Source organism: Pocillopora verrucosa, chromosome 2 (assembly GCF_036669915.1).
Source record: "Pocillopora verrucosa isolate sample1 chromosome 2, ASM3666991v2, whole genome shotgun sequence".
NCBI classification, from domain to species: domain Eukaryota; kingdom Metazoa; phylum Cnidaria; class Anthozoa; order Scleractinia; family Pocilloporidae; genus Pocillopora; species Pocillopora verrucosa.
In genome coordinates this window covers 57,168-197,430 of record NC_089313.1, presented here as the reverse complement: position 1 = coordinate 197,430, position 140,263 = coordinate 57,168, and the positions used below count along the sequence as shown (strand labels likewise).

The 140,263-nt window shown below is 35.7% G+C and overlaps 14 protein-coding genes across 20 annotated transcripts; 7 read left to right on the top strand and 7 right to left on the bottom strand.

The window, feature by feature from the left end:
• Window positions 1-16: 16 nt before the first annotated feature.
• Window positions 17-4,054, bottom strand: LOC131782574 (sarcalumenin). Its single transcript, XM_066162666.1, has 9 exons — window positions 3,817-4,054; window positions 3,583-3,694; window positions 2,902-2,995; window positions 2,699-2,753; window positions 2,215-2,355; window positions 1,642-1,719; window positions 1,473-1,555; window positions 963-1,064; window positions 17-447 (listed from the first exon to the last, which is right to left on the bottom strand). Exons 1-9 carry the CDS (start codon window positions 3,926-3,928, stop codon window positions 298-300), a joined length of 927 nt encoding a protein of 308 aa, XP_066018763.1. The 5' UTR covers window positions 3,929-4,054; the 3' UTR covers window positions 17-297.
• A 911-nt stretch (window positions 4,055-4,965) lies between these two features.
• LOC131782575 (histone H1-delta-like) lies at window positions 4,966-6,794 on the top strand. The gene has a single exon (XM_059099324.2). It carries the CDS (start codon window positions 4,969-4,971, stop codon window positions 5,656-5,658), a length of 690 nt encoding a protein of 229 aa, XP_058955307.1. The 5' UTR covers window positions 4,966-4,968; the 3' UTR covers window positions 5,659-6,794.
• Window positions 6,795-7,538: 744 nt separating this feature from the next.
• LOC131782579 (rab GTPase-binding effector protein 1) lies at window positions 7,539-18,742 on the bottom strand. The gene is made up of 22 exons (XM_059099329.2): window positions 18,622-18,742; window positions 18,405-18,539; window positions 17,407-17,610; window positions 16,922-17,199; window positions 16,296-16,346; window positions 15,909-15,980; window positions 15,522-15,605; window positions 15,268-15,355; window positions 14,403-14,450; window positions 13,961-14,232; window positions 13,311-13,503; window positions 12,878-13,053; window positions 12,290-12,433; window positions 11,797-11,976; window positions 11,601-11,639; window positions 11,223-11,378; window positions 10,882-10,981; window positions 10,472-10,518; window positions 10,044-10,154; window positions 9,456-9,572; window positions 9,156-9,266; window positions 7,539-8,915 (listed from the first exon to the last, which is right to left on the bottom strand). The coding sequence occupies exons 1-22, from the start codon at window positions 18,659-18,661 to the stop codon at window positions 8,745-8,747; spliced, it is 2,817 nt and encodes a 938-aa protein (XP_058955312.2). The 5' UTR covers window positions 18,662-18,742; the 3' UTR covers window positions 7,539-8,744.
• Window positions 18,743-20,413: 1,671 nt separating this feature from the next.
• On the top strand, window positions 20,414-25,455 carry LOC131782545 (transport and Golgi organization 2 homolog). Of its 2 annotated transcripts, XM_059099286.2 has the most exons (5): window positions 20,416-20,744; window positions 21,836-22,024; window positions 22,599-23,058; window positions 23,517-23,639; window positions 25,088-25,455. In XM_059099286.2, the coding sequence occupies exons 2-5, from the start codon at window positions 21,883-21,885 to the stop codon at window positions 25,416-25,418; spliced, it is 1,056 nt and encodes a 351-aa protein (XP_058955269.2). In that variant the 5' UTR covers window positions 20,416-20,744; window positions 21,836-21,882; the 3' UTR covers window positions 25,419-25,455. The 2 variants fall into 2 exon arrangements, with proteins under 2 accessions (XP_058955270.2, XP_058955269.2); XM_059099287.2 differs by lacking the exon at window positions 23,517-23,639 and having other exon boundaries at window positions 20,414-20,744.
• Window positions 25,456-27,985: 2,530 nt separating this feature from the next.
• LOC131782606 (transport and Golgi organization 2 homolog) lies at window positions 27,986-33,493 on the top strand. 3 transcript variants are annotated; one of them, XM_059099359.2, is made up of 6 exons: window positions 28,027-28,098; window positions 28,190-28,317; window positions 30,466-30,624; window positions 30,972-31,431; window positions 31,927-32,055; window positions 32,733-33,493. In XM_059099359.2, exons 3-6 carry the CDS (start codon window positions 30,483-30,485, stop codon window positions 32,959-32,961), a joined length of 960 nt encoding a protein of 319 aa, XP_058955342.2. In that variant the 5' UTR covers window positions 28,027-28,098; window positions 28,190-28,317; window positions 30,466-30,482; the 3' UTR covers window positions 32,962-33,493. The 3 variants fall into 3 exon arrangements, with proteins under 3 accessions (XP_058955341.2, XP_058955342.2, XP_066018721.1); XM_066162624.1 differs by having other exon boundaries at window positions 28,190-28,394; XM_059099358.2 differs by lacking the exon at window positions 28,190-28,317 and having other exon boundaries at window positions 27,986-28,098.
• LOC131782604 (calcium/calmodulin-dependent protein kinase kinase 2-like) lies at window positions 33,318-50,711 on the bottom strand. Of its 4 annotated transcripts, none has more exons than XM_059099355.2 (20): window positions 50,465-50,711; window positions 47,590-47,728; window positions 47,162-47,230; window positions 46,396-46,459; window positions 41,381-41,816; window positions 40,886-40,933; window positions 40,444-40,497; window positions 40,157-40,205; window positions 39,744-39,847; window positions 39,352-39,388; window positions 39,212-39,233; window positions 38,577-38,662; window positions 38,396-38,469; window positions 37,900-37,999; window positions 37,250-37,329; window positions 36,606-36,661; window positions 36,237-36,254; window positions 35,818-35,905; window positions 35,271-35,399; window positions 33,318-34,702 (listed from the first exon to the last, which is right to left on the bottom strand). In XM_059099355.2, exons 3-20 carry the CDS (start codon window positions 47,169-47,171, stop codon window positions 34,577-34,579), a joined length of 1,581 nt encoding a protein of 526 aa, XP_058955338.1. In that variant the 5' UTR covers window positions 47,172-47,230; window positions 47,590-47,728; window positions 50,465-50,711; the 3' UTR covers window positions 33,318-34,576. The 4 variants fall into 4 exon arrangements, with proteins under 4 accessions (XP_058955338.1, XP_066018720.1, XP_058955339.1 ...); XM_066162623.1 differs by lacking the exon at window positions 50,465-50,711 and adding an exon at window positions 49,210-49,366; XM_059099356.2 differs by lacking the exons at window positions 46,396-46,459; window positions 47,162-47,230; window positions 47,590-47,728; window positions 50,465-50,711 and adding an exon at window positions 45,243-45,372.
• A 3,344-nt stretch (window positions 50,712-54,055) lies between these two features.
• Window positions 54,056-59,832, top strand: LOC131782549 (inositol oxygenase). Its single transcript, XM_059099292.2, has 7 exons — window positions 54,056-54,179; window positions 55,337-55,531; window positions 56,612-56,949; window positions 57,137-57,204; window positions 57,683-57,732; window positions 58,490-58,602; window positions 59,133-59,832. Exons 1-7 carry the CDS (start codon window positions 54,156-54,158, stop codon window positions 59,239-59,241), a joined length of 897 nt encoding a protein of 298 aa, XP_058955275.1. The 5' UTR covers window positions 54,056-54,155; the 3' UTR covers window positions 59,242-59,832.
• A 1,006-nt stretch (window positions 59,833-60,838) lies between these two features.
• Window positions 60,839-70,298, top strand: LOC131782475 (uncharacterized). Its single transcript, XM_059099207.2, has 19 exons — window positions 60,839-61,167; window positions 61,919-62,611; window positions 63,001-63,115; window positions 63,526-63,650; window positions 63,836-63,885; window positions 64,214-64,274; window positions 64,657-64,792; window positions 65,183-65,371; window positions 65,821-65,855; window positions 66,028-66,103; window positions 66,245-66,318; window positions 66,680-66,773; window positions 67,302-67,363; window positions 67,490-67,616; window positions 67,863-67,996; window positions 68,219-68,272; window positions 68,362-68,478; window positions 68,666-68,788; window positions 69,090-70,298. Exons 2-19 carry the CDS (start codon window positions 61,937-61,939, stop codon window positions 69,285-69,287), a joined length of 2,445 nt encoding a protein of 814 aa, XP_058955190.2. The 5' UTR covers window positions 60,839-61,167; window positions 61,919-61,936; the 3' UTR covers window positions 69,288-70,298.
• LOC131782476 (uncharacterized) lies at window positions 69,946-71,555 on the bottom strand. The gene is made up of 4 exons (XM_059099208.2): window positions 71,444-71,555; window positions 71,047-71,201; window positions 70,520-70,632; window positions 69,946-70,374 (listed from the first exon to the last, which is right to left on the bottom strand). Exons 1-4 carry the CDS (start codon window positions 71,446-71,448, stop codon window positions 70,162-70,164), a joined length of 486 nt encoding a protein of 161 aa, XP_058955191.1. The 5' UTR covers window positions 71,449-71,555; the 3' UTR covers window positions 69,946-70,161.
• A 432-nt stretch (window positions 71,556-71,987) lies between these two features.
• LOC131782580 (lysosomal-associated transmembrane protein 4A-like) lies at window positions 71,988-78,312 on the bottom strand. The gene is made up of 7 exons (XM_059099330.2): window positions 78,085-78,312; window positions 76,995-77,097; window positions 76,707-76,783; window positions 76,442-76,564; window positions 75,909-76,004; window positions 75,620-75,730; window positions 71,988-73,239 (listed from the first exon to the last, which is right to left on the bottom strand). The coding sequence occupies exons 1-7, from the start codon at window positions 78,196-78,198 to the stop codon at window positions 73,159-73,161; spliced, it is 705 nt and encodes a 234-aa protein (XP_058955313.1). The 5' UTR covers window positions 78,199-78,312; the 3' UTR covers window positions 71,988-73,158.
• A 54-nt stretch (window positions 78,313-78,366) lies between these two features.
• LOC131782481 (3-oxo-5-alpha-steroid 4-dehydrogenase 1-like) lies at window positions 78,367-81,737 on the top strand. The gene is made up of 4 exons (XM_059099212.2): window positions 78,367-78,659; window positions 79,774-79,999; window positions 80,373-80,629; window positions 81,140-81,737. The coding sequence occupies exons 1-4, from the start codon at window positions 78,472-78,474 to the stop codon at window positions 81,315-81,317; spliced, it is 849 nt and encodes a 282-aa protein (XP_058955195.1). The 5' UTR covers window positions 78,367-78,471; the 3' UTR covers window positions 81,318-81,737.
• A 193-nt stretch (window positions 81,738-81,930) lies between these two features.
• On the bottom strand, window positions 81,931-99,842 carry LOC131782480 (phosphatase and actin regulator 1). The gene is made up of 13 exons (XM_059099211.2): window positions 99,516-99,842; window positions 97,476-97,553; window positions 96,418-96,651; window positions 95,807-95,900; window positions 93,664-93,809; window positions 91,769-91,864; window positions 88,089-88,146; window positions 86,546-86,601; window positions 85,908-85,969; window positions 85,348-85,445; window positions 85,011-85,050; window positions 84,614-84,690; window positions 81,931-83,178 (listed from the first exon to the last, which is right to left on the bottom strand). Exons 1-13 carry the CDS (start codon window positions 99,826-99,828, stop codon window positions 83,163-83,165), a joined length of 1,368 nt encoding a protein of 455 aa, XP_058955194.1. The 5' UTR covers window positions 99,829-99,842; the 3' UTR covers window positions 81,931-83,162.
• Window positions 99,843-101,030: 1,188 nt separating this feature from the next.
• On the bottom strand, window positions 101,031-111,034 carry LOC131782477 (replication protein A 70 kDa DNA-binding subunit). Its single transcript, XM_059099209.2, has 23 exons — window positions 110,878-111,034; window positions 110,696-110,752; window positions 109,941-109,996; window positions 109,383-109,417; window positions 108,895-109,003; window positions 108,488-108,642; window positions 108,260-108,344; window positions 107,995-108,072; window positions 106,436-106,538; window positions 106,051-106,119; window positions 105,699-105,803; window positions 105,359-105,446; window positions 104,960-105,027; window positions 104,804-104,875; window positions 104,254-104,329; window positions 103,999-104,080; window positions 103,850-103,914; window positions 103,225-103,283; window positions 102,816-102,878; window positions 102,409-102,522; window positions 102,215-102,322; window positions 101,871-101,960; window positions 101,031-101,484 (listed from the first exon to the last, which is right to left on the bottom strand). Exons 1-23 carry the CDS (start codon window positions 110,899-110,901, stop codon window positions 101,380-101,382), a joined length of 1,866 nt encoding a protein of 621 aa, XP_058955192.2. The 5' UTR covers window positions 110,902-111,034; the 3' UTR covers window positions 101,031-101,379.
• An 82-nt stretch (window positions 111,035-111,116) lies between these two features.
• Window positions 111,117-122,231, top strand: LOC131782479 (2-aminoethanethiol dioxygenase). Its single transcript, XM_059099210.2, has 10 exons — window positions 111,117-111,224; window positions 112,762-112,955; window positions 114,109-114,159; window positions 114,280-114,338; window positions 114,544-114,649; window positions 117,421-117,475; window positions 118,333-118,401; window positions 119,912-119,943; window positions 120,231-120,279; window positions 120,668-122,231. Exons 1-10 carry the CDS (start codon window positions 111,123-111,125, stop codon window positions 120,722-120,724), a joined length of 774 nt encoding a protein of 257 aa, XP_058955193.1. The 5' UTR covers window positions 111,117-111,122; the 3' UTR covers window positions 120,725-122,231.
• The last annotated feature ends 18,032 nt before the right edge of the window (window positions 122,232-140,263 follow it).

Genomic DNA, 140,263 nt, shown 5'->3' with positions numbered 1-140,263 from the left:
GAAACATGTGAGTGACCAGTAGTTGTGGTGGTTTTAATCTTTGTTAGTTTTTATCCTGGTTAAAAGGGTACTAAAAGTGTTTAAGATCAATTACAGAGCAAAGTAAAGCAATGCACTCTTGGATCCCTCTAGACACTAAATTGAATATTATGCCCAGGTAGTAAATCTCTCTCTTAGAAGGAATACTAAATAGGGATCTGAATATCCAAAACAAAGCAAAAAATAAAGCAGGTCTTGTGGAAAGTACAAACAAAATTCTTTCTTTGCATGTTGGTGGCAAAAGATAGCTATTGCTACTCACGTATCAAGACTAAGTTTTTCATCCACCAAGTCCGCAATTTTCTCACAGTCTTTTTCCAGTGTGTTAAGGGTGTTTTGTATTGTTTGGTTAATTGTCTTTTCAATTTCTTTACAGACTTCTTCTATTTGATTGGCACATTTAGCTGGCTACAAAAGAATTAACAGAAATAATAAAAAAGACCAAAGAAATTCAAGGCAAAAGGAGTACTATACTACTTCTTGCAAAATTCTAGGACTGAATTGTTGCATAGGTAGATACATATCTGCAACAGTTTGTTAGCATCCATACAAATACAAATACCAATACTTTGATAATAAGGTTTTGCTTCAGTGTCTGTATTGACTGGAATTTTGAAGCGTGAATTTTCAGTAATTCATAGAAGATATGGTAACATTTTACCTAAAGAACTCTCTCCACTATGAAAATGTGGTCATAATACCCTAACATTTAGATTGACAAGATTGTTACACAGAGAATTGCACTAGATGCATTTTGTAGTCAATCAAAGTTGTAATGGTTCTTTCTCTTTCATTTAGAGACAAATTATTTAGTGATTTTTAAGGTGTGAATTTAATACAAGTTTCCCGTGGGAAATGCTAGGTTAACACTTAATATGTTAATTAATTCAGAGTTTGTCATAGAATATTTGTTTGCGCCTCACCTTGTCCAGTAGCGAGGGAATGTAAATAGTCGGCATCTCAAATCCTGCTTTGTTAAGTCCTGGCCTTTTACAAAGCTCCTGTGTTATCTGCATTAACACTTTCTACTCAAAAACAAAAGAAATTTAAAAAAAAAAAGAAAAAAAAAAGTAGAATTAACCATCAATTCTCTCTATTAGATGCTGTACACTATTTTTTTTAGAACTTTAGTTTCAACAATCTGATGCTGAATCAAACAATAACCCCTGATTGGCATTTTTCTATCTTTTCATAACTTTTCTACCTGAAAACATGTTGATATGGTGAGGAGAAATCCCTTTTTGACCACTCCTGGGGGTGAATCTACAAGGAGGCTAATTTCTATGAAATAAAATCCTTATTGTACTGACTTGCCATGTTTCTTTGCAAAGCAATTTAAAAGCAACTCTTCAGTAAAATTTATTTCAAAACACAAGATAGCCTCCATATATTTTTTTGGATAATGCATGCATCATTGCATCAGTTTGGCATACCTGCCTGTCACTTTCATGTCCTGCAGTGTCTGCTTTGCTCAAGAAAAATCTGATTCGATCTCCTTGCTTCTCATTCATTTTTTCTACCATGAAACACAAGTCATTTAATTATAGACAAAACTGAAGAGTAAAAATAGACATAGTAATGACTTAAATGTGGGTTTCTTACCAACTAAATTTAAAGTTCTCTTGCAAAGAGCTTGCCCAATTGGATCAAAGAACACAAAAATCAGATCAGCCAGATCACCTGGAGAAAGACAAAATATGTACAGAGTCTTACTACAAGGAAAAGGAAAATGTGGAGCAAATACAAGGAAGGAAACTGTGTGTAAACCCTAATGACCCTATGTTTGATATTGCATGCTCTTGGTGAGTCTGTGATTTGCTTTCATGAGGAAAACCAGGTGGTAAAACTTTTTACCACTTGATCAAGAACAGAAATGACACTTTACTGTTTAGAACTTGATCTCTCTGGCCATTTTTTAATAGCCGCATAAAGCTCCTCTCAGGCCACTGAGATGTAATCTTTTTCTCTTCAATGCCATAGAAGAGGGAGGGCTGGACTGGACTTTAGCATATCGGATGATTTTGTCCAATTACATGTAACTGCAGTGCTTTTTTTTTTTTTTACCAAAGATGAAAAGATCGATAGATTTGTAAAGGCAAGTAACAAGAATATCTGAAAAATCTGCTAAAACACCTGGTGTTAAGATCTTAAAGTCGGCATGGATTCAAAACTCACCCAACCAAAGGATAGACTCATCCACATCAAATGCATACTTCATGTCCCCATCAACAAGGCCAGGAGTATCAACAAAAGTCACGAGGCTAAATTTCTTCTGCTTTGACGTAGAAATTTCAGTTGTCAAGTAATCTACAACACCTGTTGAGAAAGATACCAATCAAAACACAAGAAGTGAAGACTGTTTAACAAAAAGCTGATTGAAATGCATTATCTATTTTGAAAATTTTCAAATTAAGTTAATTTTTTTCTCCTTTTGAAATATTTCATAGGCAGGCATCATTTCTGAGCTTTAAACAAATTGCATACTCCTGACATCACTAATTATCATTTTCCTGGACAGAAAATTCTTCCATTCTACAACATCTCCTTTAATTTGAACTATTTTGTAAGCTCTCAAACTAAGCCATGTTTTCTCAAGGTAACAGAAATTAAAAATGTGTAGTCACTGATCAGAATAAATAAAATGGTGTTGCACTATTACCTTCAAGATCCTGTAATGACTTGAAGTGAGGATACAGATGCAATGTGGCATTTCCCTGTTTATGACAAAAATATTGTACTTGATTACAAAATTTATAAAGATAGACTGATACTTAAATAGAAACTAATGCATCAAATATTACATCAAAAACAAACTTAGCAACAGCAACAAAGAAACAATTTAATTTGAAAAAGTCAACTTACTGTAAGTGATTCTCGTTTCTTTCCACTTGTAACAAAAGTAAATCCTTGGGTCTCTATCGCAACACCAGTCTTCTGCACATGCTCTTCTACGTACCTGGTTTTATGAACAAAATGAACCCTCCAAAAAATCTTAACTAGACCTTTCAATGTATCATTCAATCAATCAGCCAATCTTTCTGTAAGCACTATAACAAAGTTGTTGTTTTAAAGTTTTCTGCCTCATCTCTTTTCTATGTTTTTCAGTTGTCTTAATTATAAATTGAATGAAGTTATTGAGTTTGTTTTCATTTTGTGAGATTGAACATTACCCTTTGCAATCACTTGTTTAAGAAGCAAACATATAACCAAATGGCTGATAAGGGACTGAAATCTAACTTAATTAAATTAATTTCATTTTAACATGACCCTTAATGGAGGTTGCCAGAATCAAGTTAAGAGTGAAAATGAATACAGATCGTCCATGATCTCCACTTCTTTTCAATGGAGACAGGAATTATCAAAAAGAGTTTCCCCTTGCGACATGAACACATTTATCTAGCAGAACGGTAATAAGAAGAAAAACCATCAGCTTTGCAACTGTTCGATTTTACACCAAATTTTATGCTAAAATTATAAGAAATGTATAGCAGACAGAGCAAGAATTGATACTTCAATCTTGAAATAAATTGCTGAGTTACGTACCAATTGATAAAAGAACTTTTCCCTGCAGAATGGTTTCCAAGTAGCAAGATTGTAATCTTCTTTCTTGGAGCCAGTAAATTTAATCCCAAGCCACTCGCAATAGTGATAAGACCTAAGAAACAGTAGTAACAAAAATCGTGACCATCGTTTCATGGGTTTCCTCGAAAATAAATTCCAGCTGGACTTGTCCACGTCGACACCAAAAACACTTGGCCACTTTGGCAGATACTTTACCCCTCTCCTTCTCCGTGTACAAATCATGGCATTCTTTCAGGATTTTTTCGTTCAACGTCACAGCAGATGTGTCAAGAGCATTCGCTGAAGTCCTTTGTCGTCCTGACGGCATTTTCCGTCTGGGAGATCAACGGTTCTCACTGCACTGTGATCCTCAATTTCTCAAAATGTGCCGGTGTTCAGTCTCACCACTGCAGTGCATCATGGGCATTAAAATAGAGCACTTATCAGAAGACTTCTGAGCCCAGTTGTATATAAAAAGGAGGATAACGCTGTCCAACAGATAAATCGCTATCCGGCGGATAAGTGATAGCAAAACGTATAGCGTTATCGACCGGATAGAGTTTTATCCAGTGGATAGCGTTATCCAACCTTTGAACAACCGGGGCCTGATGTAAATTTCCGACAGCAATAAACTCTATTGTTTGAGTAATAATAACGTTAATGACGAGATTATGAAAATCAAGTAGAAAGCATGTCAAGTGTGATGAACTTCACGGAAAACTGGAATTCACCATACTCATATCCGTCGCACAGCAAATTACAAGTCATCTACATTCTTTCTTCTCAATGCCTTTCCCGATGCTAAAAAATTAATAAAAAATTGTTCGTTAAGTCAGCCCTCTTGAACTTGCTTGACTTTTTATCTAGGGAAGTTTATTTTTAACATTTAACGTCGATTAAGAATTGAAAATAACCACATTGATAGACAGGGTAGTGTACTGAAAATAAAAGTACTTGTACCAAAGTTAGTAATATTGCTGTAGGACTACTAATCGATGTGAAAGTACTGTAATCAAGTAACATGATTTTAGCAACTCATTAGATACTTGATCGATGAATAAAGACAGAATATAGAAAACAATTGAAGAGTGAGTGTCCCCACTAAATGAACAAACAATAACAATAATAATCCCAATTTGTCATAAATGAAACTGGCTTTCACTTCAGACATAATTTCGATGTTCACCGTTTTCTGAATTAGACAGTTATCCTAATCATCGACTAATTATCTAATGATGGGCATAATTAATCACAGTCAGTGCTTCTTATGCAAAATAAAATTATCATCACCTGACGTCATTAAGATAAACGTCCTACGTCATATGACCAGCGCGCCATTCGAAATTGTAATGCACGTGGTGCTCAGACATGTCGCCCACAACAAGAAAACGCCAGAAAAATTATATCCCACACGTTCTCGAAGCCGTGAAAATGCTGCAAGGAAAGGATCATGGAGCCTCCACCAAGAATATTTTGAAATATCTAGAGGATAAGTTAAATGATGAAATGAATGGTGTGAAAATTTTGCCTTCACCAGCTGATGGAGTGGTGAAATCCGCCCTCAGGGAGGCTTTGAGTTCTGGTCTACTTGTTCATTACAGTGGGGTTGGTTTAAACGGATCATTCGTATTACCACTGCACTCCAAAGGATTAAAAACAAAAGATATGGAAGACATGAAACAACAGGACAAGCAGAAATCTGTCATCACAAAAGAAGCAAAGTTGCGAACGATTTCTTCGCTGGCAAATAAACTTCAAGAAAGTGCTCGCCTTCAAAAGAAACCGGCCAAGGCGGACTCTGCCTCTAAACGTCGGCGGATAACCAAGCTTCAGTTGCCAGTTGGCGATCTTGAGTCAGACAAAGAAGATCAGTTTGACACTGGAGAGAATACAACAGCGTTAAAAACAATTTTGAAACTATCGCGAAAAAGAAAATTTACTGGCTCTAAAATCAAACGAAAGAAAGTTTCAAGAAGAGTCAAATTTCGTTCGCCACCCCGGGTAATTTTCATAACACCTTGCATTAAGAGACGATCCAAGCGCAAGAAGGCGGAGTAACATTAGCGGTAATCGTGGATATAACGCTGGAGGGCAGATAAAGGTTTTAAGGCAAACTGTAACCGAAGTACAAAGTAACAAAGAGTAAACTTTAATACCACGACTGATATGGAAATGGCAGTTAAAAACAAAGTAGCTCAAAGTATGTTCTGCTGTTTTGACAAATTATGTTCCATGTTGTGTACCAATGGCTACTTTCCTTTTCTTTGCATGAGGAGTAATTAATCGTAACAGTAGACCGAATCAGCCCTTTTGATTCATGCTACATCATCTATGAGGGAAAGCTTACCTTTGATGGATACTTCATCCCCTCCCCTCTCCTCCTATCAAATCCATTCCTAAATTTACAAGTCTGTTCTCATTTGTGTCATGTTGGGTTTGTTCATTTAAAAAGTTCAACGTTTGAAAAGAAAGCTCAGCTTTTATTGGGATGATGAGAACTGAAAAATAAATTTTTCTAGTGGGGCCTTGAAGTCCACAAGTCTTAAACTTTACTCCAGATGTTCACCTTTTTCAAGTGATATTTTTACAACTTTAGCCACTTGTCACGGGATTTGAACCATGACTTTGCAAGAGAGACTTCTGAAGATCAGATGTTTGTTTTTATTCCCATTATCACTGGATTTAAGCTTGTCAATGAGCTCTCTGACATGTGACATTTCAAAGCTTTGCCTACAGAACCACTCCTAAATTTAATAAATTATTCTTAATGTAACTTTTTATCCTATATGATACCAGTTTCCTAAAGTCCCTGAAATGTTAATAAAGAACCTCATTTTTGAATATGGCAATTTGTTGTACCACCTGATGCTGTGGTATTAACCATCAGATCAAATGTAGATGAGAGGCACAGAACTAATCAACAAATACATGAAACAAGATATCAATTAAATGAACTGCAACAGTGATACTTCTATTTTCAGTTTTATAGCATTTCCCTTCAGATAAAACTTGGTACAGGGTACAATTTGGCAAATTGACAAATTTAAAATGGTTTTACCATTGTTTGTATGGTGCTAAATAATAAATTTCTTTCAGGCCACTAGACATTCTACCATCAGTAATGTGAGCCTTGTCCTCCCTCCTTACTTAGAAAGTGAGAATGTTGATTGGTCTCAAAATTAATTAGAGTAAATCTATAAATCTCAGAGGGATAAATATGTTAGTTTTGCCATGTTGAGAATCATAAAGTGATGACCAAGTCCCTTTTGATTGGCTTGATTTTCACTGCAATTGATTTTATTCCAAGTCAAAGAATAACACTTAGGTAGTTATGCCTTAAACTTCATTTCATGGTTGCTCCCACAAAGGCATAAGGCTATCAGTATTTTTGTCTCACTCTTATACTGTATTAGGTAAACCCTGATGTAAACTGAGAGCCCATGAGCTCACACACTGCCTGAAAGTGATACTTGCATAAAGTGAAGCTGGATAAGAAAGTGAAGCCAGATAAGAAAGACGCAAAATAACTAGGGAAGACAAGAAGGAAATGTTTACTCCTCAGCCTTTCAATTAATTATATTTCACAACTATCTATTCTTCAAGTATTTGTTCAATCAGGATATGGCAGGTTTCTGATCATTTTTCTAATTGTCCTTAAGTTTAATCTTATGGGCTCTTGTAATACCATGACAGAGCACATAAAAAACAATAAGTGCCCCTTTACAAACAATGTAATGGCTGTCTTTCTATCACACAAGGATATCATTTCTTTATTTTGGCTGAAAGGGGTTGTTAAGTTAAATAAGCCCAAGATAAATTTTCAGAAACAGTTTACAAAATGACCATTTGAAAAAATAAAGTGTGTATAAGGAAGCCAGTTACCAAAGTTAACTTATTCTATAAGAAAATGATTGAATCAATTTATGAAATGATGCATATTGAAAACAAATTTATGAAGATCTTTATTTCAATCCATCTTCTGTTGCACACATTTAGTAGAAAACATCAATTGTTAACAATTGTACTGTAAAAATTACAGAGACAGAAAGATTCCAAAAGTGTGTTTCCTTATTAAAGATCTTATTAAAGATGAAACAAAGATTATAGAATCTAATTAAGGCACCACACCATAGGAGAACTGAAGATGTGGTCAAGGAAAGACGTACTTTCTGCTTATCCACACACCCTGAAAAATTAAATTGTATCCTAACATTGTACCTCTAATTTCCCCTCTTGCCGCTCCTATCAATATGAAATATCAAAAATGATATGATAACTTAACTCTGTTACTCTTAGCCTGAGTGAGTAAGATTTATTCTGCACATAACTATCTGAAAAAGTCATCTTTTATTTAATGTTCAATTAAATTATTTAAGATGAATGAGTGGGGAATCTTCATTCTTTATTGTAAGTTCCATTTATATAATACACCTCTACAATTTAATTTGTTTAAGTATGTATAAAAAATTGAATATCAGAATATACATACAATATCGAAGTCCAACTTGAAATATGGAAAACAGCCTGGTGTTCAGTAAGGCAAGCAGACCATAACAAGAACATTTGCACAATGTCTCCTCAAAGAAATTCATTCCCACTCAAAATTTGTGTAACCAATGAATGTAATGTTCTGATAATGTCAGGACCAAGTTGTGTTTTGTCTAATACAAACCTCCATATAATGAAGCTTAGCCATATTAATAATAATCATGATAGCATGATTAAAGAACAATGAAAACTGTAAAATTCTACCCAACCCCAACCTCTAAGCGAGGGCAGAATCAATGCACCTGACTTAATATAATAGGTTAACCATTATCATGGATCAACAATGTCAATTACTAAATGACTTGTTTAGTTAACTATTTGTTGGCAATTTAGTCCAAGGTTTTAAACAAGCACTTAAAGAAGTGTTCATTTCTTTCCTACATTTGCTATATCATCTACTTACAAGAGAGGCAGAGAATGCTGCCCCTCATCACGAGAGAAAGTCAATCCATTCAGATTCTTTCATGAATTCATAGAAAGTAAAGAATCAGCTAAAATTTTCTCTTTAGCAAGAAATAAAACTGTGGGGTTATTTTGTACTCTTTCTCAAAATTAACCTTAACCTGAACTTCCACAGTACACAAGTCCACAACCATTCATCTCTGATCATCAGCCAGGGTTGTGTTGTAGAATGTTGAAGAAGAATCCTTGTTTAGTATAACATAGCAGCTGTCACACACAGGATGCCACTTTGATGTTTTACTTCCCATCACAGACTTGGACAAACACTGTTCACAGAATATTTTACCACAATGATGGCAGTTTTGCTGGGTTAGAAAGATTAAAAAACATTATAATAAATAAGCAAAGTATATTTTATTGAATAATGTGATATTTTTTTCACAAGAAATGTTTTGGTCTGTATGCAAAGAACTATTTGTCAGACAGCCTGAATTACAAACAAGGCCACCTTTCCCAAAAGGAAAACTCTTTGTCTAAAAACTATACCTTTCTTGAACTGATTGTCAACAAGAGTGAAACAGCAGTTCATTTATACTTTCACCCACCTTATCTTTGTTTGCTTTCAATACTTTTTGGCAACTTTTACATTCTTTAATGTCATCAGGATACTGCCAGCGAACATCTGTTTCTGATTCATGAATTTGAGCAATTTGCATCTAAAAAATTAATCAAAAACAATTTTCTCTCATCATTGATAAAGATATTAACACAACTGAATGGAATATGATGCAATGGTTGATCCTGAGGGAGGCACCGGAAAAACAAAAACACGCAACGGGGTATAACAAGAAATCAGCTGAGCATCAAAACCATTGCTCTTTATTAACTGTAATTTGACCAATCACCTGTAAAGACTGGGATAAACGCACAAAGTCTCTCTGAACGGTCTCACTTTGGTTTAGTTGTTCAGTCATTGCCTGTAATTGGTTTCTCAATTGTTTGCTTTCCTCTTCTGCCTTAGTCTGCAATAAAAAATAGGTGACATTTTCTTCACTAAGATGATAACAAGTTAACCAGAAGTTAGTATCACAATTGTATTCGATTGAATTTACTTTAATACAGCTACTTGGGTTTTTTTTATGTGGAAATGCCCAACACCTGTTTTGGTCTTTTCAACTCCATACAAAACACCAAAAGTTTGCATTTAAGTTGATGAAGCAATTCATTGGGTAAAGCTGGAATTAATTTTCAGCATGATGGGGATGTCATGAGACAATGACTTCATGATAAAATGCTCTGAGCGCTGCATGAAAAAAAAGATGCTTCAGACATTCTTAAGAGCTGGGACAAGATGCTCTACTACAAGTTGCAATTTCCTTATGCAATGATTTGCATACTGCCTTTATGATGGAGCACACACAATCAGCCCTAAGGAATTATGATGGAAAGAACACCTGGAAAAGGATGATAAAACTAAATTAAAATTTTAATACCTTTTCTGCATTAACTTCATCCAGTTGTCCTCTAAGAGCAATGATGACTTGTTTAGATTTGTCTTCTGTGTTCCTTATGGACTGACCAGACACGTTAAGCCTGGCCTGTGCCTGTGTATCACACCAACATAATTTTAGCACCCTAACTAGGCAGTCATTTTAGATCCCAGTTGATCAAGTTGTACAGCATCTGCCTAGACTGGTGGTTATTTCAATAAAATCTCAAGGGTCTATCAGTCGAAACCTAGTGACTTAAAGTTGACAGTAACACTAAAATGTGAATCTTACAACTTTTTAGTGTTCATGTCTGTATGAACTATGTTGATTAACTTACACATCTTTTACATGAAAAAAGTACATAGCTATAAAAACCTATTCAAAATGAATAATGTTACTCAAAAGACACATCTGTACTTTCTGACAAATACCTCTTCCCTGGCTTTTTTTTCCTTATCACACTCTCCTCTTAGTCTCTCTAAAAATAAAACAAAAACCTCACTTCCAATTGAAGGTAACAATTTTTGGAAGGGGGAATAGGTTGAAGTTTTATCAATGGTGGATAATCATATGTACATCTCAATGGTTTCTTTATTTTTTCTTTTTTTTTCCAGAAAGAAGGGAGGGAAGAAATGAAATTGTAAATAAATTCTTGCGGTGCAATTGAAGCTCTAAAATGGGAAATAAGAGTAGTTCCAAAGGATAAATTTACACACACTTCTTAAATACAATTAGGTTCTCATATTAAAAAACAAAAACTGTTCCAATTGCTCCCATGAGCATTGAAGAATCCAGACAGAATAACATTTTCATTTACAATTGATGAAAGACTCACTCTTACCAAGTTCAACCCTTGTGTTATCCACATCCCCTTGAAGCATTGCTTCTAGACTGTCCTTTGCAACTTGTTCTGCCATCACACGATCCTTCAGGAAAGCCACCTTAAAATAATATAAAACAGTTCATACACAAGAGTAGAGGGGGAATCCCTTTTCTAGCACCACTCAAACTGCTACACATCAGCACATATTTGAATTTTAAGAAAATATATCCACTCCAGGGATGGTTTGCTCCACCAACATGGTGAAGTCTTCATCATTTCATGGGATCATCATGACAAGCATAACATCACATGAACATTACTTTACAAAACAAGCTCATTTGTTGTTGATTTCTTCTCACCTCACTTCTTAGCTTTTCCTCTGTGACCTCAGAAGCTGCTCTAATCTGCATCAACTGCTCATGCATTTCAGCCAGCCTGGCATCAGAGTCCATATGAGTCAGTTGCTGAATAGCATTGTTTTGCAGTGCAACATATTCTGTTCTAAGCTGCGAAAGCTATAAATGTGCAAATCCCATCAAATTACAAGCATGCACAAAAATATTCCAACAATGACATGTGTTGTAGTGTATAGTGTTTAACAACTTGAAGCAAAGGGATAAATAATTAACAGCAATAGAGATACATAAATAAATATAACTAAAAAACACTAGACAAAGTAAAACAGCTTGTACAATTTATCAAATGTATAAATTGGACAAAGTCGTTGCCAGGGTTACCTCCTGCATCAACTGATCCCTTGAGGTTACAAGCTTTGCCTACAGAGGAAATAAACAAATTTGTTCATCATGTTCAGTATCACTTTCAAACAACCGGTAAAGCCAACAAAATTGTCTGCAAAGACTTTCATTTAACTGTGTTAGACTAAAAACTTTAAACAACCTTGAAAAAAGTTGATGATTATGCAATCCTTACAATTTGAGTTTGGGCGCCATGTTTAGTTGCCTCAAAGTTCTCCCTTAGCCCAGCAATCAATTTTTCCAACTTATTGTTTGTCATTGCATGATTGTTGATTTGCATCTGTGCATCCTCTGCAGCACTTGACACACTCTCCTCCAACTTGCTTCTCATCTTTTGTTCTTTAAACAATTCCTTCTATTAAAAAAAAGTAAGTTTTGGGAATATGCAATTGAAAGGAGGAATAAAATTATAGCCCTAAAACAGAACTGTCTGGGTGTTTCTACTACTTTGACTTCTTGCCATTTACCTTTATTTTCCAGGCTTTTCCAAAGAGAAAGATATTTTTTGGTAGTTCATAGATACCAATGAACACGTAAAATTAACCATAACTAATTTCTGATCAGACTAACTAATTGAGTTCAAGTAAAACAGCAAGAATTATTACAATTTGCAGCACATTTTTAATTAAATTAATAAGCAACTTTTTAACATTTGGTAGAGATTGTACCTTTTCTTGATCCAGAGCCACTTGTAAATTAGATGCCAAGTTTTGAAACTTCTGATTTTCATCCTGCATCTTTTGAAGCTGCTTTTCATAGTTAACACACATGGCACAAGATCTGTTCAAGCTGCTTTCATGGGAAACTTTTACCTGCAGAATGCACATATAAATGTATATGATTGAACTCTGATAAACAGTTCATTGTGTCTCAGTTAAGACATGTTTTGAAAGAGAGAGTAGCTATGCACCTAGGAATCTCTTGCAACAGTGAGAAAAATTCCAAGAAAAACACAGTTACAAAATAGTTTGAAGTAACCAATGTTTCTTCAATTGTTCTAATAGCAAATCATGGTCATATGTAGTTTAAACAACTTTATTTGATTGTAATGGAGGGAGGATATATAGAATAGTACTACTATATAAGAACTAGGGTCAGTAATGTTTGACAGTAGAGAGCTTGATAGATACATCACTAAGATACAAATGGATTTATAGCCATACATTTAGAATTGAATGCAAAGGATCAGATAAAATGATAAATGTTAAGCTCTCATCACTTCATCAATACACTTTTAACACCTCAGACAAACTCACAGCTTCCTGGAAATTCTTCCAGTCAACTTTGGCCCCAGATCGTTTAGAGGATAACGGAGGTCTGGAAGGGAGGGAACTGGGTCCATCAGCTGGAGGTACATTAGACAAGGCACCTGATGATAGCTCTGGATTTAGCTCCTCTTCAGAATGTGCTCTGGAAACCTCACTATTGTTATCTGAAATCACAGTTATTCAAAGCCTTCAAAATAAAGTTGTTGTAGACAGAAAAGAGTTCCCAACCATGATATGTATTGTAAAAAGCAGGACCAGTTATGACTTGGTTAGCCAATCAATTTTGAGGATCAAGATCCCCTCTCACAGAAGTGCTACAGAGAAAATAAAAAAAGATATTTATAATATGTAGGTCTAGCTTATCACATTTAACATTACAATCAGGTCAATTCAAGAAAGTAATTTAATAGTCACAGCTCACTCTCACGACTCCATGTTATGTCAGATGCTGAGTGTACTCTCTTTAGTCTTCCTCCATTGTCTTCCTCTTTTGTTATTCCAGGAAGATTATTAATTTCAGATGAAACCTCATTTGTGCAAGGAACTGTAGGAATGCTGTCCCATATTGAACCAGATTCTCCAGGCACTTGTGGAGATAAAGGCACATGGCTAGGCTACAAGGACAGACACGAATAACAAGTCATTGAAACACAATCAAAAATTGATCAAGGAGAAGGAATACATTGAAGAATTTGATCAAGCCAATTCCATATCATGATGAAGAACATGCTATGATAAATCTAAACTAAAGGTTCAGTGAGAGAGTGGTAACATGATGCCATCATGTGCTATACTGTCAGTACAACTAGATGGGTGACCTGGCTTCCACCATGGCTGGCATGAAAAAGTAAACTGAAGGTAACTGAGCATATTTAAATTATTTTAAATAGGTTTAATTAGTAAGTATTTTATTTGCTCAAGGTTTATCCTGATACAATAAAAATTGAAACAAAGAAAAGTACACTTACTATGCAACCCTTTAACACTGGATACAAGTCCAAATTAGAGACTTATTAGTCAGGGAAAAGTTTGGTGACTGCACTTCAATTGATTTTTATCAAATATGTTTACCTGTTCATTAGTTGGCTGTGGGGATGTCTGCGGACTCTGCAGATCAATAAGTTGGCCAACCTGTGGTTGTTGTTTTTGTCCCTGGTGCTCTTCCTGTTGCTGCCCCTGTTTTTTCTGAACAGCAGCTTGCTGAGCAGGTGTCAAGACATTCCATACTCTGGTGAAAGCTTCACTCTGTACCTTAAGATTCTCTACAAACTGTACATTTGCCATCTCCCATGTCTGCTTTAAATCATTGTGTGACATTTTTTCTTGCTCTAACAGTCTACAGACTGAAGGAAATATGAAAATTTTTAATCGGTACCATTTGACAACAACTGACTCCTCGCTGCAGTATAAAAGAAAAAAAATGACTATTTGCCTACTTAGAAAAGCTATAATGGGGATTAGTGGGTTGCTGCTGACAACTGACATTTGAACATATTGTTATCTTCAAACTTACCATTGTGAAGCTCTTTTCTTAATTTCTCAGAGTCTTCTTGCAAAACCCCTACAGAATCAATCACAAATTTCAAGTTAACTTTGTTAGCACAATTTCATAATCAGAAATTTGCAGATAATACAGACATGCTACAGACATGGAACAGACATAGGAAGGACATGCTACAGACATGCTACAGACACGCCTCAGACATGGTGCGGACATGGTGGGGACACGGCGCAGACATGGTATGGACATGGTGCAGACATTGTGCAGAAATGGTGCGGACATAGTTCGGACACGCTACAAACATGTTATAGATATGGTGCAGACATGCTACAGACACGGTACAAACATGCTACATACATGTAATAGACATGCTACAGATATGCTACAGACATGCTATAGACATGTTATTGATATGTTACAAACATGATACAGACATGTTACAGAATGGTACAGACATGGTACAGACATGTTATAGATATGGTACAGACATGCTACAGACACACAGTGCAGACATGTTGTAGATATGGTACAGACATGCTACAGACACACAGTGCAGACATGTTGTAGATATGGTACAGACATGCTACAGACATGTTATAGATATGGTACAGACATGTTATAGATATGGTACAGACATGTTATAGATATGGTACAGACATGCTACAGACATGTTGTAGATATGGTACAGACATGGTACAGACATGGTCACAACATGCTTCAGACATGTTATAGATATGGTACAGACATGCTACAGACATGGTACAGACTTGGTAAAGACATATTATAGACATGGTACAGACATGGTACGGACATGGTACGGACATGGTACGGACATGGTACAGACATACTACAGATGAAAGTGAAAGTAACAACTGACCCTTTTGAGTATTCAAGACAGCCACATACATCTCTAGATCTGTGCGTGATGACCGCTCAGCCTCTAGATATTGGTTAAGCTCTTTTACCTTCAACCAAATAAAAAAAAATGCATTTGAAAAACCTTATAAAATGAGCTCTTTTTTGATCAACTTCCTTCAAAAATAATGTTATTTCTATAAGATTGGAACTGATCTGAGTTAGTTTTAATCTCTTGATCTAGTTATTTCTTTCTTTTTCAATGTTCGTATATACCTTTTCTTGCAGCTCTTCAAACCTTTCCCTTGAGAAAGTTTCTCCACCATCTGATTTTTTGTCATTTTTTTTATTTTCTCCTTCCTGATGACCAAAAATGACAGTAAAAAGACAATGTTTGAATAATATGGGAACACAATTGAAAAATTGGAACTTTTTAATTGTGCTAGTCAAAAAAATACCCATACCCATACACATACCCATACCCATACCCTTGTACTAGTGCAGTGTTTTTAATCTGACCCCTGTCCCACTCTTCTAAAGATCTCATTTATAAATCCTATTTTCTTTATGCATTTGTGACAAGTTTCCAGCAGCACTCTGTCAGGGTTGGTATGGATATCATTTGGAGCTACAAATGCTATTACTAACAACACAACAACACACCTTAAGCTTGGCCTCTGCAATTTGCAACTTTTCTTGTAAATCTTTTAATTTTGCTTTTGTGAAGGATAATTCCTAATAAAAAATGTCATAAACAGGAAGGTTAACAAAAGCACCTATTTACAAGATGACCAATTATTGATGAACATTAACAAATTCCTTTTTTGAAATAATAATATAGTTCCAAATACAGCAAGATAAAATGTATTGGATAATTTAAAAATTAAACTTTATCCCTTAAAAAGCTGAGTGTTAAGTTGCTATGATATATAAAGAATTGTCTTGTTAACTGGTATATAAAATTTTTAATGGTTCATGGTACAAACAAACATACAAAGAAATCAAGATTTTCTGTTAAGCATATCAAAATAACAACAAAAAAAGGGTTACCTCCTCTAAAGGCATAACAATTGATCTCCAGGCTTCTGCATCCTCTTGGGCCTTTAAAAAAGATGGAAAAAAGTTTTTTTTACAATATCTAAGGGTAAAACTATAAGCTGTCTGCAATTTCACTTCTTTTCTTTTTAAAACTCTCCAGGAACTGTATCAGCTTCCTCTTATGAAGGGGGCTCATAGCCATGTTCTGTTAACAAAATCACTATCATGACAGAATGTTTCAAAAACCAGTGTCATTGGTTTGTTAATGATACCAAGTTTTCATCATCATCATCTTCTTCTAATGTAGAGTTGTAATGTGGAGTGGGTCAACTGGTTATTTAATAAATTGAGTTGTCTCATCTTAACTGTAAGTCGAATTTCTAATTATACCTGAACAACAAAAATTTCATTCTCAATAACAGTAAAAGTAGTAGGAGGCCACATGTAGGGAGGTTAACTACAAACTTGTGGCTATATAGCACAGTTAGTGGTAGTGCCCAATGATGTACTCAGGAGGCACAGGTTCACATTTTATCACAGCCTCTATGTTTTTCCATGCTTCTTTTCTGCAATTACTCTGATTACAGATCACTTGTGAGAATATTTTTTTCTTGTCAGTAACATTAACTTGCATTTACCTTTTCCATGCTTTTCTCCAAAGATTTTCCATCAGGTGATACAGCCTCATCTTCAACAATAGAATTACCACTTGCTGTAGTGTTCCTTCTTATGACATTGACCACTGCATCAGAGATCCCTGACAACATTCTTGGTCTGTTGCTACTCTCCTCTTCCGTAGAAAGGAGGGACTTGAGGTTTGTTAATTCATTTTCTAATTTTTTATTTCTGGCCAGAAGATTGTGCTTTTCTATTTCAAACTGTTCTGCAGAACTTTCCTTGGCCTCCCGCACAGACTCTGCAATAATAAAATTTACACAATTTACACATTGAATATATTCTCAAGGATTTGCCCATTTCTACATATTATATGACAATATCTGCTGATTATGTATTATGATATTTAAAACCTTTTTGGGGATGGTGAGCTTTAACTTTAATATCAAAACACAGAGGAAGTACTTCTTTGCTGTTTCCTCTTAATTAATTCAATAATTTAACTTACCAGACATGATGTGTTGTAAAGACGCAATCTCTTCTTGGTATTTTGAGCGCATTGTTTCTAGTTCCTCTTTCTGAGATTTCTCTGCCAAAACTGCAGCAGCTCTATATCCATCACCCTCAGCTAGAACTTTCTGCAGTTCATTTCTAAGCTTCCTTGCTTCTCCCTGGATTGCCTGAAGCTTTGCCTTTTCTTTTTTAAGTTCCTCTGAAAAGAAAATGACAAAATCCACTTTAGGGTCTATCACTCAGTACCAACAATCAAATTTGACCATGGCACCTACTGTCATTGGGTTGACACTTGATATTCCATACTCACAGGCACTGGGCATCATGTCAATTGATACCCACAAAATTATTTGCCTGAATGAAACAATTCATAATATTTTTGGTTTTTAATTACTAGCTAAACTGCTGTACTTTTATATTTCGAATTGTTTAGCAAAACCTTTTTGGCCTTTTGCACTGTAAGCATCTGCAAATGCCAAATCATAGGAATTTTAATCCTAACAGTGTTGTGAAATGGCGTTAAAACAAAAAAGTCATCAACACCATGACGAGAGCTTCCTTGAGGTACACTGACTTACATAATTGTAATGTAACAAGTAAAAACAAAGCAAACAGGTACAGCACAATAAGACAATGATGGCATGACTCTGAAGCCGAAACATTTTTAACTTATCATCACGAGTTTGAAATTTATTTAAATTTCAGTATTTCCACGAAGTTAAGGAAGTACATTCAGTTGCATAATCAGTACAGTGTCCACTTAATAGCTTACACCTAATAGGGGCAGGATTAACACATGTATTTCAGAAAGCATTAAAGAATTGAAAAATTATAAAATATTTCTAGGATGTAAAAATATATATACAAACTAGCCACACAGATTAAGATTTAAAAGCTGAAACCACAAACCTCAAATGCACACAAGCTTGTATTCTTGAAAGGCCAAATTCATTAAGGAACAATTCGAAATATTTACATATGAAGCAATGATACCTTCTCTTGCCATAAAGAGTTCTTTAAATTTTGCTCTTCTTTGGCCGAACTCAATTTCGTTCTGCTCCTTACTTCGTAGGAGCTGTTGCTCTCTTCGTCTTGACTCTTCAATGGTGGCTTTGAGCACAGCAATATCTGAAAAAACATTTAAAGACGATCAACATCTAGTGTCGTACAAAAGATTCAAAAGCTTTCATGAGATATTTCAATTTATTACCATCAGGAAGATCCTGTGAACTGCTTCCGAGTTCGTCCATATCCTTTTTTGATATGAAATTAATTTTATAAATATAAAGACGCCATATTGATTTCTAGGCCTCACTTTCAGACAATTTTACCCTCGTCTCCATGCGGACTACCAGTATGTAGGGGAAACCTGGAACCGTGATATGTTAGTGTCACACATGGCAATTACAACATCACGGACGACGAGCGGGGATGAAGAAATAACCGAAATACGAGTGGTTAGCGGAGAAACAAATTTAATACTTCATATGGAGACATATCAGTTGTATTTGCAGAAAACAATAGTGTTGTAAAGCCAAAATGTTTACAGTATACTTCGCTAAATGAAATGTGAAGCAATTTTTCAAAAGTGTTGATGGCACATAAATATTTTACTGCTGTATTAAACAAAGGAGGTATCGGGAAAGGCATCGGTGGCATTCGGAAAGGCACCAAGAAGAATTATATTTACGTTTTATAACTTGCAAAAAACAATCTATTGTAAAGCCAAAATGTCACCAGGTTATACTTCGCTAATTCAAAAGTTAAGCAATTTTCCAAACGCTTTGACTGGAACAATATTTTTACTGCTATATTAACCAACGGAGGCATCGGGAAAGGCATCGGTGACACCGGGAAAGGTATCAAGAAGAATGATATTTACGATATGTAACTTGTTGTATGACGAAAAAAAGTATCTTGACTTGTTTACGGCGTAAATCACAGTCGGTTTGCTTTTCACTTGAATTTTGCAATCTCGACTTTCGATTATGGAAAAATGAAAAGCTAACCAACTCTGAAAAAATTTCGTTGCAGATTTCTATATTTTTAGAGTCATTAATAAGTTTGTTTCTACAGCCTTTAGATAAGAAATTTTAAATTTCCATCAGCTGTAGTTCTTTTAGTGTTTATTATTATTATATATATATATATATATATATATATATATAATCAATGGCCTCATTTCACGTGAAAAAGGCATGTAGTAAAACACTGAGCTTCGAGAAACAGCCAAGTTAAGGCTAATGTGTTTACCATGCTTAAATATTTATAATCAGAGCCACTCGTTTAGGAGAGCTTTTTTTCAGAAGATCTAGGCGTCAAAATAATTCTGTTTTCCTTTCGAAGTGTTTTTTTCCTATTTTATTTAACAAATGAACTCGGGATGAAAACTTAATTTTCGAAGCGAACGGCAGGTGAAATGTTGTGTTGGTGTCTCTGTCCCCCCCCCCCCCCCCACGTCTCTGCGAAAGGTACATCCAGACAACCTGCATGAAAAAACTGACCACAGCTATCTTTAAAACTAAACTTGTGAGCAGCACTCTACGAACGGTAGTTGTAAAATTTCTTTATTCTCCGACGCGTTTCGTGTAAGCCATAGTTAGTGGGAGCCAATGACCATAAAGGCTTGGCCGGACCTACGAATAAGAAAAGGTGAAGTTGTGGAAAATTTGAAAATTTTTTGGGGCAAGGTGGGAGAATTCATTTGGGGACCACGGTTTTGGTTTTCTTTTTTCTTCACGCAGCAAGTTACAAAACGTAAATATAATTCTTCTTGGTGCCTTTCCGGATGCCACCGATGCCTTTTCCGATGCCTCTATTGTTTATTACAGCAGTAAAAGATATTTGTGCCATCAGCACTTTTGAAAAATTGCTTAACATTTTATTTAGCGAAGTATACTGTTGATATTTCGGCCTTACAACACTATTGTTTTCCGCAACTATAACTGATATGTCTATATATGAAGTACTAAATTTGTTTCCCCGCTGGCCCCACTCGTATTTCGGTCTTTTCTTCATCCCCTACTCATCGCCCGTGATGTAGTAACTCCCGTCACACACGAAGGCCATGAATAACTCAGCTGTGTGAAGGACGATAATCCCTTTGAATTTTCGTGATGGTTAACCATGCATCCTATCAAATAAGTCTCTGAATGGTTTTTGGTTTTCGAAATGGTCTTGCTGATGACGCAGGTTACGAGCATTAACGAACAAAGACAGTAGGCAACAATTCAGAACAATCAGGATTCACGATATGGCATTGTGAACTACAAACAAAATCAAACACGCGAACCTGTGAACAATACTTTGCTCCGTTGGAGTCAAAATATTGCGGTAGGTAATATGAGTCTGCGTAATTGCTACAATTTTCCTGAAAAACAAGTGAAAGTTGTTCGCATTCCATGATCAAGTAAAACTGGTTCTTTGTCTTAGACAAAAGTTATTGGAAATTTGCTGACAACTGACGACAACTCCTTGATGTCTACCGATGAATAGCGACGTAAATTAGACGAAAATATCACCACAGTTCTCGTAGTGTATGCCAGTAAAACTCTCGTATTACCTGACAAGTATTTTCGCTTCATGTATTATTATTTTGAAAAAGCTTGCAAGTGTGTGCATAGTAGAGCTTATATCTAAAAGTTTAATAATTAATTTTAAAACGCTCTAATGAGTTTCTTGAAGTTTTACTTTGACTCTCATTAGTTATTGTTGAATCTATTACATTCCCAGAAGTCTTGAAAAGGAGGCTTGAATTGAAGTTTGTTTAATTCTAAGTAATATCATACTGCACAAATATAATAGTGGCTGACTGAATTATTTGAAAGAATAACATCCTGATTTTAGTTGTTGGTATGACTTTAAAAATTGAATATGTGTCATTCAAAGTTTAATGAGTTAGTTTTTTCGATATGAAATGTTCAATTTTGATTTTGATAAATGGAAGAAAAAAACAATTCATAAGTTATTAAACTGAACCCTTTTAACAAGTTTAAGCATTCATTACAACTGAGTGAAAAAAATTCATGAAAAAAGAGAGATATCTATAAAAAAAGGCTCAAAGATTTTTTATGGTGGACACTTTCTCAATTTGAATCTTTAACAAAAAACAAATTGTGATTAACTAGCCATGTAAGAAACATTTTTGTACAACTTTGCAATGAAAATGTAAATAGAAACTTTAATAGAAACCTTAATTTTGATTAATTGCTGACAGAAAAATTTACATTTTGATCAGAAAAGACTGGAAATTATTTATAGACCTGTAGCATTCTAATGAATAATGTTTAGACTTGTAATTTCAATGGGGTCACTGACTTTTGATGTTTGAGAATTTTATTCATAATTTAACAAAAGCTATCACTACTTAAGAGCACACGCCTTTTACATCACCTCACAACACCAAATCTGACTGTGTATTTCAGAGCTAGAAGATTAAAGAAAGAAAATTTGAAGGAGCAAGGACATCAACATGTGCATTGTGTTCCTATACTTATGCAGGGAGCCAAACCCTGATAGATACCATCTGATCATTGCGTCAAACAGAGATGAGTTTTATTTCAGACCAACGGCCAGTGCCAAGTTTTGGAAGGAATATCCAAATATAATTGCAGGTATATTTTGTTGCTGAAACACTCTGACTCTGACTCTGTCATGATCTATGTCTCTGGAGGCTTGAGGTCCAGCTTGTTTCTCAAGGTTCTCTGTTATCACATCAAACCCTTGGCAATAGTAGTATTTTCTAAATGTGGGAAAGGCTTCAGACGGATGGAATTTGATTCAACTTTGCCTGTGCAGAAGTTTCTGCTTATCCCAAATAATATTTTTGATTTAAATCTATAGCTAACTAATGAAGAGGTACTTGTGAATTGTTTCACTGAAAACATTTTATGTTGATTATGACCATGCTTAATCTTTTTACTCAATAAAAATACTCCATAAGAAGTAAGAAAACCTCCCTAGGGAGAATTGCTCCAAGCAAACATATAACCTGCATGTCCTTTATAACTCTGCAATCAATGTTGTGGCGAAAGTTAACAGATTTTCTACAGAAGAACATTTTTCGTGGCAGTAAAATGTTGTAAAAAAATAATCATTCTGCTTTTCTGAGAGATATCCATTATCTTTATACAGTTGTTAGCATTAAATGAAATAGATGTATTAACAAATTGACTTATTTCTTTTCAGGCATGGATCTTGAGCCAGGGAAAAAAGGTGGAACATGGCTTGGTATAACAACTGATGGTAAATTTGCAGCCGTCACAAACTACAGACAGGCACCAAAATTCATAGATCCCAAAGCAAGAGGAAGAGGCCATCTTGTGCCTGATTTTTTGAAAGGAAGTGGTGATGTTCAGAGTTACCTTGAGGCAGTGGGTAGTGAAGGTGATAAGTACAATGGATTTAATCTTTTGGTGGGGAAGTTGTCCCAGAATGGTGAGACCAAGATTGGATGGTACTGTAATGTTGAAGACAAACAGGTAACAATGTTGGAACCTGGGATTCATGTGTTATCAAACAAAGTGTTAAACTGTTTCTGGCCCAAAATGGCCTATGGAAGAGAAAGATTTGCTGAAATCCTTGAAGAAACTTCCACGAAAGAAGAGCTTGTTGATAAACTTATGGGCCTGTTGAGTACCAGACAAAGGTTGGTTAATTTACAGTGACTTAAATTTGTATTGCCATCAGTTTTAAGTACATATTATTATACACCTGGCAGTGCCAATGGGCAAGATAAAGTAGATTCTGTGTTCTGATTGGCTACCTGTGCAGAAAAGATGGGCCCATTTTATGCACCTAGGATTTCCCTCTTTGATCCCATGTCAAAGAAAGAAAGTGAAGGGGACTTACAAAATGTTATGGGTGTATAATTTATTTTTGGATAGAGTAAAGCAAATTAATATGTTCACACCACTTCATTGTAAACTGTGCTCCTTTTTACATTTAGTGACAGGAGAGTCTACTAAATGTCAAAAAAATATTTTTATATGAAGTTCAATGGATGTGTTCCATCCTGGGACATGTGGGTATATCAGTTTTATAATTACATTGGTTATTTTCTAAATGTCTTTTGCTTTTTTAATGATATATCAATATTTCTAAAAGGCATTTCAGCTGTGGTGACAGCAAGAGTTTTTTGGGTCCTCAAGATGAAGGAGGCAATGAAAATCTGATCAATGCCTGTCGAGCAATCTTTGTCAACTGCAAAGAGTTGAAATATGGAACAAGGTACATTTGAGAACTTTTTCATCAAGAAAGAGAGATAAACATTGATTCCCTGTTCCTGATAAGAAGTCAGAATAATAATTGCTAAAACAAGTTTATAACATAGCCGGTAAATGTTTCTAATCAAATTCACTTGCGTGAGCGTGCTTCACATTCCTCAAAAACCTTTTCAGACTTTGGGGCATATTTTCGCCAAACCTAAGGATCCTGTCACGAAAGAACAACGACGAACCGACGCCATTTATTCTATTCCTTGCAATGACTGTGAGAACGAATACATCGGACAGACCAAACGTCAGTTTTGTACACGGTTAAAAGAGCACCAAAAAGCGGTTTTTCTTTGCAAAAAGGAAAATTCAGCTTTATCGGAGCATACGTGCCTAACCAACCATACAATTGGGTGGGATAATTCTACGGCGTTACCACCAGCGCCTTTGTTTTGAGGCTTGGCATATTAACTCCGCCCACGCTCCTTTCAATCGTGACGAGGGCGGTTTGCTTCCTGACGCCTATTTACACCTCGTCAAAAAAAAGGCCGCTAATTAGTGATCATAGAAAAGAACCTCTTGTTGCAGCATTTAGATCACCCCTGATGAAGACACTAGAAAGGAGTGTCGAAACGTTGGGTCTATGAATTGTAACTTCTTCAGTTACATTCATTAAATCTGCAAACCAGAGAAGCATCAAACTATGTCTGATTGTCCACCTGGTTGCCGTGTGAACTTAAATTTCTCCGCGATTTGTGAATTAGCCAATAAAACAGCATCTTTGTTTTTCTTTTGGATAAGAAAATTTTGTATTCAATCAGAAAGTAAAGTTCATTTACACGCATGAATTCATCTGTCAGGTTTTTGACCAATCTAAGACAAGATCGTTTACAGCGTAGCGAAATGTTTTCCTGAAACAAAATTATCAACACGCTGAATCGTAGCAGAGGGAATATCAACCATTTCACAACATTTAAACCATCGGGTTGAAAATGTTATAAAACAATTGGTTCATACGTCAGCTGTGTGTTCATCGAGGTATGAAGCACGCGGGAAGTTTGGAGATCACGAAAGATGCGTAAGAATTGCTCGAGGCGTAGCCGAGAGCAACTCTAGCTTCTTGAGACGTATGAACCAATTGTTAATTTGAGCACACTTACACTAAAGAGTCAGAATTTTTTTACATGCACTTCACTGTTAGTAATGGATCTTTATACAGATTCTGCCATGAGTGAAGCTTTAAATCAAATTTCAAGTACCATTTATTTGAATGAAAGTTAAATTACATGATTATGACAGAGTTCCTTTGATAAATATCACCCATAATAAATTTAAACATTAGCAGAAGAAGGGATATTGTAGGACTGGAAAAAACCAAAACATACAATAAATATAGAATAAGAAATCTTATCCCAGCTTTCTTAGTATAGGTTAGATGTTAACCTTGTTGAATTTATTTTTTAGAACCAACACAGTGTTGTTAGTTGATAAAGATGGACATGCTACTTATGTTGAGAGAACCATGGATGAGAATGCCTCTGACCCTGATGAAGCTGACTGGAAAGTAAGCACCTATGAATTTAAAATTACTGAAAAATCTGGCAACTGTGCAGATAACAAGTCACCTAAGGAGAATCTATCAAATGGAACAAGTGTGCATGTTGAAGGGAGGGAAGAATCTACGCGAAACAATCATGAATTCCTACCACAAAACCATTCAAAGAAGAAACGATCAGTGAATGAAAACAGTTCACCCGTGGAACCAGCCAGAAAAGTAAAAAAAAAAAAACGGTAAAGAATGAACATGTTGTCAAAGGTGGTTTTCTCATATACCTGACAAATTTGTTGAAGTAGTGTCAGTAGCGTATGCTAATATGCAAAGAATATTAACGAGTCTAAATTTAACTCTTAGATTCCACGCTGATATGCGTCTGTTTAGTATTATATAATAAGCTCAGTTATGCACGCGTTTTGATTGGTTCTCACTCATGATCTATTGGAGGACAGACGTATAAATGACGTCATCATTAAAGCTTTTTTTAATTCTTAATTATATAAAACAAATAGATTCCAAGTTGCCGTGCGTCAGTGACACACTCGGCTACGCCTCGTGTGCCACTTTTTTGTTCTTACCACATTTTGACGTCCTCTGTGATCTATTACTGAACAGACGCACGGCAACTTGGAATCTATTTGTTAAATAGGGAGTTACTACATCACGGGCAACGAGCGGGGGATAAAGAAATGACCGAAATACGAGTGGTCAGCGGGGAAACAAATTTAATAATTCATATAGAGACATGTCAGTTGTAGTTGCGGAAAACAATAGTGTTGTAAAGCCGAAATGTTAACAGTATACTTCGCTAAATAAAATGTCAAGCAATTTTTAAAAATTGTTGATGGCACAAATATCTTTTACTGCTGTAATAAACAATAGAGGCATCGGAAAAGGCATCGGTGGCATCCGGAAAGGCACCAAGAAGAATTATATTTACGTTTTGTAACTTGCTGCGTGAAGAAAAAAGAAAACCAAAACCGTGGTCCCCAAATGAATTCTCCCACCTTGCCTCAAAAAATTTTCAAATTTTCCGCAACTTCACCTTTTCCTATTCGTAGGTCCGGCCAAGCCTTGTATTGATGGCACATATATCTTTTACTGCTGTATTAAACAATGGAGGTATCGGAAAAACACCGCTTCCGGAGCTGTCAACGCTAGTCATTTGACCCAGATATGACCTCCAGTTAAACTATTCATATAAGTTATGAGTATAAAAATACTCATAACTTTTATCTAGGGTAACGCTATCGTGGGCGAATATATGTGAAGATGTATATTTTTAACTGCCAAGCTGGCTAAACATTTATGGAAATGTTTTCAGAGACGAAGTATTCTCGGAGTCAATTTCAGTGGCTTTTAAGTGCGTGACCTTTTAAGCCACAAATATTTTCTTTACGTGTAAACGTCCAGAAGCGTGATATCTTGTGATTTGAGCGAGTGCATACATTGTCATGCGTGACAGAGACAAAGCATTAAAATTGACGAAGAAACGTCTTGAAAGGTTACGCATATCTTTTGCGGCGGTTTCTATGATCTACTAACCTTGTCTTAACACTCACTTTAACCTGGGATGTAATCAGCTTTAGTGCATTACTCAGAATTTTTTAACTCTTAGATTCCACTCTGATGTGTGTCTGTTTAGTATTATATAATAAGCTCAGTTATGCACGCGTTTTGATTGGTTCTCACTCATGATCTATTGGAGGACAGACGTATAAATGACGTCATCATTAAAGCTTTTTTTAATTCTTAATTATATAAAACAAATAGATTCCAAGTTGCCGTGCGTCAGTGACACACTCGGCTACGCCTCGTGTGCCACTTTTTTGTTCTTACCACATTTTGACGTCCTCTGTGATCTGTTACTGAACAGACGCACGGCAACTTGGAATCTATTTGTTAAATAGGGAGTTACTACATCACGGGCAACGAGCGGGGGATAAAGAAATGACCGAAATACGAGTGGTCAGCGGGGAAACAAATTTAATAATTCATATAGAGACATATCAGTTGTAGTTGCAGAAAACAACAGTGTTGTAAAGCCGAAATGTTAACAGTATACTTCGCTAAATAAAATGTCAAGCAATTTTTAAAAATTGTTGATGGCACAAATATCTTTTACTGCTGTAATAAACAATAGAGGCATCGGAAAAGGCATCGGTGGCATCCGGAAAGGCACCAAGAAGAATTATATTTACGTTTTGTAACTTGCTGCGTGAAGAAAAAAGAAAACCAAATACGACAATACGACAAATGGCCGCAAGAAGAGCAAAGGGCTCAAGTAATGAATATCAAACCATGATTTGGCTGGGCGAGAAATGGTCCATGTGTAAGGCGCAAAACGAATTCTACGTAAATGTCGCCGTCTTCTTAGAAAAGCGACTTCAGGATTTGCATGCATTCATTTACCCAGCTCTGATACAGGATGAAAAGGCAAACATTTGCAGCTGTTGCATGTCGATAATTCGTAGAAGTAGAAGGGCAAAAGCAATCCAAAATGCCCGATTTGGGTTCATGTTTATTACCGCACGATACGCACCAGAAATGAAATCAGATCAAATGTGTTTATTTGACATCTTTGTGTATTTCGGTAGTGCGACTCAAAAATTGTGTCACATTTTTCGGCTCTTCCGGTTGCGGTTTCAACTTAGGGTTTAGGGTCACTCAGTCTTTGTTCACCGTTTTATCACATTGCGAAACGAAAACACGTTTCGTAATGTGGCACTGCGATGAATCACAGACATCCGGGGCATTACGTTTTTTAATTGGTCTGTAAACTGTTTGACGTCCGCCTATTAGTGTATTTTTAGTCCATTGTTTTTGTTAATAAGCGGCCCTCTTGTACATAAATTCAGTTACTAATTCACGATAGGAATGGCATCAGACTTACCGGATTCCAAAACGACACACAGTTAAGGTAAATCAATTTTACCTCCTATTCCCATAGTTATATGAAAATTCAGGGTTTTTGTTCCCTATGCTCAAAAATAGCCTTTGTTTATGTATAGATTGTCAGGGTGGTAGGACGGAAAATACCACGAACCTCCTTATTGGCTAACCCTGGTTTGAAATTTGTACCCTCCAGCTTGAGTGTTGATTTCAGAACAATTTAAGGATTGGCAAATCGCTTGTAAAGGTATCTTGTCAACTTGTGTCCTCCAGCTTGAGTGTTGATTTCAGAACAATTTAAGGATTGGCAAATCGCTTGTAAAGGTATCTTGTCAACTAAGGTCTCGAATACTAATCGTAAAATCTCGAAACTCTTGCACTCTCATCTTTCAGTACATTTTGCTTTGGAGTCTCGTTTTTTCTTGTTTTTTTTTTGCTTTTATTCTGCAAAACTGTTCGAAGTGTTCTTTACGAAAGGTTTTAAGTATTTTGCAAGTTAACACACACAAATCGTGAAAACTACCGATTATTTAACAAATAGAGAATCCTTGACTGTGCTCTGTTCTGTTATAAAGCACGCAGGAAGCGGCTAGAGCGCGAAAGAAGTGTAGGGAGAAACACGAGACGTAGTCGAGTGTTTCTTCCCACTTCTTGAGTGCTCTAGCCGCTTCCTAAGTCTCTAATACAGAATCTTGAAGTGAAATGTTCAGTGAACTTCAGCCGAATTATGGCTCATAAAAACACGCGAGTTTTTTCACATGACAAGGTAGAAAACAAACTGTTCAAGGCGAGTGTTTTTTGAATGAACGACAGTCGAATTCACCGGAATATGAAGACGCTCGTGATGACAGCACCGCAAAACTCAGCTGCAGTGACAGATGTGACTTTCCACTCAACGTATCGGAAAGGATATCAGAGCAAGCTCTTATTTTTCCACTCGAAGGGCAGCCGATGTAGTTTCTGAGTCTTGCTTTCCTGTGATGACCGGAGATCGCCATGATGAGCGAGCTGCGATGAACTTCAGCATGATCATATTCGCTCAGACACCGTCATGATTAGTATGAATTTTTAACAATTATGCCAGTTTGGTTATATTTTTCATCACTTCTGTTTTGTTCTGTTTTGCTTTTAACACTGAACTTTATATACTATACGAGTGTTAGCTGTGTTTGATTTTTATTACCGTTCGTAAGCTTGCAATCTAACTGAGCGTGAAAGTCTTTAAAACTCGGAATGTTTATTTTGTTTTTCCTTTGAGGATTTTCGTATCTGCTCACGTTTTAATAACGTAAATTACGGCGCCTGGTATGTTTACAAACCTTTGTTTGATTCTTCTGTTGCTACTTGCCGGCTCGCTTCAGTTCCGAAATTTCACTTTCAATTATCGGAAAAAAGCTAAAAAGAAGTCTCGGAAAAGGTCGAACATAGTACATAGTAGCTCAGCTCTATGCTCTATACTCTCATAGAGCACGCTCTTTCAACCAATGACAGCGCGCGTTATATCCGAACTTTATTATAAAAGCCAAATAATAGTGTTGAATCTAACACCGCGGGCAACGCACCTTAGTTGAAAAAAATACTCATAACTTTTATCTAGGGTAACGCTATCGTGGGCGAATATATGTGAAGATGTATATTTTTAACTGCCAAGCTGGCTAAACATTTATGGAAATGTTTTCAGAGACGAAGTATTCTCGGAGTCAATTTCAGTGGCTTTTAAGTGCGTGACCTTTTAAGCCACAAATATTTTCTTTACGTGTAAACGTCCAGAAGCGTGATATCTTGATTTGATGATTTGAGCGAGTGCATACATTGTCATGCATATCTTTTGCGGCGGTTTCTATGATCTACTAACCTTGTCTTAACACTCCCTTTAACCTGGGATGTAATCAGCTTTAGTGCATTACTCAGAATTTTTTACGTTCATACTTCTCACAATTGACAACCTTAAAAAGTTTTCGTTTAAAACTCGGGAAAAATGTTACTCAATGTTTCTCATGAGTTTTTCATGCATCCTATTCAACACAGCGGTGAAATCTCTGTAGTATGTGTGTTACTAATAGGCCCCATATGACGATATGCCACGTATTTAAGGCTAAAAGTTGACATAATCGGATGGCAGTAATCGCTTTTCTTTTCGCTTACTTCTGCTGTGTTAGATCAGCAAACTATAAAATAGCAGTATCATATGTATACAGAACACTTTCGGCCATCTATACCATTGCATGCAGTTCCCATTGCAATATTTGAGTTGTTTTGTTATGTTACAAGATTACGTAGGGTGGATCTTGCAGTGAAGTACTAGCTTAATTACCCTCTCATATTAGTATGCTCTCCTTTTCATATTGTTTGAAGCAGCCTGAATCCAACATTGTTTAATTTCTACTATTCATAGATTTAAATCAACCGAGAATGTGCATTGTCTTCATGTACTTTTGTGACGACCCAAGCCCTGATGGATACCGTCTGATTGTTGCATCAAACAGAGATGAGGTTTATTCCAGACCTACAGCCCAAGCAAAGTTTTGGGACGAATATCCTGATATCATTGCAGGTAATCTGTTTTAATTAAACAGCGTTTCCCTTTTTACATGTAAGAGACTTTTACTAAATAGAGAAACCGTCATCAACTGGTCTCTGTACGCTCGCAAGTGCGCCGAGCCTGTCAGGCCAGCGACGAAAAGAGATTCTGATTCACTTCTTGGTCTTGTAGGAGTTCCTAGCCTCAAATGGGTTGGGGGTTTTCAGTTAAGACGGGCCTTTTAAGAATCCCAGACCCATAAGAACTAAAACATTGAAAACAACTACAACTCGTCCTTATTTGCTTCATAACGAAGGACATTTCCAGCTCATTTAAATGGCAAAACTAGTTTAACAGAATCCGACTTGTTTTGTGCGCAGGAATGGACATGAAGTCAGGAAGAGAAGGTGGAACGTGGATTGGGATGAAAATTAATGGCAAATTTGCTGCTACTACGTTTTACAGACAGTCGAAAAAGTTCACTACCTCTATAGCAAAAGGGAGAGGCCATCTTGTTTCAGACTTTCTGAAGGGTGACGATGACGTTGAGAATCACCTCAAGAAAGTAAGTAACGAAGGAGACCTCTACAATGGATTCAATCTTTTGGTGGGTGAATTGTCACCAAATGGTGAGACCAAGGTGGGATGGTACTGTAACATTGAAGATAAACAAGTCACAATGTTGAAACCTGGGATTCACGTTTTATCGAACAAAACGTTGAACTGTTCTTGGCCCAAGATGGGTTATGGGAAAAAAAGATTCGCCAGAATAATAGAAGAAACTTTAACTAAAAAAGATCTTGTTGACGAGCTGCTCTGGCTGCTGAAGGCCCGACAGAGGTAAGTGCAGTTTTTGTTCTCCGTAGCTTGTGAAAGCCGTAAACTGGTCGACTCCAATAAAGTGTTGGAAATTAATAATAGTCATTAAATAGAATAGGAGAGATGGTTAGTTTTGAGCTCGGTTAAGACATAGAGAAAGATGTTTTTCGTCTTGTCGCGAACGTGGGACAAAGAAAAAAATTCTGAGGCCCCCCTGAGGAATCAAAACTCAGACCTTCGGATTCCGCGCTCCGATACTCAACCGCTGAGCCACAGAGACTCTACGATGAGCGAGGTCTATTACGAAGTTCATATCACACGCATCGTGCATACTTCTAGGATCAGCAATGTCGATAGCGTCATGTTTTTAAATAGAATAAGAGAGATGGTAAGTTTTCAGCTTGGTAATGAAATAGAGAAAGATGTTTTTCGTCTTGTCGCCTCATTCTTTGATCAAGCCACATACTAGATCAGCGCTTGTACTCATTAGCTTTCCTGTTGTGTTGCGGTGTTCAGATCTTTTAGTGCAAGTTGCGGTGATCACAACAACTTCATTGCGGCTCAAGATGAAGGGTTCGATGAAGCTCTTATTGAAGCGTCACGGGCAGTTTTTGTCAGGCATCAAGTTATGAATTTTGGAACAAGGTAGGAACTGCGTCAATTTTGGTAAGAGTTGATTGAAAAATAGGAAAATTATATTTAGGAATCGCAGTTATTATCATGTTCCTTGCCTCTCAAAGCTAGGGTTTCCATAATTGAAAATACTAAGATTTACGAATATAAATTTTCTGTCCTAGTTATATTTGTTTTTATGTTCAAACATGCTCAAATATGAGCCAAACTGAAACTAGCCTAGTTCCAGGACGCTCTCTCGTAGTCTCTCACAGTCGATCCATCCCTGTTAACTAACCTCAGAGAATAGCCGTCCTATTTGACTGACCACGCCACAGTCCTAGAAACTAGGGAAAACATTAGCTCCTGGTTCCATATGGTTCACGGAAACTGCTAATATTATATCCGCAGCGTATGCAATCTTCATTGTTGCAGGTAATTTAGTGTTAACAACTAAGTTGAAAACATAAATTAGCCACCGTAAAGGGTAAAAAAGCTGACGTTTCGAGCGTTAGCCCTTCCCCATCGCTCTGACGAAGGGCTAACGCTCGAAATGTCAGCTTTTTTAACCTTTACGATGGCTAATTTACGTTTTCAACTCAGTTGTTAACACTAAATTACCTGCTTTACTCTCCCACCGACGCAGCACCACAGTTTCTTTAGAAACTGACCCCTTTATTCAATCTTCATTGTTGTCTACTTGTTATCAGAACCAACACAGTGATGTTAGTTGATGCCAATGGACACGCTACGTATGTTGAGAGAACCATGGACGAGATTGCCTCTGACCCTGATGAAGCAGAGTGGACAGTGAACTCCTATGAGTTTGAAATGTTCCAGAAGACTGGTATCTGCACTGCGCACGAAAAATCAAAAGAAAAACCTAAAAGAAGGAAGAAAGGCATTTGGAATATAGAAGGGATCCTGGAGAAATCCTAGCTTGCAAATAAACTGACGTTATAATAAATCCGACAATTGTTTACTCACCCAAAAAGCATCAAGCTACAACAATATACGCGTGTTTGCTCAATGAGGAAACACTTGTTAATAGGTAAAGGCATTTACAAGTTTTGATGGCCAAAGATAAACGCGATGCGGATTTGTTAGTTCAATTACATAAGCCGTGTTTTAATTTTATCTCGAACTGCGGTTCCCGAGAGTTATTAGCGAAACCAAAGACTGCGAGGAGCACTACGAGAATAACCAAATCATTAAAATCACGATTTCAACCGAAATTTGTCGTACCGCTGATAAAAAATGCTGAGTAAGCTTCGCTAGACAACAAAACATCCAGAGCCATAAACAATATTTATTTTTTCATACCATTAACAAGATAAAAACTGAACCTATACTTTGATTCGCAAAACCATTTCTGAATATTTAGAAATCGACGAAAATAATGTTAAAAATAGATATTCATGTGAAGAAGCTATGAACAGGCCAGTTGAATCAAATAAATATTGCAGTGATATAGTTCTCAAGTACTGAGAAAAATAATGTAGATTTCAGTGGTCTGGTTACCTGTTAGTTTCCTTTTCCAGAACTGAGACACGCACAAAGTAACGAACCAGTCCACCATGTATACGCTGTAAACACGTCATTACTTAACAGTAAAATTATATGTGCATTCAATTCTCTTTACTTTGAGATATATATCCAGTATAAAACCTTTTTTAGACTTTCCACAGCCTCCCTTTCTGGTATCAAGCTTATGAAAGGCAAAGGCACACAAAAACTACACGCATGATGGGAGAAGCCTGAGATTTAGATAAAGGGAAAAAAATCGCAGCCACCACACTCTGCCCCGCGGAAAATGTAACAAAACAGAGGGCTGTCAACTTCCGACTTACATTTGTGTACATGGTGGTTGTGTATGAATCTATAATTTATAATAAATCTTAGCTACATTTATTCAAACTATATCTATACATATTTTGCATCACCTTTAAAACTCTTTCTGGCTGTGTGTTTCAGCCCCGTTAACAGAATCAATAAATACAACTTCGTTCCATTGATAAATTATCCTAACTACTCTAATTAAATCTGTAACTGTTTTTGTATTTTTAGGATTATCTGTATTTTCCGTCGCAAAGTGAGTTGAAGGTAACGAAAAAGATGTTGTGATCCTAATAAATGCTTTCGTTTTCAGTGCCGAAAAACATTGACGTGGGATTCAGATAAAATGTGCTTTCAAAATTGGACCCTCTTCGGTTCTCCTAAACAGTCTCAGTAAGTTTTCTGTGCTTAAGGTTGTTTTTGTGCAAAGAATAATTTCTCTCTCATTCAACCATATCATTAGCATCGTTCTCAAGTTTATATACACTTAACAGTTTTCTCTCTTGGCTGGTAACGGGTTCTTTACTAAGTTCTATACAAAAAACAAAGCTGGTGAATCTATAAGCCTTAATATCGTATAAATGGCAAGACAAAAAGAAGCATAGTTCATCAAAATGAATATTGTAGCCTGCATGCTCACCGTCCTTCCTAATACCCACTCGGAGGGTAATGTTTTTAGGGTTATCAGACGTTAGAACAATCCAGTTTGAAATAAAGATCATATTTTTGTAATTTCCCTGTCTTCTACATTTCGTGCGATGTTTGGTTGTGAGTGTGATCGTATTCGCTCTATTTTTGCTTGGCTCCCAAATGTGTGATATTTCAACATACTCTTCACAAGTATCTGAGAAGGAGATAAAAACACAATGAAATGTGTTTAAACGAAGAAGAGAAACTTGTAAATTAGTCATGGCTGTCGCATATACAATTTCCTGTCAATGAATTATTAATAGCTGGCCTTTATGTGCCAAGAAAGCACCTTTTGCCTAGAAAAGCCAGGCATCATCAGACTGATATATAACTCGCTCTTCGAGCCTACATTTTGAATTCGATTAGCCACCTAAACGAATGTAGACTTCAGACTAAAATGACGGGTTTGTCTCTAAATTCTGACTCATTTCTAGCTTAAGCGTGAAGAATTTGTCAACCAGGTTTGACAAATCTTCATCGAGGGTTTTTTCTTATTCAAAAGGATAACTGTTGCAGTTCGAATTTCCAAAGCACGAAGAGTTTAAACTAAAAAAATCGATGACGTCTCAAGCTGAGGTGCAGATCTCATGCCCAGCACGCTAACCGCTGGACTATCCACCACAAATCTCCATTTATGGTGATCCGGAAGGGGGGGAGGGGCATTTTCTTAAAAACGAATACAAACGAAGCTTAAAGTGGTTCAATAGGAATCTTATACTTACCAGGGTCTTAATTTTTGGAATAGACTTTACACTGTTCTGAATATCATCATCAGTGACTTCAATAACAGTACAGTTTTCTTCAGTGGTAGGGAGAGGATGTTTACCGCCGTAAGTAACCCACGGATGCTCCTGTTTGTAGATAACAATAAATAGATTATTAATCTACGCCGACCAAACAAGCGTGACAGTGGTCAAACACATGGATGGCATGGCTACTAAGGCTTAAGATGGCACTTAGTGTACTTTTTTTTTTTTTTTTGGTTTTTTCCTCATACAGTAAAACAACGAAACAGGAAAATGTATACCAAACAAGAGCTACGTAATTCATCGACTTTGACATCAGGAACTTAGATTAGCTTTTGCTGACTTAGCAAAATCAATCGTTAATTGAGAACACAAGGCGAACTCCAAAATTCAACGGTCGACACGAGAACAAGATAAATTTGAACAAAAAATGTATACTATCGCTTCAGACTTGGGCGTGTTGCATTACAACTCTCTCGATCACAACTTCTGCACCGGTTTCGTCAAACTTTTTTTGACATACCTTGATCTGTTGTATGGTAATTCTTTCACTGGGATCTTTCGTCAGCATTCTCAAAATAAGATCCTCTAACTGGGGATTTAATACAGGTCTACAAAGTGTAAAGAAGGATGAATGTTTAGAGTTTAAACTTAATTCCACTATCCCTTTAGTTATACAATTGAATTCTAAGTTTGAGACAGTGATTTTCTGTAATAAGTATCGGATGATGCTGCAAATTAAAAGCTGAACGCGGGAAATAGGTTTACAAATGTGGAAAGGGAGAACAAGCATTTCTTCAGAACTAAGGACTTGAAAGACTGGGCATTCTCAACCTATGGGTATGAGTTTGCGATAGGCAGTCATAAGATGCGATAGCTGATTTGTGTGAAAACTGAAAATTTTGACCACAATAATAGGAAAAAAAGTTTAACGGTACTTACTCCTCAGGAAAGGTCAGCCTGAAAGCAGAAACATATGTAAAAGAAAGGAGAAGAGAGATTATTTCAGAAAATATTCCAACACATATGACGAATTGTGGGCAAACAAACAGTGTCGGAATAAATAGCAGAAAAGTTTTGCCGGTTGTTCGGTACTCATTCTTGAGCGGCGTTTAACGGCAATTTAAGTTGCGTTTACGGCATTTACTTGAGAACAACGTGTAATCAAGTAAATAATGTAAAAAAAATTTACAGTCATTAACTGCCATTTCCGGGATTTAAGCAAAGAACATTTTATCAAATATGATATTGATCGCAATGACGTATCCACTGTAGGAGGTGTTTTTAAATTAATTCCACTGGGTAACTTACTGTTCAGTCTTTATCTTCTCGTACAGTCCCATCCTATTTTGGTCGTCAAATGGAACCTGAAGGACCAAGTTATGATACTCTCACTTCTTTTGTTCTCTCCTTTAAATACTAAATACAATTGAGTTTCTTTATATTTTGACTCTGCTGCTCATGGCTCTCCGCTCTTGTTTAATACAAATTCAAAATTAATTACAATGAACAAGTCAATTCAATCAATTTGAGGACAGCAGAATACAGATTCCTTAAAATAAGCTTCCTTAATTATTTACTAGGTTAAAAAGATCAGTGTCAAAGACTAATTACAAAAGAAAAAAATATATACTATACTCACAATAGAAATAAGATAATTACAATAAAAAAATTGGCACTGAATTTATCATAAAAATAATTCAACAATTTCTTGCGTAAGACTGGCAAGTGGTTAGACTCCCTAATGTTGAGGGGGTAGTTCGTTCCATGCGCGATAAACCCGAGTAAAAAAATGAATTCTTTAAAGTTTCTGTTCGACTGTCAGTGGAACCTTTCTGTACGACTGGCGAGGATCGCAAGAAACCGGCGGAGTTCAACTTCATCTGAATGAACATTTCTACTCTCTGATGATCTGATAGGTGACAGGAAAACATTTTAAGCTACAACTCATTTACCTTGCCAAAGACAAAGCAGTAAAGAGTGATTCCAAGTGCCCATATGTCGGCCGCTTTTCCACTGTATTTGTCCCGTGAGTCTAAAGACCAAAAAAAATCAGCCAACCAAACTCTTAAATTACTGAAACTTTATTAAAAATTTAAAGCAGGAACAGCCAAGATGTCCAGTTAACACCATTATGTGCTTGATTAGACTACTCTGTACGATTGAATTGTAATTACTATTATATCCAAAAAGTTTCAAAATGAAACTTAATTATTCGATGGTCTATTTGCTGCTGACTCAGCTCAATGTTTATTACGACCACTATGGTGAAACCGGCAATAAATTTACAAACCAAAGCTTGTCAGAATGATTTAAAGTTCACCTGTTTCAAGGTGTTACTCTCCCGTGTGGATAAAAAGTTAAAAAATGTACTCCAATATAACAACCTATGCAGCCTTAACTCAAACAAATGTCATATGACTTCAGGTTTTCTATTCACAAGAATATTTGGACCAACTTCAGGTCAACTCACCTGTTATTAGGAGACTATTCCTTTTTTTTTCAAGCTAAGCTTGAACTAAAAGTTTTGCACTCCCACCAAAACAAAAAACAATTCAAAGAACGCCCTATTAACAAGATTTAAGGACAAGAAATTTGGGCTTACTTTGTAAAGTTTCTGGAGCCATAAAAGCTGGAGAGCCTGCAGTTTTATTTAACAAAGCATCATCACCTTCAAAGACATCAGCCACTCCAAAATCTGCAATCTGGGATAATATGTAAGCCTGCTGTTAAATGAGCTTACAGCCAAAACAGATGTAGAATCCTTTTCACCCCACCCCCCCCCCCAAAAAAAAAGATAAAAAAGACAAAAAAGACAAAACAAAAACAAAAAAATGAGATGAATGCAATCCTTGTTACCTATACCAAATTTCGAAGAAGTCTATTTCTGCTTGTGTATGAAAAGCATAAAATTTTTACCTGATTCATTGATCCACCAAAAGTTGGTGTACAGACTACAGGAATAATTTGGAAGGTGGCTAACAGCACACACAGTCGTTAATAAGCTTGTGATTTAGCCTGTAATTTGGCCGGTAAACTAAGTTCCTTGTGACTTCACAAACATAGCACAGATAAACTGACCACATTACTAAACGTTTTACCTTAATATGGCCATCTTCTCCCAATAACAGATTTGATGGCTTTATATCTCGATGGACGATCTTTTGATAATGTACTATGAACAAAACAGCAGATAACTTGATACTGAATATTTGTGAGAATTGTTTCAGTGATTATAAATAAGATGTCATTTCAGAAATGATCAACACTGATACAACTTACAGTATTCAATTCCTAGCACAACATCAACAAAATATTTCCTAGCATTTTGTTCTGACAAGGCTGGCCCAGGGACCTCCATCACCTCTCTGTTTTGATAAAATATAAGAATAAAAAATAAAGAATGTGAGTTTACTTGTTAAGTCACAGATTTTTTTATAGACCAGCCAATTAGAAACTCTTTATCACACAAAAATTTACAACCAAGGGATTTGTCTTGTGAGACTTCTACATTACACTAGTGCACTATTGCCTACACCTGATGGGCAAAAACCCAGTTACCTCTAGGAATGCTAACTATGCAGTATAAACAAAATATCAAAGCTCTGTTGGTGTTTCACAAATTTTACCATGTAGTTTGCCTTGCAAATGTGATCATAACAATACTTAAGAACATATTTTCAGGCTCAAGACAAGAAAAAGAAAAACCTCAACATGGATGTATTAAGGTCAGGGATTTTAATTCCTTGCATGGTATTTCTTGAATGCTATTGTTTCCATGGTTTAGACATCATTACATCACTTTGCAAGAAAACAGATACTGAGTATAAGGTACTAGAGTGAGAAAGAAGTAGGTTCATAATTTGTACACTTAAGTCCTATGGAGAGATTATATCAGAGGTGTAACCCTCACTTACCCTCCATCCATGAGCTCAAACACTGCGAAACAAAAAAAGAAAGTATATTATGCGTAGTGCTAAAAACATACCATGTCCAGAATTTTTTTTTTTTTAAGAAAAAAGGGAAAACAAAAACACTCAAAATTAAAGGTACCTACCCAGATAGAGATTATCCTCAGTAGGATCATCCAAAACCTAAAGCAGGTAAAACCAAGACTTGGTAAATGCTGATGTCTTTTAGTTCATTGAGTCTTCAACTGTTATGTAACAATGGGAGGTTTCATGCAGAAAGAAAACGGTACTCTACTGCCACAGTAGACTTACTGCTTTGCAAGGTCTTCTCCAAGACACTCTTAACTCACACTCCTGTTTCTTTGACTTCTAATCCCAATTTTTCCGCTTATTTTCAGGTGAGGAGTGGTTTAAAGATGTATATTGATATTTCTTAATTAAAAGATATGTGTATTATATTTGGGTACTTAAAGGTTTAATAGAACAACTACTGAGGTTCATTAATGAAAAGAGAATCTACAGTATGAAATAACTATACCTCATTGAGGCTCACAACATTGGGATGATCAACTTTTTTTAGAATTGCAATTTCTCTTTGCAAGTTTTCCAATCCTGTGTTCTTTCCTTTATCACTAGGACGTCCTAGGAGAGAAAACAGCAAAAACAAGAGGTTGTAATTAAGTTAACAAAACAAATTTTTCCATCAAAAATACCAAATTGCAAATAGAAACAAATAAATGTAACAAACAAATTTTAAACTAATAATGACAATCTCATCACTGACAAAAAGGACTACATGTATTTGTTATCCAAAAGAAAATGGCTCTAAATTTTTGACTCCTGAACAACAACTTTACTTGAAGTTCTTTGCTAGTTCTTGGGAAGTTAAAAGTAGTGGAATATGACTGTAACAGTGTTTAATAAAAAGTCATCAGGTCATCCTAAACTTACGTAAGCCAGCCTTTCTCATCACCCTTTTCTTTGAAATGATCTTCATTGCCTGTCAACAAAATTGTGGACTTAGACTTGGTTGAGTTTGCAATGTGTATTCTACAAATAGTGAGAAGTCTTCATAGAAATGGAATTATACAGGGCTCACATTGAAAAGGGAGAAGATGGTCCATTTGGACAACAGCTTTAAATTTTCATAACCAGTGCAAGCCCTTTGGCATCTAATAATCAGGTGTAGAGGTGAGAAAAGGAATTGAAAACAAGTTACTACATCTTATCATACTTACATAGTTTGTCTGATCAAAATCAGAGTAACAGAGTCTAACAACTCCATATGAGCCCTTGAAATAGAAAAGGAATGGGGACATTTAAATTGGGCACAAACAGGTATGATGATGTTGTACTTAAAACTGATAACTGGTTTTGAACTATCATGTGTATTGAAAGATAAAAAGTGAATTTAACTCCAAAGTTTAGAATAAATTGGCAAAACTAAACACAATTTCAGAATTTAATTATATAAAACCATTATTAACTTTGAAGACAGCTCTGGTTTAACAATCAACTTAAAACAAATTCCTAATTTCAACTCTGTAATTCAATAATTTCAAAATGAATCTTTCAGAAAAGTGTAGAATTCTTTGACTCACAATTTCACCAATAAGAACAATATTTTTCATGGAAAAATACCATTTGTAGTGACTAGTATTGACTGATACTTTATCTCACCTTCCCAATTTCATCCATAAGTCTATACTGATTGAGTTGAAGAAAGTTCTGGTAAAAGATTTGAAATAAGTAAACATCAAGTAAACCTCTATTAGAGTATTACATTAAGGGGGCATTTAGGATCCACTGGACAGTCTTGCTCAATTACTACAGTAACAGCACCATTATCAAAGTAATGGAATTTCCAGCGTTTGAGTGGATATGAATTGGCTGTAAATGAAATATTTCTGTGGCACAGGAGCAGTGGGGACTTGGGAAGTTGAAGTGCAGCATGGGTAGAATATTTGTCTCCATTTGACAGGAAGATATGCACAGATATCTGTCTCCATTTGGCATGAAGATATGCACAGATATGTGTCTCCATTTGGCATGATGATATGCACAGATATTTGTCCGCAGAGACTGCCTGTTCTAAAAAATGAAGAGTTTTTCACCAACCATGTGCAAGAAAAAAATATTTTATGGATTATAATATGTGAAATAATAATTATATACCTCTGTTTCACAGATGGAGACACTGCGGGATTCCTTGGTAGGAGGTCTCTTGAGACGAGGAGAGGATGATACTGAGCCTGCACTGCTTGGTTTAGACGAGATGTGGGGTACCTCTGACAGATCAAATACACTGCTGCTGTTGAGCAAATCAGGAGTGGCTGAACTCCGCCTTAAAGATGCAAAACTTGCCTCAAGTCTTCCACCTAAAGTTGGTTGGGATTCTCCCACATCTGATCTGTTTTCATCAACAACACTGACTTTTGTTTTGGGAGTTGCATTCAGTACACCTGAACCTTTCTTTACTAAAACCTTTTCCTTACTGTGTTGTCTTCCATCAGTTATACTATTTGAGGCAGCTACTTTGTTGTGTCTATTAAAAGTTGATCCAGCATTCCTTATGCCATTGCTTGTTCCTCCAGCTGAGTGGGTGACAGACCTGGAATTAAGTGTATGAGATTAAATTCACTTCCTGTGCATAAATATAAATTACTTTAAAACTAGCATTGGTTAAGTATCATTTGCTGAAAGAATTTCAGGTAAATTACAAAACATTTTCATTGTATATAAGAATATTGAGGTATCTGTATGGAAGATATTCTATCTGTTTTTCATTACCTAATTCAGGCCTTACACAAATTTAATTCAAATTAAATTATAAATGCTGTTTTCTGTCAGAGGTGATTTTTCTATTTGATACGGTCAATCATGAAATATTACTCGATAAATTGAACTTTTACGGTTTCCGTGGATTGATAAATGACTGGTTTCAATCATATTTAAAAAATAGAACACAAACAATTCAGATTGGAGAGCACTTATCAACAAAACTTATCTCTCCCTGTGGTGTCCCCCAGGGATCAGTCCTTGGACCTCTTCTATTTTTACTTTACATAAATGACATTCACCTTTGTTCTGATAAACTAAAATTTTATCTCTTTGCGGATGATACTAATATACTTTATGCTGATAAGAATCTTAAGGCGATCGAGCAAACGGTTAATGTAGAGTTGAATAACGTACATGACTGGTTAACTACAAATAGGTTGACATTGAATACAAAAAAATCAAATTTCTTAATTTTTCGTCCTCATCAGAAAAAAATGCATTTTTCTCCACAAATAGGTATTTTAGATTGTGAGACAAACTGAAGAGTTAGTTTAGAGCAAAAAAGTTATATCAAATATCTAGGCGTTTTAATTGATCAAAATTTGTCATGGAAAAACCATGTTGACTCTGTTATCGTAAAAATAAGTAAAACAATAGGGATGATTGCAAAGCTGAGGTACTTCGTTCCCTCTACTGTCCTTGTAAATATTTACAATTCATTAATTCTACCTTATATAACTTATGGACTCCTTGCCTGGGGCAATGCGTCAAATGCTTATTTAAACAAGATTTTAGTTCTTCAAAAGTGAGTTTTGCGCCTAATCTATTTCACCGATCGAAGAGAGCATGCCATCCCTTTATTTGCCAAAGCAAAAATTCTGCCTGTTACGTTCCTATATTATGAAGCCGTAAGTAAACTTATGTTTGATGTGCACAACCAGAGGGCTCCCATTAATATTTTGAAACTATTTACTAAAACATCTCATATTCATACCTACAATACTCGATCATCCAAATCGCAGCTCTTTAGTACAAAGTACTCTAGACTTAACCTACAAAAAAAGGCTTTCTCGCGTGTTGGTGTCAAAATTTGGAATAAGATACCAAAAGAATTCAAAACGTTATCAAAACATTCCTTTAATAAACAAATAAAAACGTCTTTATTTCAGATACTAGATAATGAAGATTCTTATCTTGATGTTGAAAAGATCTCCTCTAAACTTAAGGACTGCATAATTAAAACAAATTGATCCGATTGCTTTCAGTACTAATTTATCTGCTTCTATACTTTATTGAACAACTATTGATGTATTTACCAGTTATGCTTCTCTTTATAATTTAACAATATCTAACTATTTAGTTTTTAATTTTCTTTATATATTGTAAATGTTTGTTGACGATTGACCCGCCTCGAATAGCAAATTTGCTATCTGCGGGTCAACATAATCTAAATTATTTTGTAAAAAAAAAGAAAAATAAAGTGTGTAAGTGTGTAAAGTGTTCTATGTGATTCACTACAATCCTACCTAGAACTTTGAAAATCTTTGAGTAAACAGTATCAGTTAAGGTAACAGATACTGTGTGGTTTAAGAGATTTTAAAGTCTGCAGCTATATTTTTCCTTTAAACATAATGTAATATAACATAAACATAATGTTCCCTTGAAACATCATGTTTAGAGTTGACAAGTCTCTAGTTTTAATGACATCAAGGAAAGAAAAGCTCAAAACATGAAGAGTTTATACAATTACCCAGGTGTATAACCTGTTCAACACGTGTTGGGCTTCAGTGATCAGACAGATAATAAATAGTATTCCCAAAGCTTTTCCATGTTTTTGGCTCATGTCATATTATATTATTGACAACAGCCTTTCAACTTGCTTACAAATTAAATTATCAGTGAGGTGTGTCAGACTCATTGACTTAACTTTGAATTCACAAAAGTAAGACACTATTTGTAAGGAGAAACATAGTTATATCCAGTCAACAAAAATATAGCTCAAGAGAGTAAGGAAGTTCATCAATCTTCTTGCAGAAGGTTTTGGCAGCTTCTATAAAGAGCTACCTTGCATAATAGTGTATATGGATGTAAAAGCAATGTCATTGTTAGTATCTTAAGATCCTGCATTGACAAAGTTGATGTATAAAGCCTTGTTCCAAAGTGTTATACACAGAACATTTCCTACAGAAAATGTCTCTGACAGATTAAACCCTACACATTATAATGTTAACAAGTTACCTGAATTGTTTTTTAAACCAATTCATGTCCCCAGGTCAGGTGAGAATACATAAGATTGAGTGACAAAGATGTGCTTTTCAAAACAACAGAGGTAAATGTTCTCTTGTTTCTTTTAACAACCATGTACAAGTAAACAGCAGGAAGACTATGTGTAGGGATCACTCCAACAGGAGGTAATCAACAAATAAATTAAACACAGTTCCATCAGTTTTAACCCTTCACAGTTATTTTTTCATTGTTTAAGTTTTGCCATCTGGTTAAAAAAGAATAATTAGCATCACAATAAAACATTAAGCTCACCTATTGTTGTTCTTTAGAATGACATAAAATACATCAAGAAACCCTTAATAACAGGTTGGGTAAACCACAAGTTCATTGTTTGTCTGATTGCATTCCTTTGTCTCAGTTTAACTCAAAGTCAGTAGTTCATCGCAAAAAAAAGAAACAGAACTCAAGCTACTTGGGATTTAAATATTTTAAAACTCAACTATGGAAAAGAGAGCACTGAACATTATAATTTAGCTGTAGTTGTAAAATCTGTCAGAAACCTTTTCCTGCTAGACACAGTGTATACAATAGCAACAGCACAGGGGCTGTTTGTAATTTAAAAATAATTAAATATCTGAGGTGATAGAAAAGGTATGTACAGTATGTGTGTGCTCCTTCAAAACATGGATTCTGAAGTAAAATTCACAAGAAACACCTTTTGATAGATTGGGAGTAAATTTCAGGTGGAAATAATTTCCAGTAAGTTTTATAAATAAATGACAATGAAAAAATCACTTGTACCATGAAAGAATATGCAATACTATTCATGTGATAACAATTTTTGCAGGTTTAGTTTTAAGTACTTAGTGTCATGCCTGGATGCACTAAAAAGCAAACCTTGTGTCTATAAAAATTTTCATAGTTACTGACCTAAAACATTCCCATTTTACATATATCTTGATGAAAATTATTACGTGTTTAGAGAAAATATCCAAGTTGGGTCATCAGAACTCAAAGTATTAAAAGGTACCTGTTTAACACTGTGACTTCTAAACTAAAACTGCTGAAAGACATGATATTTAAAGCAGGCCATCTTGAAATCTGTTTAAATATCTCCCAACATGAGAACCCTTCAAAAAACCCTTCAAAAGTTTGGAGGCAAAGGACAGATATTTCCTAACACACTCACTAACTCAATGAAAAATATTCAAATATTCACAGATGATTGTGAATCATTAAAATTTCATACCAATTTTTCTTTTATCTCATATGCTGACTTCAATCAGATCAGCATGAACATGTCTCAAGCTAAAGAGCCTTTCATTTTATTGCCTTTGCAGCTCAGTGAAAATATTGAATGCAATATTTTCCCTGTTAACTCACTAAAACTGTACATCTTTGTGTGGAATACATTTTTGACTCTGGTTAATTAAATATTTGGCAAAAGCATGTTAAATAAAAGATTATTTTTTTCTTAACTCACTTGTACATTATTTAATGATTCTTGAATCCTTCAAACATTTTTATTTAATATATTTTTGTCCATCATGAACAATGATACTACAGAACATCAGAATTGTAAACAAACCTAAGGTTTACGGAGACCAAACAAAAATATTCAGATTTATTGCACATTGGTGGAGAGAGACAGAGATAATATTCTGATGATATCTCCATTCAGTTAAAAACAAGTCATTATTTTTAATATCAATTTATGCAGTGCAGTTCTCAACAAAGAAGTAATATTATTACTACTTTCACTTGATTAGTTAGCAGTACACATTCTTCAGGAAAAGTATTAAATAGGCTAGAATTAGGAATTTTTGCTTTAGATAATAAACACCACTCTCTCTTGGCATTTGAAATAAAAAGAAATACAAAGATTATGAGACATGCTTCATATTTGAGGGAGCAACACAATACAAACAAATTAGCAAGCTTTATCGATGATGTTGTTAGCATAAAAACAGTTACCATGAAGTTGATTATAGTCTGTCTCAAGATCACTTCCTTTGTGGCAATTAAAAAAGGTTAGACTTTGGCAACTGAAAAATTCCAATAGCATAGAAAACTAGCCTTGAGTAAATGAAGAAACTTAGCATCTCTAGGCAAGGAATGGACACAGCGTTACCTAACATTAATCTAATATAATACTCTCACTGTAGCCTACAATCACCACTTACCTGTTGTTAGGAGATAGTTTGCCTTCTCCTGTTACATTAACCTTCGATGGTTGGCTAGTACATGCTGTTAGAAAAGAAAAATCAAGTCACTCAATAAAATGGTCCAAACCAAGGGGAACTTTTTATTTAAAAAAAAATATATTAAATGTCTGTTCTTCTTTTATCTAAACCTTAGAAGTAAATTTAAATCATTAACATAACCAATTAGTTTTACTTAATATACAACTTCACTCCATCTTTAACTTACCCATTTCAGAGAAGATTTTTTTTGTGTAGTAATTTCTTATTCTTACAGAACTATTGCTACACTCATTTTTTCAACCAAAATTAAATTTTCAGGGCCACAAAGACAAAGTTGTACAAAGTATGTCAAACCACTAAATCATTGTACAAATTGGAATCAGGACACTAACCACTACTTTGTGAAAATAAGCTCCTTATTGGCAGATCACCTTAACACCTTTAACAATAAGATTTAACTAATGTCATTTTATCCCATATGATGATTCATAGAAGCAAGTAATGCTATTTATTTATTTTGGATGAATCTTTATAATCATTTGGTCTTATATCTATAAGCAACTTTAAACACCACTTCTACACAAAATTTTTTTTATCAATATATCCCTAACGCCAAAACTTCAAGAACCACTTTTAAAGAAGGACTGAAGCAGGTTTCACCACCTCAAAAAATAATTTAATCAATAATTAAATAACTACCCCTTCAAAATGATTTTTATTATGACTAAAAGAAAAGCTAGATCACCTGCTCCCATAATGCCACAGGGAAGAGAAAAAACTATCTGCCTCCAAAGAGATTTACAAAACTTCTTGTCTGTGAAAAAGCATAATTGAAAAATTACAGGAAAAAACAGAAATCAGCTCTTGAGTACAAAAAGACAAATATTGTACAACAATAAATAAAGGTAAAAAAGGGAAAGAATAATGTCAGTTTTTAAAGTTATAGTGTTTGTAGAATCCAAATTGAAAATTTAACAATAACTACTAGGTGGGCATTACTGATTTAACAACTTATAGAGAGCTACATATTACAAACACTTCAGAGCAATTGTGAAAGATTTAAAGGTAAATCAAAGACTTGTACTTTGTACATTCCCTGAAAAATATTCTGTAGAAAAGAAACCTGCTTTAATCTGGTAAACAATTATTATATCATTACACAAAGACACTCACCCTAAAATAATTTTGTTTGCAAAAAGATAATTCCATGGCAGGGGTAATTAAGGTCTTCAATTTCAAACTTCCACCAAATGCTTTTACTGAATCAGCCTGCCATTAAAGTTTTCCAGCTATGGTATGAAAATTAGCTTCCCTGGAAAATTAGGAAAAAAAAACCAGTTAAAAGTTATTTGAGAAGTCATTCTGGAGAAACAAAAACATCAAGAACATCAAAAGAGTGAGAAAATGCTTTCACTAACCAGTCAAAATTTTGAATTTGCAACACTTCAGGATAGGTGTATGGTAATTAATATAAAACATTGGCATGCATAGTATGTAAGAGTAATTTTTTTGGCTGGGCAGGTTAAGATGGGGCACTTTGTGTACCAAATGTTTTTGCAACAGAAAAAGAGAATAACTTTCAAATGGACAAAAATATTGCATTAATTCATCTTAAGAGAAAGGGAAAAAACCTAATTTATCTGAACTCACACAGGTATCTTACGGTCTATCGTCTCTATTGTCTAAATACTTCTAAATAAAAATGATATGCATTGGTGCCACACTTTCTGTTGTTCCCCTTGCAGCTATTGTTTGGTCTCGTCACACAATGCAACATATTCCCTATTGGAGAGAGAGTGCATTGCATGATGAGACCAAACACTTACTGCTGTTCCTTTAACAGAAAGAAAATCTAAGTTGATCGTCTACAGTTGATTGCCTCAAAAATATTAATTCACTTAATTTTATTAGGAAAAGCAAACTGACACCCTGTTGTATCTCTAATAGATACTAACCAAAGATATATTGTGATCTCAAATAAGTGAAGATACACTGAACAAGAGAAAAGGATAATATTTCAAAGAGGGCTCCTTGATTGGTTGTTGCCTATCTGGACTTTGCCCTCTGTGTGTGAAATATGCAATCAAATGCAGGTTGTTTAAAAGAAATTGACATGCAATTGGATCAAGCCAAAGGTAACAAAAAGCCAATTTTATTATTAAAAAAAGTCAAAATGTGCAAGAATTGTGTGGAAAATTCACTATCAGTAGCATTTAGTACCATGTTAATTTTTTCCAATGGTGTTGGACAATGCGGTTAGAGTAGGTGATTAAATGCAGGTTTATGTAGTAGTTTAGTTTGATCATCCGGGTGAGTGTAGTCCTGAGAAGGACTGTTGTTGGTAGTGGTGACGTCAGTCACCACTACCGAGGGGGAGGGGGAGCTGGCACATTTTGAGTTTGCTTGACTTTTGCTGAGTTTTAAGTTGTTTATCACCAGAACTACAACCCCTTCTCTTATGTAATATTAGTGCCTTGATTACTGCTGTTAAGGCTAGTTCCATTGATTAATTAATTTAAATGTTGTGCTTGCTCAATGATTTCATCTGTTGGTAGTCAATGCAGTATTTAATTTTTAGAAACAATTTTAAGAACACCTTAAGAACATTTTCATGCTGATTTTGCAGAAAAAACCTGGTATATAAGAACAAAATCAACCTGAACCCACAAAACGTGCTCTTTTATACAGGTTTTTACTGCACTTGATGGAATGTAAGTTTTTTAGCAAGTTGTGAGTAAAGGAGCACAAAAACATGTTTTAACTTATTATAAGAATGATAAAAATGATGCGAACCTTTTATATCCTTATAAATCTTGACCTTAATCCATAAGACTCTTGCAAAGGTCACAAACCATTACACTTATCAAAATTAGGCCAAAATTTATGGTTTATGTCTTTCTTTGTGCACAGCCCCCTGATTCCATGACATCATTGGCAAGAAAGCTGTGATATAATTGGTATGAGAAACATATCCTAGAGGCTTTACTTGGTGCAGGATATCCAAATGCTACAATATGATTGGTGCCAGATACATACCCTGGTGTGGCAATCTGATAAGTGCAAGATACATACCCAAATGCAGAAATCTGATTAGTGCAAACAACATACCACTCTACATGCTAACATAGATTTTATTTTTTTTACATAAAAAAAAACTAAAAAGGGATTAAAATTTAACTGCTCACACAGAAAGAGGTGATAGATGAGGTACAGTATATAAATCATGCACAAAGATGAAGATAAAAAAAAAAGTTTGGAAACCTTCTATTTGTGCGAGTGATTTAATGTAAGTGGAGTTTTTTCATAGCTAAAAGTATCATATTTTCCACAGTTAGCGTTACTTCTCAATCTAAGGAAACTTTTGTGAAAAAATAATTAAATTAATAAATTCTGTATATTTTAACTGGTATGAGAACCAGACAGCGTGTTAAGTTTTGGCCACATTTCCTATGTAAGAGAGCTCACATTAGATAGTGACAAAGTATTCTCTTAACAGCGGTGAAATGTCTTGTAGCGCTGGAATTTTCCTTTACACAGCTTCCTTTTTGAGGAAAACGTTATAGACTGGGATTTTAATACTAACAAAAAGTGAAGCAAGATAGATTTTGTGTTGTAATATTTGTGTTGGTGACAAAATAAAAAGAGCAGTTTACATCTCTGACGTACCAAACTTGATCAGGTTATATCGATCACTTGTACCTTGGCTTCGGAAAAAGCCAAACATTTAAAGAACATTAAAGGAACAGGGATTTCTTAAATAGACTGTACATCGAGTACGTTATCTTTTAAAAAACCCCTTAACCCAACAACAAAAGGCGGCTGAAAAGATTTAGGCCATAAGATCAAAACATCTAAAGTCATGTTTTTGAAATGTAATATCATTACCAAAACACAGAAAACACTAGTGCGCTGATAGATCTTATGGGACTACCAAACTGGTGAGGAAAGCAGGGCGGAAAGATAGAAAAATACTTATTCATTGAATCATGTTGCGGGTTCGTTAAATCAATAGAGGACAGTCGATAAGTGTTCAAGAGACATTGCTTACCATCAGCTAGCAATGGGTCGGGCTTTGTTATGGCCTCTTAGCTACCAAGACGACAAACACCCTTCCGTCCTTCTGTGTTGCATTGTACTTCGTTTGGAGTTGAAAATGTTCATTAACTAACCTCAAATTAAATACGATATTTTTTTTTCAAATAAAATCAATGTTGGACCAAAGAAAAGTGCACGAAGTCGATAACACATCCACAATATCACTGCAAATAAAAAATCTGTTTGGCATTCAAATCCTATGTGTAACTGAGCCCGCGCTATAACAGATTTCATACCGGAAACACGTGACTCCAATTGTATTTTTGATCGTCCAATTTTTCCGTGCGTTTGCTTATCTAGCCCACAATTACTTGACAAGAGAGGCGCTAAATTCACTTCTGTGACCCTTCTTCACATGAGAATAATTGAAAATTACTTGCAGCGGTGGAACCTGGTTAAGGGGACTATAATCGCTTCCTGTCTTCCACCGGAAGTTTTTGAGGTGAAGAGGAGGGAAGGGGATCCAAAGACCACATAGACAAGGGAGAGAGAAAAAGGCAGCTTTCTTCATGTTATGTGCATTTGCTTGCATTCTTGCGATTGTTTCCTTACTCGGAACGGGTTAGCTTAAAGGTTAAATGTCAGGTTAGGTTAAATGACCACCACAAACCGCATAATATCAAGCCAAGCTTTGATAATTATTCGATCTCAAGGAAATACATTTATAATTTACAATCAGAACAAACGCAAATTAAGTCTTTATCTCGTAGCTAAATTAAAAAACTTCAATGTAAACTTACTTCTGTGGCGGGTCGTTACGATAGTCTCACTAACAGGTTAGCAGATTCTCCAGATTAGCGGATTTAGAGACAGAAAAATAATAACAAAATAAACTTCTTTCTCACTTCGATTATGCTGAAAACTGATTTGAAACATGATAACCTAACGCTCTTAAGTCATTTATGAGATTAATGTCAATCACGATTCTTGTCATGGAATAAATCTATTAATAAGAGGCAACGCTTAATTGATAAACGAAACAGTGATAATGGAACTGAGTGGAACTCAGTTCACGGAATAAATAAACAAGGAAAATGAAATTAGCCCTGTCAGACTGAAATGAAAGCAAGAGAGCACCTAAGTGGGATATTAATTTGGGAGTAATATATAGTTTGGAAATAGTAAAAATTCAGATTCCTCCAGATTTTCTTTCAAATAACGAAAACAAAAACAAAGAAAAAAACAAAAACAGAAAACAAAAATATTTGCGTTCAAAACAGAAACAACCAAAGGCTTCTATTGATGCCACACTACACTATAACAACATCTCTCCCGTAAAAAGCCACACTATATACTCCCTTATATAGGCGGCCGTCACCACCAAAAATACAAGATGGTGTAAGGATCAGCTGCAGGATAGCATAGCTAATAAAGGAATGGCATGGCCAAATTATAGACAGTCTAGTTTTCCTTCGTGAAACAGAACACCCTAAACATGAATAGTTTAGCCAAATGAGAAACGGTCTGATAGCCCATGTTGAGTTGGAACATGAGATTGTGTAATGGACTAGCTTAATTACGAATAGCTTAGCACTCATTTGAAATACAGTACTCAAACGGTGTAGCGTTGCGTTAAACGGCTCAGGGTAACGTCGAGTAGCACAGCGTACACACAAACGGTGAAGCGTTGCGTCAAATGGCTCAGCGTAATTTAGAATGGTACAGCGTCATATGGTGTAGCGCTGCGGGAAATGGCTCAGCGTAATGTCGAATGGCACAGCGTACATACAAACAATGTAGCGTTGCGTGAAGTGGCCTAGCATTATGTCAAATGGCACAGCGTACACACATATGGTGTAGCGCTGCGGGAAATGGCTCAGCATAACGTCGAATGGTACAGTATGGGCGGCCGTCACCACCAAAAATACAAGGATATCAAATAGATCAGCAAATACAAAGATGGTGCAAGGATCAGCTGCAGGATAGCATAGCTAATAAAGGAATGGCATGGCCAAATTATAGACAGTCTAGTTTTCCTTCGTGAAACAGAACACCTTAAACATGAATAGTTTAGCCAAATGAGAAACGGTCTAGTAGCCCATGTTGAGTTGGATCACGAGATTGTGAAATGGACTAGCTTAATTACGAATGGCTTAGCACTCATTTGCAATACAGTACTCAAACGGTGTAGCGTTGCGTTAAACGGCTCAGGGTAACGTCGAGTAGCACAGCGTATGCAAAAACGGTGTAGCGTTGCGTCAAATGGCTCAGCGTAATTTAGAATGGTACAGCGGCACACATATGGTGTAGCGCTGCGGGAAATGGCTCAGCGTAATGTCGAATGGTACAGCGTACATAAAAACAGTGTAGCGTTGTGTGAAATGGCTCAGCGTAATGTCGAATGGTACAGCGTACATACAAACAGTGTAGCGTTGCGTGAAATGGCTTAGCGTAATGTCGAATGGTACAGCGTACATACAAACAGTGTAGCGTTGCGTGAAGTGGCCTAGCATAATGTCGAATGGCACAGCGTACACACAAATGGTGTAGCGTTGCGTGAAATGGCTTAGCGTAATGTAGAATGGTACAGCGTAGACACAAATAGTGTAGCGTTAGGTCGAATAGCTTTGCAAAACATCAGACGCTCTATCTGAACATTAAATTGCTTAGTATTACTTGAAATATTTCGATGTTGTGGCGAATCGTCGTGGCGTGACGTGAAGGCTATGCCATTCCTTTATTAGCTATGCTATCCTGCAGCTGATCCTTAAGCCATCTTTGTATTTGCTGATCTATACGACATCCTTGTATTTTTGGTGGTGACGGCCGCCAAGGCATCTCGCCGAAACCACCAAAAATACAAACCGCAAATGGAACAGCGATCTGCTGGGGGCATGACGTCATATAATGTGAAGACTGGCGCGAAACCATTACAAAGTGTAGTCGCTGTGTGGAAGATAGATTCCGATAACCCTAGAGTAAGGAACAAACATAGGCGTGTGTAGCATGCAAGTGTTATTTCGGCTAGGCGGATTGAGATGGGACACTTTGTTTACCTTATGTTTCATTTTTATGACAGAAAAAGAGAATAACTTTCAAACGGATCAAAATATCGCATTACTTCACCTTAAGAGTAAGGAAAAAAGCCTTATTTATCTAAACTCACACAGGTATTTTTTGTTCTATTGTCTCTATTATCTAAACATTTCTAGGCAAAAATTAAATGCTTACTGATGTCTCCCCATGCAGCAGTTGTTTGGTCTCGGCATGCGGCACACAACGCATTTACTTATTTGGGAAAATGCAATGCAGCGCGAAAACCAGAAAGAAAAACGGGTTTGCATTGTCACGCAATTTGGTCGGGACTGCGTTACAACCCAAGTAAACGTGAGTGAAGTACGTAGGCGACTCTCGGTCTGATAACCATTCCTAGATTACCAGATCTTTGAAATAGCTTCCTGACCAGGACAGTGTATTGCTTCAACAATCTGTGATTTAAGGGGGAATTAATTTCCTGTTGCTTCGAAAGTAAACCGCAGAACCGGCTTCACCGGTATTGACACCTTAACCAATCAAATGTAAATTACGTAAAATAAAAAAAATAAAAAAATCGTCAAAATTTATTACAGGAAGTCCGTCATAATACACTATTTCGGAATCTATCGATTGCCGGTGTAGTATTGTAGTGTGAACTAGCAAAGAATATGCGTCCAAAACCAGCTGAATCCGTAAGTAACAGCCTGTTCAAGTTGTACAATGACTGATTTTTGGTTCTAACTCCCGCTTCTCGATCGTTTAAATTCGTTTTGAGTTGGCATGCTGGTCAGGTCCGAGGCCCCTTTGTGACTTAATATATTACAATCTATCACCATGTACGTGATGGACAATCAATTTGGGTGATCGGTTCTTAACAGTCAGCAGAAAGTAACCTCCATGTTAACTTAATAATATATGTTTGCTGTATCGCAACAAAGTAGACAGTTAAGCCATCAAACTTGATTATCAGACGTGAAAATGCGAACGATCTTCGCAGTAATGAACACTACTAAATAAGGCCTGAAAGAAATTCAGGCCTGTACGGGATTTGAAATCATGACCTCTGCAATACTATTGCAGCGCTCTACCAACTGAGCTAACAGGCAAGAATTGATTGTTAGAGTGTCGATGACGAGAATCATACTAAGCTTTACAACTAACAGGCAAGATATAACCGACTTCACTTCTGGTTTGAATCACAATCAGTCATCGCCGCTATTGTTGAAACATTGACTCCTTCCCGTGTGCCGTTGTTTGTTACAAGATATTTCAGCAACTAACCAAAAAAAAAAAAAGAAACATATCAACATCGAGAGGAGAGTGGTGGTTAAGGTCAACTTTTAAGGCATCATGTGAACTTGATTGTATCAGATTAGAAATAAAAGTTTGATAAACTAAAGTTATGCGAGAAACATCAGCAGGATTGAGAGACTCTGAAGAAAAAGTTGATTGTGTTTTGTAATCATCTCTGAATGATCTGACAACAGAATACATTTGAAAAGAGGGTTCAAACCATTACTGCCCAAGAAAGATATATTACATCCCTTCCGACACAAATTATTATTGTAGATATATCAGAAAATTCTGTGCATTTAACAAAATACTTTTATTAGGTTTGCGTTTTGTGTCCTTTGGAGACCTTATTTCCATTTACACAGGTCTAAACTATCTGATAGGTATCCAGCACACAACAATTAAAGATTATGAGAGCTATAATTGTGGCAGAGATGCCAACCTCTGGAAATCTGAAATGTAGATGCTCTATTTTGGATGACACCTTCCCCCTTGTAAATTAACTTCCTGACTATGTCCCATTGGACACATTTAATTTCTAAATTTCCCACTGTAGGTAGTACTGTTGGATCCTTCACAGATCTATAGACCAGAAGAGGAGTACAGTGAATATAACGAGTTCATCATATCCAGAACTGATAAGACAGTTGAAGATTTTCGCAATTACAATGTCAACCTTCAAACTGACAAAGTTCATATGACATACAGAATGATGCATGAAAAGCAAACCATGACTTTTGTCAATGAAAAGGTTAGTTTAAGAACAGGCTGCTTGTAAAAGAATTAACTTGAATTACTTTAACTATGAACACTCATTTCTTAGATTGCCTATCTTTGATAGCATTATTGAATTGCCATTCAAACCTAATGGATAACTTTTTTCATTCTTGAATTATATTTATTTTATTTCAAATAATTGTTATGTTCTTTGAAAAAAAATGTCGTAGGGTTTGTTGGTAACACCAATCAGGTTTTGCTTTTAGGTGATTCCTCAGAAAAAAAGGTATAGATCAATTTTAAAAGCTTTCCTTAAATGTTCCTTACCAATATCTGTTTCAAAAATTGCAATAAAAAGATAGGTCACCATGCTTGTTTAAGAGATATGATGGGCCAAACTTACCCATTTATGCCTGTACTTGTGCCAATCATGCGTGTCATGCATCAGTTCAGGGTACATTTTGCTACAGCTAGAAGCAAGATTTTTTAATGTAACACAAAAACTTGATAATTAGGTAAAAAGTCTCCAGCACATGGAACAATTTGATATATAATTTGTGAGAAAATCACACAAATTTAAACTACATTGACTCAAAATGTTCTTTGATTTGTTCCTTTCAAGGTTGTAATTAGCATCCTTAAGTAACAGACTTCCTGCATGCTTTTAGCTTTATCTTTTTTTCCCTTTGAAGAATTTTTTTAAATTTCCCCCATTTAAATGGGATAATTTGTTATCCAAAATTATGCAATAAAAAATGTAGGTCACCTCAAGAGCTACAGACCATTGTACCTCTTAACATGGTCCATGGATTGAAAAACAATACCATGTTCTTGGAAATGTGATTTTTATGCACAGTACAGGATGTGGGGTGCAAAACTGAGGAATTACTTTAACATTATTTTGCTAGCACCAATCAGATTGCAATATAGGGGCTCTCAGTATTTTGAAAAAGTTTGAAACAATTGTTGCTGGCATTCAAAGGTACTCCTTCCTGTCTTATAATTAAGATGTTATTTTGTCTGTTGCTTTTCTGGATATCAAATATGCCCACAGAGGCATGAGAAGAGTTCTAATGAGAGAGTGATAGATGAATATTAATTTTGTTCTGTTTAGAAAGAGCATTGGTGCTGTCTGAACAAGTTTAAAATGACCATCATGGATGCTGTGCACATGTTAGATGCTTTGGTGGATGAGAGTGACCCAGACACAGACTTACCCAATTCAGTACATGCCTTTCAAACTGCAGAGCGCATTCGTGTTGCCCATCCAGACAAAGACTGGTTTCACTTGATTGGTCTTCTTCATGACTTGGGAAAAGTTATGGCATTGTGGGGAGAGCCTCAGTACTGTGTTGTTGGAGATACTTTCCCTCTTGGCTGCAAATTTTCAGAAAACATAGTCTTCCCTGAGACATTCGCAAACAATCCAGACACAAAAGTTCCAGAGTATAGGTATGCAAGATAACTATGATATGATGCACATTTAGCATTGTAGTGACAATTATCTCCCATTTATGAGACAATACACAACTTGCCCAGTAATATTTTCTTTAACTTGTACATGTGTAAAAGTCGTCTCTTTTTTCACTTATCCAGTCTTCATTTAACTGCAGGTATGTTTTTGTTGAATATTTTTCAGCTCAAAATATGGTATTTATCAACCAAACTGTGGTCTGGACAACATCACAATGTCTTGGGGACATGATGGTATGGATTTATTTTTTTAGCTCGGAGATTTGTTGATAATGATTTTAGGTTGGTCAAGGGAGACATTAATGACCAGGTTTTCTACCTCTTCTTGATATAAATGACAAAAACCTGTATAAGATAACTTAATACAACAATTAACATGACCTAAAGTGATCTTTATTCAAGATGAAGTAAGTCAAATGATTAAAAAGCATATTTGAAAGGAAAACTGAAGGCAAGATGTGTGATATCTACAAATAAATCAACGAAATGGGACATTTAACACTGTTGTGTTTGTATAGGTTATATCAAAATCCAAACTTTTCAGGTATACTGATGATATATTTTAAAACTTAAGAGGAGTTGAAGTTAAAAACTAACATCATTTACAATGATCCTGTTTCTAGAATATGGACTATTCAAGTGTTGATTACCTATTAGTAGAAGTTAAATATTAGAATGTTAAAGCTCCTAACCTTGTTTTTTTCCTTTGTAGAGTACATGTATCAGGTTTTAACTGGAAACAATTGCAAGCTTCCCAAAGAGGTTAGAGGGAAAAAATGGGGCAGCACACTTTAAGACTGCTTCCTTGTGAAACTCAAAGATGAAATATAATGATTTTTTAATGATTTCCACATGTCAAACTTAATCCTCTCTCACACAGGGGTGAAATGTTTTCACCCTACAAGTTCTCAGGCTAAAATTATAAGAAACGAATGACAGACAGAAAAGAGAATTTTAAATCTAGATCTTGAAGGTAAAAGGATTGGGGCAAGTTTATGACAACCTTGTGACAAAGACGATGGACCAATTCATGTGACTCCAACATGTGGCACATAAATCAGATAACATAACAGCCTGCTACCATTGATAGTATAGTTTATGTTATGAACATGTAAATGAAGGTTACATAATAAGTGGTTACTGGCAACATTAAGGAAATTACTTTTTATTCTTAAAATTATATTTTCAGGTACTTATACTTAGATATTACTAGAGTTCTTATTATAAGATATTAATATGGATGGTTTGTGAAATGTTTCCAGGGGAAGATCCATTTTCATTTTAAGTTTTTTTTTCTTTTTGAAGGTAGCATGGCAATGAAAATTATGTCAGTTAGTGATTCAGAGAGAAATCATTTACAACTGTAACATTAACTGACTGGCCTGTACAAGGCTCTCATTAATTCACAGTGACTTATCATGAGTTAACTTACCAGTGCTCTAATTAAGTTAAAGATTTGATAATTTTTGACAAATGCAATATGTGCTCCAGCTTGATACTATGCACATGTTCTTTGCAGGGACTGTATATGATAAGGTATCATTCATTCTATCCTTGGCATTGCAATGGAGATTATAATTACCTTTGTAACAAGGAAGATATGGGAATGTTGAAATGGGTGAAAGAGTTCAAGTGAGTATTAATCAGTTTGATGGTGATTGGTAGCATTTGTAAACCATTTACATTGTTTTTTCCTGATACTTATTATTTAGCTCAACATAATCACAACATTCATATGACAACTAAGGACATTAGAAGAGCTGTCTCCTCATTCAGCATACTGATAAATAGAGTGCACTTTACAGGATAGCATTTTTTACATTATGCCACCTTGAAAAAGCTGTCCATTAGGCATCAATCAACAAGCACATGTTCTATGAAGGGTGAAAATACAACAACCACCCATGAGATAATAATGTTGGTATTCAGTCAAAAACCAAGCTCAAAATTTACTCTCTCTTTCTCTGTATATATTAACCCAAAAAGTATGTCTTACTTGCAGTAGATTCTTCATGGCATAAGGGTTCATTATGCTTAGATTCAGTAGAATACACATTTCCAACTTGCAAGATTAATTTCCTTATGATACAGGGGTTCTTTATGTTTGTTTTCAATCAAAAACATATTTCCACCTTAATTTGTGGTGTCAAATTATTTTGTAGCAAATTTGACCTGTACTCAAAGTCTGATGCTATACCAGATGTGGAGGCTGTAACACCATACTATGAGGAATTGATAGCCAAATACTGCCCAGGAGAGCTATCCTGGTGAATGAAACATGTCTGATACACAATAATCAACTAAAAGTTTTAATTTGAAAAGCAATGCTTCATCTAAATAATGAACAATTTTTCTCAAACCCCAAAGCATGTATGTTTGTCAAGTGTGGACCAGAAATATCAATTGAATTGGTACGGGCAATCATATAATAATAAGGCTTCGAGAAGGAGACATTTCAATCACTGGAAAGCTGTGGAAAGACTTACACTATAATCTGGAAAGTCATTAAAAATCAGAATGTAATTATTAAATCAATGAGTGATACCTTGTGGACAGAGCCAAGTATTGTGTAGGTTTAACATATTGTTATACTTTGTTGCTTTATGCTTTTGTCAAGTTTTGACCATATTAATAAGTGTGAGCGAATGAATGAATGAATGAATGAATGAGGCAGTGTGTGTAACTATAAGTTTAGATAATCTCATATTTCAGAAGTAGAAGTACAGTTGAGAGGCTTTTGAAGTTAGGTATATTTACAGTTCTGTGGTCTTTTTTTTGTAGTATCTTTTGTACCATTGTCACTGAAGTAAACTATCCAAGGGTGTAGGGCTTTCTTTTAATAAAGAATTACTGTTAAAGAAATTACCAGAGGAATGTGTCTTGCATTGTTGAAATAATGACAGTTACCATGTTTTGCGTTGCCAACCTAAATTACTTCCTTTAGCTTTAACTTTTTCAAGAGAATCAAGCAGTTTTACATTTCTTAAGGAATGTTTTTAGTGTTGGACAAAAACTCACAAGTATAAATGGTAAATTTTTCGGTAAATTCAAGGATCTGGCGATATTAGCTGCACCTTTTCTCTCTCCTCTTTCAGGGGGCCATATGTTAACGTTTGACACCACTCTCCTTATAGGAATGTATATTCTCAAATTTGCAATGATATCGTGGCAATTAGTCCTTGAAAAAACTTTCGTTTCCTTTTGAAAACTTCAATGAATCACATGCAATACAAGATAATTTGGTTTTATCACCTGAGTTGACAGTTAAAATAGGCCACCATAAAGAGGAAGCTTACTCTTTACGGTGGCCTATTTACATCATCAACTCAGTTGTTAAAATCAAATTATCTTGTTGTGCTCCCCTATCGACGCAGCACCACAGTCTTTTGGTAACGTAATCCCTATAATTCACCGATATGTGTTCATTTTTTGTTTACTTACCAGCCTTGCAATCCCAGTATTGCCACTGTGTTGAGAGCGTTTTCTCTGAGTCAAGTCGAATTATAATAGGCGTTGAGCAGGCAGGACGAAAACGCCAAGGAAAATAGCGATTAACAAAATTAATTTTTTTTTTAGTTAGAATAGTTTGCCGTCGAGTTATCCACTTTCAGACTAAACAAATTTTGGTGATTTCACATTGTTGATTTTTAAAGGACGACTAAGAAAACTAATAGTTTCAAAACACACTTGCTGAGCTATTGTTTTACCCAGAAGATCTTTTGTTTTTGTTTTTTTTTTGCCACCTCTTCGTTGCTATCACCGTATGGGTACCTTATGATTTACCACTCGGTCGTATCATCAGCCTTAAATCCACTAACATGTGATATATGCATGACCATAATGCAGAGATTACTTGTTGTTGGTTCTGCAAAGAAATAACAAGCAATGATTTTAATGATGGACCAACTTACTTTCCACTCAACAAGCTAAGAGGGAAAGAACAGAGATGTGTGATTCTCCCCATTCCCCACTCATCAGGCCGAGAAAGACTTGTGCCACATTGTTGCATTTATTTGGTGCACGGTTAGGATTTATATTGTTTATTCAGCAGATTTTCAAGTATAGTCGACATCACTCATAACACAATACTTAAATTTAAGCTACAATTCCAAAATTTGCTGACATCGCGAAAACTTTACGCAGTTTTTGACAAGACTGCCGAACAAGGGGAAAGTTTCTTTCGCGTTCGCTTTACAAGTGAGTTTGTTTTACTGTGCGCGAACTATGTTTGTAGTATTATAATTTTCCACCCGGCTTTGTTGGACCTTGCACTGTCACTGCTATACATGCACGATGGAGATATTTGGTTTCCAATTTACTGATGATTCAGTTTTTATCCGAATGATAGGTCTGTGGGATTTGCTTAGAGCGAGTAGATAGATGCATATTATTATATATTTGATTATGCTACAATATTTGTGGAGTGTGAGCTGGTAACTTGCCTTGCATAATTCAATTGTTATTGAGTTTATCAGATATAGAGCAAAACTCACTCTTTAGCACATATTGTACTGTGTGCACATATGCATTATGACTTGATTGGTGGTTCGTTATATACAGATCTAGCTATTTCTTACGTAATATAATTATCTGGCACCCCAGGTGTAAGTCCAACACAAAACTCACTAGTAGCGACTCTGAAACTCATAAATTGATCAACTATCAGGTGAAAAATTTACTGCTAGGTTAGTGAGATTACTAGTTGAACACATTATCCAGAGAAGGCTTTGGGCCATTCATTTAAAAATTGTAACAAATGCGGGAACAATTGGTGCCTTTTGCTGTGGATTCATGCAGAATAAACAGACATGTTGATCGCCATCCATTGTTAAGAGATACTTATGCAGAAAGTACATTTGGATTCACTCAGCTGTCACGCTCTTTAATACTTTTGATAAATAAATTGTATTCAATATATCAGGGTCTTTTCTATTTTGTTTCTGTCAAGGTCAAGTTTTATTTCAAGATGGATCATAGACATTCTGAAAGTAAACGTCATGCACATATACAGGATTCTGTTGGTGTGTCTGTGGCCCAATCCAATGGAGAAGAAGGTGTCATGAACACTGGATATTACACATTACCAGCATGTCGTTTTACAATCCTGGTTCAGGTGTTGTTATTTACTGACTTGGTGTCCTCTGTTGCACTATGGCTTTGTGGTGGAGACAATGAGTACTTGGAGGACAATGTGATGCAATTCAAGATAAAAGACTCGGTGTTTGACTTGGCGGCAATAGCATTTGTGAAGTGCAGCATTCTCTTCTTTTCTTATCACTGGTTAGAAAAATTGTCCATGAAGCAGATTGATTACCCTTATGACAGAAAACTTGCATCAAGGAAATGCTGGTGCCATTTTCTTGCAATTTTTTTGAGTCTCGGGTCTCTTGCTTACAGTGTAACAAAAGGTGTTCTTATTTATAAAGTAAGATCACAGAAAGAGCATAAACTCCATCCAACTTACTTTGCCCTGGTCATAAGTGCTGTCGCATTTTCCTTCTTGGAAACTGTGTTTGCACTCAGTAGTTTTGTTGCTATGAGACGACTGAAATTGCTGCGAATTCTTCATACTCCTAATGATACTGAAGCCAAAAGGAAGCCAAAGGTCAATTTAGGAAGATTGATGACTCTGGCCAAACCAGTAAGTGTTTTAGTTGATTTTGTAAACATTTCTTTTTAATGTATTCATTCAAGAAACTTTTTTTGGTGAAATATCTAGCAATTTACTTTTGCTGGCTGGTCCTTTAAGGACATTTAGACTTTGCGTAACATGTTCATGTTAATTTCTTTGGCATGAATGAGTTAACAACTCAATGAAGTTGGTTTTGTTGTGTAAAATTATTCATAATTCTAACCAAATTTAAATATATTGAAAAGGATATAAAAACACATGTCAGGGTGATATGTGCATGGTGTTCATCAGAGTTTTTTTCAGAAATACTAAAGGTAATAAAATATGATGTCAGTAATTTTCATATTTACAAGCTCTCGTTTTGTTTTCCAAACTTACATGCATTTGTTAATTTACAGGAACTTCTGTTACTGTTGATAGCATCTTTGGCTTTGTTGGCATCCAGTGGGGCGCAAATTGCAGCTCCTTTCTTTTTTGGTAAAGTAATTCAGGCAGCAACAGAGAAAGGCATGAGTAAGTGAATGGTGATGTATATAGTTAACATTTGAGGAATACTTTTATGAAAATGGTTCACAATAGCAGATTATTGGAGATTTGTCTATGTTCAGCATTAATTTATCCAGAGGGAGAGGGAATAAGGAGGGTTGGGTGAGGATCAGGGTTAGGGTTTAGGGTCAGTTTGCCATTAGCAGGCAGAACAGTCAGATGGGAAACAAAATAAGCTGACAAACAAACAGTAGCCATTCTAAAGTTTAAATAGCTGCTCCTGTTACCCTGAGGTTACCCAGTGGAGGAGCCTTGATCTACTTGACCCCCGTAGCTGGGAGCTGCTGGCTGCAAAGTAAACCATAGTAGTTATATGGTAAGAATATAACAATGTCATAACCAGTATGTCAATGTTGTGAATTTCTTTTTCATCACAGAGCATTTAAATGAGACCATCATAATCCTTGCCCTTGTCTACCTTGGTGGTGCATTTGCTGCTTTGGTAAGAGCTTGGCTCTTTACCTTAGCTGGTCAGCGGCTTGTGGCTAGGATAAGAAAGAAGGCAAGAATCTTTCTTTACATAATTTAGAACATTACTTGTAATAACTGCAATCAATCAATCTAAAGTTGGTTGGATTTTCAGTTTTCTTTACATGTCAAGTACTTTGCACATACTAAGGAAAGTATCAATGCCTGTGTTTTAATTTCATGTTTAACCTGAAATTCTTATCTAATTTCTTTACTCAGCTGTTTAATGCTATTATGTGTCAAGAAGTGGCATTTTTTGACAATAACCGGTAAGAAAAACATTTAGTTTCTTATAAATAAAGAAATGATGTGTGGAACAAGATAAAAAATAACTCGAGTTATTAACTCAGTTGATATTTTAATTTGCCCAGTGTAAATAATAAATTCATTGATAAGATTATTTGATTCACTCCTCGCCTCCTTCATTAACAGACTGATTGAGGGACCATCTTTCTTTTAATTGTAACAATAAATAAATTAGAGTAACATTAATTTAGTATAAGGACCAATTTCATTGGTGAATTTGGTAAAACACTCAATGAATTAAGATAATACACTGATTGATTGAGAGTCATTTTCCTGACTGTGTGCTCATAGGACTGGTGAACTTATCAACCGACTGTCATCAGATACTCAAGTCATTCAAAATGCCCTAACAGTGAGTGGTGTAACTGGTTTATTTGGAATTTTTTTGTTGCTTAATGTTATGAAATATATATTCACACAAACCCTATAAAGCTCTGACCTGCTTTTGTTCCATTGATTATGATTCATTCATTAATAAACTCAATTTCTCCAAATCAATTTCAAGATTAAAATAAAGTTATCTAGGGACATCTGTGTCAGGAATTTCTCAGTCAGAATGTTAGCAATCAATAGTACACGGTTTCTAAGGTCACATTTCTACCATAGGACCTTTCCTCTTATTTTCAGTTACTAACTGAAGGTAGTAATATGTGAACTGATAAATTTTTGCAAGGAAATATAATGCAGATGAAGAAAATAGAGTTACTGAATGATTGTGTTCATTTTTTGTGAAGGTGAATGTCTCCATGTTACTGCGGTACATATTCCAGATCATTGGCTCCTTGGTTTTTATGTTTACTCTGAGTGCCAAGTTGACTGCAGTTCTTATATCTGTTGTTCCCATTGTGGGAATTGGTGCTCAGCAATATGGTGGGTTAGCTGAGTTATGAAACTTTTAATTGTTATTGCCTTAGGAATACTGAGTACCTTCTGAAAAGGAAACTGATGATTGATTTGAAAAGCTTGCTGGTCAAAAAAAGTTCATTTTTAACGTAATATGTCTATAACGGTGTCACTTTGTGCTAGTTTGTGAGACAGAAAACTACCCTTCTGGTTGGAAAATGAGGTTTAGCTATGGAGAAAACCCTACCCTGTTTCGCTCCATTCCAGTTCAGTTCTAAAAATGGTTACTTTTCTCTTTCAACTGTGAAGTAAGTAAAATTCTAGATCCCTAGTAAAACTGGGAAGCTTTGAACAATTTGTTTCCTCATCATTGGAAATTGTTGAAAGTGGCACTATAATTGTTTCCTGGTGATTTAGGAAGTTATGTACAAAGATTAAGGAAGAAATTTCAAGATGAGTTAGCCGCAGCTTCTGCTACTGCAGAAGAATCAATTGGGAACATACGTACAGTGCGATCATTCTCTCAAGAGCGTAAAGCCATGGGAAACTATGGGACTGATATTGATAAGAGTTACAAAGTTGGAGCGAAACTTGCCCTTTTTTCAGGTACAGGATGGTTTTTCTTTTTTGCATGATGAGACAGTTTTAGTTTTTTTTATTATTTATTTACTTATTTTTACAAAATCTGCTTTTAAGTTGCTTCAGTCTATAAGCCCTTGTTGTAAGGGTAATAGTCAAGAATGGATTTTCTTTTGAGAAGACTAGAAAGTTTTGTTTATTTTGCAATGGAGAAATGAGAAGCAATGAAACATCGTAGAGGTATACCTTTTTGGTCAGTACAACGACTACGAGAATAGAAATTATTATTTATAATTAGTAGTTTGGGTAAATAGTTGATTTTTGTATCCATTCTGGGTAAAAATCGGGAATCAAATAAATCCAGACCATTTTTTGATCTTGCCTACTTCTGTATAACGAGAATTTTCTTTGTAAGTCAAGGAGAGTCACTGTCAGTGATGCTTTTTTTAACATTCAATATTCTATTTTACCTGCAGGTTTATTTCAAGGTGTCATTGGTATTATTGGTCAGGTTTGTTACTTGAAGTAGAACTGTGCTTGTGTAAGCTTCTTTTATGTCTTTCATATCTTAAGAATCATTCTGTTTTTCAAGTTTTATTACACATTCCCTAAGGAGGAAAAACATTTTTCAGTTGTAATTATTGTTTATATCGACTGCTGATTGTTTGTAATTTACATGTTAGGGTGCTGTTGTGTTGGTCTTGTGGTATGGTGGTAATCTAGTCAATCATGGTGAACTGAATGTTGGAATTTTGACAGGTAAATTATTTGAAAATTAATTTTAAGGACATGATTGGGTTATTTACTCCTCACTATGAATACCAAACTAATTAATTAATTTGGCAATTATAATTGGTCATCATTAATAACAATATGAATATTCATCTTATTGTTTCCAAGCATTTATGCTGTACACTTTAAATGTGGCCATGGCATTTGCCTTCCTCTCATCTCTGTATGGAGACTTTATGCAGGTTGGTCTAGACTAGTTCAAATTTAAACCATTTCCCCTTCCCCCTCCAGTCTATTGTTGTGTTGCCCTTTGGGTTAACCCTGATTGCATTTCATAGAGACAATGCACACATGCAGCATTTCCATTCTACCATTGCTGGTAGCCTTAGATGCCCAAGGGGCCACTGCAATTAAAGAAAAATTGTTTAAAGTGGAAAAAGTGTAGCTGAATTCTATTTAAATTTTCAGTTTCTATTTCACTTCTTATTCAATTTTTTTTCATTATTGTGATGATCTGAAAAATGTAGGGCAACTTCAGTTGAATTAACATTGGCACAACTCATTAATGGAATTTCTTAACCTTCATAGAATTTGTTTTTTCAGGCTGTTGGTGCATCAGTGCGCATGTTTCAGCTGATGGATCGCTTACCTGCTATAAATGTGGAAGGAGGACAAAAACTTCACTCTGTTAATCAAAGTAAGTGTCAAGTGTGAGGCATGTATTTACTAATATTTTCAACTAAAAGTGATTTTCCTGCTGGAACATAATGCTGATTCACTGATGAAAATTAATTGAATGTCATTAATAATCCAAAAGAAAAATTAGAAATAAACACACACGAAAAAAAGAGCACAAACCTTGAAAGAAAATGCAAGCCTTAATGATCTTCAAATTCCCACCAGGTGCCATATTAAGTCTAGATTTTTGCACTTGTTTCATTCAACTGGTTCTCAGAGGGGTAGGAGAAATGAATTTGTTAACAACAGAATGTTAATCACAGAAGAGGATTTTTATTTTGATGACATTTCCATCTATACTTTTTTGCTTGTTCATGGTATGGTTTATTCCTATTTGTCAGTTGATACATTTTAAGTTGAAGTGTCTATCGAGGGTTAGTTAAGCTTTGTTTTGAAGTAAATTTCCTAAAAATCCTCTTATAAACTAAGTTCCATTTGTAATGATAGTCACTGTCCAGAATTTTTTTAAAACTTTTTTTCCTTGAAGCAATCCAGTTTCAAGAAGTCTGCTTTGCTTACCCATCAAGACCAGATACTGATGTTCTCAAGGTAAAGTCATCACTATTTTGAGAAAAATACCAAGATTTCCTTAGAAGTGAACCTGTGTGTTATTAAGCATCTGAAAACCTATTGAAAACTGATTATAAATACATTTTGTGACTTCACATTTGTCAGGAGATGTCATTTGAACTAAGACCTGGTCAGACTGTGGCACTTGTTGGACCTTCTGGTGGTGGAAAGTCAACAGTGATAAGCCTAATTGAGAGGTTCTATGATCCAAAGTCAGGCATCATCACCATTGGTTGGTGTTAAATATTGTCCTTAGATGGACTTTCTGCCTCTCACTAGTGATGAGGAAGATGGTTTTACTGATTAAAGATCTTGTAGTTTGCAACACTGAACTGTACACCATCAGATAACAGCCATGTCTGCACATTGTTCTGGTCAGCTCTCAAAAATTTTGGAGGGCTTGTATAATTCAAGGGCTTGTTTGTTTTATTGTTAAAAAAAAAATTTGGAGTCAAACTTGTTCTTGATCATGTCATAGGAGGAACAAACTTAGGTGAACTGGACCTGTTTTGGATGAGACGCAAGATTGCCCTTGTAAGCCAGGAACCAGTTTTGTTTGCCACAACTATAGCTGGTAATATTGCTTATGGACGTGATGCCACTTTAGAAGAGGTTGGTACACTATTATATCAAGGTGTCTTTCATATCAAGTATCTTTATATTGGCTGCCTCAACTATACCCTACAGATCTCTAACAGAAACTTGTGGCATAATGCTCACCTGAAGGCATAGGGTGGCTGCTGAAGTTAAACCATCCAATGTGGGCAGTGAAATAGAATTGCTTGCTTGTGAATTACTACTATGTTTTATTATCTTTCCTCTCTCTGTCCATAGATAGAGGAAGTTGCAAGGCAAGCTAATGCTCATGCCTTTATCGCAGCATTTGAGGTAATATACCACTCACTCACTCAGTTAATCAGAATATTTATAAATGTAAAACAAACATCATAGTAATGGATTGTTCAATTAAACCATAGGAAGGATATCAGACTCAGGTTGGTGAGCGTGGTGTGAAGTTGTCTGGAGGTCAAAAGCAGCGGGTAGCTATTGCAAGAGCTCTTCTGATGAACCCTGATATTCTCCTACTGGATGAGGTATGTCTCGCTTTGAGGATTATTGTTCAATTTTTTCCCTATTAAGAGTAGAAAGGAGGAAAGGACATTGCCATGCTATGTTCCTGAAATGTTTTGCTTGTTATTTGCAAAAGTTATGCAAGCATATACTTTGTGTAATCCCAGGAAAATAACTGCTGTGGATTTCCATTTTGAATCATCTTTTTAGGCAACAAGTGCTTTGGATGCTGAAAGTGAACATTTTGTGAAGGAAGCAATTGATCGGGCCATGAAGAACAGAACAGTTCTAGTAATAGCACATAGGCTGTCTACTGTGCGCAATGCTGACCAGGTTTGTTTTAAAAGAATGTTTTAAAAACCTTAGTTTGAACTCTACTTGAAGATATTTCTTTCTTTTAATGATTTTACTTTATGCAGTACAAATTATGTACAATTTTTAGTGTCTTCACCAGATTGAGATACCCACTTGATGAAAAAAAAATTTCCATTTTAGCTTATCCCTTCAAATCCTTTAGGAACAAGGAAATATGCCCTTTTGTATTGAGAATCCACAAGCAAACATCTGTTTTGGAACACAATTTGTTAGGCAATTTCCATTCCTTATAAAGATAAACTATTAACCTTTTCTACAGGTATTGGTCATTGATAAAGGCCAGATTGTTGAGCGAGGTACCCACAAGGACTTGCTGGCTAGTGAAGGTGTTTACAAGAAACTTGTGTTGCGACAGCTGAGTACATCCCAAGGTGCCTCTGTAGTAGATGTTGAGGGTTTTGACCTAGATCATTTGGAGACAGGCGAACCTCCCATTGATGAAGAGGAAGAATCCTAGTGTTGTTTCTTCTGTGATCTTTTTTAACAGCGAACATTTTAGACATACAACAATAAAAAAGTAGTGAAAAGTAGTTGTCCTAAGTGTAGGACAAACAGCTCCAAACACCCAACTGACCAAGAGTATTGCTGGGAAGGATCTCTGTGCTATTGTGTAACCCAATTTGTACAAAACTTAATTAATGCTTCTGTTAGACAACTATTGACCATATTTCTACACTGCAACTATTATTGTTACGAAAATATAAAGGTCAATATTTAGAGGGAGCATAACTGATCACTGATTCAGAGTCATTAATTAGTAGTTGTGCTGTGATCTGTGTTTTGCCTCTGATACCTGTAAGACATTAATTTTTGAAGTTATTTTTTATTCAAAAACTTATTGGTTGTTTAATACTTAAACTTAGAAGAATAATGTAACTCAGGACTAAGTGTGCAGGTTCACTGTAGGATAGTGCTGGTGTCATTCCTTTAGGTCATTCCATAAGGTCACATTAATTGAAATGTTACACTGTTAGTACGTAAATGCAGAATATTGTTTTTTATTAGGAAATAACGATAAATAATTGGCTCTGTGGAAAATTTATTGTCATAAGTCATCAGTGGGGAACAAGGCAGCATAATCCAGACTCTCCCTTGCTACATCTGGAAGGGTTCAGTTGTTGCCTGTGCCATCTTGTTTACTTCACTAATTTTCTTTCAAATCCACCTAATAGAATGCATTTGTATGAGCACAAATATTTGACAGCTTATGTCTCATCAATTGGCCATGATATAAATTACTCTGATAAGTGTTTTCCCTGATGTTGCCAGCATCTCAAGGGAGCATACCACAATCTGCACATAATAAGAGTGCAGACTTTTAATAAAAAGAGTTACATCTTTGAGAATTTCTCCATTCTTTGTAATGTTCTAAATAAGGCTGAGCCAGAACAGACACAATTCATTGGCTCTCCAATTTCTTTGTAATTTTGTGTTTTAAAGAAGTTCACGGCCTTGACTGCACTTTCAAGTCTTATTGGTCTTAATCTTCTTTGCCTGAGTTCTTGTTCCATTGCACTTAACATTTTCCCACCAAAACCTTGTCCCTGTAAAATTAAACCCATATCAATTAAAATAACTTGCCTAGTAGCCACTTCTTGGAGACCTGCAATCATCCTTGATATGACCGAAAGCAATATAGAATACCAGTATGTTGGAGACATGGTTAAATGGGAACTAAATTTTTCTTACTTGGAATTTTCCTTTGACAAAAATAAAGTTAATCCAGTGGAAATAATGTTCATTTGCTGTATCTTCAACATTATCCTTTGCCAGTTTGGCACAGATTACACAGACAACTGGATCTAAAAGGGAGAAACACAAACATCCTGCTTTACAAATGGTCTAATCACCATTTTTTCAAGGTCATCACTTGTGGTGAAGTACTAAATTCAAGGTTCTCTGAAGATCTGGATAAAGAGGGCAAGATTCTAAAAAACACTGTGGTGCTACATCAGTGGGAGAGTATAACAGTATAACAAAATACGAGTTCTGTGAACCAGCGTGGCAGAGAAAAAGAGACCACACATGAGAGAAAAGATGGCCAGACAAAGTAACTGTTCCAGCCAAAAGTAATTCAAGTTTGCCACGAATAAAAGAGCGCAAGTATATAGGAGTTTTCACCTTGGTACAAATAAGGTCTCGTGACGTGCCACTGAATTAACAGCAGTTCAAGCTTTCTGTTCTAACAAATAAAGTTATATTAGGTCTTATCGTGCCTTTTTCGTCCAGTTTCTCTCCAAACATCACCAAGTCGTCGTCTTGTGGCTCCATTGATTCTCCACAAGTATCTCTGGCAACCTGACGAAACTTCCTTCTGTTCTTCGTGTTTAATTGTACTTGATAGATATGGAAGCCATGCTCAATCCAGTCACTGAAAACAAAAATAAATAAAAAAATAAAAAAGATGGCAACGAGAAATTTATGCTTAATAGTTATCTATACGTTTTGGGAGCATCAGCAGTATTCAACACAACATTATGTCTAGATAAGAGACCTTCATCAAGTAAAGAACTCCTCTATGATTAAGTTTATATCGCATAACGTTGTCACCGGTGAAAAGACTAAAGTGCCTCGATATTTTAATAATAAAACAAACTTGTTTCTTATTTTTACCTCATCCTCACACTTAGATTCCTGAAACAGAGCGGCTAAAAGCGTAAACTACGTTTACTTGTCTGCCAATGATTCGTCCGCCATGATGAAAAACATTGGCACCCAGGTCTTCCGACACCCTCGCCGGTAAAAAACCCTCGCAGCACAGTGGGGCCGAGCAAATAATTAAAAAGAATTCCAAGAGACACTCAACGTTTTAAAGCCAAACTGATAGAGGGCTCGATCACAGTCTCTTCATAGAGCACTGAAAAGAAATCTATTGATTAAAGGATAAATTTCTCAAGGGTTTTCCTCTGAAAGACTATTGCCTTCGTCTTTGTTCTGGAAAACGACCTGAGGAAAATATTTGCATTTTTTGTTCAATCCAACTTTGAAAGAGGTCGAGGGGTATCCATTTAAATTCTCAATAACTGATCCTTCTGCCCCATGCACAAAGTGCTTTGTTCTTTATCAACCTCTTACCTTAATCATGCTGTTTTAACACATAGCAGGAAAAAAAATTTATGGATAGTGCCTCAACAAAGAATAAAACTCACTAAACTGGTGGGGTAAGTCTTGATCAACTTTAATGAGTCCCTCGTAACAACTGAGTCAACAACACCACTTATTTTGGTTAGTTAACCAAACTCATCTAAATAAATCCTGCTTCATTCCTGCACTCCTTCTTAACGGCAAGTATTCTGTTACATTTTCCATTTGTTATATTACTAGTACCTAATAAAGTGACCATTACAGAGTCGGCCACCAATATGAATAATTAACTTTTAGGCTAGTCTAAACGTACAAGAAAATTTTGGAACAGAACAAGTTTAGCATGAAAATTGTGAGATGAGAAATTAGCACACCAGTATCAAAGCTTGGTAGGATACCGCAACAAGATTTTGCCTAATTATCTCTTTAAGACAAAATTTGCAGTTAATTAGGGCTCGAAAATCCTCAAGAAAAGCAGAAAGTGAGTGAATGTAAACAGGAAACAAAGACTTCTCCACCAAAATATTGCAGGATTGACTTAATTCTTTGCGTAGTTACTTGAATTAAACCCTCACTTTTGTTTGAATACAGTAACCACTTCAGCATCAAAGTAGCCTGATCCTGATAAAAGAAACCCATTATTTTTTATTCTAAATTATCCTGCTTTGAATGATAAAAGATAATCATATAGAGGAGTCCTTAGTTTTCATCTCATCATTGAAATCTGACAAGTAAATGACATTCCTGATCACTTCTAACAAATCAAGATGGGGAGCTGGCAATCTATCACTAACTTACTGTGGTCATAGTGTTTCTTATGAGTTGTAGGGCAAGCAGATCATCAGGGTTTTCTAAAAACCTGCTTCAAAATTTTCAACTTCTGGTGGTAGAATAGAACCTAATCCCTCCTGGCTCCTTGGAAAACAAAGAATTCTAATTCATCCACCTACTTGCCATATTTATTTATTTAAAACTTATACTAATGTTTATCATAATTTCTTTTTATAATTCCTGTTTAATAACTGACCTGATGGTGTTTGTCCCTCTGAGAACATCAAAGAAATCTAATAATATCTAATATCACCAAGAAAGCTAATATGAAGTGTTGGCTGAATTAACCTATTATAAATTAAATAGTTATACACAGCTAGAAACAAATGTCTACAAGAATTTTCACAGAGCAAAATGAACAACTACTAATAAAACAAAAGCATCAGAGCTGTTGTTAGTCCACAGTATGCAGATTAATTAGAAGTATAAGGAGGTGGAGACTCTTTGGGAGTGTCTTTAACTGCATCCTCATAATTTGGCAGAAGACTATGAGTCTGCAAAGAAAGCAATAAAGTTTGAGTGGCTTCTTGTTACATACATAACTCATAGTGGTGGTTCACAACAAAACACTTTAACATAAGGGTGCTACTGATGTTAACAATCTCCCGTATTATATGATCTTGGTAGATGAACAGGCCCTGTTATTCAAGTTGAACCTGAGAGCAACAATCACCAGGCATCACTAACAACATAAGTGTAGACCTAACAAATACTCACCACAATTTATTTTATTTATTTGCAAATTTTAGAATATTCAACTTTCAAGCTGGTTTAAATAGGGGCCAGTGTTACCATCAAAACAGCCAGACCACAACACCAAGAGCTACCTTCCAAACCCATTGTGAGATATGCATGGGTTCTTTGGCATGTGCTAAAACCCAGGACACCAGAACATGCAGGAACACAGGAACATCCTGTAACTTCAGTCTTTGAAGATCTTTTTGTCTCTTGTTTTAGCTGTGACTAAATGCCCGACAGCTGGCACAGTCTCAATTGACTAAATGCCAGAAAATTTCACAGAATTTCCACAAAAGGTTCTTTCAAACTTTTAAAAATATCAAATGATTGTTTAAAAATGTCAAGTAATTCCAAAAATTACCGTAATTTCTGGCCATTTACCCACGGGTAATCTGTTGATTTTTCATTAAACGCACACCACTGCGGGTGATAGGGAGGTGCAAGTTATGTGACAATTTAAAAATCTACTCGTAGTTGAATTGGAAAAAATTATCACCCCTCAAATGAATTTTATTGTATTAAGAGTGCCACAAAGCAGCACGAAAACATGATGCCAACTCAAGTTTATTTAACGCATAATTAGTTGCGTGATAAACAAATTCCACCGGCATGCGTGAAAACAAAACCTTGATGACAAAAATAATCCAAAGATATCCGGCACATCAGTAACAAATTTCCATTTAACACTAGCTTGAACTAAAGAGAATTTTCCTGTTTTAAGGGACTTGTTAGGCCCAATAGAACCAGAGATAACGATTTTTTTCAGAAATTGCTGACAGTACTTTATAATTCAAGTTTTAACACTTGCCCAGCTTTCTTTCGACAAATCAACATGGTGTTGAACGATCGCTCGCACAAAATGTGCCCGCAAATTCGCTTTTTGTCAAGTATGAAATGTTGAGATTTGGACATGGGCCACTAGTGTTTTTACTGTATAATTTTATCAATAAAATACATACTAACATTGACACAGAATTGTGCACATGTCTGAATTTCTTTGACCTTTGAACTTGACAAGGGACGCTTTCAAGTTTTCGAAAGTTAGATCAGACAACTTTTAAAATACTGAAATGTATCACCTTAATGTTGAAATAATAAAGTTGAATAACATAAAATGCGTGTTATCCACCAGTGCGGGTAATCTGTTAACTTTTTTTTTCGCTGTATGCAATAATCCGCCAGTGCGGGTAATCAGCTGTGTGGGCAAATGGCCAGAAATTATGGTAGTTTGCTGTCTTAGAGGAAAAACTCACCAAACTTGTTCATACTTTAATATTGCATGATTGTTGACACTCAGAATTCTGCCTTTCTGATCAGACTGCCAGACACAGTCTCAAATGGACTAAATGCTCAACAGTCAGACATTTTCACCAATATGTTACTGAAAGATTCCTTGAGTATGAGATATTTGTTTAGAAATGTCATGTGATTCCAAAATTTTATTTGGTTTTTTAGTGGGCATATTATGAGAGGTTGAGCATATTACATTTGAAGTGATAACAATGGATTGCAGATGACATGAATGGAAAACCACCATTCTCCATGTTGCAAAACAGTGAGTTTACTGGTCAGCAAAAACTAAGATGGCAAACTTGACGCACTAAGAGCGCAAGCTACACACAAATTCAGTTTATATATTTTACATAATCAGTTTAACTTTTTTTTATCAAATTTAATATTAATTTTTTTTTAATTTCACAGTGTTCCAACATGTTCTGGTGTTTCATGTTTAGGCTCATGCTGGGTTCTATTACCACAACCAAAAGAAATAAAACCAGGTTCAATGCAGTGGTAGGAAAATGGTCCCATTACCATGACATACAACACCCCTATATATGTTGTGGTAAGGTACTTGCCATATTTTCATACTGCAAGTGTACAACTTCGTAAGGATACAATACCATGGATATATTCATACAATATCTGGTGAGCGACATATTAAGTTTCTAATCAGGTAAAACAGGTTAACATTGGTTTAATAGGCCTGCATAAAACCCTACATTAAATGTAAGAAAAGAAAGCCACCTTTCAGTTTGACATCAGTCAGGTTGAAGTCAGCAAATACTCTGCTCTACATAGACAGACCAAATCAAACTTTCTAAAAAAAAAAATTCTAACTAAATAGACAACACTCACCTCAGTTTCATCTGACTGATTGATTTGAAACATGAACGAGTTTCTGGCCTTCTTCACATGGAAACTGAGCAAAATTTTGTAACATGACCAAACACAGGCAATCAAGTAAGCCTGAAAAAAGAAAAACATCTATTCAACCAATGCTCAGTTCTCTTTTAAGACAGTGACTCAAACTGTACGAAACAAAATTTTTATTATACCCAGGATGTATCTCTCCAATAGCATGCGAGTTACTCCTAAGTAAATGTTTTATTGCATGTAACAAGAGCAACAGGCCAGATTAGCTTACCTTAATAGTTAGAATTGTTACAGACACCACCACAACTGTCAACATCAGAGTCTTCATGTCCATTTTGTCCACAGCATCACCAACAGGAAAGTTGGGCTTTAAACCAACACAAGGAGTCAAAAAAAGTATACTTTATTAAAATTAAAAATGATTAAGATGAGGTCAACAAAAATACTGAAAAGACATACACTTCCAACATAAACTGGAACCCTACTGACTCAAACTTATTTATTTCCCTTAAGAGTTTGAGTTAGCTGGGTTATACAGTACATCTTTATCTCAGGTGGTTTTGCAACAAAAGGCAAAAAACAATCAAAACCCTTGCCCCATTGTGCCAATGCTTACGTCCAATCTTTCTGAACAAAAACCTTTATTAAAAAGAGTCTCTCTGCAAAAAAGGCATCATCAATTATTTTTAAGCACAAGAAGAACCACATAAAACAATTCATTCACACAACATCAGGATGACGAGATGAAAATGAAAATATAATTTAGCAATTAAATTTAACTACCAACCCAAACTTGAGACTCACATTGTTCTTTAGCATGAGTTTCAGCTCTGGTATATAACTGATTGCACCAACAGCACCCAACAGATTCACACAGAAATCAAACACTTGCATACAAAAAAATGGCAGCAGATAAGTTGGCTCACGCTGAAACATACAAAACAGCAAGTAAATTTAATCTTCTGCTTATCTCTGAGATACAATGAATACCTGACAATGTCAGACACTTGAGTTCCTAGTAATCAAGGTTTGATTCTATTCCAAACAATCTCAAAGATATAATACTTACAGTAATGGCACCATAAATCAGCAAAATTGTGATCAGAAAGGAGAAAAATGCTATGGCCAGTGCAACTGAGTTATCAGCTGAAAACATGAAAGAAATGATTTTAATTTAACCACACCATGAACACTTTGTAACTGTATCAAGTGAGGAGGCAAAGCTTTTATGTCTTACTGTTAGCTTCTTTTTTTTTTTCAATTAATTTTATTTGAAATATTAAGCAGAACTCTCTCTGAACTTTAAATTTTTAGGGCTGTTCATTTTATTCACAAAAAGCTATGCTTTCATACAAACCTGATCGTGGTGTGGTGCCATAAGTTTCAAAGTACCTCTCTTGGTACAGTTCTGGATGCAGCAACATTTGAGTCAACACCACCAAACCAGCAATGTGAATCAACTAATAAATAGAACAAAATCAACATGCCCTTGTCAGCTAATGTAGCTGCCTTTCTCAGATAAGAAGAAGGAGGAAATTCTTCTTCTAATGTACAAGGTGCCACAAAGTCAAAGATGGGTATTTTCCTATGGTTTGGGATGAGGGCCTTCCCAAACATCTGAGATTGAGATTTCCAGGGAAAGTGAGTCCAGATCAAAGATGACAATTCATGTGAAAGGAAGTTGGGGAAGCTAGGATGGTAAACCTTTCTGTGGATACTAATTTCTAGTCATTCTCAGAACCTTGCAGCATCTTAAAATGAAGGAACAAAAATGTCACAAGGATCTAGAATCACCCAGTGAATAGATTGGATTTGATTATTGCTCGCTCTGTAGGTGGTTTCCACAAATTCATAATTTAAATATATTCTAACATATTATTTGTAGAGAATTATATTATACGTAAGTAACAGTATTGGACAAACAAAAAATACTGGTAGTATTGAAAAAAAGAGTATCACTTTTCTTACAAAATATCAGCAGCTCGACTTTCAGCATGCTTAAATAACATTTTCCCTTTCAGCCATAAATATGTAATACCCATGATTAATAATAGGAACAACGCAGTTGAAATCGAAAAGGAATAAGATCAATACGCATATGGTGTGTTAAAGCGTTCGTAACTTTTGGTTTCTTTCGTCGACCGGCTTCTAATTAACCTTCAAGAATCTAATAATAAATGAAATAAACAAAAATAATTCATTGCCGAAATAAATGTTTGTAAGAAGTAGTAAATTGCTAAATGTATCTTCATCCGGAAGAATGATCCGAAGCTATCGAATCCGACGACTTACAGTGCGGAAGCTGAACTTAGAATAAACAGATCACATGAAGCAACCAATACTAGTGTTTGAAAAGCCGGCATAAGCTTATAGCTTTCATTACAAACATCAGAACTAAATAAACTAAATACTGAGAAGGAGAGCGTCGCAATCTCACGATTGCTTACCAGATGGCAAAATCCTAGCACAATTGTGCCCAGGCGAACGTCCATACAGCAACAACAAGTCTTCATAACCGAATTCTCACCGTCTACATCATCAGACATTCTTCTCGGTTTCATCCTTCGCCAAATTCAAAGCTGAAATCCGCGATTATCTCCCAAACTACCAGCAATATTTATCAATTTCAGTAATAGCTCGGCTAATATGGCGAAACGAAATCACAAGTACCGTAAGAAGAGACTCATGGGAAATATAACGTCATCACCTTACTGCGATGCATTGTAGGATTCATCGGTCCTCACTACCTAGACTTCGCCTGGACAGTCAAGTGTTTCCTTTTCCGGTCCAGTCTTACCGGAGTAACTCCCAAGAATAGTTTTAGGGAAAACAAGATGAAAGAAAGGCCATTTTCAGTGGCTCTTTTCTTTGGGGTTATTTGGATTGTTTTACCCTGTCTTGGTAATTTTGTTGAGCTTCCAGTGTGGGATAATCTGAACATTGGACTATGCGGATTGGCATTAATTCTATGTATTTGTGTCTACCTCACGGAATACCTCGGATTATTTCCCCTTAACTACAGGTGAGTTAATTTGAGTTTGATTAATATAAAAAATAGCTTATTTTTTAGAAACAAATTACTAAGTACCTCTTTGAGGTGTTTAACACCTCGTATAAAATTATACTTGACTGTTATTAAGATAGCAGTCAAGTATAATTTTATGTATCCATCAGTTTAGAGATTAAACACACTTTCCCCTCCCCCTCCCCCCCCCGGCTACCCCTCAGACGTTTGAACTTTTGGAGAATGAGATTGGTTCGTTTACATTTCTGCCACCAATGGGCCAAAACTGTGTATAAATGCCTTACCCAAATGCCGGATTTGATGGTCAATTCTTTTGTAAAGGCAAGATCAGCAACTATCACTTTCTTAACTTCTTAACGACCTTTTCTTCTAAGCTGTCTGAAGTTCGAAGTTTATTAATTCATAATTGCATAGCAGCTTGAAAACTGAATTGTGTATTGACCCTAAAAATTATATTGTAAAAATCTAATCATCAACTGATCTATCTTAAAAAAAAAGGATGAAAAAAAAGCTAACGAGAGATAAGCTGCTAAAAAAGCTATCATAATACAAGCTGCAAAATTTGAAAACCTTAAAGTATAAATTAGTTGCTTTGAGACATAAAAAGATAATAAAGGTATTTTTAAATCAGTCAGTTTTAAAACGTGGCATCTTCAAAGGGTGCACATGTCTTAATGAATAGGCAGTTTCATGTGGTGCAGGTAATAAGTTATAAAGGCGGTGATTATTGTCTGCTCCCAAAAGTGAACTCTTTACCTTTAAATACCTCTATATTTAAAGATAAAACATGTGTATACCAATGGAAAGACTAGACAGTTCCAGTTCATATTTCCCACCCCACCCAGGCAAGGTTAAAAAAAAGAAAGTCTCTTGTTTATGGATGATAGTCAAATGCCTGTGGGTTGCCCTGGAGAAGGGGGAAGCTTAAAATTGGTAGGCCCATAAGTTTCAAAATTCTGCCCCTTGTTGTGGACTTCTTGAAACATATGAGCTACACCCCTGTCCCGCTTTCATTGATTTCCACAAAATGAGTACATTGTCAATTGCTCAGAAGACAGTAGATTTCTCAGGAGCTTGCGAGACTAATGAAATGATCTTCCATTTTCTTAAGCAAATTTTCCTCGCATGGAGAAATAAATTCACAACTTGGTTGGTCCATCTGCTATGGTGCACCTCTTGTGTTGTATGCCATATTGTGGTATTTGTCTGGAATGCCTCAGACAATCTTCCAACTTGTATCTCTGGTAACTTACCTGGGTCACTTCTTGAAAAGAATCATTGAAGCCCTTTTTATCCACAAGTATTCCAAGAACATGCTTCTTCTTCCAGTTATAGAGGTACAGTAATTGTTATGACTTTTTGGTCTGAATTCTAATTTCTTTAAACATGTAACACATTATTTTCACCAATAACATACCCACAACATTCAATGATGATCTATGAACACTTAAATGTTCCCTATGATAAATGTCCTTAATCAGCAATCCATTAACCTTTCTGTTTGCCCTTCATGCTTTGAAACTAGATAGTTCTAGTTTTTATATAGTTCAGATTTTGCATGCTTTATGAATGGGTAAGTGTAGTTGGATTTGGCTTCAACTTGTCAGTGACCAGAAAGAGCACAAACATCAAATTTTTACAAACATCAAAACATAAAATTTTTCCATTGGTATTTAATTCAGTTAAAGTGACTGTCTCTTGTTTTACCAGATTGCCATGTTCTACTGTCTTGGTGCAGTCACCCAGCACTACTGGTGTAATATTTACACCCATGGACCTTTAGCTGATAAGTTGTCATCTAACTATGTGGCATTAGTGGTTGGCGTACCAGTGTTTGTCATTGGTGAATCCTTAAATTTCTATCATCATCATATTTTGGCAAGTCTGAGGCCTGCCGGTACATTAACTGGTTATGTTGTTCCACATGCAGGATTGTTCCATTATCTTGTGTGTCCTCATTATCTTGGGTTAGTGTCATGTTTATTATCTGTAAATACCTAGACATGATGTTGCACCTGATAAGAAAACTCTCTTGGAAAGCAGACCTGGATCCACCCAGTGCAACATTAGACCTTGCAGCCTTCACTTTTCAGTTTTCTTGGGTTCATCTTATGAAGGGGTGGTAAGCAGTCCTTCTATAGGCAACCCCATGTCAGTAGGAAGTAGGAGGAAGTTCACTGACTCTTAACACTCTGAAATTTCTGCCCCTTGATAATTGTTGTAAACACAATGGTGCAGTATGACTACACTCTATCTTATAATTTCAATGTGTGACCATCTTGCCCAAGATAATACCATTCACTGTCCAAAACCGAAACATAAAACATAACAATAATGATTGACACTGCCAAACCAAAACCTCAGATATTAATTAAAGACATTTTGCATTACAACTAGAGGAAAGAAGGAATACAATCATGGTCAATACATTTTGAGAAAATTGAACTACCTTTACAATCACTTATTTTTTCCTTTAGAGAGTTGATTGCTTGGTATGGCATGGCTGTAGCTGGTCAACATCTGGGTATGTACTTAGCTTGGTTAGTTATGGTGTGTTACTTGTCTGGAAGGAGCCATCAAACACATCTTTGGTATCTAAAGAAAATTGAAAACTTTCCCAAGGACAGGAGAAACATATTTCCTGGAATCTTCTAACCATGGGATTGTCATGTGTTTATTTCACTTTTTTATTTAAATAGTATTGATTTATTTCAAAGTATTGATTAGATGAGAGCTAATGCATTTGAAGTGTTAGGATTAGTTTAGGGAACCTGTGGTGATTGTAAGGATACTGAAGCTGTGAAAACTTTATTCTGTAATCTTGTCAGACAGCATTTATAAAATGCATGTGAAATCAGGAGTCCTTACTCTAAGAATAACTAAGATATATTGGGGACCGTCAAGTAAAGGCCAACTAGTTGGATATTTAAAAGTGATCCTACATATGGGAGTAGGTTTTTCAAGTTAGTGGTAATTTAAATAATTTTTAGTTTTTTATCAAATTGTTTACAAATCAGTCAATAAAGTTAACGACAATCTGTAAGAAAAAAAAATAAAGTGTTTGCTTCAAGGCTTTTATGGTGTTTCCCAATACTTTATTTCTATGACAACAGAATGTTTTCCAGAGTCCTCTTCTGTACAATGGTAAGGAGCAGCTGAAGAACTATTAAGTTCTAAGTAATAATAGTTTAAAAATTTGAAAAGCTTGGACTTCATTATTCAAAGACAGTCATGATAAAGAAAACATATACAAGTGAATTCCAAGAAACAAAGTGGTAAATATTTATTAAAATAAATATTAATGGTTCTGAATTCCCCCAAACTATCTCAGGTAGCAAAAGCATTCAAAATAGTCTAAATAGCCAACAAAATCATGACATGTATAGTCTGCTCTATGAGCTAGAAAGGTTTTTGGATCAAATGCCTGTTGCAATTCCTATTAATGATCATGTGCAACTGACTATGTTTGCTGTGGGGGAAAATGCACAGATAAGAATGGTTAATTTTTCATTCCCCAGTTTAATACTAAAATTGTGTAAGTGCTAATTCCTTTGAGAGAACATTTACAGACATGAAAAATATTTCTTTGTTAGAAGTGATGCTATTGGGCATTATGGCCCATTTTGCAGGCAGAGATGCGTTTTAGCCCACTCTCAAACTCATGGCATTATTCAAGACTGTTTTGTTGTTAGTTTTTCCAGGTTTTTTATTTTCTCAATGGTTTAGCCCTTCTTAAAGTCATTTCATCCCTCAACAAACATGTCTCTGAGTCCAACCCAAAACATATTGCTTTCCTTCAAAAAAATTGTGGGAGCAATGGATAAGAAAGCAACAAGTTGATTAAAGCATCTTGGTATGAAATGAAAGCATGTTGAGGACCACCATTGCTTCTTTTTTTTTTTTTCCGTACTTGAACCCTCTAGTGTTGTAGAATTAATACTATAATAATGTAATAATCACCATGTCTTAAATTTGTACAGTCAGGTGGTAACTATGGCCATCATATAAATGTGAACCAAAACTCACAGCAAGTCACTCACAAAACAAAAAGTTTTACAATACACATCTGGTAAAATTAACAAAGTATGCTCCATTTACGACCATTCAAATAATGAATGTCAATTATATTGCCAAACAAGTGTCACAGACATCTTGCATAAATTTTCATTTTTACTGAATGATATTACACTAGCAATGCCAATAAGAACTCTCAGATCAGGAATTTTACTTCTATGAAGCCCTAGTTGCAAAGAGATGGCCTTTGCTTTTTTTTTCCAATTGAGAGGATACTCATTCCTTTGCTACATCTATTATTAAAAACACTTTAAAAATCTATAAATTCTTTACAAAAATTCATAATATGAAATTAATAATATTTACAGCAATAGAGTGAGCTGTACATTACAGTATATTATTTTTACTAGTTAGAGTCCTTTTAATAATTCCATCTAACAAAAAAAATAGATGTAAAGTAAAAATCCTCTTGGCGCCTGTATAAAACTAGGGACGATGGAACCTAAAAAAAAAAAAAAAAACAGAATTAATTGGTTAAACAAGTCATGCCTTCTAGTTATATATTCTTCTTTTAATTACAAGAGACACTTTGAAAAAACTGTTAACTTAGAGCTGACAAGTTAATGACTAAGACAGTTAACAATCTTTGAACAACCTGTTAACTTAGAGCTTACCAGTTCTTACAATATAGAAGGTAAACAAGCTTTGAACAAACTGTTAACTTAGAGCTAACAAGTTCTTATGACAAAGATAGTTAGCAATCTTTGAACAAAGGTTAACTTAGAGCTGACAAGTTCTTATGACTTAGGCAGTTAACAATCTTTGAACAAAGGTTAACTTGGAGCTAACAAGTTTTTATGACAAAGACAGTTAACAACCTTTGAACAAAGGTTAACGTGGAGCTAACCAGTTCTTATGATATAGAAGGTAAACATGCTTTGAACAAACTGTTAACTTAGAGCTAACAAGTGCTTATGACAAAGATAGTTAGCAATCTTTGAACAAAGGTTAACTTGGAGCTGACAAGTTTTTATGACTAAGACAGTTAACAATCTTTGAACAAAGGTTAATGTAGAGCTAACCAGTTCTTACAATATAGAAGGTAAACACGCTCTGAACAAACTGTCAAGTTAGAGCTAACAAGTGCTTATAACAAAGATAGTTAACAATATTTGAACAAAAGTTAACTTAGATCTGACAAGTGCTCATGACTAAGACAGTAAACAATCTTTGAATAAGCTGTTAACTTAGAGCCAACAAGTGCTTATGATTAAGATAGTAAACAAACTTTGAGCAAACTGTTAACTTTACACAGACAACTTCTTATGACTAAGACAGTAAACAAACTTTGAACAAATTTTTAACTTAAAGCTGACAAGTGCTTATAACCACAACAGTAAATAAACTTTGAACAAACTGTTAACTTAAAGCTGAAAAGTGCTTACAACCAAGACAGTAAACAAACTTTGAACAAATTGTTACCTTAGAGCTGACAATTGCTCACGACCAAGAAAGTTAACAAACAATTAACTTAGGGCTGACAGGTGCCTATGATGGTTAGAGTTGTAATCAAAATGATTGGGTAATGTTATGATCTAGGGGGAAAATCAACCCAACCCAGGTCAGAATCATGTACCTAAATCTGACCAATGCATCAACCATACTGTTTAATATTTCAGGGACTCTCCAAAGATGTCGACAACAGCTGTGATTGGTAAATTACTCTACTTTTTGTTTGTCAATCTGAAAATGTAGTTTTGGATAAATTGATACAAAACAGCATAACTTCAGTCAAAAGCCTATGCTCACGAGATATTTGTGATTTCTTAACAGTTGACTGTTCTCTACACAAGGTAAATGGTGTTATTATTTATCATCATTAATGCATTATTATTATCACCATTACTAAATCAATGACTGGCTGACACAGGACTTACCTTGTGTATTGTCTACTATCTTCATGCACTTCCATCTCTTTACTCTTGAACTCATTGAGCTCTTTGCGAATTGCAGCCTTCAAAAAAAGAAGAAAAAAATATCTCCATTCTGGTATGCATGTCATCTAACTCATGTCCTTAATTGTTTCTTAGGCCACAAAAAATTAACAATTTCTTCATAACTTTTTGGTGCCTATGTGGGCGAACAAAGTGGCCATTACTACCTGTAAATGGGGATGATGGTTAGGACAAGCCCTTTGTTACTCAGTCAGATTAGTTTTTGAGTTAATCTGGGAAATCTTTACCTAATCCTGTCCTCCTACCATATTTGCAATTATTTTCTTCCAAAAATATGTTAATAAAGTTGTGGTGTATGGCCAAAAAAGTTACAAGTCACCTTGTCTTCAGGAGTCAATCTAGTCCACGGCTTGTCAGCTCTAAATATGATATAAACAAAAACAAAATGAAGTTCTCCAACATACCGTAAATCAACTCACATTACCCACATTACACATACGTTTGTAGTTTCCTTCCGTTTTAAGGCAATCCTCGAGCCAAGTTCTTTTGAGGTTACCAGTCACTGAATTTAATGTCTTATAAATTTTTGTGGTGTTAACTGCTGAGTACAGTACAGGATGCTTACAGGCACATCTACTACAATTTACTGTTTTTAACTTTCACACAAAGAAATCAATGTTTGACAAGGAATGACAAAATTAATAGTAAATTTTTACCTTCTGTCATAGTCATGGACATCAACACATTCAACATAATCGTTAAATTTAAGAATTTTCTTTGCTCTCAACTCTTGCACTGTAGGCCTTCTACTTAACTGCAATACACAAATTTAAACAAGTTGAACTTAATTCTCTCTTCCTGCAATTAATTGTTGTTGGCTATTTAAGAGCCAGTTTGGCTTTGTAATTATTCCATTAGTTAATTATTTCATGACATAAAATAAGCTCTCATGGAGACTAAATTGTGACACACCCATAACCAGATTTGTGTCACTGACCAACATTCAAATTCTGAGGTGCAAACTGGACAAACAAAGTAATGAAAAAATTTCCATTTATTTTTCTCAACCTTTCAAAGTCCCACAAAGCCGCAGGTTACAAACTAGATTTGATTTACTAGAAGTCAAAATGAAAATTGTTAGCAAATGAAACAAAATTATTCCTCTAGTACTTATTTAAAGCAATTTTTTTATTGAAAGAATTGAAAATGTTACTTTGTAAGGTTAGGCCTACCACTGCACTTTCTAAAATGTTCTTTTGAATCAAATCAACCAGACCTTTCTAGTTAACACCCTTTTCTTTTCCTCCTTTTCTTCTTTAGCCTCTTCCTCTGAGGATGCTGTGATGTTGGCATAAAATAAGTTAAACTATGGATAAGCATTCTGAATAAACCAGTCATTTAGAAAGCTACTACATTTGGAAATACAAGGTTTTTAAGTTTCTGCTGTTAAGAGTTAGTGATAGTCTAATATGTGAAGATACACTATTGCTATAGGACTTTCAAATCATCTTTCCATTAAAAGTGAAGATTACGCAGAAAAGAGGAACCCGTCTTATACTTAATATACCATACACGACTAGTTTGGAACAAAGAAAAATATTTTAAAATGAGAAGGTGTTATACTGGTACATGCATTTACACAAAAAATGAGGTTGAAGGCATCTCAATTGGACCAGGGTAACACTATCGAGTGGATAGGTCTTTGTTTAATAGATTGCTATGTGATTGCCTACATTGCAAAGAAGAAGAGAAAATGCAATGTTACTTTCCTTCTTGTTTAATATTGTTCATGGAAATAAAATTTACAGCCATGCATATTATTTTTCTCACTCCTTACATTTTGCCTTCTTCAAAAAATACATTGCAACTAATAAAATGTATCATTATATTACTTATAAATAAAATGTCACTCACATTTCAAAATATTTCTTTCCCTAAGTTCTTGTGCAGTAGGTCGTGTGCTCAGCCGTCTGCAAGGATAGTATAAAAAGAGTAAAACGAGAGATAGTAAAGTAATGTTAATCAACAAATATGGGGAATAAGATATTACCAACTCTAAGTTTAGCCTTGAAAATATTAAATAACACTCAAATCAATACAAAATCTACAATTTTAACAAAAATACAGAAGCTGTCTATCAATGGCTACAATAGAGGTCAACATGCTCAAGTTTTTGAGAACTCAGAAAAAGTTTACAAGAAAAATTTGAAGCATTCTGCTCTTACGTATTGTTCACAACATATTTGTTTTGCTTTGATAGCTAAATAAAGGAGTTTGTTCCAAACATTTCAAACAAAACATTAAGTTGGGTGCTTCAGATGCTAAACATATAGACAAATACTACATCTAGATTTCAGCACAAAAGAAATATTACAAAGTTACTTTTATCCATAAATTTCCAGGAAAGGTCGTGCACTTGTTTAAACCATAGTGCAAATACAACTGAGTAATATCTAAGGTATGCAGCAAACTTACAAATATTTAATACATCTTGAAATAAAATAGTAGAAAGCTACTTCTAGATTCCACAACAAGTCACAAAACATGCTACTGTTATCATTTGTGCCATTATGAAGGAGGATGAACATCTGTTCTACAAAACATTCCAGATAATACACTGTTCCTAGTACAATGTGTGACATAATGGATGCTGCTACATCTTGCATCACTCCACGATGTCACAGAAATATTAATCAATCATAATTGTCTCCCTCCAAAGATGTTCCTTCCTTAACTATCTGACATTCACTTTCAAGGTTTACTTTGCATTTCATTACTGTTGTCCTACATGTCATATTGGGCTGTTTATTCTGTACATAGAACACCTGTCATTAATTATCACTAGTGATTAACAATTAAATACCGACATACAGAAGGAAGGTGTTTATTAATCATTTGTACAGAGCTCACATACACCATGTGTCTGATTCTATTTTGTTACAGTCGTCTAAACATAAACAGAACAATGCACTGCCTTCCTCTCAAAAATCGTTTCAGTCATATTGATGGCAATTTCATCGGAGGAAGAAAGGTTATTTTCTTTAGGCCTCATTAATGCTTGTCTGATTTATTCAGCAGGTGGCAGGGCATGTAGACCAATCAAATATCTCTGTGTAACTTAACACCTGTTCAAATGGTTATCCTTAATTGAGTATTTATAGGAATCTGTTCTCAAATTACATGAGAAATTTGGACCAACAGTTCAGTAAACACAACATCATCATGTAAATTGTTTAAAGAACATATGGAATAAACTTTGGATAGAACACAAGTCAAACATTTTAGTCTCAGTTCTTTAATTGATAGAACAGCATGGCAATTTTTCTCAATGATACGAGGAAATTTTGATAAACTAAATTTCCATGTACAAAATCAAGGGCAAAATACTATTGATCAATTTTACAAAGAGAGGAGAGTTGTGTTCCATGACAAAAAGAAAAGAGGCAATTAAACTCACCTTATAAGTTTAGTTCCAACTTCATTTTTCCTCTCTAATTTTTCTTCCTCTGTTTTTGCTTGGAGACAATTTGGAAGAAAAATGACGAATTATCATCAACATAAAAAAGTGACTTGCAAAACAACAAGAAATCAAGAATTCATTAAATCTAGACATGGTCATATCCAAAAGACAAGTTTTATTATCATGATAATTATAAGTTGATAATGATAGTTTAATTTTTTCAAATCACCATCTGCTGTTTATATTTTTGTTGTTGTGAAGTGTGTGCAGAAATTACCCAGCATCCTACAGAGGCTACCTGTACTTCCCTTTAAGGCCTTTTATTCCTTTGAGTGTTTTCCAGACTCTATTGCTGTGTTATATATTTTGGAATTCTGTGGCCAGGTAGGGAAGAAAGCCAATGAAAATGACAGGCAAATACAACTTATAAATGATATGGAATTACCTTCTTTCTTGTTAACAATCAACATAATGAAAAAAAGTAACTGTGCCTTCAACTTTAAGACAACAAACTTCAACGCATCATCATGAACAATGGTGAGATTGCACTAAGAGCACACGCATGCAGTACAAAGCAAAGTAAGTCTGTAGCCTGGGCCAAAACACAACAAACAACCTCCATAACATGTGACCAATTCATGAATTATGTGCTTATCTACTGATTTTTCATGCCCAATATATGTATTTCTTATATGCATATTTTTCGCAAAGAAAAAGAAATCATTCAAATGAAAGTTAATATGATGACATGATAAAGTTGTGATGTATAGAATTGAGCTATTTAAGAATTAGAAACCCATGACAGGTTTTTCATAATTTAAAAAAGTACTGTGAATATTCATCCTCTGTCAAGACTGGAGAGTTTACATTTTACACTTTTAAAAAGATAAATTTACAACAACCTTTGCTAATCCAGAAGGTTGCAAATTATGGGTCATTGTTAAATGAAGTACTTTGAGGTGGCCTTTATGTTAATATACCTCATCTCACAAATTACAGTATAACTAAGTTTTAAATGTTGAAATAAGTGACTCCTTGCAGCAAGGCAAGAACTTAATTCGCAACCAATAACAGTCCACACTAGGGCCATTAACAGCAGCATTTACTTGTCATGTTTAAAATGTGAAAGGAAGTTTGAAAGCTACTTTCTAAGAATCAAACTTGATTTTCTGGCTCTTTTGGTTAGTACACCAGGCTAAATGGGATTGAAAAATTACATTAATCATGACAATCATAACATTGCTCACACATTTATCCACAAAAAAAAAAACTTCTCCAAAAGACTATCATTAACTAACAGGAGCCATGTCTCAATCACTGCTTTAAAATGTTTGAAAAAAAGCACTCATTGCTTAAAATTGCCAGCGATTATAATCTACTGGTTATATCATCAGCAATATCAATTCTTACAATAAAATTAGAAGATATTTACAACCAGCTTACTTAAATCCAGCACTCCGGACTGAGTTTGTCCAACTAAAGTGACAATTTGACGAATAAAAATCATTTTGCATTCTGTAGAATTCTTCATTCAAAGAGTTCAAGTGTTGGATTATCAATGTCAAAAATATGGCTTAATCCTGATGGACAAGAAAAGCAGTCTGGCCTACTCTTTTTTCCCTGTTTTTACACCAGGTGTAACAAAGAATGGCTTTCAAGTAATTGGAGGGCTGGCTAATTGGTATTGATCAGTGAAAGGACAGGTGTTTTGAGAATAATTATGTGTCAAAGTAAGACAAAACTCATGCACAATATCAAACATTCATACAAATCTGCTACACAAATTCAACATTTTTACTCCCAATTCAACATTTCTGATAACATGTGCAATTTTTCCAGAGATCTTCCTTCCTGTGGTCCATAAAGATCCACATTTACACTTATTTAAAATAGAAGTTATGTTATTCAATTCATTAAACAAATAATGAAGCAAATTTAAAAATTATGTGCTCTGAACACCAATAGCTGGTTACTTCCTTTGAGTATTGGAAAGATTGTGCCACAAATAAAACCCACATTACCAAAGCTAAGCTGTTGTTCCTTGTAGGAAAAATATAAACAATAACATAAATTAACTTTGGCCTATGAGTAAAGCTATAACAAAGAATGTTACTAACCCCTGCAGGGCTTATTGAGGCACTGAAGATTAAAAATATTAGACAAAAGAGACTCATTTTTATTTCTAAAATATCCTATAAACTTCACTCTAAAATGATTTTATTACCAATTTCATACCTAGGTATTGAATCTTTAAGGAATTTTTTTTCAGCTTTTCATTGCTGCTTGTTTAAATTCTAAACCTAGGCTTGTACAGCTGATATATTGAAAATCTAAAATCAAAAAAGTAATATCCAAAACTGTAAAGCAATTATTTATTGTTATCTTTTAAACTACAAATGGTAGTCACATACTTAGACATATATTATGCAATATGCAGTTTGATTGGATATCATGCAGTGATGTCATGTATGTAAATATCTTCCTTCTTGAGCAAAAGGGGAAAAAAAGAGACAACCTCTGTTATACACAGTTGATATTTGGCAGTCCCAGCCACAGTGAAATATCATTTGGCCATAAGTTTATATTTGATTCTCTTGGCCACCTTTCAGTTTTACATAAATGTTATACAGATACCAAAATATAAAATAAAACAAAAAAGGTTCATGTATTTTCACAAATTAAATACACTTTGTACTAACTGGAGCAATTTGAAGCATTTGCAGACAACAGTTGTCAGTCATATCAGAATATTTCATTTTTTTTTAGGTCTACTTTCAAACCTGTGGACGGTTCTCACTGTTTTTGACCTATAACTCCTAAAACTCTTAGTAGGTAAACAACATTTAACCTTGTGGCAGCCACGCACAGAGGATAATATGTAATATAGAGACTTGTTCAATTTTCTTAAATCAAGGCTGACAAATAGATTTACTGGTAAAAGTGAAGAACAGCTCCTGAAAGATACTGTTGGCCAACTGTCGACCAACATAAAAACGGTTTTTCTAGTTCCCAATCCCCTTAATGCACTGCTTCCAAAACCCTTTTAAGAAAGTCTTTATTTGGTTAGAACTATTTGACCTGTTGGTTCATTCACTTGCAAAATGGAAAAAAAGGAGCCTTTTCATGTACAAACAAGGATATAAAAAATAGGTACTAAATTTACTACTAAATTTTGGTACTTACAGTCTGAAAGTGGGTTAAACAAGCTTATTTTTACCATTAAAACAGAATCAAGTAGATAGGTATGAACAACGCAAATGACATGTTTCTATTTACTGTTTTCAATCAATTTTTGGTCTACTTAACACTGTTGGCCACCTGTCGGTAATGTGCAGGTAACCTGTCAGCCGACAGTTGACCGAAAGGTTACCAACAATAGAAAATGGGAACCATGGTTCACTATTACTGATTTACTAATGTTATTGACATCAAATATAACTAGACTCTTGATAAACTTGATGAAAAAATAGTCAGCAAAATTTCTTAACATTGGGTATTATTGCTATCATTCTTTGTAAAATATTACACAATACTGTAATCTTGAAAGATATTAATAAAGCTATACAGTTATTAATAGAACTATCCCACAAATTTCCACAGAATATGTCTTGGATACATGACAAAACTTCACAGTCTCATCAATGTATGCTATTACAAATAAATAATTTTCCACTTACTTGGCAGTATGTTTCTGGCCTCAAGTTCACCTTGACTTGGTCTTGTTCTCAATTTTTGAGCCAAACTATCCTTCCTTTTAAGCTTAGATGCTAAGCCTAAAAAAACAAAAAAAAAACAAGGCAGTTCACCCTTTTGAAAAGAATGACAATTGCAAATTGCAATACTTGGAGCAGTCTGTATCTGGGATCCGGATAGGAAAAATATGGACTGCTGAAGTGTGGAATTGGCCAATCAGATTTAAGGATTTAGGATTCTGGACCACTGAAATGCTTGAGAAAAAAAATAAGAATTTGTAATTTAATGGGCCACAGCACCACTTTACTACAAAGAGGATTATTTATTAAGCACTGTTTGCATACATAAAGGAATAAAAAAAATACTGTATGCAATAATACCGTATTCCCACATGTATAGGCTGCACTTTTTTTCCAAATAAATTTTGTTAAAGAGGATTATTTATTAAGCACTTTTATAACATAGCTAGTAAATTTGTCTAATCATATTCAATTGTGCGAGCATACTTCATATTCCTATTGTGCACATTCATGATGTCAGCAAACAAATCCCTTGAGAAAAAAAATTTTCCATCAGGTTGAAAATGTTATAAAACAATTGGTTTGTACATCAGCTGTGCGTTCATCGAGATATGAAGCACTTGGGAAGTTTGGAGAGCACTCAAGATGCTAGAGTTGTTCTCAGCTACACCTCAAGCAACTCCATTTTCAGATCAGTGATCTACCAAATCCATTCTGGACAAGGATTCATCGGATCACTGATCTGCATGATCTAAAGACTGATCCAACACGTTCCTTTGGTCAAAGGATCCAAATTTAATCATTTTGCCCAGCAATGCTCAATTTCAAACAGGTACCTCGTATATTAGCCGGAAAGATTGTTGGCAATCGCTCTACAAATTCTGCGATAAAGGTGAAATAAAAACAATTTTGTAATGTTAAATCAATTGGCCACTGATCGCAGGCATTCAGGGTTCCCAAGTATCCATATTGTAATTAATACTTGCTACTGTTTTAATTTCATTGTTTGAGTTTACCATGAAAAAATGTGCTTCTAATGACAAGCCATTCTGGGAAGAGCTCAGTAACCCACATGCATACTAAAGTCTTGAAATAGCACACTTTTTGGAATTCTCTGAGAGCTCGTCTAAAACTCCATTCCTTTCATGCACCATGATTTGTGTGATCTTGGATCACAAATCCAAATGCGAATCCTCCCAAAGGAATGCACTCTTAGAATACTTGGAACACAAATCTAGCACAAATTACCCAGGTATCTTTCCTTTTATCTTTTCTTTTACCTTTTTTTAACTTTAAGACTGTTTTGAAGATATGACTAGCTATTGTTGTTTGCATTTGCAATGTTTGTTTGATCAATGGCATACTATGTCAGATTATTTATTGTGATGAATTTTGTGACATAAATATCTCTTGGCAGTATGTGGCATTTGCCAGGCCTTTCGCCCTCTGGAGAAAACGTGAAATCATTTTTTTTCAAGAAAATATGGTCAAAAATCAGGGTGCGGCTTATACACGAATGCAGCCTATACACGAATGTGGCCTATAGACGTGTGAATTCGGTAGACCTCTCCTACATTACTCATTTAGTAAACATTTAATCATACAAAAGGTATTTGTTCAAGAGAAAGTACTGGCATTCTGGGATCAGATTATTTGTGGCCATGGTAAGAAAAAGCGCAGTCTTGTGAACAATTGTATTTCAAACTGACATCTCCTATACAATTTGTGTACCAATCTTTCCATCAAGATGGACCTCATACTCACCAATTATGTTGAGACTTTCCCAAAACTGAAGCTTTGAGATTAGAGGTACAGCTTACTGAACAAACAATGAGTCCAAAAACAATCAAATTCAATACCTGTAACAATTCCTCGATTTTCCTCCTCTTCCTCTGAGTCAGAAAAGCTTCCTTCACTTCCTGAACTTGCATGTTGCAAACTTTCATTATCCGAGCATTCTTCTTCACCACTAGTTTTTTTCCCAACACTTTGAACAACAACAAATCTACACAAAAAAGTTAAATATTTATCAGTTTACGATTTACATATAGGAACCTTTTTCAAGCCTGGTGATGAAAGTGAATTCAATTTTAGCCTTTTTGTTGTAAAGTAAAAGGTCTAAAGCTATGACCTGCAACTCACTACAATACCTTGGAAGCATCTTCCACTGATCCAAGGGGGTAAGTTTCAAAAGAAAGTGTGGGCTTGTGTCAGTGGGAGAGTATAACAGGGTAATTTGGTATCATTTACCAGATTGATAATGCACATTGGTACAAAAGTTTCAAAGCTAACATTTTGAGCACTAGCAATTTGTCAGATTTGTCCATTTGCTCTGACGAGGGGCCAGTTGTTTACAATGAATTAACACACAATTGGATTAAGTCCAAGGTAGCTAAAAGCTAATTTTATTCATAGAAAAAGTCAAAATGCAAGAGAATTGTGTGGAAAATTTACTGCCTGTAGCATTTAGTTCCATGTGAATTCTTTTCAGTGGGGTTGGACAAAGCAGTCAGAATATGCAGGTTGTTTACATGGAAATGACACGTGATGGAGTGAATTCAAATGGAATTTGATTGGTGGAATACAATCAAGAGTAAAGGAGTGGAAAAAATATGTTTTAACATAAAAATGATACAAAAAGGCTATATGTGAATCTTTCATATCCCAATAAATCTTGACATCAATTGACAAGGCTCCCACAAAGGCCACAAACCATTACACTTGTCAAACTTAGCCCAAATTTTATGGTTTATGTCCTTCTTTGTGCACAGCCCCCTGATTCCCTGACATCATTTGCAAGGGTATCCAGTCAAGTCACCGACGGTTCAACTCAAGCTTTTAAATTCATTGGCGATGTTTACCTTGCTTTATTTGCCATGAGATCCTTATAAACTTTGTTGGAAGAAAACAAAATTATTTTTTCATTAAATATCTTTTACTTTTCTGTATGTTTAACTTCTAATAAGTTGTACTGGATTGAAGACCAACTCGCTCACATCTGTAATCAATTTTATGCATCGGCAAGTTGGGGTTGGCAAGTTGAACCATCGGTGACTTGATTGTAATTCTTTGCAAGATAGCTGTAATATGATTGGTGCAAAATAAATACCCTAAATGCTCAGATATCCAAATGCTGTGATATGATTGGTGTGAGATACATACCCTAATGCAGCAATCTGATTGGTGCAAGCAACATACCACTCTACGTGCTAACATGGAGGTTTTATTTTTATACATATATATATATATATACACAATGTATATATATATAAAGTGTAAAATTCTGACTATCGTAAAACAGTGCTCAATACTTAGGAGTAGAGCGATGTATATAATGTGGGAGGAAAAAGATAAATAAACTACAAGTTCATCCCTACAGGCCTGTTTTGTGGTTGGTTAAATATATATATTTATAACACCAAACTGGCAGATTTGGGCAATTTTAGTCAAACTGAATAAATCTTCATGGATTTGACAATTTTGGCAAATTTCAGTCAAGATTCATCAGAGCTAAATCAGCTTGGTGGAATTGACAATTTTTAGTCAATTGGTCAAAACGAAATTAGCTTAGCAGATTTGACGATTTTGACAAATATTCACCATTTTCATTACTACATGATTTCTGGACATACACTGTATCTCGCTGGCCAACTTACGTTATCGACTCAGTTAATAATACCAAATTACTCCATTTTCTTATGAGATTCTTGTATAAAGAAGATGATTATCTTTCAATCCTATTATTCCTTCCTTTTTTTCGTTTTTGTTTTATTTTTTTAATTATTAACCAAAGGCAGCAGGAATCTTAAATCTTAGTCTATTAAGATAGTTGATAATTATGACATTGGCAAATACTGTCCTACGACCTTCTGGCCCTAATTTTTTAAAGAGTCAAAACATTTAAGTCACCAGAAGCCGCAAACTGTGTATAGTTTGTTTCATGACCTTAATCTAGTCTAGTACATAGCATGACTTTCAATGTTGTAGTATCAACTGTATTACCTTGGTTGTTGGCCAATAGAACTACAATGTCTATTATTTTGAGTTTGAAGGACTGTCTGTTCAATTGTTGAACTGTCTCCAGTGTTTCGACGAGCTGTTACAATTAAAGAGAGGAAATTCGTCAATCTGCATACTATCAACCTCACTACATAGTATTGTCCTCAGTCGTTAACTGCAATTTATAGCTAATGAGTAAAGAGGAAGAACAGTTGTTTCATCAGTACAGACAGACCAGGTTGGTTTTGGGGCACAAATGGATTGGTGCTCAAGGCCAATGTAAACAGTACAATTTTCTTCTTTTTTTATCATGCCGTCTATCAGCCCATCTCACCCCTACAATTCAGTAGTCTAATGTAAACTACAACAAATTGACAAGACTAAAAGTATATAAAATACAAATGTAAAGCAATTCAAGCATGTTCTGAAAAAACGCAACATACTACAATCTCAAGCACTGTAAAAGATTAATTATTTATTAATTAATTTTTAAACAATTTCATAACAAAAGAAGGCTACACAGGCCTATGAATAAGAACTATGTACATTACCTCCTAATAAACATGATTTAACCTGTTCTATTGCATTCAGTAGTTAAGATAACATCATCTCACCTAATTCCTGAGCCAGCTGGTCCATCATACTCAAAGTATCTAATTGTTGAACTTGGAAATCATTCTTGATTTGATTTCCAGCAGGTAGATTGTCTCGTTGTTGAAGTGGAGTTCTCAAAGCACTCCTTGGCTGACCTGATTTTACGGATTTCTCTTCACTTTCATTGGGAAGCCTGTTTTCCAGTAATGGACCATTGCATTGGACTTCACCTGAATCATTCTCGTTTTCTTTCTCTGAAAATAATGTTTGATTGATGAAATTTTAATGTAATAATAAGCAAGTAAACAAGTACAAGATTATAAAGACATGTTAAAATAGTACACATCCAAAGAAAGCTAACTGAGAGAAGTCTAATTTGGTTAACTAAGATCAGTTCTTTGTGTAGACTAATGAAAGAGCTTAACTGTATCCTAAACACCACTGCAGGTTTAATGACAGAACATAGTCCTGTCTTGACTGCCTTTCTGCTTTCAATGGTTGCAACAATGGTATTCAAAACAAGAACAGCACACAAATAAAACTCTTAATGAAACCAGCAAACAAAAATGATGAGCATTTTACCATTTCCTTTCTAAGATCTCAAAATTGCTCAGGGTTTTGCTTATGTTGTAATGGAAATCTTAGCACTTTAAATCACTTATTTAAAATTGATAGTTGATTTGCTTTATATCAGGAGGAAGTAAACATGAACAATACTTAAAAATACAGTTAAGCCTGACAAATGGCCAATGCTCAAAACATCACCTTTTCCAAATTCTCCTAGTTAGTTACTTGGTAATTTAATTCTAATCAACTACATAATGATCATCAACTAACCATGTGAGATGCTATGATTCAAATGCATTCAAATCTAAACTTAACAGGTTAGATACTCTGATTTAAAATAAACCAATTTAAAACTCAAACTGTTTTTCTATATTAAATTAGCTTTGATTTTTTTTTGTAGCAAAAGCTATATTATTGGTCTACAACTCATTTTCTAAGTTTCCATTGACACAATATATCCCTGAATGTTTCTTGTAAAAACTTGGTAGTCACAGCAGACTATAAAGTTCACCTTCAGATGTGACTGGAAGGATTCCTTTCTTTATCAACTCATCTCTGTTAGTGCGTACCGATAATTTTCTTTCAAGATCTGAGAAGAGAATCAATATATATTATCACACAAGAAAATAACAAAACAATTTATGTCAATAACTTGGATGGTATAAATAATGTACTTTACACAACTTAACTGTTTTTCAAAATATTTCAGTAAAAATAATGTAATACTTAACCAAGTTTAATGGTGAGATATTCAATCATTCCCTGCCTTTCTACATCTTGAAGGCTATTTCAAATCCTTGTGGTCAACAATTTTATATGTATTGCTCATCCAGACAAGACACCAAAATAATCAAACCACATTATCATCACTCTGGAATGACTTGTAGTTAAAAGAAATCTATACACTGCTTTTATAAAGAATGTGATCATATCATTTTGTCACCTAGTACTACTACTTAAAGTCACTAAAATAAAGGCTAGAAGTTGGAAAACATATAATAGGAATTCCTTGTTGTGCTAGAAATATATTGTAAAGTAATATAATGCTGGTAAAGCAAAGAACTGCGGTCAAGTGATCTTATGAATTTTGAACAATCAATGCCCCCATGAAAGAGTGTCCAGGTAAATAAAAGAACAAACTAAAGATCTTTCTTCTTCTAACAGATCTCAAAATATCAAAAACACATTCAAAATATCACAGAAAAATTGTAGTTGTGATCCAATTTATCACCTTCCTACAGCAAAGGACAATATCATAAAAATGCAATAATAATTGAAGCAACATATGCAAATAGAAATATCTATGACAATATAATTTCTCTGTTAAAAATGTTTTGCAGTTACAAAATGCATCAAGTCTATTCCTGATGTAATCACTCAGAGGAAGGTCCTACTGAGACCTGAAATACTATTTTAATGGTTCTGGAACAAGCGATTATTATTTTTTCCAATCTTGCCTCACATCTTTAAATCTGACCAAGAAATTAGAAAAATAGACCATTTTATTCACTTGGGAACCACAAAACAGAAATTCAAAATGAAACTTTTCATACATTCAAAATATGTAGGAAATAAAAAGCCAGACTGAACCACACAACATGAAGGGAATCAGAGAGACTTTTTCCCCTGTTGTCATTTTCATGTTGTTGAGCTCACAAAAACATTTAGCACTATGAACCTACCCAACAACCTTCTTCAGGGAAGTGAAAGGTAATTACAATCTTAAGCACTTTCATATGCATTATACACAATAATTGATCATACATTGAGCTATATTAATTCGACTTTAAGTTGATAACGGTACTAGTAAAAATAATTTAGCCCCAAAATTGTTAGGAGAAAAGTTCAAATAAATCAAATACATCCATAAATATCAAAAAGAGAAGAGACTCGGTGTTACTAAAATTTAACCCAAGCATTAGAAGGAAATTGTTAGCTTCATAAGAGCTTTTTTTTTCCTCAAAGCCATTAAACAGAAAGGAATGTATGTTTGATGAATTGAATGATATATGTAACATTTAATTTGGAGAAATTTTCAGCCAAAGAATAAAAAATTATCCAGCACAACCAGACCAAATCACATTGTTGTGCGTGTCGAATCAAAATTTGATTTCGTTTATATCAGATGTCTAGTAAAAAGGATTACATTGTCGTTGAAATATTTTTAAAATAAATACTTCAGAGAGGAAAAAAATCCAATTTATTAAGCGTGGCAATATGTGGCAAACACAAATATTTGCAAAGAACCTACCAGAACAGTTTTTAAAAAAATGACTCAACGACCCCTTTAATCGAAGGTCCAAAATACGGAATTAGAGGTACGGTTGTAATTCCTTTCAGGCTCAAACTTCCCAGTGGTAATCAATAAGAAGGAACTAAGATGGAAGCTAATAGCAGGAAAAACAAATGCTTTCGAGAGGAACGAATTGTATAGGGCTGAGCACATACCTACAGCCTGTTCTCGGTTTTCCATAGGTGAAACGTCAACTTACACCCTCTAAAAAACTGAACAAATAGGGGCCACAAAAAGACAAAATGAAACATTGCTTACTTTGTGAAGTGGTGATGAACTTCTGACTTTTCTTTCTCCTTCGCCATTTCCACGGTCGAAGTAATCTTCCTATACTCACTGCCAATTTGCTTCGTCGCACAGGAGGAGGTGTACTCGGGGTAGAGTTTGCACTTGCGACAGAACTGTCAACTTCCGTGGAGTTTATAAACGCTGGTGTTCGTCTTGTAGGCACAGTGTTCCCGCCATTCATGACTATGGTCATCTCTCTGCGACCTGGATCACTGTTTGAACGTTCTCGAGAACTATTTAAACTACCAGAGGGCGAAGTTCTGCCATCATCACTTACCTCCATTTTACGTTTACACGAATGGCGATGGTATGGGTTCCAATCCTACGCGGTGAACAAAGATTTGTGACGCCTGACAGTAGTGTCCTCATCACTTCCGCTGGTAGGCCGGCCGAGCTGCTTCTCGGAGGGTAAAAACATTTTAATAAAACTTTCGGCCAAGTAAATTTTTGGGCAAAAATTACTTGAAACTTCTATTTTTGACCTTAAAAATATCATGAAGCAAATAACATCTCCCGTGAGAGGAAATTGACAGGCATATCTCAATACCACGCCTGAATAAGATAAACTCCATAAGCGTACTTCCGGTGATCGCGGAAATTATTACCACTTTTTTCTGGGTGCAGTCCCGTGAACATAAACTTAAAACCAGTGTCTAACATGCAAAAATATATTTCCTAAAACTAAACTTGTATTATCAGCACACTGGCACTTAAGATCCATTTTCTTTTACGAGACGAGAACTCTAAGTAGTCAACCTAACCACTCTCCCCACGTGCGAAACAATACCAACCTACAAATAACTCAAGTAGTTTTTATTTGATGCCTTTTTTTTCTTTTTTTTAAACCAAAGATGAATCTTGATAAGAGCGCTCACGCTCGCTTGAATTGTGTAGGCTAAACTGCTGACGCTTTGCTCCATGTTATTAATTCAAATAACAGTATCAGCAAAGGGCTGAAGCCTGATAATGTCCAGAAATAATTGTGTTATCCTTTGGCTGAACCCCTACCTATTACGACTAGCCATAGTGTAATATAAAGAGCTAGTACAGTTACAATCCATTTTGTGAGGTTTGATATCATTGCTCCAGTTCTCAGTCTATTTATTACAATCTTGTACCCATAATTAGACACACTTCACTTGGTAGTTGCATTTGATTTTAAAATATTGATTGCAGAATTCCCCAGAAATACAGACTTCCTACTGGTTTTGGCATAAACAAATCTAGTCCCATTTTTGGATTGCACAAGAAAGTGACAACTGACTATCTAGGGAGGGGCTGGGAGGGGCTTCTTTGAGACAGGATGGGATAGGGAATTGCCAAGTAGCCTGATAAGTATCACGAGAGGGATTGGAGCAACCTTGGCACAGGAAGAGACTAACGAAGATGTAACATAATGAAATGAATATGAAAGCCATCTTTGCAGTAATGAAATCAAAACCAATGAGCTTCATTTATTATAATTATAATGAACCAGACAATTAATACAACAATTTCTATAATTACCATCTGAACAACTACACATAGGGATTACAAATACAGAAAAAATAAAAAAAAACTAAGTCTTGAAGAAAGATATCCCCTTTTCCTCTAAGTTACGTAATTTTTTTTCCTGAATGGAATACAAGAGGGAGTCAGAACATGTTTCAACCCCTAAGGTTTTTACACCAACACAACATTTACAATAACCTACTCCCTTGAATAAGAATAGCATAACCTATTCAAGCAAGTCCAGCTCCTGGTTTTAGATTCTATATATTTTACATAGCATTTCACAATGAGCCAATATCAACTCACAAAGGGTTACCAGAACTTCTACAAATGTTGGGTACTCTCACAACATTCTTAGCTTCTGGATCTCAGCTATCATTCGTTTGCCTTCTTGCATGATATCCAATGGAGACACTCCTGCAGCTGTACATTTCACCCGGGTTTCATCCTGTAAAAAATTAGGACAAGGTCACCTTGCTGTGATTGAATCATGAAACCTCAAAAAAAAACAAAAACAAAAACAAAAAAATAAAAAGAATTGCCTAAGTACTGATAAAAATGCATTTATCATATCAAGTGTTTGAATTTAAAGGATCTCTTTCCAAATTGATGAAAAGTGAACCATAAAATTTTATTCTTTCTATTGCCTCTCCCCTTTGAGGATTTGGCATGGACACTTGCACAGAGGAGGATGTATTTCTAAAAATTACCAAAAAGCCACCAAGAACTTATACTTGAAATATAGGTAGCAAATACATTTAAGTGAAAAGCAATAACAAACACAGCAATGCAATATGTTCTAGTTGTGCCTAAATTTTTAAGGAACGCCCTTACATTGTATGTCTCCATCTTTGCTCGAATCTTGAAAATGTATGTCTTGAAGTTTGCCTCTTGGAAAATTTGATCAAAGGAACACTCATCCCCCTTCAAAGAACAACAAAAAAAATAATAATAATAATAACTTGTTACATTTAAGATACAGTATTGTACAAAGGTCTTTCTTCACAAGATGGCATTGTTCAAAAGATCTAAAACTAGGACATCAATGGCAAATTCAAATTGAATAAGGACCACTTTAAGAATACAATGGAGCAATCTGCTTTCAACCAATCCTTTGGTGGTCTTAAAATAGTGTTTGAAAAAAAACAAAACAAAACAAAACACCTTGTCTTACTCACCGAGTCTCGCATCTGACCCAGTTCATCTGCAGTTATTTTCAGAAGCAACTCAGCTGTTTCCTGGAAACAGGTAACCCAATGGTTACCAGTGAAATCCGCCAAGTTTGTCTGAGTGGGGATGAAAACATGACATCAAGAAAACTCATAATGATTATAGGAAAGCATCATCAGTAAAGTCTTAAAATAAAACTCACTAATAACATCAAGCGATACTTGAAGTTAGGGTAGGTCTTGTTACACTTCTCACAGCGATAATTACCATCTCCCTCATCAATAACCTTCTTGTTACATTCTGCAGTAGGGCATGCCTAAAGAGGAAAGACAGAAACTTTCACAGAAGATGTCATCTACTTTCACAAAGGATGTAAGAAAGGTGTTTATACTGGCACAAGGAAATGAAAGGAGGAATCATTAATTTGGATTGCTCAGGTCTACATGATTTAAAGTAACATGCAAAAGTACCATGTCAATGATAGAAATTACACTTTTAAAATCAGCAAAGTATCAATTTTCCTTCTTCAAGAAAGTTCTTAAAGAAAAATTGTTCTTTGCTTAGAGATGAAATTAAACAAACATAGCAAGTTGTAATTATTTTTCTTACCTTGTACAAACAGTTGTCTTTCTTCATGTACAAAACAGTGGCCTTTGATGTGAAATAGTCAGCCTGCAGAAGTCAAACATAATCAAAGAATGAAATAACCATGAAATGAGATTGGCCAGGTAAGAGTAGTACAAGAAACAACAGTTTGCCAGAGCAGTAACTGATCAGATTATCAATGACTATGATCACCCTATGATGCTACATGTAATGTTCAGTCAGGTTGTTGGAATGTCAGAGGTTGCTACCAAAAACAGTGATTTTCTATGCAATGCTACCTCAGTCACAATGCATGATCAAATGTTACCCATAGTCTCATTCATCATCAAAATTTACTATTTATGAGCCTTCAAATATGAATTCATCATCATGCAAATAAAATATGAAGCAAACACTCTAAGTACTTTGTTACCTTGTCCCCCATACCAAGGTTTTCATGATCCATCTGAAAGAAGGTTTTGTAACCACAACCTGATGGAAGAAAACATCAACAAAAAAATTCTTGTTTTTAGTCTTCTTTTCTAATTTTTGTTTTGGAGGACATTAATTTAATTTCACAATTATTTGATTTGTGTTCATGCAAAGCCTAATAGTACAAGTGAAAGAACTACTTTAGTTGTAATATCACACCTCCCTGAGGGGAACCCCCAAGTTTCTAGTGAGAGTATACCTGTATACCGTCTTGTCACCATATTCCCACCAATGGCGTAGCTCCACTTTCTACATATAAATCCACACACAACCCACAATTCCTCTAATCGCTCTGATGAAGGGCTAACGCTCGAAACGTCAGCTTTTTTACCCTTTACAGTGGCTAATTTACGTTTTCAACCCAGTTGTTAACACTAAATTACCTGCAATATTTTAAACCTGTGACAGAAGATCTCCTGTAGGTGAACTCACTGGCTAAACCTTCTGTAGCAGTCTAACTTTAATATTTGTAGCAAACTTACTGTTTCCTTCATCATTTCAAGACTCAATATAATTTCAAAGTTAAATGAAATAATACAAGAAAAAAAAAGAACAGCAACCCAAACCTCCTCCATCAGATCTGAGCCCAGAGAGAGACTCTACATTTGAATCTTTACCAACATTATCATACCTGTAAAAAATCCAAATAAAGATATATTAGTTAAAATTAAACCCACACAAGTTTTCAAAATATTGACACAACTTGAAAAGTTACCATCCACGCAAGCTATGAGCCTCTTGTAGGTCCATAGGGTTTATCCTCATATTTGTTGAACCCAAGATTGACAAGGAGCGTCCTGGAAAAAGTTAATATGACAAAGTGATTTCAAGGAATGTCACTGAACAATAAATACAACTAGTTGCAGGTATGGGGAGAGAGGGGGGGGGGGGGCTATACTCATGATTAAAACTTCCTCCAAATAAAGGATAACTCCTAGACTTGACTTATTCAACATCAATTTCTACATACCTCCAAAATCTGAGACTTTTGCCCCTTTTAGGGCAAGAACAGGAAACTTTCCAACAAACTCATCAAACGTCTCAGCCTGTTAACCAATAGCAGAGAGATTAATTTTGAGAAAAATTTTTGTCCTGATACCAAAAGTTGGTTTGACTTTAAAGTTCATAAGGTAAATGAATTATTTTGTTGGATCAAAGAATCTTAATAAATAGAACACATGCTGAATACATCAAAGCAAGGTTAACATAGTGTTGTACACCACACAGGTACACCACAGCAACAGATTTAATGTAACACACACAAGATACATAACTCTTCTGCTTCTGTGCTCTCTCACCACTCTCAAAGTTCCCTTATGTATAAGAGATGGCTGTCCTAATATACTACTAACAGTTCCTTTGCCCTTTAACATCTTAATGATGATAATCAGCAGTTAAACCATGCTTAACTTAGGTTTCTAACAACATAAAGAGTAATTATTGACTTATTATTCCATTAAATTGTGTTTATCCCTGGATTAAATAGGGAGCATAGAAAATTCATATCTCAGGGTCATTACCTCTTCTCCCCAAAGAGTTGCTCTCACACTCTTCTCTGATCTGTCCAATAGAGTAATGTCCCTCTTAGAAACCTAAAAATATTTTAAATAGAATTAGAGAGCTAAAGTAAATTCTTAGATTCCGAAATAAAAAAAAAAATTGGAACTAAAACCAACCTGTCTGTTAGTTGTTTTAGTTGTTATTTGTGTGACATCATCAGCATTGATCACGATACCTAAAATATCTATGCAAATTGTTATTAAAATTAGTAGAGGACCAGTTTTTTATTACATTTAGATCCCATATGAAATGAGAACAAGGTACTTAAAGCTTTGTTATCTACAACTAAAGCTGAACACTTACTCCTTTTGTCTGCTCTCTCGTCTTGGTATGATTCAAAAGTCATCTTTCACCACCAAATAGTGTGGACAGAGGGTGATGATTCCATTGGGAGATACAAGGAATTATGTTCCTGAGAGGTGGTTATCATGTTATAACTGTCATGCTAACCCTAAGCAATACTTTCAGCCCTCAAGGGTTACAAATTAATAGATATGTAAAAGATTATGACTCACCAACAAGTGCATCTGCATTAAAATTTCCCAAGTCACCAATGTCAACAAAATTGTACTGCATGGTTGGTAGGTCACAAGTATCATCACACTAAATCAGCAAGTTATGAAATAAACAAGAGTATAAAAATGCAAAATGGTGGAAATATGTCTCAGTTGCTGTATGCCTAGTATTTAACAGTGTCAAACTGTCATGTTAATACAATCTGAGTATATTCTATCGATTTCTAAGATGGTTTTGAAACTATCCACTGATTCAGTCAGGTAAAATAATTTTCATCACATTTTTCTACAATAACATGCTGAAGAGAGAGTCTATGGTTGCAATGATATCTGTACTTACTGGCTCTATCAAACTATCATTGTTCAGAAAGAGTTCATAGTCATTCTTGATGGTTGTGAATTTCTTGTTTGCAGTTCTCAGAGAGCATTTGGAGATATAAAACACCTGCATTATGAAAATTATTTAGAAAATAAGAACGTCCATAAACACAAGTCTTCTCAACCTATGACAACGAGAGGTTAGCAAATCCAACAAACTTGCGTCATAAAACTAGAGCTAAACTAAAAAGTAGTTATAAGCTAAGAAACCAGGGTCAGCCCCCACTGACAGTGTTGCAGATAGGCTTTGAACTTAGCCCACAATAAATAATTAAATAGAGACAAATGTGCAAGTAAAAGCAAGGTTTACATACCTTGTCAAGTTCAAGCAAGTCATAAAACTTGTCAACAGCTTCATTGAATCCAGTGGCTCTGATCTCTCCCTGAAGAATATTAAAAAAAGTGTGTAAGTCTGAAGATAACTGTCCCTTACGACGTCAGACTTCTATGCTTCCAAAAAATCTTAGTTACGATAGTGTCATCAATGAGTGGTCACACAAATCCTTCTCTGAAACTACCCTATTTTTAATTACCATTTCAAAAAATATCACATCATTTAACTTTTAATCCACAGTTGTCCTGAAAAATGCACACAAATCAGGTAAGGTAAAAATGATGAGTTCCTATAAATACCTCTTTGGGAATCTTAAAGATAAAAGGGAAAACAAGTCATGAAATAATAGTTCATATTAAACAAACCGACTCATCCACAAGGTCGACATTAAAGACTCGGCCCTCTCCTCTGGAGTTGTTGTAAGTGCGGACCTTTGGCTTGCTTGTAACACGTACTCGAATTGTCCATCTGTTAAGTTTATGAATATAGAAACAAAGGAGAGACCTTGAGCACTTACACTAACAAAAAAGATCCAAAGCATTTTGGTTGCATGGAAAATGAAGACTCCCATAAGCTAAGAGCTAAGAGTGGAGAGCGGAGAGCGGAGAGCGGAGAGCGGAGAGCGGAGAGCGGAGAGCGGAGAGCGGAGAGCGGAGAGCGGAGAGCGGAGAGCGGAGAGCGGAGAGCGGAGAGCGGAGAGCGGAGAGCGGAGAGCGGAGAGCGGAGAGCGGAGAGCGGAGAGCGGAGAGCGGAGAGCGGAGAGCGGAGAGCGGAGAGCGGAGAGCGGAGAGCGGAGAGCGGAGAGCGGAGAGCGGAGAGCGGAGAGCGGAGAGCGGAGAGCGGAGAGCGGAGAGCGGAGAGCGGAGAGCGGAGAGCGGAGAGCTGAGAGCTGAGAGCTGAGAGCTGAGAGCTGAGAGCTGAGAGCTGAGAGCTGAGAGCTGAGAGCTGAGAGCTGAGAGCTGAGAGCTGAGAGCTGAGAGCTGAGAGCTGAGAGCTGAGAGCTGAGAGCTGAGAGCTGAGAGCTGAGAGCTGAGAGCTGAGAGCTGAGAGCTGAGAGCGGAGAGCCACGACCTATGACCTAAGACCCAAGACCCAAAGACAAAGACCCAAAAATGAAGACCCCTTCAGGATTTTGAGACAGGAAGTTCATGTCACACTTTGCAGCTTCACCAGAGAAAACCAGAGAAAAGTTTAACCACCTCTCTGTTTGCAAAGTAATCATTAACCACCAAAATGAAAGTGAAATTGCCAACAATTACATTAAACTCTAACCCAGACTTCCCTTGATTTTCTTTTCTTTTCCTATTTGTTACTTTCTTAATTAATTTTTTAAAAAAATAGTGCCCTTCAAACTTTTCCCACCCTCCTTATAATGGAAAAAGATCAGAGCTTGCTGATGTGAACTTTCGATCTGGCTGGCAGTGTTACAGCATTGCACTTCATTCATACAAGCTGGTCTAGCACAACATATAGCACAATTACATTTTTCCAGTGTTTATTTGGTTTTGGCAAAACTTCTTGCACAATGTCTGCCCATTCCAGTTGCCAAAGCTTCTAAACCCTCTGGGTAGAAAGCAAGTGGTGGTCACTGCAGAGATATTCTGCAGTTTGAATGCAATAAACTCCATGTGAAAATTCACATCAGCCAAGGAAGCTTTGGAGAGATTTTTCTTAGGTCTTACCACTATAATAAAGAAAATAAGGGGGCCTTCATTTTTGGGTCTTAGCTGTTTGGGTCATCATTTTCAAGTCTTTGTATCCAGGGTCTTCATTTTGGGGTTTTCGTTTTTGGGGCCTTTTCATTTAAAACTGGTGTTTGATCATATACTTTATCCCTATTAGACAGATTAAATATGTCATATGTCTTGTTTGACCCAAATATTTCTGTGGGTGAAGAAAAGAGTCTTTGAAAATCTTGTACTACCTGTTCTGATATGGTGTCAATGATGTTATTGGAAAAACAGATCTGATGTTATTGCCTCTTGAAGCAAGTGGCTTGTGACTGAAACAAAAAGTAAATATTAAAACTATGGCATATAAACACATTTGCCTCTTCCTAGACTTAATACTTCATTTGGTCTCTTGAACATGTGACTTCAAGCACCATAATTCCTCCAGAAATGTTCTTTTAGTTAATTCCCTTTGACCACACTAAACATTTCATATTATCATGTGACATATAATATTACCTTCCATATGTAGAAGAGGCCAGTTCTGCACCCCTGGATGTTCCACCTGCTAGTTTACCATTTGTCATTACAGCTTTCACACCACCTTAGTGAAAAAGTACATTTTTTCCTTTTGAAATGACATCATTGCTAATCACATGAACATCAACTACAATGAATACATAAGTTTCAGCCAGCTAGAATACTACTAAAATTTGTAAGTTAGACAAGACAGTATTGTTACTCTACCTGGAATACTCTGTGGAGCACCATTTCCATTCTTTTGTGGAGGATTTTGGCGATCAATGCCAGGATCTGCATTTAAGTTTTTGGGATCTCCAATCTTTCCAGGAACTTCCCTTCCAGGTTTAATAACAGTCACATCCATCAGAATCAAAACTTTCCTGAAAATAACCTTAAAGTGAATAAAATGTCTTCCCAAGAACCCCTTTTTATTTGATATTAATTTCAAAGCTCTGTTGTATTGGTTCAAGTGTGGTTTTGTCTCCTTTCACTTTTCAAAAATCTTTCACTAAAGCTGAAGCAACACTAACCTAAAGCTAGGTGTATTAACTCTGCTGTCAAGCATAGGCTAATGTGAGGCCAAAAGGAAGGTTTACAAAGTAATATAATATGTTCAACAAATTTCTATTTACCTGGTTTCTTGAATAACATTACAGATGTACTTGTTCAGCTGAATAACAGCTTTCACTTCTAATTGTTCCGAAGTCACCATCTCATTTAGTTGAGTGGCCAACATAGCAGCTGTAAAAACAACATACTGCTATATTAGACATTGTTATATATAGAGATGCAGTTATATAATGCTTCTCACAACTTAAAGGATGGCATCAGTAAGTCAGCCACTTCACTGACGTATTTCCCTTATCTACCCTGTGGTAAGCAGGAGTGTTAATTAACCTGAGGGTTTCTGATAAAAAAAAAACTGTTGTTAACCATGCTCTACACCATAGCAAAAATCAATGGAGTTCTTTTCTGTTTTCTTCCTAAGTGGTAGTCAAGATTAAGTCATACAGATGTTTCACATCCGTTTTACAGATAAACTATAAAGCACAGGCAAAACTTCATTTTGATTTAAATGGGTATAGTACTACAGTATTTATTGATATAATATGATACTCACATGTAAGGACATGAATGCCATCAGATAGCACAAGCCTATGATACAGAAATCAGCTCTTATATTAAAAATCAGTAAACAAGTTTGAATTCAATTGTTAATATCATTCCATAAATGTAAACAAGCCATCTCCTGTTTCCCCATCTCTCTATAGCTGAAGTTTCTGTTTCATATATCAGTTCTATTTTGGATGAAAGAAAATTTATAAAGAAAGCCTAAACTAATAATAACCTCAAAAAAAAAAATTGATGATTGTCTTTGGCAAAGCATACAAACTATTCCTCTCTCACAGAACAGGATAAAATAGTATTATGATCCATGAAGTGGACATCAATTTGTTTATACACTTAACATGAGTGTTGAATTATTGTGAAGATGAAGAATAACACATTAAAAGAGTTCCTATCAATATCTATCTTAAGACTTACACCACCAAAGACAGAAGTTTAGTAACAGTCTGTAAATAATGTACTTAGAATCCATGTCAGCTAGAGCTTTTAATTCATGCAGTAAAATACACTAGCATTGTGTGTATAAAAATAATCTTAAAAAAGTGCATACCTGTACCGGTCATTGCCTTTACCATCACTTCCTTTTGACTGAATTTGTTTTATTCCCTGTGCAAAAAGTTTTGATTTCACAATTTTTAAATTTTACCAGAGTATCAATGACAAGAAGGTTTACTTTGGAAATTTCCCACAAAATTTTACAGAACAGCATTTGTAATTAAAATACTACACCTTCTCTTTCTTAAGCTTCTCAAACAATTCTTCCAAATTGAACAACAAGTAAATCCAAAATAGATAAAAAAAATTCCAATATGGTTGGTGAAAAGTGCAGTACGTAAACAGGCTGGATTAAATGTCCTAATACCCTCTCCAAATCTTCATCTCATTTGAAAAGGTTGTCCGTCACTATGGATGTGCACTTCATGGAAATTTTATGTCTAGGGATCAGCGACCCGTTCCAATAGGAGAAGTCATCTCCTCGTTGGCAAGAATCTAGCTGTTAGAAACTTGATGGGTAGGATTGCTTTACAGAGAAAAAAGAGCTAGTAATGAAAAGCCATGATAGAAACAGTCCGGCTCAGTCCACTGAGCCTGTGAGAAAAGCCTTTCAGAACCACAGTATAATAATATGTAACTGGATATTGTAAAATAAATAATTAAGCCTGAAAGCAAGAAACGAGGAAATCATCGTGGTCAATAATGGTTGGCTAGTAGATTGGTCACTGTTTATTCGAAATATATTACGTGTATATGTACTTCGTGCATTTAGAAAAGTTAAATTAAAAGCTCAATTTTGAAAATTCCTACCAGAATTTGCAAAATTGGCTGATGCGGATGCTCTTCCACCGGTTTGCTTATAATTTCCTGCAATAAAACATACGATAAAGAAATATATTTTTCGCGCGAAAAGGCGAACAAAGTCGAGATTTAAAAACACATGCGTGTGTCATTGATAGGAATCGAAAGAAAGACAATATATGCAGCCGTACCTGGATTGCCCCTTCGCTTAACATCTTCAGAGATCTTTACAAATGTTTGCAATCGACGGCAAATTCTTTAACTGTAATGAAGTAATATTCGGAAGCTTCTTCGTGAGTCTTTCGATTAGCACTCCCGCCAAAATTCCTCCGAGCGTGTTTTTTAAATAGGCACCACTGACCACTAAACCAGTGAGTCTTGTTTCCTTAAAACGAAGCCCTGGGAACGAGTTATAATTGTGCAGGCTCATGACAAAATGGCGGCGGTGATTCAACGCCTTTCGAGACAAGCTTTAGTCACCTTCATGACAAGAGAAACAGCAACGTTTTCTTCGAACTTTGAAACCTTAAAAACAATGGTAGGTCAGCAATGAAAATTGCAAAATATCTGATCACCTTTAGAGGCCGTTGGTGGTCAACAATAAGCGTACATGCACTAAATCACGCACATCCGGTAAACACGTACTTTGCCGGTAAAAATCCTGTCAAAAATTTATGTGCGAGATTTGGAGCTAGAACAACTTTCCTTTCAACCAATTTTTAAAGCATGAAATGAGTTGCAAAATATTTTTTGTACTTTTGATGCTATGCTAGTTGAGATGGTTTAATGTTGACCATAGATTTACGTATTCGTTTACGTACCGGAACGTAGAAACATAAGTTTGATCCAAATTGTAAACAGTAAATTTACACGACACGTTATCATTCAAGCATGCTCTGATAATTTCTTTGAAACTGCATTAACAAGCTTCCAAAGCAAACTAGAGTCATTAAAGCAACATGTTGTGGGTTGAAAATCGTGGGAATTATGGATTAGGTACCATGTCGTCGACCGTTTTTCCATGTCATTTGTGTTCTCTGGCTTCAAATTTCTTTTTCAGGAACGCGAGCGTTTGAAACAATATGAATGTTTCTTCATATTGTACCAGATACAGATATGATCCCTTTGTAGTCTAGAGTATTTTTTACTTAGCTTATCGATGAATAAATACGGTACTTAAAAATAAACATTTCCAAATGTTCATGTAATCTTTGACAAAAGCTTGTTAGTCTTGTAATTTTTTGACAACCAAGTTTTAAGAAGTATGGATAACTGTATTTAGTAGATAGGACACAAAGTTAATAGAGAGAATGGCTTCCTTTATGGACCATTATCTGCTGGATAACACTATCTACCCTTCAAATAACTGGGATTGGACCTGTATTCCTTTATGAGGTTGTTGCTGTTTTTGCCAGTATATAATATGCTATCACTGGTTCACCCAATGTAAACTATAGTCATGTGATTACACATCATATCATCATTATAAATAAATATTTTTTTATTCAGTTCTAATGATGCAGTTTAGTAGAGCAAGGTAATTTGTCATTATCAACTGAGTTGATAACACAAATTGACCACCATAAGAGTTACAAAGGTGACATTTTGAGTGTTAGCCCTTCATCAGCATAACTCTTAACAGTGGTCAATCTACATTATCAAGTCATTTGATAATGCTAGATTTCCTTGTTACACTCTCTCACCAACACAGCACCACAGTTTCTCTATTATTAATAGTTTAGTAAGGCACTTGGCTTCATCCTCCGGAAACTTTTTTAGTGGTACCTTGAAGCCCAATGCACAATAGTCATCCAGCCCATGAGGTATTATGGTCTTTGGGTCCCTCAGTTGACTTTGAGAGCCAAGTCATTTGTTGTAATGAATATAAAGCTGATAACAACTTAGTTTCTTTGGTCACATGTTTTAATTAAATGCATTTCTTATATAGATCCTCTAAAAAAGTTGTCACTTTCCTTGTTCATTTAAGAAAGACATTCAACTTTTCTTTATGTACATTACAGGAAGTTAACATACTGATCCTTTACTTCTTTGTTTTTATTATATTTTTTTTTCAGCTTGACTCAATCACGGCAGATGACATCAAGCTTTCTGTTCCAGATCCTTTAGAACAGAATAATGGAAGCTTCACTGAAGCACCAGCAACTCATGTTTCCATCTTTGAGTGTCCATTCTTTTCATTAGGAGTATTCATCTTAAGAAAAGGATGTTCTATTCCTCTCCATGATCATCCTGATATGTTTGGTTTGTGGTAAGTCAAGTAGCATCACTGTTTGTTGTAATTTGCACTCAGCTTGTAAAAAGAATAATAACCCTGAGGCTTAACTCTAGTACTTCCAGTGTAACTGCATTACTGGCAGCACTACTCAGGGCCAAATTAGCAACTAGAATGCTTCATCATAACCTGACCTAGAGGTATGGTGAGTTAAAAATATTTGCAAAGCTAAATCCGTGGCAAACTTCCTTGTTAAGTTTGTTTCCAAAATGCAGCACATGTATCTCAATTGATGACTAGACGCCATCTTGGATTTAGGAGAACTTGAACTTTGTATATTATATCATCCATCCTAGTGTCCACTTTGTGGCATGTAAAAGATTTTTTCCCAGACTTAATTTTGGAGGATCTATCTAGAACACTGACAGCGGGAAAAAAGGTTTTGTTTGTCTTTAAAAATGGCGACCAACTTTTTTTCGAATTGGCTACCACTGTGAAAAATTTAGGAGCCAAGTGGCTATCAGGAAAAAAATTAATTTCACGCCCTGCTACTGAAATGGCTATCCTTATTTTTTAAAATGGAAAACAAATTAGCCATACATTTCAATCCCTTTATCAAGTTAATTAATTGCAAGAAGTGGGGTCTTGAACAGGGCAGGTGTCAGAAGAGATGCATATATTACATCACATGAGATCCTGGTAATCCCCTAGCTTGCAAGAGCTTGTTTTTTTAGTTCTGTGGTATTGCATTGGAGTATAGAATCCAAAAATTTGGGGATCTATTCTTAGTGGGACCCTCAGATTTTTTCTTTGTCCTTTGTGACAAGACAGATTTCAACTTTCCTTCACCAGAACCATGCTTAGCTCTTGACTGAAAAACTGAGGTTTGAGCCTTGGGTGCCTCTTCATGTTGTGATCGTGGAAAAGACACTTTCCTACTAGTGTCCTTCTCCTTTCAGGAGTGTTACTGGGTTCTTGCAATATGTTATGAAAATCTGACAAAATGAGGCAGGGAGTCACTTGCCAAACTTTCATAATTTAATTTAATGTCAGTAGGTAAATTTGATCAGTCCACTTATACTTGTTCAGTTTATCAAATTGCAGTAATAAAATATGGTTACATTGACTTATGTGAAACTTAATTTCTTGTACTGAAATGCAGGTTTATGTTTTTGTTTTGAAATTTCAGCAAAGTGGTGTATGGGAAAATATCAGTGGATTCATATCAAAGCCAGTCTGAGTATGTACCAACACTTCTGCCCTTTTTCAGTACTGTTGTATCTGTTGAAGCTTGTTAGGTAGATTTTTAAATTCTGCAGTGATATAGTTGGAGTGAATTACATATTTATGCTCACTACAGGACTACACTAAATGGAAGAACAGATGGCTTTACAAAACATCCTCTTCATACCCGTAAAAGTATGTATTAAAGCTCTTAATGACATATTTAATGCAATAACTTTGGTTTCTGACAGTGTATCAGTAGATAAAGGAATATGTGTGTGCCAAAATAATGATGATCCACTTTGCTGTGAACGTGTAGTCTGAATCATAGAGCATTTCATTGTCTAATTTCTGTCAAGTGTTGTATTTCCACTGACATGTATCCTTGGACTCTTTATAGGAAGGCTCATAAGATGCAGGAAGACTGAACAATTTTTTGAAGAAAGCAGTGGGAGTTGTGTGCTGACACCAACTGTTGGTAACCATCATACGATTCACAATACTAGGTAATCCTTGGTAATCACTCTCCTTTCTTTTTCTCATCACTTGTCATAGAATTGATTGATATTTATTGTGAAGCTCCTTTGATTTATTTGTGTAAATGTTTGTTTTGAATGTATTGTCACAATGATTTAAAGATTACATGATTGTATTCTCAGGGTGATCCTCCCATAAGTAACAAATGCTTAAGGATTTGGTAGACCTTTGAGAGCTCATTTTTTTCACTTTAAAAATTTTTTTCATCTCAAACTAACTATAATTATTTTAACTATAGTTTCCAAGAAAAAATTCTCATAAAATATGGAAATGCACAAAAGTTATAAACAAAAACATATTTCAAATTCTTTAGCCTGCTAAAGTGTGAATAGCCAATTATAAATGACTTCCAAAGGGTTTCTTGCAGCAAAACTCCCTGGTCCTTGAATTTCAATCATGTAAACATTTCCTGATTCCAGTTGCACATTGAGATCTGTGCTTATGTCTGTGTTTAAAACTAAAATGTGAGTAACGAAAGATAAAAAGAAGAAGAGTCCATAGGTAAAAGTTGAAAAAGAGGCCTGGCTGTCAGCACAAGAAGTGAAGAAATTCAACACAGAATGGTGAAAGAATCTCACTGAAAGGGATAAAGGCTTATGGTTTAGGTAATCTTCACTGCTCACACTTGATCAGCAACCATTAAGTTTTGCCACAGCATGCTTAAGCTGCTTTAAGCTAGAAAATTTAAATAAAGGGTTGAAATAAAAAATTGCCATTCAGCAGAATTGAACTAAAAGTCTGTCACAGGTGACTATTAGATAGTTACCTGCGAAATAGCAGCAGGAGGCTTCTGTGTTTCTATTGGCAGTGGGCATTTCATGTTTTTCAGAGTGTTAACAAGGCTGTGCTCTAGCGGCGCCCGGTCGCCTCAGGCGACTAACATTTGGTCTCGGGCGACTGAAAAAGAAAAGCGGTTGCCCGTCCGGGCGCATAGATTTCGGCGACTCGAAACGAAACCAGCAAACGTATAGAAACGGAACGGAACGGAACGAAACAAAAAGAAACTCCATCGTGCTCCCTGGCTCCCGCTAGCCCGAAAAGCAGTTTCAACAGTGGAGCACGTGTTTAATAAAACGAAACCGTCCTTGATGCAAATTTGTGTTTATTTAATTAGCTTCGTCCGTGGCATGCAAGATGTTTATCAGCACAATATTTGGCGACTTGCTCTTAATTGTGATCATTCAATCAAAATTTGACGAAAATGAAACTTTAATATAAGAACCCTTTTGTTTCGAAACCTATTTTAGTGATGCACAAACTTGCAATCAAGTTTTAATTAAACATCCTATCAATGGTTTCGTCTACTTTCTGAAAATTTTAACTTTCTTGCAAATAGTAAGTTGCAATGACGAAGGCTTCCCGATTCACTGTAACTTTCTCTAATGAGAGCTAGATAAACTTTGAAGTCCATCCATGAATCAAAATCTTTGAATAAGGATTTTTTATTGTTAATTATTAACTGATTCAACTATAAAATGGATTATTAATTAATTAATCAATTAATTATTAATTAATCAATCAATTAATTATTAATTAATCAATTAATTATTAATTAATTAATCAATTCGGGCAACCAACATGGAAGGCTGGGCAACCTACTTGTCATGGTTAGGCACCCAAAGGGCGCCCTGAAAATTTTCCTAGAGCACAGCCTTGGTTAACTGGGTTAAAAGAAGGCACATTCTCATTAATTTGTGCCTTAAGGTGTTAACTTTAGGGATTGCCTCAAAATTTGGTTCAAAGATTCCCAAGATGCCAACCTAAAAACTGAGTGGGGGAATTCTGATTCTCAGAACTGATCTCCCACAATGGCCTCTGATGTAATATGTATTAGTAAAATTTTGACAGATAAATTCCAAAGCAACCAAGAAGAATATCAAAATAATCCCACATGGTTTTGTAGACCAGCTGCTCAGGATTTGAATTTTACAGAAGTTTCATTTGTGCAGTCAGATTTGATAATCAATTAATTCAAGATAAAACAGAATAATTTGCCTAATAGTACATTTCATAACTTCTCCAATGATATGTAGTGTCTGGTGGTTATGCTTCAAATAGCACATTAATAATTTTTTTTTGTGAAGAATGTCCACAAAGGTCTACAGTATCCTTAATGTAGAGTGTCTTTGCAAAACGTTTGCACCGTTTTCAAAGAGCCAACTTACCTACATAGCATTTAGCCACTTTTCAAGGTGAACTGCTCCAAACCCTCCTTCTTGAGAGGCCACAGCTGTTAAGATATTTATTTTAAACTTTGTAATCTGAAATGATGTTATGGCTAACAACTATTCACCAAAGTGGAGGCTTTGTGGCTTGGGAAATATCCACTGCTAGCCACTGACTTGGAGGTTAATAGTTGTTTAAGTGGATACTAAAAACTGAGGTAATATAGCACAAAGAGATGACTTTGACTTGATGGCAATGTTTGCAATATTTTTGGGCACAAACCCTGTGCACCTTACTTAGAGGTGAATAGCAAAGGATGTGTGGAGTTTCAGTATCGAATCAGAACATGCCTTCAATGCTCTCCTCTGTTTTAGTATATACTGATATCTTTTACCCAAAAATTACAAAATATCTTATCTGTTGATTGAAGTAAGATAATTATCTGATTGTAACTAGGAAAGTGAGTTCCAGGCTTGTGAAATGTTTATTTAAGGTAAATATTTCTTGTTGCACACTTGGAAACTTTTGTCAGTTACTTAAAATTGTTTAATGTATGGTTCCTCTTTTGTTGCAGTCCAGGACCATCAGCATTTGTTGACATCCTTGGTCCTCCCTATGCACAAGACAAAGTGAGTAAACATGAACACAGTAGGGTTACACTTTTTCTTTTTTGGCTTGAACTATAAAAAAAGGTTTTGTTGATATCTAGGTGCAACAAGTTTAGATCAGTAAAATTAATTCGTTGTGGTTAATTTAGCTTTATCATACTAAGGGGTTATTTTGGAACTCTTGTCATGAATATCTCTCCCACATGTTTCTAGTTAATAAGAGTAATTGGCATGCCTCCCCTTACTAGATATTCAACAAACTTCCACTCAAAATTAAATAAGTTACTCCACAGTTCCCTGCTTTCCCCACAAACAATGTTGCTTGAAATAAGTGAGGGTTACTAGTTTTATCAGGCAACATTGAAACAAGATAGAATAGGAGAAAAATGAATGTTAGAAACAAAAATAAAAAAGTAGTAGATTGTGTCAAAACTTTTGCCACTCACTGTAATTTTTTGTTTTTTAATTCTGAAAGGATACAAGCTCTTTAATACTTTTCCTTATTTGTCCAACAAATTGGTTGACCCTGTCTCTCTCTCCCCCCCCCCCCCCCCCCCTTTAAACCAGCTTGACTAGGTAATAGGTACACAAATTGGTTGCAAATGTAAATAAGGGTTTTGCTTTAAAGCCAAAAACCAAAATGGGGTAATCTCAACAATATTTCATACAGCTACTAGTGTTGTGGGTGGTTGAAATTATGGCCTGGATTGAATTTTTAAAAAGGTCTTTCTTGTGTTCAGTTAACTTATCACTGTCAGTAAGCACAAGAGAACTAATTTCAAAATTGTTTTTTGTGCATGCATGTACTTTGGAAAACAACTTGAAGGATTATTTGAATGAGGAAGAACAAAAGCTTATAGAGTGTATGTGTTGTGTAGGGTCGTGACTGCACATATTATCAAGAGTGTGATCCTTTACCATACCTAAACTCCAATAGGAACAATCAGGTGATGTATCTTACTTTACACATGCTTCATCAACTGTTATTTTTAACAGGATTCTCATTGTTTTTCAGAGTCAATTATATGTAGATTGATCTTTCTTAGAATAAAAAATTGTCTAACATATTTGACTCAGTGTGGACTTGTTCACTCAGTCTTTTGTAACTCAGTGAGAAAACTCAGCCCAGTAATGCTGGTATGGAACAATTTTCTTGAGATGTGATTTTGATGCAGAAATGCACTTAGTTTTGCCCACAGTTGCATTGAGCTTGCCAGATCTACTTTACATTGAAAAAAATAAAACATCCCTCTTATCATTTCTCTCCTAATTTGTTTTCACAAATTCACAAAGATACTGAAGAGGAATTATGGTCAAGTTGCTGACAATTCAAATCACCAACACCAACTTGCTGACATATAAAATCAAGTAGAGATATCAGCGAGTTGGTCTTCAATCCAGTACAACTTATTAGAAGTTAAACATATAAAAAAGTAAAAGATCTTTAGCAAACAAAAAACAAAAAAAGCCAAAAACGTGGCTTTCTAGACAAGATCTTTAGTAAAAAACAATTTTTGTTATTTCCAACAAAGTTTATAAGGATCTCAAGGCAAATAAAGCAAGGTAAACATCACCAATGACCAACAATTAGCTTTAGATGCAAACAAGGTATGGTGCGACATCAACACTGTAAAGACTCTTTATGTCAATCAGTCAGATTAAAAAAAAAAACTTGGCTTTCTAGACAAGATCTTTAGCAAATAAAACAATTTTTTTTTCGTCCAACGAAGTTTATAAGGATCTCAAGGCGAATAAAGCAAGGTAAACATCACCAATGACCAACAATTAGCTTTAAATGTGAACAAGTTATTGTGTGACAATACCACTGTAAAGACTTATCATGTCAATCAGTCAGAGTAAAAAATAAAAACTTGGCTTTCTAGACAAGATCTTTAGCCAAAAAAATTTTTTTTCATCGAACAGAGTTTATAAGAATCTCAAGGTGAATAAAGCAAGGTAAACATCGCCAATGAAAAACAATGAGCTTTAGATGTGAACAAGTTATTGTGTGACAAAGACTCATCATGTCAATCAGTCAGATTGAAAAAAAAACTTGGCTTTCTAGGCAAGATCTTTAGTAGAAAAATCTGACTGATTGACATGATGAGTCTTTCCAGTGTTGTTGTCACACAATAACTTGTTTGCATGAAACTTGAAACTTTTATAGTCATTGGTGATGTTGACCTTGCTTTATTCACCATGAAATCCTTATAAACTTATATATTGGAAGGAAAAGATCTTTTAATTTTCTATATGTTTAACTTCTAATAAGTTGTGCTGAATTAAAGACCAACTTGCCGATATCTCTACTAGATTTTCTATGTTGGCAAGTTAGTGTTGGCAAGTTGAACTGTCGGCGACATGACTGGATACCCTGAAGAGAAGGCTTTATTTGAAAGATAACTTTTGTACAGAGTTTAAGGTATTGACTTAAGTGGCTACCTTTTTCTCATCCAGGCTCCACCAATTGAGACAGATAGCTCTGAAAGGTAAGAGTTTCTGTTTGCAAAAGTTAATGAGGTATATCTGCAACCCACAGAAGTATTTCTCATCAATTAATTCTCACATAGCCTATAGGGGTGTAGAATGTATCTTTTTAAGAAGGAATTCAAACTTGGTCATAGACTTAGAAAGTATGTGAAAGTGACTTATTATGATTGCAAGAATCAAACTATTGTGTTCATCTCTGACATGGTCCCACAGGTCTTCTCTTCAACAACAGTTGTTCTTGCAGAAAATGTAACTATGAAAAATTATGTTTCCTGTTTTCATTTAGATGGATAATTGAAATACCTCCTCCCCGAGACTTTTACTGTGATACTCAGGTAATGTTATGTAAGTTCCTATATTTTCATTCAACTTGTTTTTGTACTGTAGTTCACATTCACCCCATGATGTTCTATGAAGATGGCTTTTTTGTGGGAATGTCAATCAATTTTTACTCTTCATTCAGTATTGAAAATGAAATCAAACTGAGTCATTATTCTGGGAGAAAATTAGTGACACTTAAACTTTTCACTTTGTCACATGATGAAGACTGGGAGTATAGCAATCGAAACATTGCATTCATTACACGATTGATATGCCTGACTCTTACATCGTGAGACAAACAATTAAACATTCATTTAAAAATAACCCACTTTCCCAGCTCTCCAATAAGGTAGTTTCTCAGTAATAATAAAAGTTTTATTTTTATTCCCTTTTTTTCTTCAGCCATACAGGGGACCACCTGTGAGTCTGCAGTTAATCTCTGGTCCTTCAGACTTATAATTATACCATACCCAGTGTCAAGTAAGAAGGATTACATTTAACAGATCTGCACTGGAGAAAAATATACATTTAAACAAGTTTGTATAGTATAATATAATTATACAGTTTATTTATACAAAATACATAGGTTGCTTATTTACATTTCTAAGTAGAAGTGTTGCAGTTCTGAATTGCAAAAGGTCCTTCATCTAAAATTTTTTATGCACTTCAAACTTTCAGCATCTATTGAATTCATAAATTATTTTAGCTCGACAAGACACGAAGGTGTTGACAAAATTGACTTGTGCTACCCAAAAAAAAAATCATTTTAAGATTCATTTTAAAATTACTGGCCTGATAACTCAAAGTCACAACTGTGTTTTGGTTTTTGTTTTAACATGTAATGTAAGTCACCAATTCAAAGATTTGAAGGCAGGAGAAATTGTCAAAATTGATGTGCCGCTAGTACCAAAGGAACTAGCTGTGGGGAGGTCTTGTCATCTATACTTCACCTAACATTTATCAAAGTTAGTCATACTTTTTTTTTTATTAAGCCTGTTATTTAGCAAGTAGATCCTTTCTGCAGTGTGCATGTTTGGTTACTGTAATAGATCAGAGATGTCAAAGTGTGGAAAGAACCAAAAAAGTGGCACATGAGGAACAGACAAGTGTCACCAGTGTTTTTACCACATTTTGTTGTCTTCTGAGATATATTACTAGACCCTTTACACCCTAACATCAGTATGCATATTCTCTATACTGTTCTCTATACATTTCCTAATGCGCTGGCAAGGGAAATTTGTTTAACAATCAAGAGGTTCTTTAGTTGATCATCATTTCCTTTATTCTCATGACCTTAATGTTTGATTCAGAGATAATATTGAAAAGAGAAATTAGATGCTAGTCACTCTCAGGGATTAAAGGGTTAACATACACACCACAATATGGAATCAAATTGTTATATATTGTAAAAAAAAGATATTTTATCAATGGTAACATCATTTATGGGTCTGTCTTCCAACAAATCAATAGCAAGAACCTAACAAAGTGCGTATATAATGTAGCTTGTTAAATGAATACATTTACGTCATAGATGTCCAGTGATATTCACAAAGTTGGGTTGTGAACATCTTTTAAAGCCAAACTTTCACTTTTTATTTTGTGAAATTTGAAGTTGGAGAATTGATTTGGAAGGCTTTTTGTTGTGTGTGTAGGTATATGGAGTGATTTTCCAGTTTCAGGGTTTTGTTTGTTAACAGAGTGTTGGTAGTAGCAGGAAGGCTGACCTTGCAGTAATTTCACCCTGGTCTGCTTGTACCAATTGATAAGGCTCTCTAACTGTATGCCATGAACAGGTTGTGATAAGTTAGTGTAACATAACGATTGAGTGTAAAAGGCACGTGTAAAATTTACATAATTTGATCAAAAGGAGAGTAAACTTTCCAGATACTTTCCTAACTGTCAATTTAGGTCGGCTTCTTGTGTGCAGCCATAAGTTCCAAAGAAATAAATGTAACCTTGAAATTTTTACCTTTGCCTGTTATATATATATAGTAAACCCAATTATTCTTAGTTGGGAGTTTTTGGGTTCTGTATTTTTGAGACACCAATTTGAGTTTACACTGTTAATGTCAGTGGTATATTTAGGAAACTCGCTCTAACAAAGGGCTTACGCTCGAAACGTTACCTTTTAAAGTCTTTACGGTGGCCAATCTAAGTTATCTGTTGAAAAGAATTACGGTTAGATCGCTCCAACCAAAAGTTAGATAGCTCCACTCGAAAGTGAGGTCGCTCCATCAAATAAGTGACTTCGCTCCCAACATAAGTTACTTCGCTCCATGTCGAAATGACAAAATGCAGAGAATGAATTATTGTTCTGTGGTGCAAACCGAGTCTTCTCAGCAACTGCTGATAGGTTTCCCACTGATCCGTTTGTACTAAAGAGCCAGGTTGTACCTTCTGTTGGATGATATGCAAAAGAGTCCCCACATTACGTTTCCTTACGAGTTATGGGAGTGATCGTGCTGGTGGTTACTGGGTGTCAGACAACCCTAGTACCCATCTCTCTCTTCTAGGCCAGCGTCCCCTATAAAACTCCAAAGAATATAAATCACAGCACCGTGACTCTCTATATTATAAGGAGTACAGTGTAATTCTAAATTACAGAAGGTTCACTAGCCCCCAAAGAAATAAAAGACAACACTGAAAGTCTATTTAGTCCGAAACACCTAATCGCCCTTTAGATCTTCAACAAAATTTGAAGTATAAAGGTTTGACATTAAGTAGAACAGCAAGTTTCTTTTATAACTACTGAGCTTGTTTAATGAACAAAGGGTCCTCCAAGGCTGCTTATTCGGGTTTCAGTGTCGATCGGTAGCCTTATCCCCTCAGTTGTGTACTTATCTCTACACATAATTATTCACGAACACAATTATCTTTAAATAAAGATCGCAATTATCGTTTAAATAGACACTGCTTATCAAAGTGATTCGTGAGTTTATTTGCTAGCGTGAGGCGTGATTTCCCTCCTAATCGTGTCATCCACAAGGCATCGAGAAAAGATTTGTTACAATAGGAGCGTCTGAAGCCCTACGCCTCCTCAGAGCAAATATGTCTCGCTCCACCTCTAGAGTCTCTTGTAATTCCCGCAGGGTCGGTTATTTAAAAACGTTTAGCCGTTGTTTAACAAAACCGCGTTCTGAGCCATTTTGAACTGAGCAAAGCTTTTCATCTGAACACAAATGTTTGTGAACAGTGTCGAAAGGGCCGAAAGCTTAAGTGGAAGAACATTTATTGAATTTAATCGAACCTCTTAAGGAGAATCCCTGAGACCCACTGCTGTAAACAGCGGTTTCTGTCAGGCCTCATGTAAATAACCGGCCTACAGAGTTTCAAAATACGCTTAAAGAATTAAAGTTACCAAAACGAAAGTCAGGAGAAATATATCCCCGCAGTTGTTTTCTTCGGGAGAGAAAGGTCACTTAAAAACAAAGAAAATAACAGAAAAAAATATTTGTATCTGCCTGTAAGTGGTAAATAGGGGAGGTAATGCAGGTTAATTGCCTGAATCTTTTTTGCAGGCATCTTTTAACGGTAGTTAAAGGCCTTATTAGCACTTCACTACTGTCAATTAAAATGCTACCGAAGGACACCATGCATAGATAATCAAATCACTATATTCAGGGTTTTTGTTCTTGAAGATTTGCAAGTGCCAAAAAGTGTAGCAACGAGGGCCGAGCATTGATGCAACTTGACTATCAACAATACCGCGTGAAACTGGAGAAACTTACAGATATTCAGTAAGAAGGGTATGATATATTATGAATCCAGCAGGTGATTTCTGTCACAAAAAATATTGAGCAAAATGATTGATTGCGACTTTATTTTTCTCAGACCAATCCCGGACCGAGAGTTTGTAGAAACATATGTCAAAGCATTTACCTGACTGAGAATGAAATGGAAAGATGGATCCGAGAACACAAGGTAAGTGAAATCAGTCAGTAACTCTACATAGAAGGTGTGTGCCATCAATGTAGAGTGGAGATTGTGTTAAATTTTCCTTCCTTTGTGAAATACTTAGTAAATGAATTACGAAATCTAGATCTGAAATGATGTAATACTTCAGGCTTTATAACTAGATGTTCAGTTTTATTTCTTCTAATTTAGTTTCTTTTCCTAAAAGGAGTCTTTACTAATGGATCCTGGATACTAATGGATATTAATGAATAAGATCCATGATTTCTCTACAATTAAATTAAACTTTTATTTATGTTGAAAAAGCCCCAATAAAATACAGTAGTGAGAGATACCAAATAATCCAGCGAATAAAATTGGCTAGAATAACTGCTACCCTTTGACTGATACATTCCTCGGGAAACTTATGATTTACACTTTGGTCATTCATAATTTGGTTCGTTTCTATTTCACCCAAAGAGAGTGACCCAAAAGCTTTCAATTAAAATAAAACCTTTTAATTTTGCTTTGTTTGGGACTTCTGGTGATTAAGATATGATATTATTTTACTTCCTTTTGTAGTCAGCAGTCCTCATTTGACCATGGCATTGTCTTATTCGTCAAATCCTTTCAATTCTTAGTCATCTCAGCAAATTGTTCTTCCTTTTTTATGATGATTTCATAAAGATTTCTTCTTTTTCCTCAGGAATACTCTGCTAAGCGGCTGACAAGCCTCGTGACATGTGGTGTCGGTTCACATGTCACCAAAAAAGGAAAACAAAAACTGTTGTCCATTATTGAAGATATGGAACGCTCCAAAGCTCGGTAGCAGGAGGACTAGCTTTCATGGTCAGCATTTCATTGCTAATTCAATAAATTGTGCGATAACAATGACGATGAAAAAAGGGAACGAGGAGGAACTCAATTTTTTTTAGCCAGAGCTGTATGATAAGAATTGCGAAGAAGAAACGATTGGAGGGACTAAAAGTTTTCTTAAAAATAGTGAAATTTTTTTGGTAAACTTAAATCAGGCAGAGAAATATTAAATTGGCCTTCACCGAACACGTACTTCGTTTGTTATAGAAACTTTATAGTCTTGTAAGGGCCAGTAAAAAGAAAAGCTTATTTGGATTTTTTGAAACAAGTATTCTAGATATCTCAATACATGTAAGTATTTTGTAAATTGCAATGATATTTTCTCAAAGATTAAAGGAAAAAGCTTAGTCAAAAAAAACCAAAACAAAACAGAAGAAACGTATGCAATCTTTTGTTTTGCTTCTGTCAAAATATTGGGTACTGGAATGAAGGTTTCTTGAATATTTATGTTCCGTTCACCCCGCTTACTGTCTCCTTACCTTGCCCCATAACAGCTTAAGACAGCGAACGTCTTGAGCGTCAAAAACTCTAGCATGCGTGGCTGGCAGTGACTTTCTCTGTGATGTGGTAGCACTTGGCAGTAAGTGCAGTAAGCACTCCACTTACCAATATAATGGGGCTAGCACTACTTAGGAACTATATCTGTTAATATACACTACTGTAATAGAAGCTGACTTATACCGCAGAGGAACTCTGAGACAATTTCCGTTCTTCTTTGTTGCTCCTACTTATTACATATTTTCATTCTCTAGAAATGCAAAACTCTTTCAACATAACTCAGTTCTCAGAAAAAATGAATATACAATAAAGGTATCCAACCTGGCTCATGCAGTTTGCGAAGACTTTGCTAATTTTTTGCACAATGCTCTCATTAGGAAGCAACAGCTTCTAGTAAGTATACTGAGTTTATATTGAAAAGCATTTTTCAACACACATTAAAAATCCTTTAATTTTGATATTCAACCATCTTATCCTGGAGCTGATAACAGGATGTTTTTGCCGTATCTTTGTCTGGTCAAGGTTGATCTCCATTCTCGTGTACTTTTTGAAATATCTCAAATTTGCTCACGGTTCAACTTGACCGCTAAGTATCCGTAGAAAGTTTCGTTACTTTTACAGTAGACACAAAAGTAGGAAGATGAATTATCGTTTGTAGCTTATCTGCCATTAGTGTTCTGGACTGAAATGGGAGAAGAAAGAGAAAGAGTAATTGTGGACACTATTTCAACATCTGATATGAGGATATGAAATGATATGAGTTCCAGTTATTACGAAACCGACCGACCCGATATTTAGCTTAAGGGCTAGAAAAACACCCACAGATGTCAACCTCGCGCTATTAGAAAGTCCAAAATTTTCATGCAAATAAAGCGCTTAGAATAGGATATGTATTTGGTAAAAACTTAACCACCGGATAGCGATTTATCCAGTAAATAGCATCATCTAGCCTTTGAACAAGCGAGGTCTGGCGGATAGCACAAAGTTTAATTTTCGTACAAGTTTCATCGATTATTTTATCATCATTTCAGCCGTGACTGAACAGAAAAAGAAAGAAAAATATTTAAAGCCCATGAAAAATAATAAGTATGGCTTATTTCACATCATATTCTGCTATTTTTATAGAGGTATCATTGTAACGCTAACGACTACGACAAAAATGGAAATTTTGCTACTTCCGTTTCAGTTTCTGCATTTTGTGCAAAACATTTGTACTCCTTGCGAGGCCCTTCTGTTTTTTTCTTGAAAGAAAAATGAGAGAAGCCAAATGTTAATTTGCCGTTGGCGTTTACCATAACAAAATATGCCTCTAATGAGTGGTGCTAATTAGAAAAATCGTGCGCGCTAAAAATCCGTGCAGTTAGATAAGCCATTCAGGAGAGAGCTCAAGAACCCACGACGAATGACTACGACAAAAATTGAAGTTTTGTTACTACCCTTTCAGTTTCTGCATTTTTTGAAAACCTTTTGCACTCATTGCAAGGCCCTTCTTTATTCTGTCTCGGAAGAAAAACGAGGGAACCCAAATGTTAATTTGCCGTTTGCGTTTACCATAACAAAATATGCCTCTAATGAATGGTGCCAATTAGAAAAATCGTGCGCGCTAAAAACCCGTGCAGTTAGACGAGCCATTCAGGGAAGAGCTTAATAAACCACGTGTACGCATAAGTTTAAAACGGCGCCCTTTTTATGAAATTATCACAAGCCTAGAGAAGTGTTCTCTCCTTTGGAAGATTTGGAAGAATCTTTCGTTTCCCGTTTCGTCAAACTTAACATCACGTATCATTTCTGGCAACGGACGAAAGCAGGTAAGTGTTGATGGATGCCTATATAAACAAGTAAAAAATTGTGTAAACTAATTCAAAAAGGAAGCTAAGCCACTTACAAATTCAAAGGGGTGTTTTAGGCTGAAGCTTCGTTTCATGAAATCCTTTAATTCTTTCATTCGCTCGTGTTTCTACCCAGAAATTGTTTATTACTTAGTAGTACAAATTCTATTGCGTAATTTTTTTGCAAAATTAGCTTTCTTGAAATTCTTCTTTGAAACGGTTGTCGTGCGGAAGACCATTTCTAATCTTTCATCTTCTTTGCTGAAATTCCGCGTTAACAATATGGCGAAAGTGTGGTTCGTGCTCTAAAATTTTAACAATTTACAAATTTGAAGCGAAACTCAGTGTCTTAAGTTACGCGTATTAATTTTGATAGTGAATATATCTATAGCTTGTTTATGGAGGCATTAGTTTTGAACATTGTGCGTAATATATATAGATAACGAGTGAATTAAGGAAATATTTCAATTGACTTACTAAGCAGATTCTGAGAATTTACTTCCTGTCAACCCTTAGCTTCCAAGATCAGATCGTCAATTCTCCACTTTGGCTGCTAAACACTTCCTTCCAATTAGTTACAGGAATTTGATATCAGATCAAGATAACTGCTACGAGATGAATTTGAATATATATCAATATCTCATTGAACCTGCTTGCTGGCTAATGTATAAATAATATAGGGAGAAGTTTCACGTTAATTACTTCTTAGAGTTCAAGAGGTAACCGCTCGTTATGAAAAGTAAAAATTAGGCTCACACTTGTGTTTTTTTTCTTTTCAATCGAAACATCATCTGAATGATAAAAATTTCAGTAATACGCTTTTTACTCAAAGAAGGCTTGTAAATCCTCTGATATTTTAGACGAAACACCCCTTTTTCAAAGCAAGTCTTGATTTTCGGGCATTAAAGACAAAAAGTCCTTTTCTTATCTTAGTTAGTTTTTATAAATTCAAATCTTGTTTACATGATTGGCTGTTATCTCCACTATTTGCTTAAGATTTGATTTGCCTGTTTGTTTGCTTCTTTTCTGGGCTTGAAATTTAAATTTAATTCTACGTCAAGATTCTCCCAATTTCGCATGGAAAAATTAAAGGTACGCCTCGATGTTTACTCATCATGACTCCAGACGAAACTGATATTTGGAAATTTGAAGGGGCTTTCGCTCTCAGACATTAGTCATTTTTTGGTAATCCTAAAAACCTAGGCGTTACTAGCATTTAATTTCTCTTTACATTATTACCCATCCATCACAAATTAAGGTCACACACATAAGAAGAAAGGAAATAATCACCAACAAACGAAGCTCATGATAGTTAAACGCATTCTCCTTAGGAAATGTGTAGAGAACAGTATTGAGGATGAAAACACTGATGTAAAGATGTGAAGGGTCTAGGATTAACTCGATCTAAACAGTTTTTCCAATCTTATTACTCCTGAGGGTTACTCTGGTAAAATGTTTTAAATTTACCGCTTGTTGACCAACCAAGTTTTTCAATGTTTCAGTAAAATGTGTTTACCAGAAAATTCCTGTTTAGTTCTTCTGACATGTGCGATGGTTACGAACTCAGAATATGATTATTTTGCAATGTTTCCCCTTCCACTATGGGCCACGATGATTTCACGTATTATTTATTTCATTAAAATATCCACAATATCTTTCTCATTTAGACTTGTACGACACACTCCAGTCCAAACACCGCTCAGTACATTCCATTCTAGCGAGTCCAGTTCATCGTGCATTTAGTCCAAAACTCAAAGTCCAGTTCCATGCAATCCCGTACGGCCCGGTCAAGTCCACGCCATTCCTTTCCATGTGGTCCAGTCCGTCATCACAAGACAGGTGCTGACTCTAGTTACCAATACAACTCGCATATGGACGGGAAAGCGTGGTGAAGAAAAGAGCCAACGCTCCATTGGGTTTTTTCTTCTCTTCCTTTCTGTTGCATACGTGGAGGCTGGGAATAAATCAGTTTGAAGACGCTGATGTCTGGCCGGTTAGTAAGATTCTTTGTGGGTTGGGATGAAGAGGGGGTTGATAAATGGTGCGCTGGTCAAACCGTAAAATCCAAATTCTACTAGAAGTTGTCATACTTCTGATTCGGCTCAGTTAGTTAACTTAGTTAGCGGGTCCCCTTCAGGTTGGGCGAGGTCCTCCCTCCAAATTATTTTCTTTAGATTTTTTCTTTCAATCGAATACTGTTCGACATATTTTCGGTTTGGATCGTTTCTTCACAATATAGGCTTCGTTTATACTTCGGCTCTTCCTCAACAGGGCTTTCGGTGTTCAGCAGCTGCTCATCGACTTAAGCGCGCATCTTCTCCATAGTTACTTCGACTACGGCCGATTATATTTCCAGTTTCACTTGATTGAAGGATCTCTAACACGGTGATCGAGTTAGACTGTTAACGTAAAAAAAAAGTTTGGCTCGAAGGTTCAACCAGATTTTCACGTTATTATAAGAGATCGGATCTAAGCAATTCAGCTATGACAGCTTCACTTTCGGTTCGAATTTCACTTCGGCTTTTCGTTCGGCCTTTCGGAACTTGTTCGGATTTTCAGTTCGTAATACAAAGACTGTGGGAAGCGACTGAAAGTTGTTAACAAGTCGATATAAAAGCGAAAGTACCGTCTGGTACAGTATGGGTGTTCAAATGATCGGGATGTCGATAGTACTGACGCGGAATATTCGGAGTTTAGAGGACGCCAAATTTGTCATCTAGGGTGCGCGTCCTCTCCTGCTGGGTTCTGTGGAGTAAATTTGAAAAATCTAATCTAATTTATTGATGTGATATGGTAATAGAAAATAGACTGCTAAACCCGATTGTCTCTGTGCTCTTTTCTTCATTATTAGGATACACAAATTTATGTGATATATTTTTCGAGGCGCTCTCTGTAAATTTCTGTCTCACGAATTGAGTTAAAATACGAGCGTCTTCCTGTCTTTTATTATTAAGAAACTAGTTTTAAATCTTACTGGCGCAATTTCAACTGCAGGAGCTGTATACTGGCCTATTTTCGGAGGCTTGAATTGTCAATTTCGGGGCATTTGTTCGACTTGTGAACTGGATTGTTTTAATGACTTTCCAATCTGCCAATGAAAAAGCCCCGGAAGCAAAGTCACCTTGGTGTTAACTGTGCTTTCGCCCATTTTCGGAGGGTTGGGTAGTTGTCTGACGTTTAGCCAGAGTCATCCATTGTCGCGTGCAAACTGTTCTTGCGGCTTTCAGGTTTAAGATTGCAAAACTTCGCTCTGTCCATTTTTGGGGCCTCGTCGAAACTCTTTAACATTTTTACTTTGAATCCTATATCTGCGGCTCAACATAAGCCCATTTTCAGAGGCATTGCATCACTGATACGGTAAGTGAGGAATTCTTATAATTTTGGCATATTGATCTGTTTAAGATGGGTTTGTTTGCTTAATAATTTAATTAGAGTAAACCAAATAATTGTAAATAAGCAAACACAATTGATCAATAAAAGATGAATTTAGGAAATAAAACGTATATTAATAACTAATAACATTGATAAATTCTTGATGAACTAAATAAATAATGAATAAATAGGGAGATGAATAAATATATAAATAAATTTATAATAAATAAGTTGATAAATAAATAAATTGATAAATAAATACAATTTTACTGTATGGTCAATGTATTAACACTCTTCTTTGCAGAATATTAAAATACAGTTCTACGTTGTCTTAAAAGTTTGCAAGTATTTTTTTCTCACAAGACTTGGTTTTCCCAAGACACCAGCTAACCTTTGGAAAGACAAGCAATCACAGGGTCGCTACTAATTCATGGCTGAATTTGTAACACTGGAATATCATTAGAGCAGGAGTGGTATGGATAATCATGACAAGCTGAGCAACAGTTGCGTGGAGAATCCAAAGCTAGGACATAGGTACGTTAAATTTCTGAGTAATGGATTAAAAGCTAGTCGAAGCGGATTGTCTTCTGCTAACAAAAGTACTACATAGTATAGTATAGTCTTGGATTTTAAGTTGTCTCCAATTTGCAAGAAAGGGTATAAAAGAAAAGCGGGCTTTTTTTTGATTGGAGAGCTTGGAAAATTGAATTACTGCAGTTCAAGATAACCCCATTGTCGGGGGCTGTGCATCTGGAAACGTGCAGTGCAGCTTTATGCAGATCAGTCCGGTGAAGTGCAGTGGAATGCTGTACTGTATGGTGCTTTCCAGTTCAATCCAGGGTACTTCAGCGTGGTGCAGTCGGGGGAAGTCAAGCGCAGCCTAAGACAGTCCAATCTAGTGAATTGCAGTGCCGTCCAGTCCAGTCCACTGAAGTGTAGTTCAGCCCAGTGCAGTCCAGTTCATTGCAGCGCAATGCAGTCCATTCATTAGAGTCCGTTCCCGTTCAGTCCAGACCAGTCCCGTCCAATCAAGTACAGTGCAGTGCATTTCAATTCGGAACAGCCTGGGTCCCTTATAGCCAACTGCAGTCGAGTTTAGTCTAGTCAAGTGCAGAGCGGTGCAATCCGTAACAGCACAGTCTAGTCACGTCCATTCCAGAACAGCCAACCGCTGTAGAGACGAGCGAATTGCAGTACGGCTCAGTCAAGTCACGTAAAACGTAGTGCAGTGCAGTCCCGTCCAGTCGAATTAAGTGCCATTCAGAAATGCCCATATTCAAGTTCAATTACAAGTGTAGTCCAGTCCAGTCTCCAGTCGTAATGGAAGTAAATGATAGTCAAAGCAGATTGTCGTCCTCCAACAAAAGTGCTCTTAAACAGGTGATAAAGAACATAGCTAGAAAATCTTAAATAAAAAAAGGTGTTCTTGTGAAATGCGACGTTTTCTCAAAAGTTTCCAGGTTTTTTTTTCTCACAAGACAGCTTTCCCAAGACACCAGCTGACCTTTGGAAAGACAAGTAATCACAGGGTTGCCGGTGATTCATGGCTAAATTTGTAACACTGGGATATCAGAAGAGCAGGACTGGAGTTCTTCATGAAAAGATAGTCATAACAAGCTGAGCTACAACTGCCAGGAGAATCCATAGCTAGGACACAACCACAGGTACGTTAAATTTCTGAGTAGTGGTAGTATGGTATGGGTTGGTATGGTATAGTATAGTATAGTATAGTATAGTCTAGTCTAGTACAGGAGTTAACGCTGTCTCGAGTTTGCTAGAGGTAACATAAAAGAGAAGCGGGCATTTTTTTTTATTTGAGAGCTTGAGACATTTTAAATTTCTGCAGCTCAAGATAAGCCCATTTTCAGGCACTTTGCATCACTAAGAAGGTAAGTAAAAAAAAATTAGAACGTTGTGATACTAACCTGTGTAAGATGGGTTTGCTCGCAGATAGGAAAACCCGGATGCGTTGCATAAAGCAGTTATAGTAAAAAGTTGTCGTCGCTCAGCACTACAGATCATCTGAGAAAGGTAAGGCCAGCATGTTTTGGTTGCAACAGGTTTTGTTAGATGCTTTCTTTTCAGCATGACCTGGTGGCTCACTTGGGATCACGTCATAAAGAAGTAGTGCATCGAACGCTTGATAGGTAATATGTAATCATTTGTAAGATTATTCTTAGTTCTGGACTATCTGAAATTTTCTGTTTGCAGAATTTGTTAGGTGGCTTCCCGACTCATTGATTTGATGACGACATTTAACAACTCACAATGTGACGTGTTTAATATTTCAACACTCTTTTGTCTCCTGACAGTTTTCTGTTTTCAGTGGAGAAAAACTTTCAGTATCTAGTGCTTTTAAACAAGGCCTAAGCAGCAACCCATCAGAAAGGTTAGAGATGACGATTAAGTTTAAGTATTCAGTTATGGGACAATTCAAGGACAACTAACACAATTTCTAGTGTTAAAGTTCGTATGCTCAAAACACGAACTATCTCAAATAATGGAAACTGAGACTAGCTTCATACTATAATTTGAATCAGTTTATCTTATTTCAAAACAGCAGTACTGATTATCAGTCTTAATTGGCAGTCTATGGCATATAATTCAAGTGTTATTTAATATAGTCCTGTCAACTCCATTGCAGTTTAGGCAATCCAGAACAGTCCTTCCAAGTTACGTCCAGTGCTGTGCAAAGCTCTGCTGTGTGATCTAGTCCAGTGGAGTACATTCACGTGCAATACAGTACAGTCTTGTTCAGTTTCATTTGGAGGCGTACAATGCAGTTCGGTGCAGATCAGTCTGGTGGGGTGTAGTGTAGTGTAGTCAGGCTAAGACAGTCTAGTGAAGTGCAGTGCTGTCCAGTCAAGTCCAGTACAGTCCACTAACGTGTAGTCCAGTCCTTTGCAGTCCAGTCCACTTTAAACCGGTCCAATCAATTCAATGGTGTCCAGCCCGATGTCGGCCACTCCCGTCCAATTCTGTTCAGCCCCGTCCAATTCAATTCAGTCCCTTCTAGTTAAATGCATTTCAATTCGGCATGGCCCAGGTCCATTATAAGTCAACTACAGTCGATTCTAGTCCAGTCAAGTACAGAGCAGAGCAGTGCAATCCGTAACAGCTCAGCTCAGCTCAGCTCAGCCCAGACCCGTCCCGTCCAGTCCAGAACAACCAAATGCTGACGAGTCTAGCGCATTGCAATCCTGCTCAGTCAAGTTAGGAACAACCTAGCGTGTTGCAGTTCCGTCCAGTCGAGTGAAGTGCCATTCGAAAAAGCCCACATTTAAGTCCAATTTAAATGTAGTTCAGTCCAGTCTTGTCTTCAGTTTAAATTATACCTTAATAAAAATGTACGTAATAACTTAAAATTTACAAAAATAATTGATCAATAAAAGATAAAATAAAGAAATAAAAATATAACTCAATCAATGATAACAGTGATTTTTTCTTAATTGAATTTTTAAGGAAATAAAGAAATAATGAATAAATAGGAAGATAAATAAATATGTAAATATATTGATTCATAAATAAATTAATGAATACATGTAACTTAATAGAATGATCATTGAATTTATTATTTTTAATGCAGAATATTAAAATGAAATGCAACTTTGTTTTCCAGGTATTTTTTTCTCAAGATCTAGTTTTCCCTAGACACCACCTGACCTTTGGAAAGAAACAAGACTATCACTGGGTCGCCAGTGATTCATGGCTTAATTTGTAATACTGGGATTTAAATAGAACAGCGTTGGAGTGCTTGATGGAAAGTTTATCATTACAACAAGCTGAGCTACAGATGGGAAAAGAATCCACCATACGGCGCGTTAAGGGAGCGTCCCCTTTGACCTCTAGGGGCTTGATCAAAAGTCCTTACTCGCCTAACCATTCTCCTCTTTGGAAGTAAATTGCACAATCTTAAAGCAACAACGACGGTGATCTATTACAAGACTTTGAATGGCGAAACAAGTGAAACTATTACACATGCATCTACGTATTATATCGTATAGTAAGGAATAGTGTAGGAGTTAAGGTTGTTTTGAGTTTGCAGGAAATAATGTAAAAGAAAATCAAGTATTTGTTCGATCCGAGAGCTTGGAACATTTTAATCCTTTTTTACTTGATTTGACAGCTCAGCTAACGATAACCTCGACTAAAATGTTATTAACAGAATGCAGAGAGTGTTCTGGATCAGGTTCAGGCTGCTCGATTTAGAATTACTGTGGTGACGTCATTTCAAAACTTGCTAATTCACTTTGACAAGAAATATAAGTCGATTGATGTGGAGGTTTTGATTTGGTCATTTGAAGAATTAGTTGATTGTCTGTTGATTTCTTTGTTAAAATTATAATAGACCGAATTGATTTCAAGATTAATTAAAAGTTCAGTGGACTCTGCAGATTAATTGGTTTCTACTTTCAATCAAGTATCGAAAAAATGCGTCTGTGAATTTTTTTAGTTGGAAAATGATTTATCTGCTGATTTGAAATTTGGTAAAAAACGTGATCAACAACAAAAAAAGAGATGACAGAAAGTATCAATTTGTATCAAAAAAATTAGTCAATTATCTGCTGATTTTTTCTAGAAAAATCTGGCTAATTGAATCATTTTACTTTATTGGAGATTGTCCATTTACTTTTGGGCTTTTTTCTTTTATTATCTGTTTTCGTAAGTTTATTCCCTATTAAAGATTAAAGACATTTGTTGATTGCTGTACACTCGTTGCTCTATATTTTTCGGTGATTATTTGCTTTTTATTTTAAAAGGGTTTGGTGGTCTCAACCACAGAGAGACTCCTTTTGAGCACTCCAATGATTTAAAATATCATAAACGCTTCTAAAGCTTGCTCCCTTGTAAAACCCCCATTTGGAACCACTCTTGTCTAGTGAGCCAACCTCCCTGCTTATCCCAGATAACCTCGTTTCCTGAAGCAAAATGTTTTGCCGTTCGATTCGATTCTTAACCCATTTATTAACAATGCATCACATGTCTGTCCTTTTTCATCCATTCCGTATCTCGCGGGGCCGTACGCACAGCTTGGTAATAGTGTTGTTCAACAAAAGTGCATTGGAAACTGTGTGGGTCCTATGATAAAGTTTCGTTCGATGGCAATACATTTATCTGCTTTAAAATTCGTGGGTTTACAATTAAAGAAGAACATACCCTACCGTGTGCATTGAGGCTGGGTAAGAATTCATCAGAAAGAATACCTCGCGTTGTAGTGCTTTGTGAGTTTGTAAAATGCCACCTCACTCCTCAAGGCCCTTCATCATCCCCCTTCCCTTCTTCCATGGGGGGCTTACCGGAGTGTTTACTTTAAGGCTTAGAATTCTCATAACGCCTACGAAAATTAAAAGCTGATATAAAATGACAGTTAACATTTTCTTGACCTTTACTTTATAATACAATTGCAAAGCGTTGGAGTTTAGGGTTAACCCTAAACCAAAATTGGTCATGTCAACCTCTGAGAAAAGAACCCTAAGTAAAGTAAGAAGGTAAAGATAGACTTCAAAAATTTAGATTACCCAGAAAAAGAACTGTAAAATAATAAAAAAAATCATTAAACCTAAACTAGCGAAAAAAATGTATAAAAGCAATAGTAATTGTATGTTACCAAACTGTTGTCGTCATTTTGCAACAACAAGAGTGGATCTTGCAAATTTTGATGTATAAAGCACCAACTCTTTTACGCTTTAGCCTAAATAAGCTGAGAATTTTTTGAAGACCAAATTATAAATATTTCATACTGAGTATAAACATGCGATCATGTCGTTGCATGAATAAGTGGGTGAGACAGACGTTTGAAAAAAAGCACAGGTCCAATGAAAACGCATGGAGAGGGTTTGGAACCCCTAATCCGCCTCTGAGGCCCGGTTCATACGTCGCACTTTTGCCGTGTCGAATTCAATTCAATTAAGTGCGGCAGAAATGCGACAGCTGATTCATACGTCGAATTTCTACCGAATTTAATTCTTTGAATTGATACTGCGGTGCAGGTCCGTCAGCGGAAAAATGTTACAAAGGTTACGTAACTAGACGTAACTATCTAATATGGCGGACGAAGATACTAAACGGAGGCTCTTTATTTTGCAAAAAGTTTTTGAAGGAAGGCGAAGGAGGAGGCTGACAATGCAACAGTATATGCTGCATCGTCTTCAGGAAAAGCATAGACTAATAATTCAACTTTTGCTGTTGATTGTTCTCATTTTGTCTCATCAAAATGCAACACAAGTTTATCGATCCTGTCGGCGACGTGACAATCTCGCCATTGCGCTTTTCTGCCTCGTCTCTTTTTATTCGGCGGGGCCAAATTTTCATTGTCAGACAAAGAAAAAGAGCTTTCTTCTTCTGAATCTGAAGTCTCTTCCCTTCGTGACGCCATCTTTTTATAGCTAGCCTCAGTCTACGCATGCTCAATATATTAACATAATGTATGAATTAAATTCGACACGGCAGAAATTCGACGTTTGAATCGGTGTCGCATTTCTGTCGGATAATGCGATAAGACTAGTCGAACGTGCGGCAGAAATGCGGCAGCCGATTCAGACGTCGAATTTCTGCCGAATTTAATTCGTTGAATTGAATTCGACACGGCAGAAATGCGACGTATGAACCGGGCCTAATTTACATTTTTTGGCTCCTAAAGGAGCGTTTTTTGCGAAACATTACAGTTTTTCTCGTTAGATGGAAACTCTTGTACCTAATATATAAAGAACTTTCATGACCATAAATTTTTGTGATTGAATCATAGTGGCTGAGAAGTTAAGTTCTTCTCGCAAAGAGTTAGATATTGATTTATATAAAATTGCGGGTATATTTATATCACAAATACAATAAAAAATGAAGTCAATTCTGAGTAACTGAATTTTGAAAAATTCAGTGGACAAAAAAAGCATGTAAAATTTAGAGGGCCATGTTTTCGTAAACATCTAAATCTAATTCATTTTATTTAACTATCTTTGACGGCATTGAGATGATTTTCCATACAATTAACGATCCTTTCAATGTGCTGGACTGATTATTTTACTCTTTCGAGCTTCGAAGCGAACCTTCTACACAGATGGTATTTGAAGGCTGCTCTTAATAGCCAATTGCGTCTTTCTGGGAATTTCGTGTTGCTTGGTTATCCATCTTCGTTTGTTTCATTTAGGAAGGCTTTTGAAATTACGGATCAGTATTTGTTTCCTGGGCAACCGAGCTCGATATAAGTGACTCGAACTCGAGTCACAACCCTTGTAATCGAGCTCGAATACAATCAAATCGTCACACAGTTCCGGGTCCTCCGGAGGGCGTGATTGGCCTTCTTCAGGAGATCTCTAAGGCAGGCATCCTGTAACCGCCTCAAAATCCTGCTCCGGCGTTCGTTCGGATTTAAGCTCAGGTGCCGAGAAATTTGTCACCGAGAGTCCTCGGCGGAAAAAAAAGTAGATTGTGAGTAGTAATTTACCAAAAGGCACTCTTGGGAACTTCTCGAGGAAGCTGTTGGAGCGCAGACTTCTTGTCTTTCTGCATCCACTGCAGCGCCTGTGCGATGTAGAAAAGAAAGAGTTTCTTACAGCTTTGAAAAGTTTTAAATGGTTCTAATGATCCGAATGACTTGCACGCCACTTACAGGCGTAATTAAAAAAAAAAAGCACGACCAATCAATTCGCAGCTTTTTAGTCCATTTTGGATTTTGCCTTTGTTTATCAATCCAATTAGCACATGTAATAACTTTATTTTTTAGTTCATTTTGTCATAAGGTAACTTTTCTTTGTAGTGAGATGGTCTCAAACAATTTTGCGCCTATCCAAAAAAAAAGAAAAAAGAAAAATCATGAAGACACTTTGCGAGGGAATTATGAACATGTTTTGTTCCATTGATTTCGGCTAGAGGAACCTAGAGCCATAGTTTTATTCAACCACATCAGAATTGAACTATTAAACCGTGATTTAATTATTTGCTCCAACTTTGACTTGACCGAAAAAAAAATTTGGAAATAGTTTTTGCGAAGAAAGAAAGACAGAAAGAAGGAAACGTTCTTTTAGAAATGCGAGTTCACCGGAGAAAAACTGCTTGAACGGTATTCATCAGGGGGGGCACAGTTTGTTTGAAATGAGCTTTACTTACCAGGAGGACCTATTAGCTTTTGGATAAAAAAAATTGTTCCTTCTCTTTTGTGTGCCACGTTCCTGAACGAAAAACGGAAAAAGGAGAACGTCCGCTCTGGAAAAGTTTAGCAGACCCGAGGAACGAAAAATGAGTTGGTTCTTTCTAGCTAATTGTGAGAGCGTGACCTTTCATTCCCCCCCCCCTCTCCCGTGGCTTTCTTTGTGTGAAAATGCCAGTAAATTTATTTCAACCCTGTGTGCTATAAACTCAATAACTAGATCAGTGGAAAAAATGTGCAGTCTCTAGAAGAGGAGACTGCAAATGAAAAATTGAAACACTCTTCCACGCGCACGATAAGAAAGTCACCACCAGTTAGCGTAAACATATATCACTGAATCCGCGAATTTTTACTTGTTTCGAGATGTTTGGTCATTGGTGCCGCAATATTTTTAATTTTACCCCGAAACGACCGCCTATTCCGATGTTGCTTCTGCTAATAAAGTTACTTCTTCAATCCGTTTTGTTCTAAATAGTGTATTTTAAGTGAAGTTTTGTTGGCTCACCGGTGAAAACCGTCCACGTGGCCATCGTTTCTTTCTTTTACATCCATTGCGTCATTAAACTGTGCGCAGCGAAGTGGATTGGCGGGAAGATTCCTGTTCTGTAGCCAGTGGATTACATTCGTTACAGGACCTTGCTCTAAGGCCGTATACTGACGTAAAGACATGTTATATTCTTGTTGAAAGAATTCTGATAAAACACTACTACTTAGACAAACCGCCCCAGCTTTGTTCTGGGTTGGTAAAACATATTTCACATTAATGCGTATTGACGCCCTTTCACGCCTCTGGAGTTGTTGTTGTGACACTCCTTAACCCAGTGGCGTAGCTAGCTTTCACTGGGAGGATGTGGTGGAGTTTGTTTTCGTGCGCGAAGTGCGATCGTTTGGGATCAAGAATTAAGGACTGCTAGGACGCTTAAATGTGTTCTTTCTTTTTTACATTGACCAAAATGGACTTAAAAACTACGGATTGGTCAGTCTATATTATATCTGTAAGTTATCAATTATTTTGAATTGTCCAATTTTGATGAGATCGCGCGTCGTCTCAACTTACATATTAGTGACAGATTTACGCTGGGTAATTTATGCGAGTGTTTTTGTTTTAGGGTTTCTTCTTTCCGCCTTTTCCATGATTGAAATCCGCTGCGCCAAGATTTGATTTATTTCACAGTTTCGTTGTTGATTTATGTAAACGTAAAGGCGAGAAAATTGTTGATGAATAGCTACCTAGTTAGTTATTGATCAACCGAACAATAGAGGGCTTCAGTTTTCATGTTCGGTGGGGTTCTTTCAACGATTCAACAAGCGCGTGCAGCTGCAGACTTTACACACTATAAAGTTACATTATGAGCTACAGCAAATGTGCTTTTCAGGGGACCGCGGTGT

Bases quoted from the DNA above. Each gene is read 5' to 3' on its own strand.
- LOC131782480 (XM_059099211.2), bottom strand. From the start codon at position 99,828: ATGGAGGTAAGTGATGATGGCAGAACTTCGCCCTCTGGTAGTTTAAAT. The intron at 96,652-97,475 runs GTGAACTTTATA...CATTATTTTCAG, and splicing joins CCTTCCAGTCACATCTGAAG to AGAAAGAAAACGAGAATGAT. The intron at 93,810-95,806 runs GTAATACAGTTG...TTTTTTGTGTAG, and splicing joins TCTATTGGCCAACAACCAAG to ATTTGTTGTTGTTCAAAGTG.
- LOC131782579 (XM_059099329.2), bottom strand. From the start codon at position 18,661: ATGGACGAACTCGGAAGCAGTTCACAGGATCTTCCTGATG. The intron at 18,540-18,621 runs GTAATAAATTGA...ATGTTTTTTCAG, and splicing joins TTCACAGGATCTTCCTGATG to ATATTGCTGTGCTCAAAGCC. The intron at 14,233-14,402 runs GTAAGTTTGAAG...TATTTCCTTCAG, and splicing joins AAGAAAAGAGCTTCACAATG to TCTGTAGACTGTTAGAGCAA.
- LOC131782481 (XM_059099212.2), top strand. From the start codon at position 78,472: ATGAAAGAAAGGCCATTTTCAGTGGCTCTTTTCTTTGGGGTTATTTGG. The intron at 80,000-80,372 runs GTACAGTAATTG...TTGTTTTACCAG, and splicing joins TTCTTCTTCCAGTTATAGAG to ATTGCCATGTTCTACTGTCT. The intron at 80,630-81,139 runs GTTAGTGTCATG...TTTTTCCTTTAG, and splicing joins GTGTGTCCTCATTATCTTGG to AGAGTTGATTGCTTGGTATG.
- LOC131782604 (XM_059099355.2), bottom strand. The intron at 41,817-46,395 runs GTAAGTGGTGAT...ACTTAATTCCAG, and splicing joins AAACTATCTCCTAACAACAG to GTCTGTCACCCACTCAGCTG. The intron at 40,498-40,885 runs GTGAGATAAAGT...TTCTATTTCAAG, and splicing joins TTATGGATGAAATTGGGAAG to GGCTCATATGGAGTTGTTAG.
- LOC131782476 (XM_059099208.2), bottom strand. The intron at 70,633-71,046 runs GCACGATAAGAC...TCTCCCTTTTAG, and splicing joins AGAGAAACTGGACGAAAAAG to ATCCAGTTGTCTGTGTAATC. The intron at 70,375-70,519 runs GTAAGAAAAATT...TTAATTTTACAG, and splicing joins TTGTCAAAGGAAAATTCCAA to GGACAAGGTTTTGGTGGGAA.
- LOC131782606 (XM_059099358.2), top strand. From the start codon at position 30,483: ATGTGCATTGTCTTCATGTACTTTTGTGACGACCCAAGCCCTGATGGA. The intron at 30,625-30,971 runs GTAATCTGTTTT...TTTTGTGCGCAG, and splicing joins ATATCCTGATATCATTGCAG to GAATGGACATGAAGTCAGGA. The intron at 32,056-32,732 runs GTAGGAACTGCG...ACTTGTTATCAG, and splicing joins GTTATGAATTTTGGAACAAG to AACCAACACAGTGATGTTAG.
- LOC131782549 (XM_059099292.2), top strand. From the start codon at position 54,156: ATGCGTCCAAAACCAGCTGAATCC. The intron at 57,205-57,682 runs GTATGGATTTAT...TTTCCTTTGTAG, and splicing joins AATGTCTTGGGGACATGATG to AGTACATGTATCAGGTTTTA. The intron at 57,733-58,489 runs GTTAGAGGGAAA...TGTTCTTTGCAG, and splicing joins ATTGCAAGCTTCCCAAAGAG to GGACTGTATATGATAAGGTA.
- LOC131782479 (XM_059099210.2), top strand. From the start codon at position 111,123: ATGGCGGCGGTGATTCAACGCCTTTCGAGACAAGCTTTAGTCACCTTC. The intron at 114,650-117,420 runs GTAATCCTTGGT...CTTTTGTTGCAG, and splicing joins CATACGATTCACAATACTAG to TCCAGGACCATCAGCATTTG. The intron at 117,476-118,332 runs GTGAGTAAACAT...TGTGTTGTGTAG, and splicing joins CTCCCTATGCACAAGACAAA to GGTCGTGACTGCACATATTA.
- LOC131782475 (XM_059099207.2), top strand. From the start codon at position 61,937: ATGGATCATAGACATTCTGAAAGTAAACGTCATGCACATATACAGGAT. The intron at 66,319-66,679 runs GTTGGTCTAGAC...TTGTTTTTTCAG, and splicing joins TGTATGGAGACTTTATGCAG to GCTGTTGGTGCATCAGTGCG. The intron at 68,789-69,089 runs GTTTGTTTTAAA...CCTTTTCTACAG, and splicing joins CTGTGCGCAATGCTGACCAG to GTATTGGTCATTGATAAAGG.
- LOC131782545 (XM_059099286.2), top strand. From the start codon at position 21,883: ATGTGCATTGTGTTCCTATACTTATGCAGGGAGCCAAACCCTGATAGA. The intron at 22,025-22,598 runs GTATATTTTGTT...ATTTCTTTTCAG, and splicing joins ATATCCAAATATAATTGCAG to GCATGGATCTTGAGCCAGGG. The intron at 23,640-25,087 runs GTACATTTGAGA...TTTATTTTTTAG, and splicing joins GAGTTGAAATATGGAACAAG to AACCAACACAGTGTTGTTAG.
- LOC131782574 (XM_066162666.1), bottom strand. From the start codon at position 3,928: ATGCCGTCAGGACGACAAAGGACTTCAGCGAATGCTCTTGACACATCT. The intron at 2,356-2,698 runs GTAATAGTGCAA...CTTTCTCAACAG, and splicing joins GTCATTACAGGATCTTGAAG to GTGTTGTAGATTACTTGACA. The intron at 448-962 runs GTGAGGCGCAAA...ATTCTTTTGTAG, and splicing joins TTCCCTCGCTACTGGACAAG to CCAGCTAAATGTGCCAATCA.
- LOC131782575 (XM_059099324.2), top strand. From the start codon at position 4,969: ATGTCGCCCACAACAAGAAAACGCCAGAAAAATTATATCCCACACGTT.
- LOC131782477 (XM_059099209.2), bottom strand. From the start codon at position 110,901: ATGTTAAGCGAAGGGGCAATCCAG. The intron at 109,004-109,382 runs GTGAGTATCATA...TTGTTTTTACAG, and splicing joins TGGCATTCATGTCCTTACAT to CTGCTATGTTGGCCACTCAA. The intron at 101,961-102,214 runs GTGAGTAAGACA...TGTTCTTTGAAG, and splicing joins TGGGTCAGATGCGAGACTCG to GGGGATGAGTGTTCCTTTGA.
- LOC131782580 (XM_059099330.2), bottom strand. From the start codon at position 78,198: ATGAAACCGAGAAGAATGTCTGATGATGTAGACGGTGAGAATTCGGTT. The intron at 76,565-76,706 runs GTAAGTATTATA...TGTATGTTTCAG, and splicing joins TGATTTATGGTGCCATTACT to CGTGAGCCAACTTATCTGCT. The intron at 76,005-76,441 runs GTGAGTCTCAAG...GTTGGTTTAAAG, and splicing joins AACTCATGCTAAAGAACAAT to CCCAACTTTCCTGTTGGTGA.